This window comes from Pinus tabuliformis, chromosome 8 (assembly GCF_031772625.1).
Source record: "Pinus tabuliformis cultivar Carrire ecotype Pingquan chromosome 8, CPIR1, whole genome shotgun sequence".
Taxonomy (NCBI): domain Eukaryota; kingdom Viridiplantae; phylum Streptophyta; class Pinopsida; order Pinales; family Pinaceae; genus Pinus; species Pinus tabuliformis.
The window spans coordinates 997,277,615-997,421,793 of NC_142294.1; positions in this window are offsets into that span (position 1 = coordinate 997,277,615).

A 144,179-nucleotide genomic window follows, 5' to 3' on the forward strand; every position below is an offset into this window, starting at 1 on the left:
TTCTTTCTCATCATGTTTAAAATCATGCAATGTGTAAGTGCCACAACAGAGGGGAAATGGAGGTCATACTTGTTTCTTAGAATCTTTAAGGTTTCTAGACATCCCTTTTTCCACTATCTAGTAAGCTATTTCCCTAGCTAATAGCTTATCTGGAATGTGGAGTGGAAGGACATGAGGGTCTGTAATACTACCAAAAACCCTAATATAAGTGAACTTCTCCTTCTCGAACCAACTGCCAATTGAAGTTAAGTCAATGCTAGCCTCATCAGACAGTTGAGGAGCAGGTCTATTAAAGATGGCTTGATGGACAGGTAAAATGAAACCATGGAAAATCCTATATAAATAATTCTTGTAGTCAAACTTCCATAAATATTTATGATAAATATGAATGGGGGTTGGATCCTGAACAATCCATTTCTAGCCTAGGATGGGAAAGTCAAAATTAAAATAGATTGTGTCCATTATGTAGGCGCTCATATAGAATGGGGGCACAATTCTGGTGGAGACAAATCTATTCCTTCTATAATCTAGTATTTTACTGGCCATTTTATCTGATAGAATGGTTGCCCAATCCATAAAAGGAGTTGATTGCTGCCTCTATTAATGGAACCATTTCTATAGAAAATCTAGTAGATTCGGGGCTTCCAAAGAGCCTACATACCATAGCAGCAGCATAACAATACGGAGATGCTAAGGAGTCCACAGAGTACATACCAGAGGATTCATGTTTATGCTTGTTTGGGAAATGTCTCGTCTGTTTGATAGGGTCTAACTCTATGTCATTCTCCTTAGTGAAAGCTTCCAGGAATGATTTGTTGTAGTGTCATTGGGGATCTGGAAAGTGATACATTCTCTTGACATCTTCAAGTTTTAATGTCCAAAACATCCTCCCATTGGTTGTGAAGAAAGCTCTTTTTGTTATATTAATACTTTTGATTACCCATCTCACTAGATCATTATATAGTAAAACTTTGGCCCGGGTTGCTATTTTATGGAGGAAAGAGTTGGCCAAATCATTATGCGTGCTTTCTGTTCAATCAGTTCCATCAGTTGTTGCTTCTTCTTCTATCTTCATTGGATTTTTTGCTTCAAGTAAAGCATATATGCCTTCCCATGAGATTTTACCAAGGCCTAGACAGGTAGTATCTGCAATTAACACCAATTTTTCTGGTCCTTTTTCAACTGTAATGGGAGCCTTTTCCTTTTGGGATTTCTTAGACATCTTGACCGACTGTGTGATTCTAGATCAACACTGCAAAATGAGAAAGAGTAGCGTAATAGGCAAAAAAATTGAGAGGCGATAATACATAAATTACAGACTACAAGCAGTTATGCGCATTAGATACAAAAGATCTTTTATTGTACATAGCTACCATGGATGAAATCCTTAAAGGACTTAACTATAACTACTCCTTAATGTTTTACCATAACTTCCAACATGAAACTTTAATGTTGAAGCCATATGTCGCATCGCAGGTGTCCTTTTTAGAATAGGTTTCGTGACTCTACGATTTACAATTAGCGATTTGTATTATTTTAGTATTTGTGTAACAATCGTGTATCACAAATCAGGAGTTATCAGCGCCAAGCTCAAAAGGTTTCTTTGCATTGTTGCGATTGCGATGAGTGCTGAGCTAGCATGGGGAGACAGCGGATTTCAAACTTGGAAAATCACTTTTTCCTTTACAATCGATTTATCACTATACTGCATGTATTCATAGTATTTATTACTTCACTTTTATCGAGAGGGTGATATGCGATAATTAAATCATATCACAATTTCTTGGGATTCATGATGTGCGAGACGTGATAGTTACATCACGTCGTTTTATAAATGGCTCGCTTTGATAAAAAATTTGTGATGAGGGTTTTTTTATGATTCTGATCACATCTCACTTTTCCAAATGGATGTTCACGGGTTCTAAAGAATCCTAATTTGCGATGAGAGGTCCTAAACACTCAAAAAGAGACTTTTTATTGAAAATGTATTTTACTTAAAAGTTTTATTGCTTTTATTTATACTCTAAAGGGGACCCATTTCTTATTTAGCATTTTAAAACTTTCAATTATAAAAATTGAAATGGGGGCTTGTTGTAAAGCACAATAGGCAAGCAAGAAAAGAGCATTTATGAAGCACAAATGGTTTTATCTAGCTGCATACCTGCATTAAATGAGAAATATTGAAGAAATCATGAGGCTGGAATACAAATTTGTCATAAAAAACATATCCAGTGCCACATTTGACACTTTGTTGTCTGGAGAAGTTGAGAAATTGCATATAAGAGTGAAGAGATGAGAGCTAATGTATGTCTTAGAGGAGTTTTGAGGAACTTGTTGGAATATTTGTAGAGAAAGGATTAGTCGGTATTATGGAGGCTCAAGCCCTGAAGGTACCCATGTCTCTAAGGTGCCAGAGGTTGTCAAGAAAGTAGGTACCCACAGAACCACAACCGCCGAAGAAGCAGGAGGAGAGACTGGCTGAGGTCTCTGGGACGTAACTGAGAACAACCCCAAGGAAGAAAACATAGAGGGAAGTATGCACGAAGAACAAAGAAGATAAGGGGATGAAGCATGTGTAGAAAGGAAAGAATCTGATGCAGTAGAAAGCATCTCAACAGATCAATGATAGTGAAGAGGAGGTCGAATTTCAATGCCTGGAGAGAGAGGAAAAATATATTTTCGTTGTGCTCCCACCTTACATTCCACCAAGAAAACCAAATGCCAAGCCAGTTAGGGAACCAAAGGAGGGTAAGAATGCTACATACACTCCATTGTTGTTGGAGGAAGTGTCATTTGAGGGTGAAGTTTTGGGGAAGATACCCCAGCTAAAGATGGAATACTGAGACTTCAACAATAGGAGAAAATACCCTCAATTTGAATCAAGTAGATATATGAAGTAGGTTCGATACCCAGAAAGTGGAGTCACGAGTATGGAGCCGTTTCAGTGGGCACACGATTATAGAGAATGGGTATCTTGAATATGTTGAAGGTGCCACACTTCGGTCGAGAACTTCCCATACAATTTGTGTGTGCCAAATCCTCTCACTGGTACATGATGGATGCATCTGACTAGGAACGAGGATCCCGACTGACAAGATGTCAATCAAAAAAATCACAACACTGCCTCATCATGGAAAATACCTCATGGAAGAATTTGTGGGAAAGAATAAGGACAAAGAGATGGCACAAATGATGAAGGAAAAGTTGAAATTAGTGAAGTAGTTGCGGGGATATGACATCAATTCTATTGATGACCAAGGAGTGTGTTTTTCTGTGCACATCTTGGAAGGTAAGATAATGAGAAAGTGTGGGGCCAATGAGGTGCATGCAGATGGTGTCTTTGGCCATGCAGTGCAATGCAATAGTCCTAGTCGAGTCCTTCATTTCCTTCACAAGAAGAGGGGAAGACGTTCCATTACGCTTGGCTGATAATCCACATCATGCTAATTGCATGGAAAGAAAAACAAGACTCACATTTTCCATCTGTCGAGGTAGATGTTTGTGACGCAGTGAGGTATGTCTCCCTCTGGTTTACTAAGGAGCCGATGCACACAACAGAGAATATGGTTTTCTTCTTGGTGATGGAAATGGATCTACACATGATGGTGAATCAACATCCAAGGTTGTCACCTGGTTTATATAAGCAGTATTGTCACTTTGTAGACTTCAAAGCGGACTTCCACAGAGCCTATGTGAAGGAAATGAAGGACTCAACTAGGACATGGTACCCACTTCCATACTTAGTAACTGAAGATGATTTGCTTGTCATAGTACAACAATGGCTAGAAGAATGAATGACTCCAACTGGTCGAGCGGTTGGAACAGAGAAGGGTACCCCGCAGTATGTAGGTACAAGCTGAAAGAATACAAGATAGAAATAGAGGAAATAGTGCAGAAGCATGAGGAACTCCTCAATGATGCAAGAGTATCAAAGGAGTCACCTTTTATTTTCAGAAGGAGAGACACAAAAAATATGTCAGGCAAGAGGAAAAAGCTGAAAGCGAATAAGTCCAAGGGCACAAAAGCACTTTTCCTCACTAATGGGGACATCAAAGAGATCAGAGAGAAGGTCTACGAGATCACAGCAGAGACCTCAGACATAATTGATGATCGATATATAACGATCTTGGCTGAGGTACAGTTGGGCATTGAGTAGCTGAAGACATTGCCACAAGTAGCAAAACAACCAAAACAAATAACTCAACCACTGCAGGTAAAGCAAAGAATAGAAATGTAATTCAACATTAGAATTTTGTAGGTGCTAGCTGGGGCACTTCAGTGGTACACACCAGAGGACAAGAATGATCCAAATCATGGAAGACTATCAATAGAAATATTGTCGCATTTTCCATTCAGATGTTGCATAAATTCCATCAAAGTTTAACAACCGAGCTACAGGAGTGGGAACTGCGAACCTTGGCGATGATGATGCGGGAAAAAAAGGAGAAAGTGGCACTGAAGGAGATGGAGCAGGTGGATAAGAAAATAGATGAAGCATGTAAGCGAAAACGACAATTGGAAAAATCAATCGAAGATAGATGCAGCATAATCTCGAATGTGAAGGTCGGTGAGGAGGAACCACTAGCAAAGAAGGTCACAAATCTTTCCCTCATGATCCAAGAATCAAAGAATACACTAGCGAAGATAAAATTCAAGTACGAGTGCAGATATCAGAGTTGCAAATAAGGCTGCAACAAGCCATGCCACCAAAAGTGCAAGAGAAGAGGAAGAAATACTTAAGGGCAGCATTGAAAGGCATCTCCGACACAATGGCAGACTACAGGAAATTATTGGATGACACGATGTAGATTTGGACCTCACTACAAAAGGATCCAAACATCCAAACTATTGAGGAGGAATTACAAGTGAAGTAGAAGTAGCGTGATGAGATCCTGGTAGCTGTAAAGACCCTACAAGTCTTACAGAAACTCACCAGTACTACTGAAGGGAAGAACCTCCAAAATAATATAGATGACTTTTGAAGGAAGGAGCAAAATTTGCAAGCGAGGACTCATTCATGGCAGGATCCATCAAACTATCTCAGGAAGTGGATGAAAGGCTCAAAGAGTTGAAGAAAAGGGAGATAGAAATACCTTAGAAGGTTGTTGGCCCAACCACAGAGGCATTGTTGGAGGGGGTGTGCAAACATGAGAAATAAATGGCATAGACATTCGAGAAGTATAATGCAATTTGCAATGGAATTGCAGCAGAAACCAAGGGAACCACAACTAAGTGACTCAGGACGAGTCATGGGTGAGTGTTGGGGACCTGTTATGTGCAACCCAACTTGGTCCAAGTCTTGTTCAAAGACTTCACATTTTTAGGAGCAGAGCATGCAGAGTTGACGAAGTTCTATTCGTCGCGCAGTGGTTAGGGGCTTTGGGGTGGGTCAAAAGTCCCTTGTTTTGTAACAGGTTTTGGGTATTAGTTCATTGTTTTGTCAGATCCATGGTATTTACACCATGGTATTGTAGTGAGGAAGTTTATATAAATAAGATCTAATATTTCATCGAATATGAAATAAAAGAACTAACTAAGCATAGATTGTTCGTATTCTCTGTCTTGAGTCTGTATTTTTGGGAAGGCTCCGCAACTGAGTGCATGGAGGCCTTGAAGAGTCTGCAATTGAGTGTGTAGACCACCTGAAACTAGGTGCACAGGTCAGGGAAGAGCATGCATTGAAGATCCTTATTAATAAAGAATAATTTTTGGCAAAGTATTGTGTATCTCTCTGTGTTCATTCTTTTTTGTCATTGATATCATTATGCATGCTTTTACAAAATTATGTAGAAGAGTACATGTTATATTGTTTTCTGTTATAAGTACCAATATGAGAAATTAATCATCAATGTGAAGTTATTCATGTATGCGAAGTTGTAGGTAGATATACGACATAAGTGAATACATGGGCACCACAATGCGCATATCCCTCTGGCCACAGAAACCTACTTTTACAACCTCCCATAACTACTTCGGGTGATATTCGATCTGCTTGTAGGTAATTTCTGAAAGAGCCAGTGGTTGAGGGTTTTTTTGGTGTGCAACACACTCTAAACTTGGGTCAAGCCCCCTTAAGCCAACAATTCTTGTGGCAAAATGATTGCCTATGCAGGAAAATGGCATGAAGAAGTTCCTGACTATGAGGAATCAAGTGGGAAGAGTATTCATGAAAAATATATGACGTCAATGTCATATGAATATGAATTTATATTGTATGCTTGTATTATGCCTATGATTATGTTATGGACAGGTTATACTAAGGGATACATCAACAAAATGAAAGCAGTGTGGTTTGCGACATGCTAGGATAAGCAGAGATAAGACACTGGAAGCAAGGTTTCTTTGTAAGGACAATGTGGTTTTGGATGTGTGGCACTATTGTTTTGCGTATGTTGTATATGTTGTACATGTTTCATCTATGATCTGTGCACATGTAGTGTTGCGTATACATAGTGTGTGTACATGTTGTTTATGCAATGATATGTACAGGATGATACATATAGTGTTGTAAGAATATTGCATATGGTGCTATGTGCATGATTGGATATGCAGTGTTGTGTACAGATGATGCTATGTAAATTTTGGATATGCAGTGCTATGTATAGGTGGTGTTGCTTGCATCTTTTACATATGGCGCTATGTACATATGGTGTTGTGTGCATGATTGTACAAGTATTGGTGTGTGCATGTGGTGTTGTGTACATGTTGTAAAAGTGGCGTTGTGTGAAGATGGTGTTGTGTAAATGTCATCCATGCAATGTTGTGTACATGTGGTGTCACGTACATATCGTGTGTGTGGTACTGTGTACATGTGGTATTGTGTACACATTGTACATTGGTGCAGTGTACATATGGCGTTATGTACACATTTTGTAGGTGGTTATGTGTACAAGTGATGTTGTGCACACGTTGTGTAGGTGGTGGTTTATACATATGGTACTGGTGTATGTGTGGTATTGTGCGCATGCCATACATGTTGTGTTCAAGGCATGTGGTACTAGGTGCATGTATTGCATGGTGTTGTATGTCGTGTGTCGTTGTATGTGTGTGGAGCACACTATGTGTATGTGCACATGGTTTAGGACAAGGCACTGGGTGTTTGTCTAGTGTGGCAACCGATCCAGAGTGTGTATGGAATAAAGACAAAGGTAGAAGCTAAGGATTAATGAAAGGATAAGTATTAGCATTTTATGATTGTTTTATTATGCACATGATTTATGATTCTAGTCTCTAATGATTACATGTGATATATGATTCTGGTTTATGTTGGTTACATGTGACTTATGATTTTGATCTATGATGGTTGTGTTTGAGCTAACTTTATATGGTATGTTTATACATGATGATTTGGCCAAAGATGTTAGTTTGACTTGTTGTGATAGGAAGCGAACATAATTGCAAATGTACCTTGTTGATGGGCTACCAATGAGGTATGATGTGAATTTATTTCAATTTATTTTAAATCTAATGGAAATTATGTGTTTGGAATAGGAATGCATGAACATTCTCGGTTGAGTGGTCGAAATTGACTGCAAGAATTGGCAGCAACAACAAAAGAAATTGGAACATGCAGCAGTATGTTGGTAGAGTACTTTAGGAGCAGGGCCATTGTGGGAAATTGGTATCCAATAGTGTCCATTGATTGATATGAGCATGCTATGCCCAGTATGACAATTTTGAGGTAGGCATATGCCTTGGTTTATGTATCTTTCAATGCGAGGAAGCCTTACCAAGGGATGGGCTACCTAGGATGGGGGTGCCAGTTGAACTTTGAAGAAAAAGTACATACCTGCAAACCCCCTAGGGAAAAGCTCAAAACAAAGCCCCTGAAAGGGCAGAAAAAAGTCGTATATCAACCTTTTTAAAGGGCAATGGAGAAACAAGTCTCTAGAATTTACAATCAATTTTTCCTCATAACATGTGGAAAAAGTGTAGATAAGTGGACAGTTATTTTATAGCTTGAATAGGCATATTTAATAGCTTGAATAAGCATCCTAAAAAAAGGATCGAAGATCAAAGTTCAAGGAAAAAAGGATCGAAGATGCATCCTAAAAAAAGAAAAAGAAAAAATGCAAGAAAGGGATTGACCAGATTTCTCGAGGGACTGTGTAGTAGAGAAGGGAAGGTCGGGTATGGATTTGTTTTGGTCATTATCATTTCTATATGGAATCATATGCACACTAGGAGTGAAACCTGGAACAATGAGTCAGTAACTTTTCACTGAGAGGACAAGTGGTGAAAGATTATCGTGCTAGATGTTGGATACATATTTGACTTTATAGTGGATTCTGGACTTCTTGGGAAGGAGGTGAATCCTGGTATTACTTTGAGGGTGGAGGTTTGATCCTCAAGATTCCCTTGTTGATTGATACAAGCATTGTATCATTTTATTTGCTGGTTTAGCAAATGTGTGTATGTGTATATGTGGTTATTTTAAATATCGTAATGAGTTGTGTTATAACGCTCCAGTATGCAGTATGGTTGTTATCAAGTCATGTTGTTATGTTTTAGCATATGGTCATTGTAAATACTGCAATGAGCTATGTTATAAATATCCATGAGAAATATGTTTTGTTTTTAGCAGTCTTATTGGTTATAGGTGTCATTGAACACCAAGGACGGTGTTCCCCCAAGGGGGGGTGTTCTGTAACAATCATGGTTAAAAAAATCATGTAAAAATATATAAGACCACGGTTGATGGGACACGTAATTCAAGCTAAATGTTGGGAAAGACATCCTAGGGGGTGTTCATTTGGTTTTTTATGGCTAAGGAAATTGGTAAAGGCAATGGCTAAGGCTTTGGAAAGGCAAAATGGAATTTTTGGCACAATTATTTATGAAAATAAAGGAAATTAGGAGAAAAAGGAGGTGAAAGGTCACAGGTTTCATGTGAGGAGGAAAATGAAGGAAAATAATGGAAAATGAAGAAAATAGATCCCTCATTCATAAAAAGGCTTCTGAGGATCAGTTGGCAAGGCTTGGTCAGTTGCGTTTTAGAGCTCTCTCATTATTCTCTCTCTCTCAGACTCTTAGACACCTAGAGTTTTCTTGGAGCACTTTGGCATTGGAGCAAGAAAGGAAAAGAAGGTGATGCAAAGATCAAGCAGGGAAAGGTAGGATAAAGTAGCTACAACAGGCTTCATTGTTGGTATCAACTTGCATGTATCTTTTCCTTGCTAGATTTGGCAGGCATGGGATTTCATGTGGTTCTTTTCTATCATGGTAGGGGTTTTTACAGGTGTGAAAGTGTTCTTTAGCCTAGGCTTTCCATTTCCTAATAGCTTTGATGAGATGGTTTCTCATATTCAGTTAATGTGGGATGGCCAGATTGGATTCAAAGCTAAGTGGGGTGGATCTTTGAACTGACAAACACATGGCCTAGTGGTCCCTAAACTGGACTATGGATCACAATAAATCCATTGTCCTAGTAACCCCTGAACCAGACTATGATTTGTGGTAAAGCTAGATTTTGTACCTTGGTGGGCCTAAGAATTCTTTACAGTGAATAGCAGGGTATACGGTAAATCCAAGAGGTGTATTTTCTATCGATTAGGCCTATTAGTCCCGGTATGGGATGTACAGTAATGACTGGAGAGTGTCTCGGTATAGGGCCTAGTGATCCCTAGATCAAACTGTGGATTTCTATAAAGCCTGAGAGACTAGGAGGCACTCAAATTCCTCACGGTGTAGGTGGAGAACTCTGATGGCATTCATGCGTGTTGGTGTTTTTGGTGTGTTCAATGAGTCCCACATTCATGCTTGAAATATGGAACAATGGTGATTGGCTTAAGAGAGACTTGGCTCAACTAATCAATGATTGGGTGGAATGTTGTAGTCCCATCTCTAGTTGGTTTATTGCATTCATTAATGAGAAATTCATTCCCTTTATTTTCATGTGTAAATGAACTGATGTATATGTGGATTTTATGGCTGATATGTTTATGATATTTATGTCCCAATTATGTTGGTTATATGTATGTTTTATGAAAGTATCTATGTATGGATCTCAGCATGTTTTTACTTGTAAATGAATGAAAAATGTATCTATGGCCTAATGGGTGGAATAGCAGTTAAAGTGATAAGGAAACAATGCTTCATGGTGAATCTCAGATAAGTATGAGAGACGTATGCTCAGATCTATTACTTACACCTGTAGGTTGTATATTTACTAAGAGTTTGTGCATGGACTAAGATAGAGTCTCTGACGGGACTAATCGAGAATCTCGGAATCAAAGATATCTACATATGATAGGCATAGATACGTGATACTGGCATATATATGTTATACTCGCATCTCTAGTTGACACGGACTAAGAAGGCTTGCGCTTAAGGCACTCTCTGACTTTCACTCCGGAAGGCTAAGGCGAAAGAAGAAGGGGTACTCTACAGCGTGAATAGGGGTGTTTTTCTTGTTGGGACTAATGAATCTTACTCTCCATGAGCTCTTCCTCCCCGAAGCTCCAACAGAGTCTCTCCAATAAGCGCTTGAATTTGAATCCTACTCACCCACCACTATATAGGCGAGCTCTTCCTCACCCATCGGAATGAGTGAGTCGATGGCGGCCTTATAGTCGAGCGTTCGTTCATTTTACTTATTGGGTGGCCCCTATCAAATAAGTAACTAAAAAATTCACTAACGTACCTCTCCTCTCCTCTCCCTCTCCTTAATAGTCGAGCACCTCTCCTCTCCCTTGGGGTCGAGTACCTAAAGGTCCTTATTAGTCGAGCGTGCTTACACACCCTCACCATCGGAATAGTGAGTGACTTCGTCCCTAAAGGTCCTCTCCTTAACAGTCGAGCCTGCTTATGCATCCTTATGGTCGAGCACCTCTCGTTATTAGTCAAGCATGCTTACGCACCCTGACAAAATTTCTGTTATGGTTAGGCTTGGTTAGGTCAAGCCCTTGATCAAGTTTTGTGTTAGAGGCTTTGCCTTGGTGTCATTTAATGTCTTGGAAAGTCTCATCAAGTTCTAGGCATTGGTTTGGAGACTAGCCCTAAAAAGGTGGCTTAAATCTCACAGTCTCTGGCACAGAACTAGCTGAAAGAGACTACAGTCTCTCCCTTGTAGGCATTGTGGGAGAAACTATAGGTTTCCAGTCGAATGCATGCCTTTTCATGGGAGTGAATTTGGGTTTAATTCATTGAAATACTAGGTTAACTCAGGGGTTGGGCACCTGGAGTGGTGGATTATCTCTTGGGGGTCCTGAAGCTAATGTTGAACGTTTTTTTGTTATGTTTCCATCTGTTCCACTTCCTTAAGGTCACATAGGAGGTCAAATCCAATCATAGTAGCCTCTCGGCGCATGTTTACCCCAATTGGCTAGTTACTTGGGTAGATGTGGGAGGAGGGTGTTACACTTTGAATGCTTCTTAACAAGATCCTTCAAATACCTATCCTCTTGGTATTCCAACTGATCATGGTCATCCTTTTCATTAGTCTTACAGTAGAGACTCCACCATATGTAATATATCATCCAAATATTATTGTGGCTACTCTCCCCATGAAAATTTTCTTCTCTAATGTGCATTGACATAAGAAAACTCAACCAACTCATTTGTCATTTCCTTGCATCTCAACCTTTTCATGCATCTTTAACAACATCTCTTCAAGAAAATCATCTCAACCAGCATATGCACACAATATACCTCTGCAACATAGCATCTCCAGGGTCTTCAACAACAATAAGAAAACCTCCTCAATTGCTTCAACAACATACATTTCCTTACAAGCATAACAAGCATCACAACATTATGTCATTGTATCTACACTTGAAGTGGAAAGATGATTTTGTGCAATATAATCATCCTTCCATAAACTTGAATTATCACTTCTTCTACCAATTTGAATGTTTCTTACATTGTTGCTCTAAATCCTTCACTATGAGAGTTCATAATTGCTAAGGATTAGTTCTCTACTTGCAACCTATCATGCTCCTATTGAGCCTTCTCCAAACTTCCATTCAACCTCTTTTCCTCTTCCATTAGATTTTCTACATTTCGAGTGATGGCAGTAGTGAATGCACTTCTTTTGGTGGAAATGACGACTAGATTACTTGTAGTGTCTCATACTATAATCCTTTTTGTGGTGACTGATATGATATTTTTAGGCTCTCTTACCAAGAATTCCCTTATTTCTTGATATATTTTGTTCTTGAACTATTTGAACTTGAAGTTCAAGAGATTTAGCACCTACTCCTCTTCCTTTAAAGTGATATTTATTTCACTAATTAGGAAGAGACATCTAGTAATGGGTGTAGGAGGTTGAACATCGATGAGCAATATGATCCCCTCTATTTGTGAGTTGTGCAACCCAATTTCTCCTCCTATTGTGTCAACTAACAACCCATCTTCTATGTGTTTGGCTAGTTCTTCCTCTTCTCTCTTATTTCCTTCTTATTATTCTCTTTTCTTCAATTATTCTTCTTATTTTTTTCTTCTCTTCTTCTTCTTTCTTTTTCCTTGCTTCCTCTTTATTTTTCTTTCTTACTACTTCCTCATTCTTATTTTTCATGGCTTCCTTCTTTAATTTATTCTCTTCTTCTTTTTCCTTCATTCTTCCTCTTCTTGTTTCTTTCTAGCTTCCTCCTCAACTTGTTTCTTTTTTACTTCTTCCTCTGCTTATTTCTTGGATTCACTTGCATCCTTCTACTTCTTTAACATTTCCTTTTTGGCTTCTAGCTCCGATTTTCTTTTAAGCATAGCCTTTCTTTCCTCCTAGTTTATACCTTCTTGGGATTCATCAGAAGAATTTTCAGAATGGTGAGAAGTGTTGGATAATTGAGGTGATTCCAAGGCCTTATAAACATTGAATAAATTATTCACCTTTTCTTCTTCCTCATCAATAGTAAGGGTATATTTCCAATGATATTTAATAACTTTGCATTGATTAGTGGCAATATTATTAGTATCATATATGTGACAGTTTATCACTTCAAAACTATAACACTCCAGATATTCACTCTCCACTTCGGCATCTTTGAAGCTTTTTATACAATAAGTCCCAATATACAAAGGAAAAGTGGGCAATGGGGCTTTCTTGTATCTCATAAGAGACTATGTTACCCCATTATTAAGTTGATATGCCACCTCTTAAAGCATAAATTTGTATGTAATGAAAGTTGGTAACTAGTGAGGTGGCTTGTAAGTGTCATATATTTTGATGAAAGTAGCCTCTCCTAGGGTGAACCAATCTAAAATATCTTGCAAAGATGCCCTAACTCTATTAGACATGTAGGGAGGGTCAGAATTGAAAAATATTTCATATACCATGGAGACGAAGTACTAGGAAATATTATCATACATTCCTTTGTACTCAGGATCCCATAAATTCATACAGTAAATTTGTATTGGTTGCACATCTTGATCATTGCTCCAATTCCATCCCATTCCTTCAAACTCATAGTAGGCACAAATGGCATGTATCAAATATGAAGCCATGTAGAACACTTATTGTTTCCATTTAGTAGTGTCTTTGGCCAATTTGATATATGGTGTATGGAGGAGGCTAAGAAATCTTCCCAATTGAATATTGTCATGTTTGTTGCACATGATTCAATCATCAAAAACCCAATTCTCCTGGAAAAACTCTGCATCTAGTTTTCCATATAGCTTACAACACATAGCCACTAGGTGCCTGATATGCCCCTCTAAGTAATTTTGTCTTATAGGTTTGATTCAATGTCTACCTAAACTTGTTGGGTCCTTGCCACCAAGATTTCAGAATATCTTAAGAACCCACCTTGTATTAAGTATTACATGATGTTTAGGCATATTATAATACTCTTTCATGTTGTTTTTTGTATAGGAGGCCATCGGTTCACCATGGTCATTTATGACAATGGTGCCATATTCATTAGTGTGCTGCAAAATCCAATCATAAGTTTCAACACATGGGAAGATTGGAGGGTGGGTTGTTACTTTATAGAACCAATATTGTCTCACTTTGATATATACCTCATGACGCTCTTCATCTTCGGGCACCTCATGTCTACCAAATTTTCGATATATGTATCCCTAGGTCATTATTATCTTATTATTTATGTATAAAGTTATGTCTCCATATATGGGTATTGTATTGGTAGCACTCTCAACAACACCTTCAATACTACTCCCTAAAGAATCTGTTTCAGATCTCCTTGGTGGAGACATTTCTATCATAGATGATATCAAATTGAGGGAATCTATGTCAATAACTCCTCGAAACTCAAATATATTGATGGAAATTAAAATGTTAGAAAACACACAAGTATACCTCTATATAAAGTAAAATCACAAATTAAAAAGGTTATGATGCAATTGGTTCGTCGCAGATTTAGAAGGTAGATAAGAAATAGGGTTAGTTGCAAGTCACAAGGATAGAAGGCATGTGGTGACCTATTGCAAATTGCAATGACTACTTGCGATAAGTGACACAATAAGGAAGACCTCAACCACAAATCGAAGATATAAAAACAAGTGGGGATTGATTGCAATATGCAATAGAAATTCACAATTAGGGTAGCATAGAATTATTGTTCATGTTCTAATCAAAAATCACGATCGCATATCGCAAAGGCAAGGGATGTGGATACGAGTGCAATGTGTGCCCACGATTTATGATGATGGAAGCAAGGAATTAATAGGGACATCAAAATCATAGATCGTGATCACAAGTAGTATATAGAACTCTGATGATTTTGCAATAAGGGCACTGTGATCATGAAGGAGAAGTACTTTTGAGGGTGAATAGTGAAGGTGCATGTGCATCATGAGGAAAATGATGAGGGACAAAGGGTAATGAGGAGATATAGGTGGAAGAAATGTTAGGGGGGTTGTGCATATATACGTGAGGAAAGCCTATGGAAGGTAAAATGTTAGGGAAGTTGAAACGACAACGTAGATGAAAAATTAAAGAAAAAATGACATCACAATCACAAAAGCAAGGATAGGAAACCAACTTGGCTCTGAGTTTTGGTTGCAAGCGCAGGTTTCAGAGGTTGGTTGCATCCTGATGAAGTTTCCTGCAATCAGTGATTAAGGGATCCAAATCCATTTAGAAGGGTGAAAATGAGTTGGGGTTTTACTTTATATTTAGGCCTTTATTGACACATGCAAAGGAAAGGTGCATTAAATGCCAGTTTGGATTGAGGTGGTGCAATGGAATGGCATGATCCTAATATTGCATATTATGATAATTAAAATCATAGTGATAATGTGGTAGCACATATTGGAGTTGCGGTCGAGTCCGTAGGTCACAAGAATAGATGAGACATGATTCAACTATTCAATAAAAGTGTGATGTGTGATATGTGATGAGGGATATGCGATGAAGGGTATAAATTGGGTCCTAATAACATATTTTTGAAGCAGACCTGTGATATGCCTAGTTGAAAAATTTGCGATCTAACTTTTTAAAGGAAAATTTAGAGTAAAATAATATTCAAATAGATTTTAAAGGACATATAGGCTTAGGATATTCCTTGTGATGAATCTTTGGAGAAGTACAGGATAATGGGTGTCCAAAATTTTTGAAATGTAAAAAGATTGGGAAGTTTTGTAGGAGCTACAACACATAATTAATCAACATTAATATTTACGTCAGTGATTTTGTCCATAGAACCATATTAGTTATCCAACATTATCATTATTTTAATTACATTACAAAATTTGGGGATTAGTGAAAATGGATATTATAAAAGTATTATTGCATCATCAAATTCATTTTGATCAACATATTATAAATATTAGAGGTCATTTACACATTTGTGACATTATTAATAAACATTTGTAATCTCAAGTTCTATTCTACTCAAGAGGGTGTGCACAACTTGGTTAAGGATGAATGGATCTTTATGTAAGCAATTTGAGTGCCATTGTGCCACTTGAAATAGAGAATCCCAACTAACCTACACATTCTAATGTTTTGGTGCTTGGAAGGTGGGGGGAGGGTGTTGTGCTTGGGAAAGGGGGGATTAGGCCCTTTCCAAAGTAGGTTAGGAAATTGGATTCTTTCCAAACTAGGATACATAAGCACTTGTGGAATCCAAACACTCGGTACTTGAACACATGGAGTGTTAATCACATTCAAAATTTAGAGTTGTTCACAAGGATATTTTAGAGGGTCTTTGTCATATTATTCTAAAAAATTATTTATACAAAATTTAAATGCATGGCCAAGGTCTCGTCTGGTAGGGATTGAAGATGGAGAAATAGGAACGATTCCTATTTATTTTTATGAGAGAAGGGAACTTTATCAGTTGGTCAGGCATTCCTTTCATAGAAGATGGGATCTTGGAGATCCAACAAAGCACTTGCTAAGGTGTCAATTCATTTGGAAGACTCATGCCTCATATAAAAACAAAGCTTTTGGATGGCCATTGCTTCATCAAGGAACAACTACAAATATTAAGTTGAACAAAATTGGCACTATCATTCCAACATGTGCATTGTGTTGTAAGGATAAGATATTTCTATGTGTGTTTTAAAAATGTCAACTTGCTAGCATGTTGTGAATGGATTCAAGATAAATTTCATTTCCATTTTTGTAGTTCCACTCTACAAAAGGGGCTCCTCCTAAGGAACAAATTTGAATGGTTAAAGAAAGCTAAGACTTGATTTGGAATTTAGTGTATTTGAAATTTCCTTTTGTGGAAACTTCTTTGTAAAGATATTTTAAATAAGGTTCTTCACCCCCTTGTTCTAGGAGATGTGTAGAGTTTTTAGCAAATTCCTTCTCCCCCCTTAAGATTTAACCTTCAACATTTTGTTGTAATGTTGATTACCTTCATGACGAGGTTGGAGATCACATGCAAACCTATAGATTTTAGACATGGTTTTCTATAGCATTCCTATGGTCTACTTGTAAATGCATTGAATCATGACATGCTTATTTGTTTGCCAAAATAATATAAGAAGCATTTTCTAAGGAATAAAAAACCAAGGACATAGCATGCTAGAAATTTAGCAAGAACCATCCTTAGTTCTAATGAGCTATTGAAAGGGTTGGATTTGATCATCCATAATGTTCACAACAAGAGTCGAACCAAAAATAGAAATTCCATTAGAGTTCAAGAAATGTGTTAATAGATGTATACTTGTAAACTTATAAAACTCCATGTTGCCTTGTCCTTATTGAAAAGTGAAGGTATAGGAGAAGGAACTCTATCAAATTAGGAGTTAGGGTCTACATTAGCAACTATCATCTAAGAGGGAGATGAAGCTATGAAATTTCAAGTTCTTTTATTAAGAAATACCAACTTTTCTTCAAGACTAGTCTTTAAAGTTAAAAGAATAGTGTGTATTAATGTTTTTGTTACAACCGTATATTATATATAAGATGATTGCCAAGAGTTTCAAAGAGGTCCTTTGACTAGTATTTGAAAAAAGACCTCTTTGAAACTCTTGGCACTCATATTATATTATTTACTTTTGGAGTTTGGGGCTACAACATATGTAGAGAATCGTGAAGAAATATAGAGAAAATCAAAAAACAAATTATCACTCATAACCTTAAAGTTATAGACAATACACCTTATCCCATCCACTTCATATAAGAAAGTCTTTCCCCCACTAAAATCATGTCTATGATTAAGTTCTTAATATAAAAAAAATACGATAAAACATGGGAAACAAGAGGCTCTCTTATATTGTTTCAAAATCCAATTAAAACCACCTACAATCCAAGTAATATGGACATAAGTATATTCAAGTTTGGATAAATCAATAGGGCCTTGAAGACAAGGTCACTAGGAATAATAATGATAATATTTAATATTATTCATCTAAATTTAAGAAAAAATGTGATGCAATAAAAAATTTCAAGAATAAAATAAATTCAGATATTACAAGTGATCAACCCTAATCTAGAATATTTTTAATATTCCTTTCTTTTAACTACTATAGAGAGGAAAATAGGAATTTCTAAAAATAAGAACAAACTTTCATAAACTCAAATATGAAACAAGGCATTCAAAAATTTCTGAAATGTCATAGGTTGGAAGAATCTTTCATCTTTGCAACACTAAAAGGGTTGAAGATGAAAACATTATCTAGAAATACTCTCATTGATCTGAACTTAAATTCGGGATCCTCAAAGTGACTTGGCTTGTAAAAATGTTCAAGCATGAATGATAAAACTTAAACCAACGATTAACTTAAATCAACCATGAAATAATTTAAATGAAGTTGCAATCTAAAAAAAATATGTAAAAGATCAAAACAAAATAAAATAAGGAGAATATGATGATAAGCCTCAAATTATTTATTACATCACCAAAATGCCTATCAAATCCTGCTACAAAGTGAGCTACTTCTACCAAGAGGTGGCCCCCAATTTCCACCAAAAGCCTCCTTTGGTTGCTACAAAAACAAGCTCTCAAAAACACTTTGTCTACAAAAATAATCATTGGCCTGAACTCAACTCAAAAGAGTTTCAACACCATAAACTTTATAACCCAAAGCTCTCTCCAAAGTGACTTGTTTCTCAATGGCAAATCTCTATTCTTATATAGTGTTGGCATATGACGAGAATTATGTGTATTAATGTTTTTGTTACAACCATATAATATATATGGTATGTTGTTGAACCATAATTAGTATGCCGAATTAAAATGCAATGAACCATACTATGTATGATAGCCTTATCCCATAATACATAAATAACAAATGTATTAAAATCTCGACACTGCAAAAAACCTTTGACGTGGTGGCAAGCATATTCTTTTTGTGTGTGATTTGTTAGAAACCATATACATATATATGGCACGTTGTTATACCATTGACTTGGCAACATTAACCATATTCTAAATTAAGCACATAACATGCCCTTGGCCCATGTGCATTCATTGAGAATGGACCAATCATATTTCAACAGCAAAATATATGGTATTTCACTATATAAAAAACACCATTTTGATATACCGTCCAACGATCTGATACATATGGAACATGTGTCCTATGTTTTGGTGAATGATTTTAGTCATTTTCTAAATTTGGCATCAGCTTGTTATCAGTGGCTAAGTTTAGCAGAGGCACCTAATTTGGTGGGCTCCTCCAACCCATTTTTCCGCCACAATAGTTAAAACAATTTAAAACCATATATTTCTATCACCTTTCACAACCATAAGGTGTGGCCCAATGGTTAGGTGTATGAGTTGTTAATCTCAGGTCTTGTGTTCAAATCCGCTTAGCTCCTCCTGTTGAAATTTGATTAGGAAAATCGTGGGTCTTTTTTGCCACTATGGGGGTGCCACGTGGCACCATTTCATTGGGCCATGTGGTGTGACCTATGGCCAGATAATGCCACTTGTCACTCCTAATCATCTTGTCTATTCAACACCTAATCAGCAGCCAATGGTTAAATTGTCCAGTCATCTTGTTAACGTGTCATTCCAATATGCTTCCATAACACCTACCACACTAGCGTTGACTTGACTTTGATTTTGATTATTTGCTTGTTGTCACAAAACTTATTACATTGGAATCACCTTGTCAATCTCTTCGACATGGCGATATTTCCATCAAATTTTGGAGACTGAATTTTAGGCCTTTTTAGGATCCTCCCAAATCAATCCTCCTCACTGAGAGGATTTTGGACCTCTAAGAGGTTCTTATTCATATAATAAGTGAAAAATATTCCTCCCCACTTGTACATTATCTTTCCATTTTTTCCTATGTAATTTTCTTATCACAAAACGTTATACAATAATTATGACAACTGAAACCACATTGTTAGCCATCTGCACTTTCCCACATCCTTATCCATGTGTTACTTCAACCATTGTGCATGTACAGCATATTAGCAACATTAACAAATAAAAATATGCTAATAAAAATGAACTAACATGTTTGATTCTTTTGACAAGTTCCCAAGACAAATTCCCATGTTGTGGTGTTGATGTTTCCTAAAACACATGATAGTTACAGATACATGTAACTACTTCATTTCCATGCTTCAAATCACCTTCTTTTTCCACCTTTTCAGACATAAGCGAAGAGGTTTTGGTCACATACATGAGCCTCTTGAACATTCTTGTTTTCACCAATGAGAAATCAACTTCAATATTCCTACCATTCTTCGGAAGAAGGTCAAGATGGAGCTTCCAACATTTAGTTTCCTAATGCCCACCTTTGTTGCAATAAGTGTAGAGGATTTTCAACATCCAACCGTTCTTACCCCTCTCTTTCTTCTGTTGTGGAGATGAGTCTTAATGCTATGTCCCCTTCTTGGTCGACATAACTTTCCTGTACAAAGCCATCCTTTTCCAACACTTGGCAACACTATGGTTATTTAACTCACAAAATGTGCATGGTTTCTTATACCACAAATTTACATTACTAATCTTCCTATAATCAAATTATCTTTGGAATAATTAGCATTATTGTACCTTCGAAGGTTGTTTTTGGCATGCGCATGTCGAGGAGAATATGTTTTCATTCTTCTCTTGGACATCTTGCATGATTTACCATTTCCCAAAAGTGATATGCCTTCGCTTCTCACAGGTCGTTCTTGTAAGGGTTTATCATTTTGAAAATTCCTTACTTCCACTACCTTGGAGCATTCCCCTTCATCATACCCCAATATGTAGCGAAGTCTTCCTTACATCTTGAAAGGTTCAATTATACCTTGGTCATGAATTCCAAGGTCCTTTCCCTCATAACCGATCTTGGTTAACAACCTCAATCTAACACTTTGACATTGTTTCTCAAAACCACCAAGAGAAAGAGGAGAGTGAGAAGAATGAGGAGCCATTTTCGAATCTTTATCTTCAACTTTCTTCAACGAACTTCCTTTTCGAAACTTTTTCCATTCCCAATACATTTCATCAATCATGGCATTCATTACCATGAAATATTCATGAAACTCTTTCCTAGATCCGAAAGGATTATCTTCTCCCTCGTGTGACGACATTTCTCTTCTTCGAATGAAGCCTCTTGATCCAATTTCTTGATTGTATTAAATAAATGTTCCTTCACCTTGCTTTAATTTTCTCCCTGTTATCATGCACACTCACAAACCACCATCAAACTTGCTTTGATACCACTTGATGTGAACTTAATCTAGGATATTTAAAGTGACTTGGCTTGTAAAGACGTTCAAGCGTGAATGATAAAACTTAAACTAGCAAATTAACTTAAATCATGCATGAAATACTTTAAACGAAGATGCAATCTAAAAATGAAATGTAAAGGTCGAGACAAAAAGAAAATAAGGACAATATGATGTTAAGCCTCAAATGATTTATTACATCATCAAAATGCCTCTCAAATCCTACTACAAAATGAGCTACTACTACTAGGAAGTGGCCTCCAATTTCCACCAAAAGCCTCCTTTGTTTGCTACAAAACCATACTCTCAAAAACAGTTTGTCTACAAAAATAATTTCAGACTTGAACTCAACTCAGAAGAGTTTCAACACCATAAAATTTAAAACCCAAATCTCTCTCCAAAGAGACTTGTTGCTTAATGGAAAATCTTTACGCTTATCTAATGTTGGCATATGAAAAGAATAGTGTGTATTAATGTTTTTGTTACAACCGTATATTATATATGGCATGATGTTGAACCATAATTTGGTACGCACATTTAAAATGCAATGAACCATACTATATATGATGGCCTTATCCCATAATACATAAATAACATACGTATTAAAACCCCAATGCTACAATAAACCTTTAACATGGTGGCAGGCATATTCATTTTGTGTGTGATTTGTGAGAAACCATATACATATATATGGCATGTTGTTATACCATTGATTTGGTGATGTTAACCTTGTTTTTAATTAATCACATAAAATGCCCTCGGCCAACATGAATTCATTGAAAATGGACCAATCATATTTCAACAACAAAATATATGGTCTTTAATTATATAACAAACACCATTTAATCCATAAGATATATCGTCCAACGATCCAATGCATATGGCACGCGTATGTTATGTTTTGGCAGATGATTTTAGTCATTTTCTAAATTTTGAGTCAACTTGTTATGAGTGGCTAAGTTTGGCAGAGGCACAGGATTTGGAAAGCTCCTCCAACCCATTTTTCCACTAGAACAATTAAAACAATTTAAAACCATATATTTCTGCCACTTTACACAACCATAAGGTGTGACCCAACAATTGGGTGTATGAGTTGTTAATGCCAAGTCTCATGCTGAAATCCACTTAGCTCCACCTGTTGAACTTCGATTAAGCCAACCATGGGCCTTTTTTTCCACTATGGGGGTGCCACGTGGCACCATTTCATTGGGTCATGTGGCGAGACCTATTTGGCCACATTACACCACTTTCCACACCCAATCATCCTACCTAGTCAACACCTAATCATCAATTAATGGTAAAATTGTACTTGTGTGATTCTAATATGCTGCCACATCACCTACCACATGTCATGTTTCCATGCCAATATTGAGTTGATTTTGCTTTGAGTTTTTGTTTGTTGTCGCAAAACTTCAAACTATGATAACTTTCACATACAGAGTCGGATTTACATGATTGAAATTGCTTTGAAATCATCTCGTCAAGTTCTTTAACATGGTGATACTTCCATCAAATTTTAGAAACATTGAATTTTAGGCCTTTTTAAGATCCTCCTCGATCACTCATATACCCACATTATATCTTCATTTCAAAACATGTGTTATAACACTAACCTTCATAACCGTTTAACTCATCAAAACTACATTGATTTAATGATTTTTTCTTATGAATAATTTAATAATTAATTATCCATTTTAAATGTTGAATATAATAAACATGATATATAAATAAATATCAACAAATAATAATAATAATAATAATAATAATAATAAACAAAGTGACACATCTTAACAATAGAACATGACCTATCAATTATTGTGGCTAATTGTTGGAAATAATACTGAGAGGGGGGGTGAATCAGTATTATCAATTTAACAATTTTTCATTTCCATAAAAAAATTGATATACGCTACTTCTGTTAATTAAACCTACATATATACGCAACTTTGTTTAGAGAAAAACGTGTATATCTTGTAGACTTCTAGTTTAGTTAGCTAATCTTAATCTGTGTATGAGAACCATAAAACAGTAATCAAGTGCAGTAAATAGTAAAGGCAATCACACACATGAACACAAGAAATAAGGTGGAAACCCAATGTGGGTGAAAATCACCTACTACAATTCATCTCTATATTCCTTTAATAAGAAACTTCTTTTCACAATATTTATGTATTGGTGCAGTCTTATACCAGTACGCAGGCTTCTACCTGTAGAAGGCTACAACCTTTTCTCGTTCTCCAACTTCTCGGGAAGGGAGCTACAACCCCCTTAGCTCTTATACTAGCTGATGTACTGGTATGTAGGTGCTAACCTACAGAAGGCTACAACCTTCTCTTTTCTTCCTGGGACCACGTTTCATAAATTTTCAGACTGGATCCATCAATAACATTAATCAAACATCAAATATATCTACATCAACCAATATCCTTTGCACCAACCAAAAACTGAATCAAACAATCACTTCTCTGAATGTTGTAACCAGAATATAGTAACAGTAACCAAAAACCAATCTTGAACTCAGAACACTGCAACGATAAATAGAAGTAGCTAAAACATATTTTATGAGATGAATGCTACTTCAATATGTATAACTTGCATGCATACGCAGTTATATTAAGGAAAACCTGCATATACACAATTTTGAAATACCGAACCAACGTGTATACGTGTCTTTTCTATGCGAACCCTGTGTACAGATCTATAAATGATAATTTATGCTTTTCAAATATTTAGACATCAGCTATACCCAGATCATCGGATTTATAGATCAATTCATCTGCCAAATATAATAGATCAAAATCACACAAAGATACTTCTCTTCAAGCCTTGAGATCTTAACCCATCAATAGAACTTATCCTTCTTCTAGCGCTCAGGTTCCTCCTTGATTCAAATCCAGCTATGCACCATTACCCAAAGACCAGTATTCTAGATCTTGCTCTTCATAAGATATTCGATCCTTGAGTGCCTTTGCCTAATGATCTCCTTCCCATTTTATATTCTTAGGCCTTACTCAATACCATGGTCCAAAACAATATAGAATCAATACCTTGGACCCAATACCTGTGGTCAATACTTCGGACCAAATACCATGGACCAAAACCAAAATACCATGGACCAAAACCAAGTTTTCAACACTGTACGTGCTTTTCTGTGCATGAAAGTTTGTGTATATGCATATGCACCTTTTGGTCTATGAAATCGAGTGTATACATGGCTTCGTCAATGGGAACCTACGTATACCTCCTTTTCCTTTATTTTGAGAGCCAATGAGCCTAAATTGTCATCTGAGTGATTTGCCGAGAGAGTTGCCATCAAGGACAATACCTATGTCATAGTGCCAAACCTGTGTCATAATGCCAACAATCTCCCCCTTTGGACTTGATGGCAACACCAAGTTACTCAAAGTCATTCTCCCCCTTTGTCATCAAGGGCAAAGGGTTATGCTCCCCCTGAGTACATGCTGAAATCTCTGCTCTGCTGTGCTGTCCATGCTCCCCCTGACTGTAGGCAAGGTCTGCAAAAATATGTTCTACAAAATGACCTTCCTATCACCAAAGACTCATACATACATCCATCTCCCAACCAAGTGGGGATATACCAAGATTGACTCATCCACCCAACCAAGTGGGGATACACCAAAAGTTTATACATGATAAAGCAAGAACATTACATTATCCATCCCAGGCATAGTGGAGAAACAAGATAGGTCATTACATGACCTTGATAATAAGATAAATACATGACATAGAGATAAAATATCTAAAACAAGACTGTGATAGCCATCAACAACTATCATCAACAGCATCCATCAATCATCATCCAGACCGGCAACCATGATCTCCCGCTGCACCTGTTCCATATGAAACAAAAACAGTTGTGAAATTGAACTAAGATCTTATAAGATAATGCCAACAATGCATTATTAGAAGTATATGCTCCCCCTGAACCTATGCCAGATGGTCTCTGTCAGTCCCATATTAGACTCTTTTCATCCTGAGTCTGGCCCACTGTTTTTCTTCAAACCATCATATATGCGACTATATCCACAGAAACCGGTGTATGTACATGGATACACTTCATGAAACTCACGTAAAACCACTATTCTCTAAACCAGATAAGTGTCAACTACAAGATGATGCATCAACTACTCCCAGCTTCTGTCTGAGGTATTCAAATGTCTCCCTGGGCAGTGTTTTGGTGAATATATCAGCAACCTACTCCTTGGAAGGAACATACTCCAATTTGACCTTTTGTTCAAGCACTTGTTCCGGCAGAAAATGATGTTTGATAGGTATGTGCTTGGTCATTGAATGCATGACTGGATTGTTTAAAATACTGATTGCACTTGTATTATCACAAAAAATGGAGATATGTGGAGTACAAGTGATTTGAATGTCTTGCAATGTTTGCATCATCCAAAAGAGTTGCATGCAGCAAGATGCAGCAGCCACATATTTTTCTTTAGCTTTAGATAATGAAATTGAAATTTGTTTCATGTTGAACCAAGATACTAATCTAAATCCCATAAAGAATGCACCACCACTAGTGCCTTTTCTATCATCCATGATTCCTGCCCAATCTGCATCTGTATATGCATGAAGTGTGAGATTTGTGTCTCTAGGATACCATAAGCCATAGTTTTGTGTTCCTTGTGTTAACACCCAGGTTGTTCCCTTTGACTCCCAAGGGAATACGGCCGGGGTAACCACTAACCAAGCTTTGGATTATAGGTCCTAGCCTACCTATAATCAGAGAGGGCTCTCTCTTTAAATTTTAGCTCTGTTTTGTGAAGATTTTAGGCTAGTTGTGAGTTCAGTTTTTGTTCTAGGTTTTTTGGTTGAATGATGTCTTTCAGTTCCTATGGTGGAAATCTTCAGATAGTATTAATTCATTGGGCAATGGAGTCTGGCTACGGGTTGTTTGAAATATTGAGTGGGGGTGTTGAAACTGCAGGGCCATTTAACTATTTCATGAAATAAACTTGAAATTGTGATGGTGAAGTATGTTTAACCAGTGAAAAGCAATTAAGAATTTTCCACTAAGCTGGGGTGTGAGAAAGAGATATACTGCACAGGAGCAGATTTGAATTCCTGAACAATAACCACTGTGAAAGATATAGTTTGAAGATGCAGCAATTAAGAATTACACCCTTATAACTATAACTGAAGAAAACATTTATAACAGCATAGATTGAGGCCAGGGTATTCTATGAATAAATCCTGGAACTATTCTTTTTCTCTGCCATTAACTGTGAAACATAGCATATGATTGGGTTATGAAGAAATAATAAAAACACATAACGAAGAGTTTAAAGGAAACTTATTGAGTCATGAAATATGCAGGAATCCTGTAGCATTCATCAAACACACTACAACACCTCAGACAACACAGAACTTTGGAAATTCCATCAGCCTTTGTATTAATCCTCTGAAAATTTACAGCATAAGATCTCTAGAAGAGAAAATCAACAACCCCTGCAAGCTTATGCGAGGGGAAATATATACAATCGGTTACACAAAATATCTGAACCGCTGAGTCACTTGAGAAGTAAATATGTTTACCAACTTTACAGAACAGCAGATAAGGAAGTTATTGCTGCTCTAAATACAAAATGAATGCTCTTTAATGTTGTCAGAAGTCTTTTTGACCTTTGGAGGTCACTGAGTCGGTTGAGCGTTCTGCATAAATGCTGAATGATGTGTCTTTATGTTCTGTCATGCTGGAGCTGTCTCGGCCCTGTCATTTGCAGCTGTCAGTATTGCTGTAGTGGCCGAATATTTCTGCTGAGTTGGCTCAGTCCACTCTTCTTCATACATATTGAATGCATCAAATTTCCTGTATATGATAACTTATGTTTTTTGATGAAAACATTTGATGAGAGGCTCTTGTTCACAGTATCAACTGTATCATTTTGGTCCACCATTCCTGTGTGGGCAATTGATGTCTCAAAATTACATCTAAGGTCTCATCTGCCTCTATGTATTTGTAGAAGTTTGGAGGCACTTCAAACAAATGTTTGATCTCATTCATAATGAAAAATAAGTTCTCTACTATGTTGTAAAGACTTTGCCCAGATGCTGGCCCTGTTTCTTCTGAGGTACTTGGTCTCACAGTGATCTGATTGGTAGCAAATGTATTGACCCTTTTAGCATAGTTCTCATGTGAAAGTAGTTTCCCTGCGCTGTTCAGTAAGCCAGGAAGACCTCTGCTTTGTAATGCTGCAAACTTGTCCATGAATTTGTTTACTTCTGTCTGCATGTTCTGGCTTCTTCTTTCCAGTGTTTGCACCAGGCTTCTCAATGTAAGGACCCTCTTTATCAGCAGGATAGTTTCAGTTCTGTTAGGGATTCCTATTGCTGCCAGCTGAGGACCTGTACGGTTATTGAGCATATTAATCATTCTATTGGCTATCTCAGGCATATTACCTAGAGGTGCCCTTGCTCTCTGGACTTCCCTGTGTGCTTTGCCTATGAGCTCCATTTTCTCATGAATGGTCTCAATATACTGCCACTGATCTGTGATTGATTGGCCAATGTTGGCCCATAAAACCGTCTTGAGCTCAGCCACCACTTTTTCAAGGGTGAGCTCCTTCTCCAGCTCCTTTATCTTCTCTTTGAGAGCCTTCACTTCTCTTCCCTTTTCAGCTATGCTTTGCTTGGACTTGTCATATTTTTCATTGAGCTTAGCCAAATTCTCCCTGGCTTCATTTAACTCTGCCATTTGGGCTTCTAAGGCCTGAATTTCATTCTTCAGCTTTTGCATATCAAGGCTTGGAGCCTGCTCTGTTATTGGTGCTGGTGCTGATGTAGATGGCGTTGTTAGAGCTGCCTGCTCTGTAGGAGGAGCAGTAGTTTGAGGAGATTCCTCAAGGTTGATTATTTGTGGAGGGGGCTGTGATGTTTGGCCTCCTTCCTTCTGTTGTAGGGCTGCCTGCAGCATAGCCTCTGACTCTCCCAATTTCTCCTGTGTCTGGATCAGCTGTTTGTATAATGATACCAGCATAACTGCTGCATCTTGGTCATGCCTTAGCTGGGCAACTTCTTCTGTCTGAGGATGAAGAGTTGCTGGAATCTTGATCATTTTTCTTAATGCTGCCATATCCGCATCTCTTAATTTCAACAGCGCTTGTACAACCTTGATGTCCTTGGGATCATGCCAAAGCTCTATGATGATATCCTCCAACGCTTTGATTCGGTTGTCTTTTGCCTGGGAGGATGCTTTCTCCAACTCAAGTTGGACAACTGTGTTATTTAGGCTATTTTCCAGCCTATAATTCACCAATGTTTTGACTGCCAGAGTGGAATATACCATCTCACCCGTTTGCTTGTGCAATTCAATTTGATCCATGGGGTGGATGTCTTTTGCAAGGACCTCAAGGTTGGTCCTTATGTAGTCTGCAGCTGACTGTGGCTGTAGCATGGTTGGCATGAAATGACTCATTACCATCTTGCCCTCATGTACATCATATGCAGACATTAATCTCTGCTGGTTTGTAGGAGCCATCTTTAATAAGTGGCTGTAGAGTTGTATCTTGAGTTGCTCATTCCTCTTTTTGATATCAATAAATTGTTGTTTGATGCCTGCTTCAGCTCCCCTTTGGTGGCTTGAGGAGCTGACTTCTCCTCCAACTGTTCTTTCTTGTTCCTGCTGAAAGGAACTTGCAGATGCCTCCATACTCGGTGGGCCCATGCCCAAAGATTGCCCAATAGGCATTTCTTCCTCAGAGAGGGGACTCATTATGTGCCTTTTCTCCCCTTGATTTGTGGATGTGGTGAGGGGAGTCTCCTGCTCTCTATCCCTCTTCTTTCCCTTTTCTTCTTTTTGTGGAGTTGGTAGTATTGAGGCCTCCACTGTCTTTTCTTGCCTAGGAGGCACATTCTCTTGAGCCTGTTGCTCAGTGTATATTGGGGCTTCAGCTGTTTGTTCTTGCTGCTGTATTGGCTGCCCCTCTTTTTGCTGTTCTTTTTGCTGCTGTACTTCTTCATGAGGTGGCTGTTCTGGCTCCATCTATTTCTCTTTGCCTTTGCTGGAAGCCTGATGAGTATCTTTGGCTACTTGCTGATGTGCTGTTGAAGATGAGGCAGCTACTCCAAGTTGCCTTTGATATGAAGAGGAAACCTGTCCACAAGTTTCCAAGTCAGCCTCCTTTTCAATATTCTTTGCATTTCTTTGTATCATTTTCTCTCTAGTAACTGCCTCTTCTAGGGTGCCCTCTTTCCAACTCAATAAGTTGGCATACTTCTCAATGTGAGGCAATCTGACATGAGAATAGCCACCCAATTTATGTTTTACCCTCCTGAGAGAAATGAAATGATTAGGGTCATAAGGTACCCAGTGAAAACTGGTTTCCAATCTGAGGGCCTCTAGCATGCCATCTGCCTCCTTCCATCCCTCCTCCCTTATGTTGTAAAGAAAAGGGCCTAGCTGGTTCCTGAATTTTAGTTGCACTTTCTTGTTTTTACTATGGAAATGGACCATGTCTGCATTTCCAAATTGCCTGAAATACTCCAAGGCAAATAGTCTCATAGGGACATATCTTGGCAGCCTATAAGGGTCCAACTCATAGCCATATATTCTGATTACTGTGTGGTGTTGGTAAAAGTACCAATCACCAATGCTGTAGGACTTAGAGAGATGGAGAATTCTTTGCATTTCATCAGTCAATCTTGGAGGAGGAACACCATATAACAAGGTCAAAGCTGGATGAATGAAAAGGTCTATGAATTCACAGTATGTGTATGGTGAACGGGAGGTGCAATGAAAAACTGAGGTCCAAAATACTACAAACCTTGGATTTCCCTGGGCATCAAGTTTCTTGAGAGGAATAGGGAAACTGTCTGGTTGATAAAATAGGAACAGATGATAGATGTATGAGGTGTATCTGAACACCTTTTCCCTTTCTAGATTCATTAGTTGCTCATAAATCTTGTTTGCAATATACTCAACATAGTCATAGTGCATAGCAGGAGGCTTCCCAGGAGAAAATATGGACAGCATGGCCATAATGGTGTCATCAACATCCTCAACTCCCTTGTACCCCAGGACATAGCTGATCAAATCCACCAGCATCTTCCCCAAGTCATTTAGATATGGATGTCCAATAGGAGGTGTTCTCAGAGCTTCAGAGCTTGGCTGAATAAATAACTGATTAATTTTGATGATTTGGGCACTGGACAGGTTGCCCCCCTTCTTTAATAAGTCCAACATGGAGAGAGGAGTCAATGGTCTTGCAGAGTGAAAGTGCAGCATCTCATTTATGGCCTCAGGGGTGATGTGGAATAAGACTGAGCCTGTGGGACTAAGAACAGCTCTCTGACATGGATCATAGCATTCACAGCATCTATGGATCAAGTCTGGAAGGGAATTGACTTGAGGGAGGTTGTAAATGGGCAAGTTGGAGTCCCAAATCCCTAAAATATCAGCTCCACTGAGGTGTTGAGCTTTTAATTCATTTAGCATATGAATATTAAATTTAGAATTCATTGAGAACAAGTCTATCATCTGATAATCTTTATCTCCTAGGGCCTTCCATTCTAGCTCTCTTTGTGGAGCATTCAGAGGTTGAATATTCAGGGCTACTGGTGTTTCCATGGTTAAGTAGTACTAAGACTTGTACTAGAACTGGTTTCAGTGGGCAGAACAACATAGAGGGATATCTCTGGAATCAGAGAGGTGAATTACAGAGGAACTGAGGGTAACTGGTAGTGCCAGCAATTGAAATACTGCACAGAGGACTGATAGAGCAAATGCCAAGCCTAGTGAAATTGTATTCACGGTGAATTAGCGGAGCTTGGGTCGTAAGTTCACGAATGCGCGAACTGTTGGTGAATTTGGGAAAATTTGGCTAAATGCGGGTTCTGCAAAGGAATTCCGACCCAACAATTGAAAATAGACACTGGTTACTGGAGGTTTGCTGGCAGTTACAATGTTATTCACTCTTTTTAAGCTATCTTTGGAGAATTATGGACAAAACCAAGCGCGGAGGGAGCGATTTGGATAAATACCTTATGAATTGCCGACAATGGTTACAAATGCAGGTGTAATGGATGCACCCACGGTCTTTGTATTGGATTCTGCAGGTTGGCGGCTAACGGTCGTAGTATGCATGCAGAGCGGAACAGTTTTTGTTTTGCAAAAAGTAAGAAAAATGGCGATTTTCGGCAAAAATATGGACTTTTTGGGATATTGGCGCTTTTTTTGGATGACGTCAGCATGACGTCATCGAGTGACGTGGCGGCCTGTGAGTGGTCCACGGGGAATGGTGAGGTGGCGGACAGGTCAGAGTATTGTCGGACGGGGGCGCTGATGCGGCGGCGATGTGGCATGACGTGTGCACGACGTGGCGGTGACGAGGACGTGACGTGAGCGCGACTGGTCAGCGGTAAACGGTAGGCGGTAAATGGTTTTCTCGGACCGCTCCGGATACGGAAGTAGTATTGTCAGAGGGCAACCCGAGAGAATATGGGGGTGACGCGTGGCAGAGGCCTGACGTCACCCTCTGACAGTTTCTCGGGCGATAAAGGCAGTACATCGGGACCGACCCGATATGGATATGGGCCGTCGGATGGGAAGGCCCAGATCCGACGGTCGACGGGTCATCAACTTGTCAGGGCGATACGGCAGCTGGCGGGAGAATAAAATAATATTTTTTGTGAAATGCGCGCCCGGCGGAAACTTTAGAAAAGTGGGTTTTCAAACTGTGTTACTAGCAAAATGTATTATGCGCGGGTTTATTAACAAAGCCGGATTAAGGTTATTAATCCAAGCGGATCATGGATTAATCCCAGGATTAATGTATGAGCGCTCTTTGGGTTGCGTTCTAATGTTTTAGCGCTTTAAATCATTTAAAACCAAACTTAGAGCTATAATGCTCAGGGAAGGGGATACATAGGTATTTCGGGGTTTTTTGCATAATTTACATAGTAATAGGGGGGATAGGGGGTATAGGGATTTACATAGTAAGAAGTTAGGGGTTAATATGAGTGGAAGAGGTGGATGAGGAGTGGAAACACTAAGTTTTATATGGAATCAACTTAGTTTAGGGAGTAGATCAAAATGAAAAGAATTTTACACAAGAAATGTGGCTTTTAAAGAAACAAGAACCACCATAAGACCTTAACTTTCTTTCATGAACATAACTGGTAATGGGATGTTAGAAATGAATGTGAGGGGGGAAACAGGAAGTTAGACATGCTCCTTTGTATTGCTGCAAGATGATGGAGAAGAGGGACTTCTCTATCCACTGATGTTTCCTTTATGTTAGACCAGCAAAATTCAATTGCAAGGAATGACATTTCTGCAACCTCCTCTACCTACCCATTAACTTGCCTAGCATTTTTTGTTTCTTCATGGAGGGTGCACTTAGACTTGCAGACCCTCATGTGCCTTTTCTTTTCTTTTGGCTTTTTCTTTTGATTTTCTATCTAGAACTGCCCTTATTGCTTCCAAGGTCCCAGATTAAGCAGTTGGGAACCTTAATTCTCTACCTAACTACTGGTCTGCCAAGATTGAACAGTTTGGACAGACTTCTTTCTCTATTCTACAACAAGAAATTGAAACATGGTATGATCCAGATTAAGCTGTTGGATCCCCCATCCAAAATTGAGTCAACATCAAGCTATGTACACATATTACCTTCTTTTGAAAATATGGGATCTTTGCATCACCAAAGCAGAGCATATTTGGAACTTTCTTTGCCAATCATGAAATATGAAACCTATTGGTATAGGTATCTAACAGTGGCTCCACATGGGGATGGTTTTTCCATTTGAAAGACCAAGAACAGCAGGTCAGAATGCCTTGGCCCTTGACTTCTTTCACCAAAACTTGGAGTTTTCCTCCTTGAAATCTCAAAATTGTGCTCTGTCATACTTGTGGAACTTGCTGAACTAAAAGCCTTTCCTGATTCTGCAAGACCTTTCAAACTGAGCTACTCACATGCTGAAAGAAAACATTATATACAACAGATTATGTACAGGGGAACAGCCATGCTATGTTCATGGATAGTAGTCAAAATAGTGCTTCAACATCCTGCCATTCACAGGACCTTCCTCCAAGTCAGTCTCATCTAGATTTTTTAGGAAGTAAGTGTTGTTTCCTTGCACTGCTTGGATGACAAATGGTCCTCTCCAAAGGGAATCAAATTTTCCATGTTTTCCTTTATCTTCCCTTCTTGAATCCCACTTGAGGACTTTGTCACCCATGTTGAAATCTTCAGCCTTAGTTCTTCTAACAAAATATTTCTTTAACTTTTCTTGTAACACTTGAACTCTACTATAAACTTGGTCTCTAGTTTGCTGCAAACATATAATTTGATTAACCCTTCTTTTCACATCATTTGGTTCAGCTTGGCTTTCTTGAAGAAGTTTCATGACAGGGATCCCTAGTGATGAAGGAAATTTGGCTTCTAATCCATAGACTAACTCATATGGGCTGACCCCTATGGATCTCTTGGTTGTTAGTCTATCTGCCCATAGGGCATTCACAAGCTTCTTATGCCAATTCTTCTTATTTTCTTCCAACACCTTCTTTATGATGTTTACAAGGCTTTTATTTGATGATTCAGCAAGGCCATTTCCTTGGGGATAGTATGCAGTAGAATGGCCCAAGGTAATGTGGAATTTGTGGCAGAAGTTCACCATCTTCTTGGATCTAAAGGCAGCAGCATTGTCTGTTATGATCTTATCAGGACAACCAAATCTAGACAATATGTTATTTTCCAAAAACTGAATGATTGTTGAATCATTTGCCTGTCTACAAGGGATGGCCTCAATCCATTTAGTGAAATAGTCTGTGGCTGTGAGGATCCATCTATGTTGGCCTGAAGATGAGGGATGAATTTCCCCAATGAAATCCAAGCCCCATTGTTGAAAAGGTCTCTCTGTTGCAATAGGCCTCAAAGGAAGTGGCAGTAACTTTCTCTTTCCCTCAAACACTTGGCATTTATGACATGAAGTGGTAAATTTTTTGACATCAGAGAAAACAGTGGGCCAATAGTAACCAGCCCTCAGTATTTTATCCACAGTGGACTTCCAATACAGGTGTCCACCACAGTCACCTGCATGGAATTCTTTCATGACATTGTTAGTCTCATTCTCAATTAAGCAGTTTAACAATATACCCTCATAGTTTTTCCAAAGCAAATTGTCGTCCATGACATAAAATCTTGAAGCTTTCATTTTTAGGAACCTACATTTAGTTCTGGACAATCCTGGGGGAGCACACAGGTTTTGCAATATATAACAGATATCAGAATACCATAGAGATTGTTCAAAGGCTACATTGATCTTTGGAGTCGCCAGCTCCGGTTCACTGTCCAGTTGGTTGATGTCCAAGGCTTGGAAATTTGTTTCAGACATTAATTTGGCCAAACCTTGCCCTTTTATCAGTTTTGTAGGTTTTATTTCAATGTCAAATTCTAAAATGTTGGCAATCCATTTTCCTCTTCTGCCCTCTAAGTTCTCTTGAGTAAGTATGTCTTTCACAATGGGACTTGGCACATAAGCTATAACATGGGAGTATAGGATATAAATCCTAAAGTCTTTGATGGCCTTGACCAAAGCATATGCTTGCTTTTCCATGATCTGATATTTCAGGGGTGCATCTCTGAGAGCTCTACTAAAGAAAGCAATAGGTCTCTCATTTCCTTGATCATCTTTCTGTAATAAGACAGCAGCAATAGTATGCTGGGAGGCAAAAGAGAAAATGATAAACTCTTTGTCAAATTGTGGATTTGTTAAGACTGGAGTTTGGGTAAGGGCCAATTTTATTCCTTCAAAAGCTTGATTTGCTTCTACTGTCCATTTTACTTTTGAATCCTTTTTTAGCATGTTATTTAGTAATCTTCTCAATTCTGCCAAATTTGGGATAAATCTCCTTAGGAAGTTGATCTTCCCCAAGAATGCTTGTAATTCTTTGATGTTTCTTGGGTGGGGCATTTGCAAGATGGCCTGTATTCTGTCTGGGTCAATCCTGATGCCATCCTTTGAGATAATATGACCCAATAACTTGCCTTCTTCGAAACCAAACAAGGATTTCATAGGATTTAAGGAAATTCCATATTTCCTACAAGTTATGAATATTTGCCTTAGATGTTTCAAGTGTTCTTGGTCAGATTTTGAGAAAGGTGTGAGGTCATCTAAATAAATGACAAGGAAGTCATGAATCTCTTTGGCAAAAGAAATATCCATTGCTCTTTGAAATGTAGCCCCTGCATTTTTCAATCCAAAAGGAATTTTGACATATTTGAAGGTTCCCCATGGGGTTGTGAATGTTGTTTTGTCCTGATCATCAGGGTGAACTAACATCTGGTTGAAACCTGAGAATCCATCAAGTAAAGAAATTCTTGAGGCCCCCACTACTCTTTGCAAGATGTGATCCATCTTGGGTAAGGGGTAATTATCTTTTAGGGATACTTGATTTAAGTTCCTTAGATCAACACAAAGCCTTATTTCACCAGTTTTCTTTCTTGTAGGGACCAAATTTGAAATCCAATCAGAAAACCTGATTGGTGCTATGATTCCAGCTTTAAACATCTTTTGTACCTCTTTTTCAATTGAAGGGAGAAGCATAGGATTGATTCTCCTCAATTTCTGTTTAAAGGGTTTTTGATTGGGTTTGAGAGGGATTGTGTGTTGGATCACAGAGGTTTCATAGGATTTTAAATCCTCATAACTCCATGCAAAGACATCTTGAAACTCTTTGAAGAGGTCAATGTATTTAGGCTTCTGATCAGGTGGTAAAGATGCAGACAACTTAATTATCTTGGGTTTTTCAATAGTTCCAATTTTGCACTCTTCAATGGAAGCATTAAGAGGCTGCAATTTTAGCTTTCTAGGGACATCATTTGAGTCAAAAATGTCCTCTAATGGAGCTAGGCCTGTTGGAAGAAAATTGTCTTTCAATTGTATAACTTCATCTTCAGCATCAGTTATTTCCTCAGAATGTAATTGGTCAAGATCTTGTATTTTCTCTTGGTCAAATTTTGTTGGACGAAGCATTTGATTTACTGTTTTGAGCGAGATATTTGTTTGGTGTTGTTCACCTAGTATTTGTGAATCACTTGCAGCATCAGTATCAATGTTTAGTCCTGCAAATTCTTGCTGCAAAGTCAAGAAATTGTTTATTTGTATATCATCCTCAAACACTTGCCAATCCTTGAAATTGTTTGGGACAGAAGGTCTGTGTTTTATCTCAGCTGTAAAGCAATGTTGGGGTTCAAAAGGTAGTTTACAAGTGCTTGCAAATGTAGCCAAACTATGAGCATGAAGATTATGGGTTCTAGGAATTTTGGTAATTTTAAATTCAGTGAAGGAATTTAGTATTTCAGCAGCAGCAGACCTATAAGACCTCAGTCTTTTGTCATTAGTGACAAAATTTCCCTTTACTTGTTGGATAATTAGGTCTGAGTCTCCTAGGATTGAAACTTTTATGGCTTGTAATGATTTTACTAGCTTGAGGCCTAGTAAGAGGACTTCATACTCTGCCATATTGTTGGTGCACCTGAAGTTTAACCTGTAGGCTCGGCCCTCTGCATGACTGTTTTGTTTGTTATGTATCCAAACCCCCGCTCCTGCCCCTAATTTGTTGACTGATCCATCAAACTCAAGGAACCATAAGATCTCTTGTTTTAAGGGATTTTCAACATTCTTTCTATAATTTGGGATTACAAGTTGGAGTTCTTGTTTTTCATCTGGTTTATCTTTTAGGAGAGACTCATGAATTGGTTTCTTAATTTGGATCTCTAGGGGACTCGGTTGCTTACTCTCATGCATGTTTTGCTCAAGTGTGACTAATTTATTATCACTCTCAAGACTTGTATCATCATTGAACAGAATAAAGGAATCCATATCTGAATGGTCTGCATAAATGGGGAAATTCTGAGGCTTTTCTTCACTGCTCACCATGTATTTCATAAGTGACTCTCTATATAGCCTCTTGGGTTGACCAAAGACTTAGATGGTGGCATATGACATGTCTAATTACAGGGAACCTTGGAGTTTAGCCCCCCATGATCTTGATAACAACATTCCATATTTGGGTGGGATATCAGCAACTACAACATCCATTAAGATTGTTTTGTTTGGATACTGGACCAGGGATACACATAGATCTTTTATCAATCCTAGACACTTAACTTGGCTGGAGTCAAATGAAAATAGGTCCTTATAGGGTCTTGTAATGTCTAAGTTGAGTCTCTCCATCACTGATTTAGGCATAAGGTTATGAGATGCACCTGAATCAAACATTGCATTGTGTAATATTTTATCATGAACATGCAAGCTGACATAAAAAGGTAAGATCCCTGTAACTACTGTCTTTCCATCAACCTCTGGACCGAAAAGTAGTTCTGGGGTATCATCCAACACATTGACGTCATCTTTATTATGGGTATGTTGTAGGGACTTTTTAATTTGTTGTTTGTAAATGTCATGCTTCGCTAGCTCTGAAAGGGGAATGGCTATCTTCAATTTTCCAATTTCAGCTTCTAAGTCAAAGGGTTTTTCAGATTGGACCTTGGCGTTGTGGTTGACAGCCTTTTCTTTGTTGTTCAAGTTTTCTTCTTGGTTTTCACTCTGATCTTGAGGCTTATCCTCTTTACTCATATTCTGCGAAGTAATGCTTAGATTAGGTTGTAAGGGTGATGTAGCGATTGCTTGTTGTTTTGGGGAAGATGTTTCAGTTATTTCTTCAACTGTTACTTCCTTTATAATGGAATCATTTTTGTCAATTGGCTCTGTGACAATGGTTTTCTTAGGCAGAGGAGTGTCCTTTGTTTTCTCAGGCTGTGTCACATTTATAGTTCTGCTTCTTAGCTTGTATTGTTTATGAACTTCATAAACAACTGTGTCATAGCCTTGTTTAAAGTCAAATGACTCACCTGACTTGGTTTGAAACTGTTTAATATCATCATCCTTATGATCTTCTTGACTTAGGAAAACTTGTTGATCATCATTCAGGCCCATTAGGTTAATGTGGGTATCATCTATTTGTTCATTAGAAGTGGATGCTTCTGTATAATTTTCTTGGAACGGAGGTATAATTTCTGGTTCAGAATTAGCTTTAGCAACATTAGGATTTTGGTTTCTTCTGAAATTAGGATTCCTAATAGGATTATTCTGTGGTGCTTCCCATGATGACTTCCTTTCAACTGATTCTACTCTGTCACCTAATCTCTGCATACCAGTGATTATTGCATCCAGTTTTTGATCCCAGCCTGAAGGCTCTTCTTTGAAGGTGGTCTTTCTCTCAGTCCTTGTCCGATTTCTCTTGGCTATCAGATTGGCTTCCACACTTACTGCTATATCTTGCATTTCAGCTAAAGTTCTGGGAGCCCTTTCCCTTAATTGATATGCCATATCTGAATCAAACACATCAGGGAAGGTATATAAAGCTAGATCCAGTGGGGGTCTAAGATTTTGGGGAATAGCATTGTAGACATTGTTAAACTGGGCACAGTAGTCCAGGACAGTTTCTTGGGGACCTCTTTTGATAGTGTTGTATTCAGATAATATATGGAGTGGGTCCTTCTTCTTCTCCCATCTGTTGATAAATGTTTGATAGAGGGCTTCAGGGTCAGCTATGGAATTTGGTGTAAGTGACCTAAACCATGTTCTTACATCCCCCGTTAAGCTTTGCACAAAAATTTTCATCCTAACCCCATCATCATCTATTTCATAGTTTTCAAAGTAGTCCTGCATTTTCTTAGTATGTTGAAGGGCTGGATATGAGCCAGTACCATCAAAGTATGAGATCTTGCTTTGGTACTCTTGAGGCAGAGGAGCTGGATTGGCTGGTAACTGCAGTGGGGCATATCTATTAGCCATGTTTGGTGGGACAACAGGGATAACAGGGATGAATGGGACAAGTGGAGGAAATGGGATGAAAGGGGTGTGTGTATTTGATGGAGTGGTTGAAAGGGTACCTTGTGAAGTGGATGAAGAACTAGGAGACTGTGGGCCAGTTGTATGAGGATGTAGAGAAGCTTTAGCAGGAGTTGGAATGTCAGTTTGGAGACCTGCTTTCGAACTTGAATCTGATAAGGTGCCTTTTGATTTGTGTCTCTTGAGGTTACTTGCAATCAAGTTTGGATTTTGAAACTCAGGTGCTGGATCAGGATCTGGGTTTGATCTTGTGTGACGAGTTTTCTTCTTAGGAGCCAGCTTCTATAACTTTCTTTCTGAGAATTTCTAAGGAGGTAGTGATCTTTGATAAGGACTGGTCAATTATAGCACAACTATATGAGAATTAATACTAAATAAAGATTGACTGAGGCAGCTTTTATATACTCCTGCAAATGCAAAGTAGAGGCAGTTTCTAAGGCTATCTGGCTGTCACCCAGGCTTTATCTACAGCATTAAGAATCAGATAGGAGGTTGCAAAGTTCATCCAGGTCCCCAGTGGAGTCGCCATTTATGTTAACACCCAGGTTGTTCCCTTTGACTCCCAAGGGAATACGGCCGGGGTAACCACTAACCAAGCTTTGGATTATAGGTCCTAGCCTGCCTATAATCAGAGAGGGCTCTCTCTTTAAGTTTTAGCTCTGTTTTGTGAAGATTTTAGGCTAGTTGTGAGTTCAGTTTTTGTTCAAGGTTTTTGGTTGAATGATGTCTTTCAGTACCTAGGGTGGAAATCTTCAGATAGTATTAATTCATTGGGCAATGGAGTCTGTGGCTACGGGTTGTTTGAAATATTGAGTGGGGGTGTTGAAACTGCAGGGCCATTTAACTATTTCATGAAACAAACTTGAAATTGTGATGGTGAAGTATGTTTAACCAGTGAAAAGCAATTAAGAATTTTCCACTAAGCTGGGGTGTGAGAAAGAGATATACTGCACAGGAGCAGATTTGAATTCCTGAACAATAACCACTGTGAAAGATATAGTTTGAAGATGCAGCAATTAAGAATTACACCCTTATAACTATAACTGAAGAAAACATTTATAACAACATAGATAGAGGCCAGGGTATTCTATGAATAAATCCTGGAACTATTCTTTTTCTCTGCCATTAACTGTGAAACATAGCATATGATTGGGTTATGAAGAAATAATAAAAACACATAACGAAGAGTTTAAAGGAAACTTATTGAGTCATGAAATACGCAGGAATCCTGTAGCATTCATCAAACACACTACAACACCTCAGACAACACAGAACTTTGGAAATTCCATCAGCGTTTGTATTAATCCTCTGAAAATTTACAACATAAGATCTCTAGAAGAGAAAATCAACAACCCCTGCAAGCTTATGCGAGGGGAAATATATACAATCGGTTACACAAAATATCTGAACCGCTGAGTCACTTGAGAAGTAAATATGTTTACCAACTTTACAGAATAGCAGATAAGGAAGTTATTGTTGCTCTAAATACAAAATGAATGCTCTTTAATGTTGTCAGAAGTCTTTTTGACCTTTGGAGGTCACTGATTCGGTTGAGCGTTCTGCATAAATGCTGAATGATGTGTCTTTATGTTCTATCATGTTGTAGCTGTCTCGGCCCTGTCATTTGCAGCTGTCAGTATTGCTGTAGTGGCCGAATCTTTCAGCTGAGTTGGCTCAGTCCACTCTTCTTCATACATACTGAATGCATCAAATTTCCTGTATATGATAACTTATGTTTTTTGATGAAAAAATTTGATGAGAGGCTCTTGTTCACAGTATCAACTGTATCATTTTGGTCCACCATTCCTGTGTGGGCAATCGATGTCTCAAAATTGCATCTAAGGTCTCATTTGCCTCTGTGTATTTGTAGAAGTTTGGAGGCACTTCAAACAAATGTTTGATCTCATTCATAATGAAAAATAAGTTCTCTACTCTGTTGTAAAGACTTTGCCCAGATGCTGGCCCTGTTTCTTCTGAGGTACTTGGTCTCACAGTGATATGATTGGTAGCAAATGTATTGACCCTTTTAGCATAGTTCTCATGTGAAAGTAGTTTCCCTGCGTTGTTCAGTAAGCCAGGAAGACCTCTGCTTTGTAATGCTGCAAACTTGTCCATGAATTTGTTTACTTCTGTCTGCATGTCCTGGCTTCTTCTTTCCAGTGTTTGCACCAGGCTTCTCAATGTAAGGACCCTCTTTATCAGCAGGATAGTTTCAGTTCTGTTAGGGATTCCTATTGCTGCCAGCTGAGGACCTGTACGGTTATTGAGCACGTTAATCATTCTATTGGCTATCTCAGGCATATTACCTAGAGATGCCCTTGCTCTCTGGACTTCCCTGTGTGCTTTGCCTATGAGCTCCATTTGCTCATGAATGGTCTCAATATACTGCCACTGATCTGTGATTGATTGGCCAATGTTGGCCCATAAAACTGTCTTGAGCTCAGCCACCACTTTTTCAAGGGTGAGCTCCTTCTCCAGCTCCTTTATCTTCTCTTTGAGAGCCTTCACTTCTCTTCCCTTTTCAGCTATGCTTTGCTTGGACTTGTCATATTTTTAATTGAGCTTAGCCAAATTCTCCCTGGCTTCATTTAACTCTGCCATTTGGGCTTCTAAGGCCTGAATTTCATTCTTCAGCTTTTGCATATCAAGGCTTGGAGCCTGCTCTGTTATTGGTGTTGGTGCTGATGTAGATGGCACTGTTAGAGCTGCCTGCTCTGTAGGAGGAGCAGTAGTTTGAGGAGATTCCTCAAGGTTGATTATTTGTGGAGGGGGCTGTGATGTTTGGCCTCCTTCCTTCTATTGTAGGGCCGCCTGCAACGCAGCCTCTGACTCTCCCAATTTCTCCTGTGTCTGGATCAGTTGTTTGTGTAATGATACCAGCATAGCTGCTGCATCTTGGTCATGCCTTAGCTGGGCAACTTCTTCTGTTTGAGGATGAAGAGTTGCTGGAATCTTGATCATTTTTCTTAATGCTGCCATATCCGCATCTCTTAATTTCAACAGCGCTTGTACAGCCTTGATGTCCTTGGGATCATGCCCAAGCTCTATGATGATATCCTCCAATGCTTTGATTCGGTTGTCTTTTGCCTGGGAGGATGCTTTCTCCAACTCAAGTTGGGCAGCTGTGTTATTTAGGCTATTTTCCAGCCTATAATTCACCAATGTTTTGTCTGCCAGAGTGGCATATACCATCTCACCTGTTTGCTTGTGCAATTCAATTTGATCCATGGGGTGGATGTCTTTTGCAAGGACCTCAAGGTTGGTCCTTATGTAGTCTACAGCTGACTGTGGCTGCAGCATGGTTGGCATGAAATGACTCATTACCATCTTGCCCTCATGTACATCATATGCAGACATTAATCTCTGCTGGTTTGTAGGAGCCATCTTTAATAAGTGGTTGTAGAGCTGTATCTTGAGTGGCTCATTCCTCTTTTTGATATCTATAAATTGTTGTTTGATGCCTGCTTCAGCTCCCCTTTAGTGGCTTGAGGAGCTGACTTCTCCTCCAACTGTTCTTTATTGTTCCTGCTGAAAGGAACTTGCAGATGCCTCCATACTCGGTGGGCCCATGCCCAAAGATTGCCCAATAGGCATTTCTTCCTCAGAGAGGGGATTCATTCTGTGCCTTTTCTCCCCTTGATTTGTGGATGTGGTGAGGGGAGTCTCCTGCTCTCTATCCCTCTTCTTTCCCTTTTCTTCTTTTTGTGGAGTTTGTAGTACTGAGGCCTCCACTGTCTTTTCTTGCCTAGGAGGCACATTCTCTTGAGCCTGTTGCTCAGTGGATATTGGGGCTTCAGCTGTTTGTTCTTGCTGCTGTATTGGCTGCCCCTCTTTTTGCTGTTCTTTTTGCTGTTGTACTTCTTCATGAGGTGGCTGTTCTGGCTCCATCTCTTTCTCTTTGCCTTTGCTAGAAGCCTGATGAGTATCTTTGGCTGCTTGCTGATGTGCTATTGAAGATGAGGAAGCTACTCCAAGTTGCCTTTGATATGAAGAGGAAACTTGTCCACAAGTTTCCAAGTCAGCCTCCTTTTCAATATTCTTTGCATTTCTTTGTATCATTTTCTCTCTAGTAACTGCCTCTTCTAGGGTGCCCTCTTTCCAACTCAATAAGTTGGCATACTTCTCAATGTGAGGCAATCTGACATGAGAATAGCCACCCAATTTATGTTTTACCCTCCTGAGAGAAATGAAATGATTAGGGTCATAAGGTACCCAGCGAAAATTGGTTTCCAATCTGAGGGCCTCTAGCATGCCATATGCCTCCTTCCATCCCTCCTCCCTTATGTTGTAAAGAAAAGGGCCTAGCTGGTTCCTGACTTTTAGTTGCACTTTCTTGTTTTTACTATGGAAATGGACCATGTCTGCATTTCCAAATTGCCTGAAATACTCCAAGGCAAATAGTCTCATAGGGACATATCTTGGCAGCCTATAAGGGTCCAACTCACAGCCATATATTCTGATTACTGTGTGGTGTTGGTAAAAGTACCAATCACCAATGCTGTAGGACTTAGAGAGATGGAGAATTCTTTGCATTTCATCAGTCAATCTTGGAGGAGGAACACCATATAACAAGGTCAAAGCTGGATGAATGAAAAGGTCTATGAATTCACAGTATGTGTATGGTGAACGGGAGGTGCAATGAAAAACTGAGGTCCAAAATACTACAGACCTTGGATTTCCCTGGGCATCAAGTTTCTTGAGAGGAATAGGGAAACTGTCTGGTTGATAAAATAGGAACAGATGATAGATGTATGAGGTGTATCTGAACACCTTTTCCCTTTCTAGATTCATCAGTTGCTCATGAATCTTGTTTGCAATATACTCAGCATAGTCATAGTGCACAGCAGGAGGCTTCCCAGGAGAAAATATGGACAGCATGGCCATAATGGTGTCATCAACATCCTCAACTCCCTTGTACCCCAGGACATAGCTGATCAAATCCACCAGCATCTTCCCCAAGTCATTTAGATATGAATGTCCAATAGGAGGTGTTCTCAGAGCTTCAGAGCTTGGCTGAATAAATAACTGATTAATTTTGATGATTTGGGCACTGGACAGGTTGCCCCCCTTCTTTAATAAGTCCAACATGGAGAGAGGAGTCAATGGTCTCACAGAGTGAAAGTGCAGCATCTCATTTATGGCCTCAGGGGTGATGTGGAATAAGACTGAGCCTGTGGGACTAAGAACAGCTCTCTGACATGGATCATAGCATTCACAGCATCTATGGATCAAGTCTGGAAGGGAATTGACTTGAGGGAGGTTGTAAATGGGCAAGTTGGAGTCCCAAATCCCTAAAATATCAGCTCCACTGAGGTGTTGAGCTTTTAATTCATTTAGCATATGAATATTAAATTTAGAATTCATTGAGAACAAGTCTATCATCTGATAATATTTATCTCCTAGGGCCTTCCATTCTAGCTCTCTTTGTGGAGCATTCAGAGGTTGAATATTCAGGGCTACTGGTGTTTCCATGGTTAAGTAGTACTAAGACTTGTACTAGAACTGGTTTCAGTGGGCAGAACAACACAGAGGGATATCTCTGGAATCAGAGAGGTGAATTACAGAGGAACTGAGGGTAACTGGTAGTGCCAGCAATTGAAATACTGCACAGAGGACTGATAGAGTAAATGCCAGGCCTAGTGAAACTGTATTCACGGTGAATTAGCGGAGCTCGGGTCGTAAGTTCACGAATGCGCGAACTGTTGGTGAATTTGGGAAAATTTGGCTAAATGCGGGTTCTGCAAAGGAATTCCGACCCAACAATTGAAAATAGACACTGGTTACTGGAGGTTTGCTGGTAGTTACAGTGTTCTTCACTCTTTTTAAGCTATCTTTGGAGAATTATGGACAAAACCAGGCGCGGAGGGAGCGATTTGGATAAATACCTTATGAATTGCCGGCAATGGTTACAAATGCAGGTGTAATGGATGCGCCCACGGTCTTTGTATTGGTTTCTGCAGGTTGGCGGCTAACGGTCGTAGTATGCATGCAGAGCGGAACAGTTTTTGTTTTGCAAAAAGTAAGAAAAATCGCGATTTTCGGCAAAAATATGGACTTTTTGGGATATTGGCGCTTTTTTTTGGATGATGTCAGCATGACGTCATCAGGTGGGTTCAGGTTCGGGTGACGTCAGAATGATTTCATCGAGTGACGCGGCGGCCTGTGAGTGGTCCACGAGGAATGGTGAGGTGGCGGACAGGTCAGAGTATTGTCGGACGGGGGCGCTGATGCGGCGGCGCTGTGGCATGACGTGTGCAGGACGTGGCAGTGACGAGGACGTGACGTGAGCGCGACTGGTCAGCGGTAAATGGTAGGCGGTAAATGGTTTTCTCGGACCGCTCCGGATACGGAAGTAGTATTGTCAGAGGGCGACCCGAGAGAATATGGGGGTGACGCGTGGCAGAGGCCTGACGTCACCCTCTGACAGTTTCTCGGGCGATAAAGGCAGTACATCGGGACCGACCCGATATGGATATGGGCCGTCGGATGGGAAGGCCCAGATCCGACGGTCGACGGGTCATCAACTTGTCAGGGCGATACGGCAGCGGGTGGGAGAATAAAATAATATTTTTTGTGAAATGCGCGCCCGGCGGAAACTTTAGAAAAGTGGGTTTTCAAACTGTGTTACGGGCAAAATGTATTATGCGCGGGTTTATTAACAAAGCCGGATTAAGGTTATTAATCCAAGCGGATCATGGATTAATCCCAGGATTAATGTATGAGCACTCTTTGGGTTGCGTTCTAATGTTTTAGCGCTTTAAATCATTTAAAACCAAACTTAGAGCTATAATGCTCAGGGAAGGGGATACATAGGTATTTCGGGGTTTTTTTGCATAATTTACATAGTAATAGGGGGGATAGGGGGTATATGGATTTACATAGTAAGAAGTTAGGGGTTAATATGAGTGGAAGAGGTGGATGAGGAGTGGAAACACTAAGTTTTATATGGAATCAACTTAGTTTAGGGAGTAGATCAAAATGAAAAGAATTTTACACAAGAAATGTGGCTTTTAAAGAAACAAGAACCACCATAAGACCTTAACTTTCTTTCATGAACATAACTAGTAATGGGATGTTAGAAATGAATGTGAGGGGGAAAACAGGAAGTTAGACATGCTCCTTTGTATTGCTACAAGATGATGGAGAAGAGGGACTTCTCTATCCACTGATGTTTCCTTTATGTTAAACCAGCAAAATTCAATTGCAAGGAATGACATTTCTGCAACCTCTTCTACCTACCCATTAACTTGCCTAGCATTTTTTGTTTCTTCATGGAGCGTGCACTTAGACTTGCAGACCCTCATGTGCCTTTTCTTTTCTTTTGGCTTTTTCTTTTGATTTTCTATCTAGAACTGCCCTTATTGCTTCCAAGATCCCAGATTAAGCAGTTGGGAACCTTAATTCTCTACCTAACTACTGGTCTGCCAAGATTGAACAGTTTGGACAGACTTCTTTCTCTATTCTACAACAAGAAATTGAAACATGGCATGATCCAGATTAAGCTGTTGGATCCCCCATCCAAAATTGAGTCAACATCAAGCTATGTACACATATTACCTTCTTTTGAAAATATGGGATCTTTGCATCACCAAAGCAGAGCATATTTGGAACTTTCTTTGCCAATCATGAAATATGAAACCTATTGGTATAGGTATCTAACACCTTGAAGATATTTAAAAATCCTTTTAACTGCCTGAAGGTGTGCTTCCTTTGGATTTGCTTGGAATCTTCCAACTATTCCAATTGCATGCATGATGTCTGGTCGGGTACTTATCAGATAGAGCAGACTACCAATCATGGATCTATAGGTTGATTGATGTAATACTACTGATTCATCATTGCACTGAGGCTGCATCCTGTTACCATAGGGGTACATACTGGTTTCGAATCCTCCATCCCATGTTTCTTCAAGATCTGCTTGAGGTACTTGGTTTGTGATAGAGATATACCTTCTTTTTTTGTTGGACTTGTAAACCAAGAAAATATGTGAGCTCACCAAGCAGGGACATTTCAAATTCTTTCTACATCACTAAAGCAAGACTCATGGTTTCTTCATTGCTACCAAAGGTGATATCATCAACATACACAACAAGTATTAGCAATTTATCATTGTCAATTTTTATATATAGATTTCTATCTGTTGATCCTTTTGAAAAACCTTATTGATGGAGGCATTTGTCCAAATGATAATACCAAGCCCTTGGAGCCTGTTTAAGGCCATAAAGAGCCTTTTTGAGTCTGCATACAAGTTTTGGATCATTCCCAAGGATGAATCCATCTGGTTGCTCAATATACACTTCTTCTCCTAAGTCTCCATTTAGAAAGGCATATTTCACATCCATTTGATATACTTTGAACTTCTGAAAGCTAGAAAGAGCAAGGAACATTATTATGGCTTCAAGTCTAGCAACCAGTGCAAAATTTTCTTCAAAGTCTACACATTCTTGTTGAGCATACCCTTTACAAACAAGTCTTACCTTGTTTTTAATAACATCTCCATTTTCATTCAGCTTGTTTTTGAAAATCCATTTGGTCCCTATGACATTCTTATCATTAGGTCTAGGAACCAATTCCTAGGTGTTATTTTTTTCAATCTGCTCAAGTTCTTCATTCATGGCCTTGATCCAGCATTCATCTTTGCATGCTTCAATTACATTTCGTTGTTCAACGAAGGAGAGAAATGCTAGATAACTTGAAGCTTTTGTAATAGTTCTTCTTGTTTGAACACCTGCCTCTTTCTGCCCCAAAATTTGAGTCTCTGGATGATTCTTCTGGACGTACCTGGATGGAGTCTTTTCTTCTACCCTTATCTGTTCTTCTGGTGCCCCATATGTTTCTTCTTAATCATTAGTCTGATTTGAAGTTGAAGTATAGTCCTCTTCATCTTCAAAATATTTGGTTTTTATATGCTTTGGATTGTCGCCTGCTTCATCAACCACCACATCAATACTTTCAAAAAAATTTCCAAGTCTTTTATTGTAACACTTATATCCTTTACTTCGGGAAGAGTAACCAAGGAGAATGCCTTCATCTACTCTAGGTTCAAACTTGCCAAGCTTTTCATCAGTCCTTTTGATGTAACATTTGCTTCCAAAAACTTTGAAGTATTTTACTGTAGGATTCCTACCATACCAAAGTTCATGAGGAGTTTGAATGTTGTTTACCCAGACATTTGTTTTGTTGAGAATAGTAATGGCAGCAAATGCAGCTTCACCCTAGAAGGTTGCAGGAGTTCTAGACTCATCAAGCATAGCACGAGCCATTTGTTGAATCGTTGTATTCATCCTTTCCACCACTCCATTTTGCTGAGGAGTCCTTGTAGTAGAGAATTCCATTCTTATTCCATGTTCTTCACAAAAGTCAAAAAATTCATCTGAGGTAAATTCCCCTCCTAGATCAAACCTAAGGCATTTGATTTTGCGATCTGATTCATTTTCAACCAAGGCTTTGAAAGCTTTGAACTTTTCGAAAGCTTCGTCTTCATGCTTCAGAAGTCCTATCCAACACATCCTGGAAAAGTCGCCAATGAACAATGTAAAGTATTCTTCTCCACGAGGTGACTTTTTCCTTGATGGACCACATAAATCAGTATGGACAAGTTCAAGTGGCTTACTAGATGATCCTTCCTTCTCAGGGTAATGTGTTCTGGTTTTCTTACCAAACTGACATGATTTGCATATTGTATTGTCTGGAATTCTAATGTCAGGAAGATCATGAACAGCCTAATCTTTTCATGCTTTCCTTATCTGAGGGAAGCTTAGATGCCCCAATCTTCTGTGCCATAGCCAGTGTTCATCATTTTTTCTTAGATAGCATTGTTTTTGTCCTCCCTTGAGTATGTATAAATTATTTGGAGTTCTTATGCCTTTGATCACTATTTCTCCTGTATCAAGCTCACGAACAATACATCCATTTGATCGAAATACTACCTCATTTCCTTGATCACAAATTTGACTAACACCTAATAGATTATGCTTTAATCCATCAACATACATAACATTTCCAGCTTTGACCTTTTCTTTCAAAAGAACAGAGCCTTTACCTTTTATGAGTGCAGGAGTGTCATTTCCAAATGAGACCTTCCTTTCCTTTTCTAAGGCACTATATGACTAAAGTTTTTCTTTATCACATGTCATATGTTTCAAGCATCCACTGTCGATGTACCACTAATTTTCCTGTCTTTCTGCATATAAGGCTATACCACATATTTTTGGTTGCAATTATTTATTTTTCCATGTTCTGGGACCCAACGAAGCTTACTCCTTCTGAGATGTTTGTCGAAACTTACTCCTGCATTCAGAATATTCATGACTGAAGTTGTTACAAATAGAGCATTCTATTTCATTTTCAAGAGCAGAAAAATTATTGTAGGTCCTCTTCATGATCCCAGTCGCACTGCTTTGACTTCATGCTTCTATAGTCATGATGGTCTTGTAGGCAACACATTGAGCAAATTTCTGTCCAAAGTTATGACATGAGAAACGTTGGCCATTAAAGAATTTCTTGCGATTATCAAATCTAGTGACCAGGTGATTGTAGTTTCCATTGACATTCATTCTTGAGGCAAATTGAAAATGATTTACCTGCGGTTGGTTGTAGCTTCTGTTCATCCTTGAAGTAGCTTGACCCCGATTTACCTGGTGATCCACTTTATTCCTTTGCTGATGATTGTAAACTTGTTCACTTCTCCTTGCTGCATCAAGATAACTTTTTGAGGTGGATGAATTTTGTGCTTGAGATGCTTCTTCAGTATATCCAAGACCTGTCTTGATTAGTGGAGAACACTGAACTTTGATAATATCATCTAAAGTTTCAGATCCTTTAGAAAATATAAGATTAAGAGCTTTTGTTTTCTCAATCTAAGTCCCACAATTTCACATTCTAACTTTTCATTGCGTTTTTCCCTTTCAGCAAGTTGGAATGTCAAAGTATCTATAATCATATTCTTTTCTTATAAACAAATTTTAAGTTTAGAAATTTGTTCATAGAGATCATCTTCATCTATAGCATCCAAGAAATAATCATCTTCAAAAGCCATCAAAAGTCTATAATCATTACCATGTTCATCTTCAGCATTATTTGAAAGTCCATCGCTGCCTTCATGTGTATAATAGCTCTTCTTACTTACGTTCTGTTTTCTATTCCATTTAATTGGTTCCTTACCTTTATCAAATTTATCTTTATGAGGAAATTTGGCTGCATAGTGACTGACTCTTCCACAAGCAAAGCATTTGAAAGGTAGCTTACCTCTGAATCTTCCAAAACCCCGTTGAAGGTTCTTGACAAAGTTTGATTCTTCCTCTCCTTCTAACGTATGTCCTGACTCATTGTATTCTCCTTTTGAAGTTTTGAATGTGGCTTCTCTTATGCCTGATGGACCCCCTTTTCTCATTTTGAAAGTAGTTAGGATTCTATGCAGATGTGACATGGTAATACTCTAAAGATTCTGCTTTTCTTCTTTGGTAGAAACTTTTGATTCAAAGTTAGAAGACAAAGATATTAGAACCTTTTCAACTAAAGTAACTTCTTTTATCTCTTCACCCAATTTTTTCGTGCGATTAGCAATCTCATCTATACGTAAGAAATAGTTAGCCACACTTTCATCATTTTTCATTCTGAGAGTTTCATATTGAATTCTAGGAGATTGTAGTTTTGCACATTTTACCTGATCGTCTCCTTCATAACTTAGAATGATATTGTCCCATATTTCTTTGGCGGTTTTGGAGATGCATAACCTTGACAAATTCTGATTGAGATAGAGTCCCCAATAGAGTATTGACAGCCTTTGCATTTGTTTCATATTGCTTTTTACCAACCGTATATGTAGGAGTTGTTGATGGAAATGTGTATCCTCCTTCCATGATATCCCAAACTTCTATACCAAGAGATTGAAGATAGGTTGTGGTTCTTACCTTCCAATAGACGAAGTTGCTCCCATCAAAGATGTTGGGTGTGGAGCCTGATTATCTTTTGTATTCAAAGGTATCGCCACATTGGACCCCAGTTCGAAATGGGGGCAGCAATGCCGCCCATAAAATATTTGTTGCAGGGGTGTCCAGGGGGGGTTGGCTACGGCCTTTGGGGAGCCCCCCCTTGGCGGTGGGTTTCGGGGGCAGCGCCCCCAAAGCTAAAAACAGATGTAAAATTGCCTTGTAAAAGTGTAGTAATTTCTAGTCAATATGGGTCGTTCATTAGGCGGAGATCTGATGGTAGAAGTTATGTTTAATTTAGGGTTTTTGCCCTAGAAGGAAACCCCTCACTATATATGAGGGAATTGTATTGTGTCTATGTAGATCTGTATTCTGAGTGAGAAAGAGAGAGGAGATTGAGAGCGAAGAAGGTGTTATAGCGGATATGTTGTAGGTTGTATCTCTTCAGTTTACTAGATAATACAAAAGGAAGGACTGGTTGTTTCTCCGTGGACGTAGCCCAAATTGGGTGAACCACGTATATCTATGTCTCTCTTGTTTTATGCGTTTTCTGTTTTTATATTTATGCAATATTTTATGTGTTCCATTGCTCTGTAATATATAATTTTCTAACAACTGGTATCAGAGCCGAAGGTCTATTTGGTTGATAAACTCGCAGGAAAGAAGGGTTCCTCGTTCGAGTGGGAGCAATGGCAGAAGATGGTAAGTTTAGGGTCGAGAAATTTAATGGCCAAAACTTCTCGCTGTGGAAGATGCAGATGGAAGATTATCTGTATCAGAAAGATCATACCTACCATTGGGCAGAAAAACAAAGATGCTGATGGGAATGACAGATGAAGAATGGAACCTTCTCGATAGAAAGGCACTCGGAACGGTACGGTTGTGCCTCGCAGCATCGGTCGCCTTCAACATTTCAAAGGAAACAATGATAGAGGGTTTGATTAAGGCATTGGAGAAACTATATGAAAAACCCTTGGCCTCAAACAAGGTATTTCTTATGAAACAGTAATTTAATATGAAGATGTCGGAACGTGGATCTGTTGCAGACCATTTAAATGATTTTAATACTGTTACAAGTCAGTTATGTTTAGTAGGGGTAAACTTTGATGATGAAGTTAGAGATATGTTATTCATGTGCTCATTACCAAAAAGTTGGAATGGTTTAGTAATGGCCATTAGTAACTCTGTTTCTGGATCTAGTACTTTAAAGTTTGATGATGTTGTCAGTGCTATCCTTAGTGAGGAAATGCGACAGAAAATCTCTAGTGAGACATCGAGTAATGCTTTGAGTGCAGAGTCTAGGGGAAGAAAAATGGAAAGAGGAAAGAGCTCACGATATCATAGTAAATCAAGGAAAGGCAGATCCAAGTCTAGATCGGGGATAGTGTGTTGGAAATGTGGAAAGAAAGGACACCTAAAGAAAGACTGTAGATCTCAGAAGGGAAAAGAAGGAGATGCACAACAAGAAAACAATCATGAATCAAATGTGACAGGTGAGGTGTTACAAGATGCTTTGATTCTTTATTTTGAAAATATTATTGATTCCTGGGTGGTAGATTCAGGGGCCTCATTCCATGCCACACCTGATAAGAAATACTTTCATGACTATGTTCAAGGATATTTTGGACAAGTTCGTATGGGTGATGATAAACCCTGTACAATTGTTGGAATGGGTAAGGTTCTTGTAAAATAGCAGAATGGAAACCAATGGCTACTAAAGGAGATAAGACATGTTCCAGATCTAAAAAAAATCTGATTTCAACTGGGCAGTTAGGCAGTGAAGGTTGTGTGACAACTTTCACAGATAAAGCTTGGAAGGTTACAAAAGGAGCCCTGGTAATAGCAAAAGGCGAAAAGGTTGGTACGTTGTATTTATGCAATGGTATTTCTAACTCTGTTAATGCTTTAACTTCCAAAGGAGCAGATGCAACATTATGGCATCATAGGCTTGGACACATGAGTGAAAAGGGAATGAAGCTTCTTCACTCAAGGAATTTGTTGCCAGTTTTGAAGAATGTTGATTTGGACTTTTGTGAGAATTGCATTTATGGAAAACAGAAGAACGTTAGATTTCTTAGAGTTGGGAAAGAAAAGAAGAGCGAAAAAATAGAGCTTGTGCATACAGATGTATGGGGACAGGCTTAGGTATCATTCTCTCGGTGGCTCATATTATTATGTTACTTTTATTGATGATGCAACTAGAAAAACTTGGATTTATTGTATTAAGAATAAATCTGATGTATTTGATACTTTCAAGAAATGGAAAGCTTTGGTTGAGATTGAGACAGGAAAGAAATTGAAGTGTCTCAGATCAGACAATGGAGGTGAATATTGCAGCAATGAGTTTGATAGGTACTGTTCAGAGCATGGAATTTGCAGAGAGAAGACAGTTCCAAGAACATCACAAGAAAATGGTGTCTCAGAAAGGATGAACAAAATAATCATGGAGCGTGCAAGGTGCATGAGATTGCATGCAGGATTTCCTTTACAATTTTGGGCAGATGCTGTAGATACCACTGTTTATCTAATAAATAGATGGCCTTCAAGTTCCTTGGATGGTGGTGTTCTAGAGGAAGCATGGACAGGTAAAAAGGTAAACTACTCTTTTTTAAAGCCTTTTGGTTATGAGGCCTTTGTCCATATTGATAAAGAAAATAGAACAAAGCTTGAGGCAAAGTCAAAGAAATGTACCTTTATTGGATATGGTGTTAATGATTTTGGTTATCGCTTATATGATTATGAAAATCACAAAATCATTAGGAGAAGAGATGTAATATTCAATGAAAAGGTCTTGTATAAGAATCAGTTGCAGGAAAAGAAACAGGAAAAAGAAAACAAGGAATACGCAGTTCTTGATGAAATCACTGAAAAAGTAAACGTGTCTGAAAATAATAATAATCAACAACCACAACAACAACAACAACCACAACAGCAACAGGCACCCCAAACACCTGAAAGTGGTGTTAGAAGATCTACCAAGATAAGTAGACCACCTGAATGATACTCTCCTTCATTATATTATTTATTGTTGACTGATTCTAGTGAACCCAAATGTTATGAAGAAGCAATGCAGGTTGAAAGCAGGAAGAAGTGGGAGGTAGCCATGGAAGAAGAGATGGACTCCTTAACGCATAACCAGACTTGGGACTTAGTCAAGTTGCCTGCAGGAAAAACTACATTGAAGAATAAATGGGTTTACAGGCTGAAGGAAGAAGATGGAGGAAAACAAAGGTACAAAGTTAGACTTGTGGTGAAGGGGTTTGCATAGAAGAAAGGTATTGATTTTGATGAAATATTTTCTCCTATTGTTAAAATGACTTCAATCAAAACTATTCTAAGTCTAGTAGCAGCTGAAGATTTGCATCTTGAGCAGTTAGATGTAAATACAACCTTTCTCCATGGGGATTTGGAGGAAGAGATATATATGCAGCTGCCACAAGGATATGAGGTAAAAGGGAAGGAGAAACTAGTGTGCAGGTTGAAGAAGATCTTGTATGGCTTAAAACAGGCTCCAAGGCAGTGGTATCTAAAATTTGACAAGTTTATGTCTGAACAAGGTTATACTAGATGTCACTTTGATCATTGTGTTTATCTGAAAAATAAAAATGATGGCAGCTATATTATATTGTTATTGTATGTAGATGACATGCTTGTTGCATGGTCTAACATGCAAGAAATAAAGGTGCTCAAAAGAAAATTGGCACATTCATTTGCAATGAAGGATTTGGGAGCTGCAAAACAAATCCTTGGTATGAGAATAACTAGAGACAGGAAAAATTGTAAATTAACATTGTCTCAGAATGAGTACATACAAAAGGTGTTGAAAGATTTAATATGCATAATGCAAAACCATTTAGTACACCTTTTGGTAGCCATTTCAAACTTAGTAAGGAAATGTGCCCAAGGACCCAAGAAGACATGGATTATATGTCTAAAGTTCCATATACATCAGCAGTTGGAAGCTTAATGTATGAAATGGTCTACACAAGCCCTGATATTGCACATGCAGTGGGAGTTGTAAGCAGGTACATGAACAATCCAGGAAAGGAACATTGGAAGGCAGTGAAATGGATTCTCAGATATTTGAAAGGTACCACAAATCAAGCATTATGCTTTGGTGGTTCAAACATTTCTCTACAGGGATATGTTGATGCAGATATGGTAGGTGATAAAGATAATAGGAGGAGCACTACATGATACATATTTACTATAGGTGGAACAGCTGTCAGTTGGGTTTCAAAAATCCAAAGTGTTGTTGCACTTTCAACAACAGAAGCAGAGTATGTTGCTGCTACAGAGGCTAGTAAAGAAATGATTTGTTTACAAAGGTTTATGGGTGAATTGGGTAAGGAGCATGATATGGGCACATTATATAGTGATAGCCAAAGTGCCATTCATCTTGCAAAGAACTCAGCATTTCATTCTAGGACTAAACACATACATCTCAAGTACCATTTCATACGATCAATGTTGGAAGATGGAGAGTTAAAGCTGGAAAAGATACACACTAGCCAGAATCCTGCAGATATGCTAACAAAAGTTGTAACTAGGGAGAAACTGAGAATATGCTCAGTTTCAATTGGTCTTCAAGTATGATGAAGAAGATGAGAAACAACCAGGTCCAAAGAGGAGTCATTGTCCGAAAAATGAAGCAGCGGTGGAGTTGTTATAATCAGTCTCCAAGTGGGAGATTGTTGGGTGTGGAGCTTGATTATCTTTTGTATTCAAAGGTATCACCACATTGGACCCCAGTTCGAAATGGGGGCAGAAATGCCACCCGTAAAATATTTGCTGCAGGGGGGGTCCAGGGGGGGTGGCTGCAGCCTTTGGGGAGCCCCCCCCTGGTGGGGGGCTTCAGGGGCAGCGCCCCCGAAGCTAAAAACAGATGTAAAATTGCCTTGTAAAAGTATAGTAATTTCTATTCAATCTGGGTCGTTCATTAGGCGGAGATCTGATGGTAGAAGTTATTTTTAATTTAGGGTTTTTTTCCCTAGAAGGAAACCCCTCACTGTATATGAGGGAATTGTATTGCGTCTCTGTAGATCTGTATTCTGAGTGAGAAAGAAGAGGAGACTAAGAGCGAAGAGGGTGTTACAGTAGATCTGTTGTAGGTTGTATCTCTTCAATTTGCTAGATAATACAAAAGGAAGGACTGGTTATTTCTCCATGGACATATCGCAAACTGGGTGAACCACGTATATCTGTGTCTCTCTTGTTTTATGAATTTTTTGTGTTTATATTTCTGCAATATTTTATGTGTTCCATTGCTCTGTAATATATAATTTTCTAACAAAAGATTGGTGGCCTGATGGATGCCTCCTTTTCATAGTTGCTCATGATGATAGATCTTCCTTCAAGCGATCAAGCTTCTTCTGAAGGACCGGCTCTGATACCAATTTTTGGAAATAATACTGAGAGGGGGGTGAATCAATATTATCAATTTAACAATTTTTCATTTCCATAAACAAATTGATATACGCTACTTCTATTAATTAAACCTATGTATATACACAATTGTGTTTAGAGAAAAACGTGTATATCTTGCAGAATTCTAGTTTAGTTAGCTAATCTTAATCTGTGTATCAGAACCATAAAATAGTAATCAAGTACAGTAAACAGTATAGGCAATCACACACATGAACACAAGATATAAGGTGGAAACCCAATGTGGGTGAAAACCACCTGCTGCAATTCGCCTCTATCTTCCTTTAATAAGAAACTTCTTTTTACAATATTTTTGTACTGGTGCAGTCTTATACTAGTACGTAGGCTTCTACCTATAGAATTCTACAACCTTCTCTCGTTCTCCAGCTTCTCCGGGAAGGGAGCTACAACCCCCATAGCTCTTGTACTAGTTGATGTACTAGTACGTAGGTGCTGACCTACAAAAGGCTACAACCTTCTCTTTTCTTCCTGGGACCACGTTTCATAAATTTTCAAACTGGATCCATCAATAACATCAATCAAACATCAAATATATCTACATCAACCAATCTCCTTTGCACCAACCAAAAACTGAATCAAACAATCACTTCTCTGAATGTTGTAACCAGAATATAGTAATAGTAACCAGAAACCAATCCTGAACCCAAAACACTGCAGCAATAAACAAAAGTAGCTAAAACATATTTTATGAGATTAATGCTACTTCAATATGTATAACCTACATGCATACCTAGTTATATTAAGGCAAACTTGCGTATACGCAGTTTTATAATACCGAACTAGCGTGTATACGCATCTTTTCTATGCAAAACCTGTGTACAGATCTATAAACGATAATTTACTCTTTTCAAATATTCAGACATCATTTATACCCAGATCATCAGATTTATAGATCAAGTCATGTGCCAAATATAACAGAAATCAAAATCACACAAAGATACTTCTCTTCAAGCCTTGAGATCTTGACCCATCAATAGAACTTAGCCTTCTTCTTGCGCTCAAGTTCCTCCTTAATTTAGATCCAACTATACACCATTACCCAAAGACCAGTATTCTAGATCTTGCTCTTCATAAGATATTCGATCCTTGAGTGCCTTTGCCTAATGATCTCCTTCCCCTTTTATAGTCTTATGCCTTACTCAATACCATGGTCCAAAACCATATAGAATCAATACATTGGACCCAATACCTGGGGACAATACTGCGGACCAAATAACATGGACCAATACCAAAATACCATGGACCAAAACCATGTTTTCCAAATTGTACACGCTTTTCTGTGCATGAAAGTGTGTGTATACGCATACGTGCCTTTTGGTCTGTGAAATTGCATGTATACATGGCTTCATCAATGGGAACCTACATATACCTCCTTTTCCTTTATTCTGAGAGCCAATGAACTTGAATTGTCATCTGAGTGATTTTCCAAGAGAGTTGCCATCAAGGACAATACCTGTGTTATAGTGCCAAACCTGTGTCATAATGCCAACATTAATCAATGTTATAAGCACACAATCACATGGCATTGTGAATCTTCTCTTATACTTTCATATTCACTATAATATTTTAATTTGTTATCTTATTTATTTTGAACATTTAACTTATAAACCAATTTTTTAGCAAATGAAATTTTTCCATCTCATTTAATATATATATATATATATATATATATATATATATATATATATATAGAGAGAGAGAGAGAGAGAGAGAGAGAGAGAGAGAGAGAGATGCTGATTTAAAAATTATTGACCATTTACAACTCAAAAATTCCCCAAATAAAATCCATTACACGTTTGAAGAACATGTTAGATATTTTCTCAAAAAATATATTCTACTATTAGTTAGAAGAATCAAAAGCAATAAGGAAATCTTGGGGAATATTACAACATCGTTATGTCACAAAAAAAATTGCAGTATAAGACATAATTTATTTGAAAATAATATACAAGTATGTGGAAATTCGATCATCAACATCAAGAAATATCAGCTATAGCAATCGCCAAAACAACCACAACAATCCGCATATCAAATTGTAACTAAAGAATCAACAGGGAAGAAGTTCAAACAGAGGAGATTTTATCTTGATCTCTAAACCATGTGATAAATGCACCTACAATTACTTTCAATGACACATATACAACAATATGCCAAAACATGGGTCACAACAATAATCAAGAAATAGAGAAGTTGTGACAATTCAAACTCTAGCATCATTAGATTAACTACCTTGAGAAAATATATATTCAAAATTAAACCATCGCTCAAAATACTAAGGGATTTTTGTTGAGGCTGAGCGTCATGCAATCATATCAGGTTGGATTCCATTATTGTAGTCCCATTATATTGAGTATTGAGGTTGACGGACATGTAATCATATCAGGTTGGATGGAATTACTCTAGTTCCATTAAATTTGGAAAGGACCGATGGCCACCATCAATATTATAACACTTGTCAAGAGCATTCAATCCATATATTAAGTTGTCATGGTGCTCCAAAGATCCACATTAAAAAAAAAATTATTATCAAATGCCAAGTATTAGGAATCACTCATCCATTCACCATGAACATTCATTCTATATGTAAAAAAATAGGTCAAATTACATTAATTAAAAAAACATATAAAAATTATATTCCCAATTCAATATAAAGGAGAAAAAAAATAAAATTATATATATATATATATATATATATATATATATATATATATCAAACACCAAAAAGGGCATAATGAGAAATTATTAAAAGGAATAATTAAAATTTCTAAGTATGGAAACTCAATACATTATAAAATATTTTAAAATGGATTTTAATAAAAATAATAAAATAAGACCTTTAATCATTGTTTGATATCATTAATAGTTAAAAGCGATATTTAAGGTAGAAAATAGTAACATTGCTATATGCCCAAACAACAAACAATGTTGATATCACCAACCAATTTTAGAGTAAATTATAATGAAAAAAAACAAAAAGCCCTTTGAACAAGAAGAAATATAAAAATTAAGGACTTACCATTAGTATTAAAAAAATATTGACATAAGGAAATATTGGATACTTCATCGAGAACATTTTTTTTGAATTCCTCTAAGAAGAATAGCAGAACATTACAAGATATGTAACATTACAACGAATTCATTAGGGAAATCATTATCAATAGGAATTACTTCACTAGGATTGTTTAATCTAGAAAGATAATCAACTACAACATTAGACTTTCCTAGTCTATCAATAATTGTAACATTGAATTCCTGTAATAGAAGAAACCACCTAGTCATTGTACTACTAGTTAAATATTTATTCATTAAATATCTTATAGCAGAATGATGAGTATTCACATAAACTTCATATCCTATAATGTAATGTATGAATTTATTAATAGCAAAAATGACGACTAAAAATTCTTTATAGGTCACTATATAGTTAAATTCGGCAAGTGGCAAATTTTTATTGATGTAGTAAATAGCATAGGACTGTTTATTCTCCTCTTGTCCTAAGGTTGTGCCATTGGCAATGTCTGAAGCATCAGAGGAAAAGAATATTTCTCTTTTTGATTCATTTATCTCCAAGTGTCGTTTTCAGTCAAGGAAAAGAATATTTCTCTTTTTGATAGTTGATTACACTGTTACTCTTGTATTTGATTTGAATTATTAGTATTTCAGGTGTCGAAAGCAGTTTTCAATTCAAAATAGCAAAGTGTAGTCTTGTCTTCCTGTCGTTTTTTGAAAAGAAAATCGTTAGTACTATCGCTTTGAAAGAAGAAATAATTCAGATTTGTATTTAGCATTCTTTTTGTCATTCACACATTAAGAAAGCGGAAAACAAATACATGCACATGCATTTGCATTTAGACTACTTGTTGATTTTGATTTAGGATAGTGCATCTAGTGTGTGATCTCTGCTCTATGTTGAAAGGATTTCATTTCTCTTTCCTTAGTAGCTAGGATTTTCATTGCAAAAAGAAGATTAAATGATTGTTTATCATCTTGGATTACATTTTAGGAATTGTATATCTACATCACGCGGTGAACCTAAAAGGCAAATTTCTTAAGAAAGATCAACTGTAAAATAAATTTAATGAACATAAAAACACTTTGGAACCTAATGCACAACATATAGAAGTCTAGGCTAGAGACTTATTCTGGTGTCGTAAAGCTTGGTAACTGTCGCTTTCATCATAGGTTGGGTGATTCCTCCTCTTTGAGATGATAAGTGCCAGTACAGACTTGTTCTCCCACATACCATTGAGTATATATTGGGAGACCACAATAGGCTATATCCTTTATCCTTAGGAAGCCATGTCTGCCACCCTATCAATTGCAATGCACTGAACACAGCATTCGGGAAGATTGACTGTCATACCGTAAAAAGTATTCTGCAGTTTTGCGATTGGTTTGGTAATCCCTCTATCTAGATTTCCAGAGTAGACTCTTTTGTTCCTTTTTAGACTCCTTAAAGGAAAAGGTCCATCTGAGCACTTGTCACTTCAGGCTCATTAAAAATCGAAGGCGACTAGGGTCATATTTAGCTTTTTCTCGACTCTTAAAAATTAAAAAAGGCAGGTTGTGTCAAAGCGTCTAAAATTTATTTTAATCGGAATAACATCATTGTTCCCTCGTTGGTCTTAGGTTGAGAAAATGGAGTCCACCAACCAAGGATTTCCCCTTGGGGGAAGTCCTATTCCTTTCTCCTCTTGGGGAGATGTTGGTGCACCTCATATGGCCACATTGTCCCTTCCAGGACTTACAATTGGCCTGCCGGTATGGATTTTCTTGACCTCTTTCGTTCAAAGCACCGTGATTCTTGAACAATCGAATCAGCAACTAGATAATACCAGAGTTCCCCCCCAACTTTCTACTTCGTTTGTATCTCCCTCTCCTTCTTCCTCTTCACTTGGTAAAGATAGTAAAACTAAAAGCCAAGTAACTGAGAAGAAGAAGAAGGGGAAGGAGAAGAAGAAGAAGGAGCCAACGACAAAAAGGGGCAACCGTGCATCATCTAGCGAAAATCCACACACTGCACCATCCAAACCTAAATCTCCATGTGTCATTTGCAAAGGATACCACTATCACCGAGATTGTCCTTGCATCCCACGGATCCTAAGGGACTGGTCACCCTGCTTGCACAATCCAGTGTCATCAACCTCTGACGATCATGTTGAAAGTACACTGTCAACTAGTGAAAGTGAAGTCACCAGACAAAAAGGAAAATCTAAATTTCCCTGCAGACTATGTGAAGGTGACCATGCCCTCCACCGTTGTCCCTTCCTAGATGAAGCTAAAATATTCTTGGATAATCGTCCTATATCACCACACCGACTCCCTCCTGGGTACAAGAAACTCTTGCCAAATCCATTGCTAGTTGAAAATCTGACTGACCCGCCTTTGGAGTCAGTTGAAGCACTTATCATTGAAGATAGACCCTCTGAGTCCACATCGGACCAAATTCAATAGGTCAAGATGGCAATCGACCCTATCTTGACTCCAAAATATTTACCTTCAGATGATATAGTCACCGAAGAGAATGAGAACTGCACTGTTCAAATTATTTTCGTAAACACAGACTCCGATGAACATGGGGGAATTCTACCCATTCCTTTACCACAGGAAGGAAATTCGTCAGAGTTGTATCCGGCCATTTATTCGGTCCCACCTCCAAGCAACCTAGTTGTTTCCTTCGATTGGAATCTACTAGGCAGACCCCGTTTACCATCTAATGTACCATTTTGAATCATAGTGAAAACTTACAAAATGGTCATGGTTGGTACCATCATAAATGAAGGGGCTTCTATGAGTATCCTTTCCTCAACTGCTTGGAAAGTGCTTGGTTCGCCATCGCTTTTGCCTGAGATGCGATATCTGACAGGATTTGATAAAGGAACCAGTCGGCCATTAGGGATCCTTCCAAGTTTGCCTGTAACTTTGAGAAGGAAAACCATTCATCTAAACGTAATGGTAGTCCAAGGACCTTTATATTACAATCTACTCCTTGGTTGCGACTACATTTATAGCATGGGAGCCATCGTCTCCTCACTCTTTCGAGTAATGTGTTTTCCGCATGAAGGCAGAGTGGTCCAACTCGTAGACCAGCTTTCATTCCCTGGTTCACACATAGCTAATAGTCAAATGCCATCCCTAACAGGTATTTTTGCACAAGGATTGTCTCATCAATCTCTAGTTCGTCCACCTGATGAGCGCGAGTGATTCGGTGGTCAAGACTGAAACCCAAGGGACATGCACCCTGGCTTGCTTTGGCAGGAAAACTTCAGGTATAGGGTAGGTTTCCACAAAGGACATATGACTGGTCTGACACACCCGTTCATTTAGGAAAATGGGATTAGACCACAATAAGATACCTCTGTTAGAAGGTAGGCCTTTCCCGATAGAACAAATATTTTGTCTGTAAATTGAAGGGTAACCTGGAAAGGTAGGCCTTTCCCGATAGAACAAATGTTTTGTCTGCAAATTGAGGGGAACCTAGGAAACTCTACTTCACTATACCTGGGGGCATGAAAAATTTTTGCGTGAAAGTGAAAAGCGACCATTTATTTTCTTAGTTTGTAGGTTCTTAACCCTTTAAACTTGTAGGATTGGTCGTTCCTAGCTTACATAATAAAAGGAGTCGGAGCATAATTTCGAATGGTGCAAGCTCCCTAAAAAATGAACCTATCGTGAGACATCCTTATTATATGACTGGCACGAGCAGTTTTATGCAAAGTTCAAGCTCGTTAAAAATTAAACCTAGCAATGAGCATATGTTCCACCAAAGTTTAAGCTCATTAAAAAATGAACCCGCCTCTGGTAAATAACCATTGTGAATGCATTATCATCAACATTTGAGCCTTGGTCATGTTCTTACCATCACCTCCACTCCGTTGTTGCCGATCATTCACCTCCATTTGATTGTTTACCCCTTTTGAGGAACAGCTATGACGAGTGATCCTATTAGCCACCTTTTTACACTGTTGTGATTGGAAAGTTCCAAACCTTACCTGGAACCAAATGCTATCTGAAAACATCATTCGTTCCTCAAAAAAATGAGTCTCCTTTAAGCTCTTTTCATCTGACTCGTATCATATGAAAAGATTGCCGAGAAATTGGCCTCTCCAGCTCGTTAGAGTGATTGGAAGCACTATCCCTCCTCTAGATTTTAACATTTTTGGACTTGAGGGATTATTACACAAAAAGATCGATCATTTGCCTTGTCGGCTCATTAAAACTATTGAAAAGTCATCGTTTTCGCATTGTTTTATACTTCTTCAGACTTGAGGGATTATGTTACGAAAAAGGAATGTTGGAGTCTTCTTCTGTCCCTTTTCAGACTCTCTAAAATTGAAAAGGACCGAATTATCCTCGTCGTTAAACTCGTTAAAACAATAGCGAAAAACTTGTCCATTCAGACAAGAACGAGTTTCACCGTCGCTAGGCTTGTTAAAATGTAGCGACGGGTTTTCCCAAAGGGAAAATTATAGAACAAGCATATGTTATCCTCCTCAAGCTTGACAAAAATAAAGAGGTACTAGTCAGAAATCACTGGGGAAAATTGGGAAGAAAACTTGAAGAAACTTTATTAGTAGCAGGTTGGGTTATTCCGTTCACTGGTCATATCACCATTGGTCCACCGTACCATCCACTTTTTGGGTTAATGCTACCAATCCATTTTAGTGGTGCTGATATGTTCAAGAGCATTCGCTCAAATAATTCACCTACCCAACTTGTGTCTCATTCGCTGCAATACCTTCACGCTTCATTCTTTCATGACCGCCATCCTAAACCTTGTATCATCAGATCATTTTCACCTTTACAAAATCATTTGATTCATTCTTTGTCGTAGATGTGGGATCCATTAATGCCCTCCTATGATGGGTCACTTTTTGTCGACATCAGTTCATTATCCAAGAAGCTGACCTAGGGACAACCCTTCCAGTACTTTGAAGTTTGCATGCCTCAATGGCAAGTTTCTCACTTCCGACGACAGGTTCACACTAATGGCCTTCGACCGAAAAATTTTGCGTGGTGTTCGACATCAACTCATGTATTCACGCCACGTGAATTGTACTGCAGTACCTTGAGGGTCATCATCATCATCGGTGATTCCTCTCGCGTCTGTTAACAGCTTACATCATTGGCTAGTAATCAGGCGATGTTCTTCCATGTTCGACATCAGAACATCTTTTCACATGGATCGAATTTTACTTTCGGGCAAAGATCGAACGAGTTTTGAAGACCTTGAATCTAGATTCATCCATTCGGGCTGCGATACAATCAGGAAAATAAAGACATCAAATGTACATCATTGCTACATAGATAATCATCCAAACTAAGGGATGATGGCTCTACCAGAATCATCAGTCTACACACAGACGGTTGTCTGTCCTATGTACATGAAAATGAATTTATCAAGCTGAGCATGGGAATGCCTGCCTCAGCCAGATCATGAAAATATTATGAAAATAATGTATTGTATTGTATCTTATTACAAGTCACCTTCCAGTTCGAAAAACCTTGGATCCTCGTTATAAAACATTTCACTCGACATCAAAAGATTTACGACCTCATGCTTTAGGGGGCAACTGTTATAGACATATTTGGGCACTGCAACCCCAATCACATATGTCCATAAACCAAGGGCTTCTAAGTCCCTAAAAGTGTTGTTTCATACCCTAAAGGAGCAAGGTCAGCTGATTACATCATCTCCCAGAAGTTATCCATGAAAAGCTACTCAGAACTGATAAAAGCAAGACCATACAGACTGCCTAGTGCTAAAGGTGTGATGCATCTAACCTGCCACATGCAAAAAGTGTGATGCATACTGGAAATCCCTTCTATAGGGTGCGATGAGTGAGAGCAGACAAATGGCACAAGCAATTTTCTAGGTGGAAACCTAGAGAATCTTCTAGAAACTGCTCATTTTACACTTGCCTCTCTGAGTTCGCCTAGGGATGAGTAAGACATCTAAAATCTCCAAGTGGAACCAAGAACTATTAGAGAGATGACACTAATCAAAATCCCAGAAGCTGACTCACCCCCTTGCAAATATCTATAAATGGATCCCTCATCCAAGAGATCCAAAGGTTGGAATTTGGTAATCTTCTAGAAACTGCTCATTTTACACTTGCCTCTCTGAGTTCGCCTAGGGATGAGTAAGACATCTAAAATCTCCAAGTGGAACCAAGAACTATTAGAGAGATGACACTAATCAAAATCCCAGAAGCTGACTCACCCCCTTGCAAATATCTATAAATGGATCCCTCATCCAAGAGATCCAAAGGTTGGAATTTGGTAATTTGCAAAGAGGTGTTGCTAGTTTCTCTTTGAAGACATTGTTGGGTGATCTTGCTTTGTGTGAGGTGAAGAGGGCTTTCATGCTAGGAGGATGGTGTTGGGTCAGACCAAGTGGTTGTAATCCTCTCTTCTACGACTTTTACTAATAAAGCTATTTGAGTTTTCCTCCATATTCTTGTGTATCTCTTAACATTGTGTTGTTATATGCATTTATATGGTCAATATATATCTGATCCTATATCATTTACAATGAAAGATATCTATGCTTTGATGGTATTATGCTGTTGTGAGTCTACAACTACTCTTTGAAGTTGGACAAGTAAGGAAGTAGTGGCGAGATTCTATCAAAGGGGAAAGGAAACAAGCAAGGAGCCAAGCGGAAGACTGAGGTTGGTACTCTCTGCTTCTTTCTCGTCTCTCTCTCATAAAGGAAAAACAAGTGACTTTAATCTGTTTGTTTCTAAGATAGCTACCCGTCTTAGTGGGACTAGCAGCTCTGAATAGACACTATATTCCCTGATAACACTCTTGGCAACGTAAAAGCACGTTTTCTAGATTTTTAAGAGCTTCATCAAATGAGTTACCAAACACAAAAAATCATCCATATAAATCTCAACACATTCAAGATCAACAAAAATAGCCAGCACAACCCTTTGAAAGGTAGCGGGTGCATTACACAACTCGAAAGGAAGCACTCGATAAGAAAATGTACCCCAAGGGCATGTAAAGGTAGCTTTTTCTTGATCTAAGGGTGCGATCTGGATTTGGTTATACCCATTAAAGCCATCTAAAATTGAAAAGTACTTTTTACCAGCAAGGGTATCTAGCACCTGATTGATGAAAGGAAGTGGAAAGTAATCCTTGAGAGTGGATTTGTTTAATTCTCGATATTCAATGCAAATATGCCATCTCTTGTCTTTCTTAGGGACTATCACTAATGGAGATACCCACTGACTGTCAGAAATGGGTTAGATGAAATTAGAACCTAAGATTTTTTGTAATTCCTCCTTAAAAATATCTCTTAGTGTAGGATTCATTCATCTCTAAGGTTATCAGACAGGTTGGGTTCCCTCCTAGATATAGATATGATGAGTACAAGTCTCAAGAGGAATTCCTTTCATGTCTTCATACTCCAAGCAAATGCATCATGTGAACTCGCAAAAACGTAACAAGCTTCTCTTATTGAGATGAATCCAAGTATGAACTAATATGTAAAGGTTTGCCTGGACTAATTTCAACAAGAGTGGTCTCAGGCTCAATAGTATAGGAAGAATATGCCATAGTATGGGACAAGGAAGGTTGGGAATCTGATTTTTCTTGGAAATCCAGACTAATGATCTTATGAAGTGTATCAAAACTAGGCATAGTGTCTAGATTGTTCAAGAAAGCTCGTAATTCAACATCTTGGGTGGACTCGGTATCATGCTAAATCAAAGAAATAGGTCAGGTCTCCTTATCACTACTGCCATAATCTAACCATAAGGTATCCTTGAGTTCCCAAATAGATCTAGTAGGTGGGTATAAGGTGACATTTTTCCTAGAGTCTTCATGTGAAATGTACATATCATTGGAGCAAAATCCAATATAAGCATCATCCGTGGCAAGCCATGGTCATCCCAGAATAAAAGGGTGTTCCCCCATTGGATTCTTTGTCTGAAGCACAATGAAATTTGTGGGGTATTCCCATGAATCTATAGAGGCAACCACGTCATCCAATACTCCATCGGGCTTGATTTTATATCTGTCTGCAAGTTCAACCATGGTGGGTGTAGGATGAATATGTACCAACCCAAGTTGTTCCATGGTTTGCCTGGTCATCACATTGATGGCTACCCCCAGGTCTATTAATGTATTAGAGACAAGGATATTACCTATATGGATAGAAACAACTAGGTTTCTAGGATCAGTGTATTTCTCCATTGATACGCATCCTGTCATCAACTCAGCTTCTCTACCAACAAACTGAATGGTCTGAGGTTCTACTTTCTTCCTTCTTGGCTTTTTAATACATAATTCCCGAATGATCTTTGTACAGATGGGAATTTCTCAGATAGCCTAAAGTAAAGAGACCTTTATACAAAGATTCCTTAATTCAGAAGCCAGAGTGGACTAAGATTCACTCTTCTCCATGACCAGCGCTCTGGATAGGGGTGTTGGTTTGAAGAACATGGTGAACCTGAAGAAACGGGAATGGGTTGAAGGGTGACATTGTTTTTCGAATAATCGGGAGTTACCTCCTCATTTTTCTCCTCAATAATCACCATATATTGTTTTTGTTTTTCTGGTTTAACTACCCTTCCCAATATCAATTGAAGCTCATTTATCCCAACCAGCAGGGTTCGATAGGTAGGAAGAGGGGATGGTCCAACCGAATGAATCATTTGTACCACTTTATTATTAGGATTCGATACCGATTGAGTAGGTAGTTGAGGTGGTATAAATGGTGGTGGCAAAGGAAATGGTGGAAATGATTGACTTTGTTGAGGTAGAGAGGGAAAATATGGTAGTGACATATGGTGTGGTGCATAGGAAGGAGGATATAATGGCATCTGAGTAGGATAGGAATGATATGAATGGTTTGGCCCTCTCCATCCTTGTTGTCGAGGTTGAGAGGACTATCCATGATGAAAATGATTCCTGTGCTGCCAATGTTGAGAATGATTATTATTATTATAATAGGAATATGGAGGTTCATTAGAACCATAAAAATGTGGTTCAGAAGCCATACTTGCACTTACCTATGGCCAGTTTCTTCGTGCTCCCATGGCATGTAATGGCTCAGGTTCAGAATTCTCTCCTTAAAGTAAAAATTTTAATCCAAGTATGGTGTGGCACTCCTCGGTGGCATGGTTCTCTTAACAAATCACACATTTATTAGCACCTTCCATATCAACAGGGCACTCTCTTAAAGGATGCTTTTTCCTAGATTTTGGACAAACAATAGACAATGACTCTTGTTCCTTTTCTAATTTTTGCTGAAATTTCAAAGAGTTTATTTGTTTTCTAATAGTATTCATTATTTCAATTTTCATGTTGCCCATTTATTCTCCAAGCCAATGATCATAGTATCTATATATCCTAGTTTGTTAGTTTTTCTTCAACCTCCTCCAGTGGATCTAGATTGATTTCTGGAGAACTTCCTACACAAGTCAGAATTTTTTTCAAAAGTTTCTTGAGCAATGTCTCCTTATCCTAACAAATTCAAATTATGTCTAGAATCCTCAGTAAGTCCTCATAGGAACAAGGTTCAAATAGTACATAAATAAAATTTGTGTTTAGACCTTTGGAGTATATATAAAAATATTTCTAAGTAATCCTCCAAAGTCTCATCATCACCTTATACAATGGTGAAGATCTTGTCCTGCATTTCTCTAGTTTTACACTATTCATGATATTTATTCAAACATACTCTCTTCATTTGGTCGCAAGAACTTATAGTATTTGTTCCTAGTCCCGTGAACTAGTGCAAGGATGAATCCTTGAGAGTTGCAGGAAGCAACTTTAGTTTCTAGGCATTAGAAGAATAATCATAACTCCGACATAATATATCAAAATCAAAAAGAAATGAATCTAGGTCTTCGTGCACCTTACCATGAAATTGTGGAAGATATGAAGGTGAAATATTCTTCATTTGTACATTCACTTCTCAGTTCACTATTGGAAATCCAAAAGTGGACTACTCTTCATTTACCTGGTTCTCGACAGTCCCCTCTACATGGTCTTCATGATTAGCCATTGTTGTGCCTCCAATCAGACCACTTCTAGAAGATGAAGGTTGATTAATGTTGAATTAAACTTTTTGATCACTATTAGCCTCCTTCTTCCCCTTTTTGAGTTGTGTCACACCTGAATCATTGTTTCCATAATCCAAGTGGATTGTTCCAGCGTGATGAGTTTGGGTCTGCTTGGACTTTCTACATATGAAAGAAATTCCAATATGAGAAGAGTTTTCAGATTTTTTAGTATTTCGTCGACCCTTATTAGGCTTCGGACCCCTACCTTTCTTAGGAATTCATTTTAAAAATCAAATCCAAAAAAAGAAAAATAAAGTTCTTATAAAGAAAAATAATTTTTAATTGTTGCAATGAATAAAAATCAACACTCATAAAATCCTCAAAACAATAGAAGCATAGTGAAAAATAATAATAGCAGACTTACCCCTACTGCAAAAAATGGAAAGTTCTTACCAATTTCCAATTGCCTCCCTTGCAACGACGCCAAAATGTTGGCTGCGAGAATTGCGATTAGGCAGACTCCTTCAACACTTAATTGTCAACCTGAGGGTTTCGTAAACTTAGAGATGAAGCATAGGAATTTCCAGAAATGATATGAACTTTTCCAAACTCTATTCCTACTTCCTTAATTGTAATCTTGCAGAATCAAAAGAAAATATCGCCCGATAATTTAGACCAAAGAAATTCTAGTGCTGGAATATGAAAGAAAGTACTCTTGCATGAAAATAAATGAAAGGAACTCTCAAACTTCTTTCAAACAATCTTGACTAATGAAAATGTAAATCTATGTTTATCTTCAGTATAATTGTGTGCCAGGTTAATAATTGGATCCTTGAAGGTATCTAACTTCTGATAGATGTTTATCCCTGCACTAAGCTATTATTCTTGTACTCCTGTAATGTGCTTGCACTAGTACCATAACAAAGTTTAGATGATGAATGTATATTTTACACTTGTACTAAAGATTTATGTCCTCATGCACGGGTGTTGAAAATAGCAACAAGAAATGCTAAAAATAACATTGCTATAAATAGCATTTCATGATATACTCCAACTCTGTTGGAAATAGCAAAAAATAGAAATGCTAAAAATAACATTTTTATAAATAACATTTTGAGATATATTCCAATTTTAATAGTCCTTGAATTTAAATTGAGAATTAAAATTTGAATTTAGTCTCACTAGCTGTTTGAAAAATAATTAATTAATTCATCTTGAGTTAAATAGTTGGAGAAAATCAAACATGAAGTGTTTGTGAAGACATGCAACAGTTATCCCTTTTATTGAGGAAGTTATCCCTTAATTATGGAGATAAGGATGAGTTGTATTTGAGTTGTAATTAGTTAGCTCAGTTAACTGAGTTAAGTCCAGTTAAATTAGTTCCAAATAGTTGGAGGAACTAATTGTGAGTTCAGTTAGTTAAACATGCATGCAACTAGTGTTCTCTAGATAACTGAATATTCTCTCATAAATAACCAATGCATGTCAATTCATAGAAAGACCCAATTGAGATTAAAGACAGGGACATTGTACTATCAGTTGGAGGAATTTTCTTTTTAAAAGAAACTCATCCATGCAGAAGGAATTATCTCCATCAGAATTTCACAGTTAGATCAGAGGTTAGTGAGTGTGTGAAGAGGCAAATTCACACAAGTGGAAGCACTAGACCCCAGGAAAAACTGCTCAAGGAAATAGGAGGCTTGGAGGACTGAAGGAAGGCACAGGTGTTGTCTATTCTATCTATGAGCAGCAGTGATGGATTTTACTGAGAGCTAGATAGCTTGAGAGCTAAAGCTTTGTGTAATCCTGAGATATTTCCACTTGTATGATAATACGGATAGTTTGGTTTTTAGCTGAGGCTTTCCCCAGAGTATTATTCTGTGTTCATGTGTGATTGGTTCTTCTTCATCTGTTATATGTGTTCTATTTGATCTTTCTCAAAATCGATTAAGCTTCTGCAAGTTTGTTTGTAGAAGTAGATCAAGTATTTTGCTTTAGTATATTGCATTATCTGGTGATCTACAATGCGAAAATTCTACATGGTATAAGAGCGAGGTTTTGTAGAAAAAGTTTTACATGGTATCAGAGCTAGCTAATCTATAGAGAAATTTCTACATGGTATCAGAGGAAAGGTGATCAAAGCGGAGAAAAGCATACGAAGAATAAAATTCGAAGGAAAAAAAAAAAATTGGGCTGCGAGTTTTCAGAGTAGATCTGAAAAATTTTGTGCAAAATTTTCAAAAAAAAAATAACAGATCTAGATTCCTTACGAAAAAAGACCCAAATTCAGAAAAAAAAAATAAAATATATATATATATATATATTGGCTGAATCAGAGTTCGAATGAGGGAGATATCGTTGATTTAAAATCAACTCTTTTTCCAGAAAATTTCGTGAGGGTGGGAAAGATGAAACAAATTGGTGTGATAGCCAAGAACCTGTATGCACTTGAGGTACAAGATGCATGCAAAGCCTTGAGGAACAAGGCAAAGGTTAGATACTTGGTGCTTGAGAGGGAGAGTAAATTACCTCTCAACATATAGCGCTAGAAGAAGTCTCAGACAATTGTGGAGGAGCCACAATTAGTGAAGCAGCTTCAGGAGGTTGTGGAGCAGCCACAACTAGAGAAGCCGAAAGGAGATCGAGTAGAGACATATACTCATTTTTGAGTCAAGTGGGCAGAGGGATCACATGCATCCATACCTCCAGGTTGGAGGTGGGGCGATGTGGAGTGACAGTGCCAAGAAGGTTGGAATAGGGGTAGGATCATTTAGGTACCCAACCTCTTTGATTAGACCTTGCTACAGGAGCCCCAACGAGGAGTAGCAGGACTAGCTGAGTGGGTAGAGATGGATGCAGATGGAGCGGCAGAGAGAGCTACAGTGCAAGAGTCCCAAGACAACGCAGAGCTAGCAGGATGCAGCAATGCGAGAGGCATAGGAGTGTTGCACCAATGCAAGATGGCACAGAGAGGTGTGCAATGGTACAAGATGAAGGGAGTTGTTGTAGCAGCATAGAGGTCAGAGAGCCTGGAGCACTTTTCAATGGCAGAGGGAGCTTCATCATTAGAGGGTGTTTCTAGCCCAATAGGGAGGTCAGTTGGTAGATCAGTTACATACTTCTCAGTAACTGAGTTGCAGTGCAGTAGTGGGCATCACAATGCAACATGATGAGAGGAGGTGTAGTGCAGATGCAGTGCTGGGAGATAGGACCAGCAATAGCATGGATGCAGTAGGAGGAATCAGTGTGATTGATGCAGTCAGAGATCAAAGTGATAGAGGCTAGAGCAGTCAGATACTAAAGGGCACAAAGGTGCAGAATTTTCAGTCGACAAAGGCAATAGAAGTTAGAGACTTCGATGAGAGAGGCATCATTCTGATTCAAGTTGGATATCTTTTTTTTCTAGATTTGTTGGAGCAACAACATTTGAGATAAGTATTGCATGCAAAACATTCCAAAGGTTTAGGATCAAGTTCGAGTTGAATGCCTTTCTTATTGAGAGGGAGTGTTGAAAATAGCAACAAGAAATGCTAAAAATAACATTTCTATAAATAACATTTCATGATATACTCCAAATCTGTTGGAAATAGAAAAAAAATAGAAATGCTAAAAATAACATTGTTATAAATAACATTTCAGAATATATTCCAATTTTAATTAGTCCTTGAATTAAAATTCGAATTTAGTCTCACTAGTTGTTTGAAAAATAATTAATTAATTCATCTTGAGTTAATTAGTTGGAGAAAATCAAACATGAAGTCTTTATGAAGACATGCAACAATTATCCCTTTGATTGAGGAAGTTATTCCTTAATTATGGAGATAAGGATGAGTTGTATTTGAGTTGTAATTAGTTAGCTCAGTTAACTGAGTTAAGTCCAGTTAAATTAGTTCCAAACAATTGGAGGAACTAATTGTGAGTTCAGTCAGTTAATGCATGCATGCATGCAACTATTGTTCTCCAAATAACTGAATATTCTCTCATAAATAACCAATGCATGTTAGTTCAGAGAAATACCTAGTTGAGATTAAAGACAGGGACATTGTACTATGAGTTGGAGGAATTTTCTTATAAAGGAAACTCATCCATGCAGAAGGAATTATCTCCTTCAAGGTTGCACAGTTAGATAAGAGGTTAGTGAGTGTGAAAAGAGGACAATTCACACAAGTGGAAGCATTAGACCCCAGGAAAAACTGCGCAAGGAAATAGGAGACTTGGAGGACTGAAGGAAGGCACAAGTGTTGTTTATTCTTTATCTATGAGCAGCAATGAGGGATTGTACTGAGAGCTGGATATCTTGAGAGATAAAGCTTTGTGTAATACTGAGATATTTCCACTTGTATGATAATACAGATAGCGGGGTTTCTAGCTAAGGCTTTCCCCAGAGTATTCTTCTATGTTTATATGTGATTGTTTCTTCTTCATCTATTATATGTGTTGTATTTGATCTTTCTCAAAATCAGTTAAGCTTCCGCAAGTTTGTTTGTAGAAGTAGATCAAGTATTTTGCTTTAGTATATTGCATTATCTAGTGATCTACAATGGGAAAATTATACAAGGGGCTCTAAGCCTCAGGACTAGGGCATGCTATTCCTGTATCAACATATCGATTCATGTACTAGAACAAAGATTCCTACACCAATTTTTCCAATTCTTCTTATAAGAAAATAAAGAATGTGTTAACTTAGAGAAAGAATTTGCAAAGGTGAACAAAACTTCAAAATAACTTCCTCAAACAAAAATATGCTTTAACCAATCTTGATCTTTAAAATAAGAATTAATTTCCAAAATAATAGCACACTCTTCTCCAACCAAGGAACTCCTTCATGCAATCTAATGAAGTCATCTAATTGTGACAGCAGGCTTCAATCCTGTAATAGTTATTCACACGAATTGATCTGAATTCATAACCTTCTTAAATCAGAAAGATTCTCTTTGAAAATAATTAAACATGGAGTCTGATCTTTCCCTAAATAGTATGAAGTACAGGTACAAATTAGTGTGTCATAACGGCATTGAGTCTCAAATTACCAAAGCATATTTAGTTCGAGATATCAAGAACACTTCAGATATGAAAATCATGCACTGCAGAAATGCATTAAGCCTCATCAATCATATAAGAATAAAATAATATTACTGTAATGAACCAAAGGAATCAATCGGTGACACTGTAAATGCACTAGTGCAGGAATGCGAGCTTGCACAATCCAGGAAGAAACAATATTAAATTTCGAAGAAAATAAATAATGAAAGTAAATTGTTGGCTTGAGGGGGCCTGACCCAAGTTCAGAGTTATTTAGCCGAACAAATCCCTATACCACTGGCCCTTTTGGCAAACAACCCGTGGAGCATGGACTGAGAACTAACCTGAAGCAATATGGGGGGTATGCTGGAACCAAGTTTCTGCACCCTCAAGATTTCTGAGGGGTCAATTTAGTTCAACTGTGAAAACCCTCACGCAGGTCACTTCACGCACTGTCCCAACCTGTGAGGCCTTCACGCTCCATTATACTCGCCTTCACGTAGCCCTAACTAGGGGTTGAGGAGCTCTTGCGCTGCTAAAGTAGCAATCTATGTTATTTCCCCAAGTTACACCGCAGATCTTACTTATCTTCTTATAATAGTTAGTTATCTTCACGTAAACAAATACTTTATCTTATATTCACTTATTCAACACATTCATATAAGTTCCTACAGAAAATAAAAATAAACTTACAATTCATACCCAATATATTTCAATGCATAAAATAGGAAAAGATACACAGAAATAACGTAAAACTTCTCTTTATTAATGCTTCAATCGGTTATAGACTCAACCTGCCTTGCGCACTCAGCTACAGGGGTCCACACACTCAGCTGTGGACTACTAGACCTTTGTGCACTTAACCGCAGAGCCTTCTCCTACTCTACGACCCAAAGACATGACTTTACACTTTAGATTCAATGCTTCATCATCTCTTTGATTCTTTGATCTCTGATTCTTCTTTTACACTTAGAGCCTCACTCTATCTATACAATCCCATGGTCCGCGGACCATGGGTAGAACTCTCAATCCAACACTACATTACAAAATTGAGGGCGGACAACGATATGACTCAATTACAACTTCACGCTTTGCACCCACAAATCACGGAGTCTTTACATCAGACTTGGTAAAAAATTAGGCTTTAAGCCCCAAAACTTGCCTTGGGGATCCCATGCCCAACAGGCCCCCAACACAAACATCGTGACTCGCCCTTGATTCACTCTAACAGTGCAGAGATCTTCGCGTAGAGACCTCCAAACTCTGCTCCGACTACTGCATGGTCGGCAACGCACTGAGAGGCTACCTGTTGTATCTCCTAGACGTGTTGTTCAGAGACCGCGGTATCTAAACTGCTTCCATACATTTGCTCCTGCATCCCCTACATCTGCGTAAGCTTGCCTTCAATTATTGTTGTGATTACGAAGGCTTCATCAATCATAGGTTGGAGGCGCGCCTTCATAACCACTTCTCTATGTCGCACTGCGTCTACCTGCTCTTTAAGTGCTTTGGCCTATTGCATCTGCACGAGCCTCTATGTAAGGGCCACCGTCTGTGCAATCCCTTTGAAGTTTTCATACTGTTGTTGTAGCTCATGCACCTATGTTTCTAAGTGTTGTATGTTCGAGTCCTCTTGTAGAGTGGTGAGGACCTAGAACGATTATTCCAACATTTTGGTGTAGTCCTTCACTGCACTGTTAATATCCTCCATCCCCGATGTAGTGGCATTGGCACGCTATTTCCTTACCTCTGGAGGATTTGAAGGCTATGCCTTCAATCCCAACTTTGATATCTGAAGGTTCAACTCTAGTTTAACCTTGGCCATCTCTTCTCGCACTTCACGTACTCCTGCTGCTAGCCTCTGGATGCACACTTGTGCTGGTGCCTCTGCTAGAATGGCCAACTCAGGGACCATCTAGCAGGTTTCCTCAACCACCTGCACCATTTATCGATTTTTCAGCACAACCTCGTCACGTTGTAGGATCAGCTGCTCCATGTTGATTCTTTGTTCACTCAACACCTGTAGTGCGTGACCTCCCTAGCCCTTAGTTTTGCAGTCACTCTGTCCTGTAGGACAAAGAGTGTCTCCCAAGGGAGTGCAACGATGTTTATCCCTACTCCCTTCAACGCACTGATCATAGGCCTGTCAGCTTCATTCTCTATAACTAGTGCCTCCTCTGGTAGCACTATTGTGTTAGTTGTGTGGGCGCGTAGCATTTCCTCAGCCACGGTCGTTCCTACTGCGAGGCTGGTCAACGGAGTACTAGCCTGGGGAGTGTGCACCTACAACTCCTTAATCTCACAATCTGATTCTCCTCCACCAACTATTGGAGGGCCTCCTCAGTGACTTCGCGCATCGTCTCCCCTAGGTCATGCAAATCTCCCTCAGTGAGGGTCATCGGGTCGAAAGAAGTCTTAGACGCTTTTGACTTCTTTTGCGACCCCACCTGCTCTCTCGGGCACTGGTAATTTAACTATGTAGATGTTGTTTCTAGGTCCGCACCACCCTCCTCTGTCTCTGTCTCCATTTCTTGTTCCTGCTCAAGCGAAGGCGACTTTCAACCCTCATGCTCCTTCTGTGTTTCTACTTCAGCTACTTATTTCCTTCTTTTCTCTGCCAACTGCGCCATCCGCAATTTTTTCTCCTCATTCTTCCGCTGTGCAGCAGACTTTTCCGTTTCCACCGTGGAGAGGGATGGAGCACACCACTCTGGTGGCCATGAATCCAACATGGTGAATATGACATCGTCTGTGGCCCAGTATGGGAGCTGATTCCACTTCTTCACGTGGTCCTCGCGTGCCTTGATGTAGACGTGATGGAAGTCCACCTTAAACTCTGCAAAGCTTTGTAAGCTGTTGTAGACAGTGGGCGATAACTGTAGCTTGCGGTTAATCCCCATTCTGATGTTCATCTCCATGAACACCCAGAATATCTTACTATCTCGGATCCGGTTCGCGTCTTTAGTGGCCCACAGCGAAGCGCACTTTGCAGCTTCCAGGAGATCCCTTGTAATTGTGGCGAATTGGCCATCCTCAGGAAATTCCCCAACCACCAGCACTATGGACAGAAGAAACCATGCATATTGGAAGCTTTTCCCCTATTCCTGTGCCTCGCAACAATTCTCCAAGAACTCCTTGCACAAGAATTTGGACCAGTTAAACTAGACCCCCTTTTTGCATTGCTTGACAAGTGCAACCACCGGCGCAGGTATCTCCTTCGCGCGACACTTCCATATTACCTTACCCACCAGTATCTGAATCACAACTCTGAATGCCTTATTGTTGATACTGGAGATTGCGTAGCCCCTCTTTTTCTTCTCTAGCTTATATTTCTTTTTCATGGCCTCCGCGATGGCCAAATCACTACTTTTACCCTCTAAAATGTATGTTGGGTCTTCCCCTTTACAAGGGAGTCTGGTAATTCTATGGATCAGGTGGTCCGTGATGGGGATGGGCTCCTCGAGCCACAAACACCCATCATGCACTAGGCATAGCAGCTATCTAATGATGAAGATAGTCACTGGGGCGCGATGGTAATTCGACACCTAGAGTAGGTTCAACAACCATGCCTTTTCGACTCCGCATAACCACTTGCGCGGCTCCAAATATATGAATCCTGCTGCGGTGTTTTTCTTCGGCTTCATGAGCTATAAAATCACTAGGTGAGGGAATTTCTCATGGTCAGTGAGATCCAAATCTTCGAACTTCAAACTCGACACCCGTCCCAGGTGTGCTCCTTTAAAAATGATATCGTTAGGTAGCAATAGAGTCTGCAGAGAGCTTTTGCTCTCATCTAGGTCCATGGGCACCTTTGCCTTCCCCTTCCATGGATGAACATACGCAGGCAACATGGTAGGAGGGTCCGTGCCCTTGGTTTCTTCCTCCATGTCTTCGTCCTCATCCTCTTCTATCAAGATGTCCTCAAGGTCTTCCTCCTCCTCATCAGTTTCCAAATTAACTGCTTTCCCTTTTTCTTCCATGGTCAATTTAGTTCTCATTGGGTTTCGAGGGAACATGCGCACCAGAATCATAGGTTGCTTATCCTTCTTGGGCCTCAGCATGCGTGGTTATTTAGGGATTTCCACAACTATCCTACTGTTCTTAGGGGCATCTTCTATTGTCATAGCCCACACGGCCTCTTTGGTGGTCATTTCTCCCATTTCCCTGGCTTCTTCAGACATCGCCATTTTGTTTGTCCAGAAATCTCTCAACTTCTCCACCAGGTGCTCAAACAATGCTCTCAACAGGTTAAAAATGTCTAAATTCAGAATACACTGGGCGCATGACAACTCAATTCTCAAATGACCAAGTGTTGTTTGCAGGGAAACCCTTTGCAATTTATAGTGCCTTTTGAATTTGAATTCAACCGTTCCCCCCAAATCTGATTCATTAATGCTCCCTTGGCAGTAGATTTTCCCAAATATTGCCCATAAAGCTTGCCTTAAATGCTTGCCGCCTGCTCCATTTTGTCTCAAACCAAGCATCACATCATGAATAGTGACTATAATGGTCACTTTCTAGCCAATCCATGTGGCAGCGCAGCCACCATTGCGTTGTCGCGGACCCCATGACACTTCGCTCCTGCGCATAGCCCTGACATCACGCAACTCCCAGGCAGAGTACTTTATAGTTGTGTGTCTCCTTTCAACTTCCTAGAGTACAAATAATGTGCTTCCCATGGCTAGTCAGGTGGCCAAGCCACCTATATACGACTTCAACCAACTATCAATCATATTTCCTGGGAAAAATCCACCTTTTAACTTTACTGCCTACATCGCGCACTTCACAATCTACATCACACCACCATTGGTGATCCCTTTAGAAATATACGGTCCAATCCAAGTCATCAAGTTGATCAACTCTCAGCGGTAGTCCCCAAGTTTGTCCATGTAAGTGTGTGCATCCTATTTTATCACCACAGTTTTCTTATTGAGAAAATCCTTCCTTATTCCTTCCTCAAGATTCTTGACTTCCGCTTCCACCAGAGCACTTTTCTCCCTTAACCTAGCTCTTTCATTCATGAGTTATTTGAGACCCTATTGGATCTCTTCATTAGGTTCCAAGAATTCTTCTTCGTGCAGCTACGCGATTCCTTCTTCCAAGGCTCTACGAACTGCATATCCATGGGCGTTGTTATGCACGGACTAGGCATAATATACTCCATTGGGATTACAACATTTGCTCCATAGGCCAGCCTAGAAGGCATCTATCCATCATTTTCTTGCATGTTGTCCTATAAGCCCACAAAACTGTTGGTACGTGCGGGTCCCAATCACTTCTCTGCACATTATATACCCTGTTTAGTGCTTCACACACTTCATTAAATGCTTCTGTGTGGGTAATCTTCTGCACACTCGTTCTTTCCACACTTTTTCGTTCCAACTTGAGGGATCGTTCACACAGTTTCCTCCCCAACACATGTTCATTTACTGTGTTCCCCAATGCGAATTTCATGTGCATCCGCATAGGTTGTTTACCATATGCATGTACCCACCTAAACAGATGCGCGTGCAGACCACCCTGTACACTATATTTATCTGTTAATTGCATCGTAGGCTTTCCAAAACACATGCGCATCATTCTCCCACATTCATGCCAGTCCTCAAAGCTTCCTTGGTGTGTACCCCACCACCTCATGGCCGTAGTGTGAAGTACCCACTTCAAAGCCTAGAAATGTTTCTTTTACGGCACCTCTCTTTCAAATATGTCCAAGAAAGCATCTACCTCACCTAATCCATCATAAGTAGGAAAATCTCTCATTTCTGTTGATACGCAATGTAGTGATCTTGTCATCATATTACAATTCAGTGTGGTTACCTCGTGCAACTAGTTCTGCCATTGCTTTGTCTCTTCATCTGAATCCGAAGTACAGGAGTTTTCGTGCTCCCATGAGATTCGTCCATCTGTGGTGGGATTTACCCAGTCTTTCTCTCGCGCGGTTATCTTGTAGATGCAGTCCAAATCTTCATCGGCTTCATAGTAACACACCGGCTCTATGTAGCATAATCGTTCTGCAGGGTCCAAAGGTACAACTACGTGCAAAGACTTCTTCTCAAAAATCATCTTGCACTTCTTCAGATTATTCACCCCATTCATGTCAGTGGCTCAATCAATTCCTAAGAGTGCGGGGTAAGGATTGTTGTCATCAATAATCTCTATCACGTCAAAGTCTACTAGCATGCTCTCTCCTTCAATATCCATTGTGATTCCCTACAATGTCCCGATAGGTATTATCTTTTGCTGGTTCACCATTCGCAATTGGATAGGAGACCATTGCAGCATAGGCCTTCCCATGCACTCCCATGTCTGCTTCAGCAGAACGTTCGCATCCAATCCTAGGTCCATAATTACTTGGTCCATCTCATATTCTCCAATCTACACGGTCAACCTCATTTCTCTTCCCATCCTCATCGCATGCTTTCCAATCTTCTGGACTATGCGCAGCTCTCATGGCGTGGTCCCAGCGCATCTATTAATGAGTTGCTGCAATACTTTTACAACCTTACTATCACGTAGTAGTTTCATGCATGTTTCTAGGAATGGCATAAGCATAGATGGGTCCATTTCCAACTTCGATCTATCTTTGCTTCCTGAAGTGGAGGCATCAGCGAAGCTCTTCCTAGATTCCATGAAGGCTTCCTTAGCGTACTCTAAATCAAACTTTGTTTCTTTCGTCGGAGCCTTGCGAACCCAAGTAATATCTTTGGGTAGTTTTCATTTATCATCTCCTGTCGTAATTCCACTTCGGAGCACAATGTTCACATTTGGATCTTCCTCACGTGGCTCAGACCTTATCATCTACAAGTTCTGAGTCGGGGGAGGTTGAAGCACTCCTTGTCGCGTAGCCTAGCTATCAGCGTAGGACAATCCTCCGTCTCATGATCAAAAAAGGTACAATACAGACATGATGGACACATTAGATGCATAAAATCATGGGCATAATGTCTTGGCCCTCCGCAATTGTAACATATTAGTTGTTTGTGACCTCTTCTCAGTCCTCCTCCACCTCAACCTCTTCCATGCCCCTGAAATCTGGTTCACACCACTCCTGCGTTTTGGTCAGGGGGACTCATTTCGGCCTAAACTCTGTAGGTGTGAGTCCTATCCATGATCAGCTCATAGCTTCTACAGGTGCACTCATTGTGTACAATCGATCTAGAAAAATTACAAAACAACTGTTGTGAATTCTATGTGTACTTATGTAACAGATGGGAGTTGTCAGTAGCATTCTTTCCTCCTATTTGAAAAATTGCGCACCACAAAACAGGTGCCGCGCTAGGTCCTACTTGTGCCTCTAGTCTTAATGGCATCGGTCCTCCTCCTGTGAGGTAATTTGAAAACACTAGGTAGTGGTCCTTTTCATGACCCTGATCCTTACATTTAACACACCATACTTCTTCACGCACTTTTGGTCAGGCTGTCCTGTCCTGTTTCAAACTCTGCATCTCAAGGCATAGGTTTTTCAACTACGCATGGATCTACTAAACTCCTAGGTTAGGATCCTGTATCAAGGTCTCACGCAGCCTCATCGTGATCGCCAAGGCCTCTGCCTAAGTCGTTAACCTTTGTTGTGACATCGCTTTCCTCAAATGTAGCGTTAGCGATGCTACAAACCATTTGCGATGTTGTCCATCCGTCAAGGTCATATTAGCTTCGTGAATTGTTCACTTCAGTCTCTGATCCAACTCCCAAGGAGTCTCGCCTAGTAGCATTGTGATGTATTTGAATCCTCTGACTTTGGCCTACTAAATTCTCCTTTCAACGCAATTTGGATATCTGCAATCTCCGCATTCAGATTGTCATTAGAATGCTTAATATACCTGGTCAACACATGATCCTGTAGGGCATTGACCAGCATCACTTTATTTATATTATCATCTTTAACTCCCTGTGCTTCCCATACAACTCTTATCATGAACAAAAATTGGTCCTGATCTTCATTTCCTACTCCCTTGAACATAGGCAACTTTATCACGCTTGCCATATTTACTCACGGTGGTGGCGGAGGTAGTACGAGTGAAGATGGAGGTGAAGGCGATGAAGCTGGTGGTGGTGTGGATGGGGTGGTATGCTCAAAATCCTCTGCCTTATCAAATTGATTGCACTTCGTGGTGAGACCTTCATGAGCTCTTCCCCATCCCCTCACAGAGGTGAAATCAAAGGGCTATTCTCTGGTCCCTTACTTCCTTTGTTCCTGTAGGTTTTTCCACTTTGCATAGCTCTGGACATCAAGGTAATTTCATAACCCTCTTTTCACACAATAACATTTTAATCCAAGTATTCAGAGACTTTACGTACTTACCTCGTGGTCCTTTGAGAAAGCGTCGCTCTGCCTCGCTATAGCTAACTAAAGTATCTACCGCGAACTCAACAATGAATCCTCCTATAATTCAATCGAGCCAGTGATCAACAGCGTGCACGATCTTATCCTCTAATGCTTCCAATCTCCGTACCAACTCTAGGGTCCACACAATAGGATTTTTGAGCTTCCACCTTCCTTGGATATCTACTAGCTTTGTAATCCACTCATACATCTTAGTAGGGAAAGATGCAAAGAAATTTTTTTGGATCTCCGTGTACAGGTAGCAGTCTAACCACTCTTCCTTTGATAGTCACGGATTCCTGTTCTCTTGCACCGTGAACTCGTGAATCCTCCTATCTAACCAACCTTCAATTTCCTTCTTAGTTGGATTCCAATGATACAACATCATACATCTCTATGCAGATTCTGGTCTTGGAAACGGAACCATTTGTTGGCTTGAAGGGGCCTGACCCAAGTTCGGATTTATTTAGCCAAACAAATCCCTGTACTACTGACCCTTTTGGCAACAGCCTGCGGAGCGTGGACTGAGGTCTCACCTAAAGCAGTATGGGGGGGGGGATGCTGGAACCAAGTTTCGGCACCCTTGAGATGTCTGAGGGGTCGATTTAGTCTAACTATGAAAACCCTCGCGCAGGTCACTTCACGCACTATACCGACCTATGAGGCCTTATCGCTCTGTTATACTCACCTTTTCACAACCTTAACAAGGGGTTGGGGAGCTCTTGCGCTGCTAAGGTAGTGATCTGAGCTATTTCCCCAAGTTACACCGCAGATCTTACTTATCTTCTTATAACAGTTAGTTATCTTCGCGTAAACAGATACTTTATCTTATATTCACTTATTCAACACATTCATATAAGTTCATGCAACAAATAAATAGTAAACACCTAATACACTTCAATGCATAAAACAAGAAATGATACATAGAAATAACGTAAAACTTCTCTTTATTAATGCTTCAATCGGTTACAAACTCAACCTGCCCTGCGCACTTAGTTGCAGGGGTCCGTGCACTCAGCTGCAAAGCCTTCTCTTACTCTATGACCCAAAGACACAAATTTACACTGTAGAATCAATGTTTCATCATCTCTTAGATTCTTTGACCTTTGATTCTTCTTTTACATTTAGAACCTCAATCTATCTATACAATCCCATGGTCTGCGGACCATGGGTAGAACTCTCAAGCTGACACTACATTACAAAAGTAAGGGCAGACAACCCTATGACTCATTTACATCTTCACACACCGCACCCACAAATCACAGAGTCTTTACATCGAACTTAGTCAAAACTTGGGCTTTAAGCCCCAAAAATTGCCTTAGGGGATCTCGCGCCCAACATAAACTTAGTCGAGCATGCACACCATGGATCCATCACATAGTGATGAAATCAAATCAAGAATTTGTAGAAGAATAAAAACATCTATTTAATTCACACTTTGCAATAAACAAAATTAACACACCTTAATCGAAAAAGAAGAATATCAAGGAGAACGAGCTGGGTTGGCTAGGCCCTAGCCAACTAGCTCATTTCCCTATTTAGGAAACATAAAAATTCAGCTCTTAATCAACACATCAACACAGAATTACACAACAAGATTGAAATAACATGGTGCAGTCCCTTTCTATTAATAATCAACAAATGTACATCATGAGTTCGAATCCAACCTAGAACGAGGGTGATACCAGCAAAATGAAAAAAGAAAAAAATTACAATATCCTTGCTATAGATATTGCTTGCTACCATTTTCTATCTGAATCCTATATTTTATACATTCGTTTAGGTCTGCATCTGTAACCATATTACATCAAGTGTTCCTGTTAGCTCTTCTACAATCTTCATTTCTTAAAGGTTAAATGTAGGTTTGGGTCTTCCCCTTTACAAGGGAGTCGGGTAATTCTATGGATCAGGTGGTCCGTGATGGGGATGGGCTCCTCGAGCCACAAACACCCATCATGCACCAGGCATAGCAGTTGTCTAATGATGAAGATAGTCACTCGGGCACGATGGTAATTCGACACCCAGAGCAGGTTCAACAACCATGCCTTTTCGACTCCGCATAACCACTTGCGTGGATCCAACTATATGACTCCTACTGCGGTGTTTTTCTTTGGCTTCATGAGCTACACAATCGCCAAGTGAGGGAATTTCTCATGGTCGGTAAGATCCCAATCTTCGAACTTCAAACTCGGCACCCGTCCCAGGTGCGCTCCTTCAAAAATGATATCGTTAAGTAGCAACAAATTCTGCAGAGAGCTCTTGCTCTCATCTAGGTCCTTGGGCACCTTTGCCTTCCCCTTCCATGGAGGAACATACGCGAGCAACCTGGTTGGAGGGTCCATGCCCTTGGTTTCTTCCTCCATGTCTTCGTCCTCATCCTCTTCTATCAGGATGTCCTCAAGGTCTTCCTCCTCCTCATCAGTTTCCAAATTAACTGCTTTCCCTTTTTCTTCCATGGTCAATTTAGTTCTCATCGGGTTTCGACAGGACATGCGCACCAGAATCATAGGCTGCTTATCCTTCTTGGGCCTCAGCATGCGTGGTTATTTAGGGATTTCCACAACTATCCTACTGTTCTTAGGGGCATCTTCTACTATCATGGCCCACGCGGCCTCTTCAGTGGTCATTTCTTTGATTTCCCTGGCTTCTTCAGACATTGCCATTTTGTTTGTCCAAAAATCTCTCAACTTCTCCACCAGGTGCTCAAACAATTCTCTCAACAGGTTAAAAAGGTCTCAGTTCAGAATACTCTGGGCGCATGACAACTCAATTCTCAAATGACCAAGTGCTGTTTGCGGGGAAACCCTTTGTAATTTATAGCGCCTTTTGAATTTGAATTCGACCGTTCCCCCCAAATCCGATTCATTAATGCTCCCTTGGCAACAGATTTTCCCAAATCTTGCCCATAAAGCTCGCCTTAAATGCTTGCTGCTTGCTCCAATTTGTCTCAAACCAAGAATCACATCATGAATAGTGACTATAATGGTCACATTCTTGTCAAGCTATGTGGCAGTGCAACCACCCTTGCGTTGTCGCGACCCCATGACACTTCGCTCCTGAGCGTAGCCCTGACATCACGCAACTCTCAAGCAGAGTAGTTTATAGTCCTGTGTCTCCTTTCAATTTCCTGGAGTACTAAGAGTGTGCTTCCCATGGCTAGTCAGGTGGCCAATCCACCTATACACGACTTCAACCAACTATCAATCATTTGTCCTGGGAAAAATCCACCTTTTAACTTTACTGCCTACGTCGTGCACTTCACAATCTACATCACACCACCATCGGTGATCCCTTTAGAAATATACGGTCCAATCCAACTCATCAAGTTGATCAACTCTCGGCGGTAGTCCCCAATTTTGTCAACGTAATCATGTGCATCTTGTTTTATCACCATAGTTTTCTTATTGAGAAAATCCTTCCTTATTCCTTCCTTAAGATTCTTGACTTCCGCTTCCACCTGAGCACTTTTCTCCCTTAACCTAGCTCTTTCATTCATGAGTTCTTTGAGACCCTATTGGATCTCTTCATTAGGGCCCAAGCATTCTTCTTCTTGCAGCTACGCGATTCCTTCTTCCAAGGCTCTACAAACCCTCATATCCATGGGCACTTCTATGCACGGACTAGGCATAATATACTCCATTGGGATTACAACATTTGCTCCATAGGCCAGCCTAGAAGGCATCTATCCATCATTTTCTTGCATGTTGTCCTATAAGCCCACAAACCTGTTGGTACGTTCGGGTCCCAATCACTTCTCTGCACATTATATACCCTGTTCAGTGCTTCGCACACTTCATTAAATGCTTCTGCATGGGTAACCTTCTGCACACTCGTTCTTTCCACACTTTTTCATTCCAACTTGAGGGATCGTTCGCACAGTTTCCTCCCTAACACATGTTCATTTACTGTGTTCCCCAATGCGAATTCCATGTGCATCCGCATAGGTTGTTTACCATATGCATGTACCCACCTAAACAAGTGCGCATGCAGACCATCCTGTACACTGTATTTATCTGTTAATCGCATCCTAGGCTTCCCAAAACACATGCGCATCATTCTCCTGCATTCATGCCAGTCCTCAAAGCTTCCCTGGCGTGTACCCCACCACCTCACAGCCGTAGTGTGCAGTACCCACTTCAAAGCCTAGAAATGTTTCTTTTTCGGCACCTCTCTTTCAAATATGTCCAAGAAATCCATCATAAGTAGGAAAATCTCTCATTTCTGTTGATACACAACGTAGTGATCTTGTCATCATATTACAATTCAGTGTGGTTACCTCGTGCAACTAGTTCTGCCATCGCTCTATCTCTTCATCTGAATCCGAAGTATAGGAGTTTTCGTGCTCCAATGATATTCGTCCATCTATGGTGGGATTTACCCAGTCTTTCTCTCGCGCGATTATCTTGTAGATGCAGTCCAAATCGTCATCGGTTTCATAGTCACGCACCAGCTCTATGTAGCACAATCCTTCTGCAGGGTCCAAAGGTACAACTACGCGCAAAGGCTTCTTCTCAAAAATCATCTTGCACTTCTTCAGATTATTCACCCCGTTCATGTTAGTGGTTCAATCAATTCCTAAGAGCGTGGGGTAGGGATTGTTGTCATCAATAATCTCTATCACTTCAAAGTCTACTAGCATGCTCTCTCCTTCAATATCCATGGTGATTCCCTGCAATCTCCCGATAGGTATTATATTTTGTTGGTTCACCATTCGCATTTGGATAGGAGACCATTGCAGTGTAGGCCTTCCCATGCGCTCCCATGTCTACTTTGGCAGAACGTTTGCATCCAATCCTAGGTCCATAATTACTTGGTCCATCTCATATTCTCCAATCTACGCAGTAAACCTCATTTCTCTTCCTGTCCTCGTCGCATTTTTTCCAATCTTCTGGACTATACGCAACTCTCATGGCGCAGTCCTAGCGCATCTATTAATGAGTTGCTGCAATCCTTTTACAGCCTTACTATCACGCAGTAGTTTCATGCATGTTTCTAAGAATGTCATAAGCATACATGGGTCCATTTCCAACTTCGATCTATCTTTTCTTCCTGAAGTGGAGGCATCAGCGAAGCTCTTCCTAGATTCCATGAAGGTTTCCTTAGTGCGCTCTAAATCAAACTCTGTTTCTTTCGTCGGAGCCTTGCGAACCCAAGTAATATCTTTGGGCTGTTTTCATTTATCATCTCCCGTCGTAATTCCACTTCGGAGCACAATTTTCACATTTGGATCTTCCTCACGTGGCTCAGACCTCATCATCTACAAGTTCTGAGTCGGGGGAGGTTGAATAACTCCCTTTTTGCGTAGCTTGGCTATCAGCGTAGGACAATCCTCTATCTCATGATCAAACAAGGTACAATACAAACATGATGGACATGTTAGATTGATAAAATCATGGGCATAATGTCCTGGCCCTCCACAATTGTAACATATTAGTTGTCCGTGACCTCTTCTAGGTCCTCCTCCACCTCGGCCTCTTCCACGCCCCTGAAATCTGGTTCGCACCACTCCTGCATTCTTGTCAAGGGGCCTCATTTCAGCCTAAACTCTGTAGGTGGGAGTCCTATCCATCATCAGCTGATAGCTTCTATATGTGCACTCATTGTCTCCAAGCGATCTAGAAAAATTACAGAACAACTGTTTTGAATTCTATGTGTACTTATGTAACACATGGGAGTTGTCTGTAGCATGCTTTCGTCCTATTTGAAAAATCGCACACCACAAAGCAGGTGCCGAGCTAGGTCCTACTTGTGCCTCTAGTCTTAATGGCATCAGCCCTCCTCCTGTGAGGTAATTCGAAAACACCAGGCAGTGGCCCTTGTTATGACCCTGATCCTTACATTTAACGCACCATACTTCTTCGCGCACTTTTGGTCAGGTTGTCCTGTCCTGTTTCAAACTCTGCATATCAAAGCATATGTTTTTCAGCTACGCATGGATCTACTAAACTCTTAGGTTAGGATCCTATATCAAGTTCTCACGCAGCCTCATCGCGATCGCCAAGGCCTCTACCTGAGTTGTTAACCTTTGTTGTGACATCGTGTTCCTCAAATGCAGCGTTAGCAATGCTACAAACCATTTGCGGTGTTGTCCATCCGTCAAGGTCATATTAGCTTCATGAATTGTGCACTTCAGTCTCTGATCCAACTCCCAAGGAGTCTCACCTAGTAGCATTGTGATGTATTTGAATCCAATGATCAACTGTGCCTTTGACTTTGGCCTAATAAATTCTCCATTCAACACAATTTGGATATCTGCAATCCCTGCATTCAGATTGTCATTAGAATGCTTAATATACCTGGTCAGCACATGATCCTGCAAAGCATTGACCAGCATCACTTTATTTATATTGTCATCTTTAACTCCCTGTGCTTCCCATACAGTTGTTATCACAAACAAAAACTAGTCCCGATCTTCATTTCCTACTCCCTTGAACATAGGCAACTTTATCTCGCTTGCCATATTGACTCACGGTGGTGGCGAAGGTGGTACGAGTGAAGATGGAGGTGAAGACGATGAAGCTGGTGGCGTTGTGGGTGGGCGTGGTATACGAAAAATCCTCTACCTTATCAAATTGATTGCACTTCATGGCAAGACCTTCATGAGCTCTTCCCCATCCCCTCACAGAGGTGAAATCAAAGGGCTATTCTCTGGTCCCTTACTTCCTTTGTTCCTGTAGGTTTTTCCACTTTGCATAGCTCTGGACATCAAGGTAATTGAATAACCCTGTTTTCACACAATAAAATTTTAATCCAAGTATTCAGAGACTTTACGTACTTACCTCGTGGTCCTTTGAGAAAGCGTCGCTCTGCCTCGCTATAGCTAACTAAAGCTACCGCGAACTTAGCAATGAATCCTCCTATAATCCAATCGAGCCAGTGATCAACAGCGTGTACGATCTTATCCTCTAATGCTTCCAATCTCCGTACCAACTCTGGGGTCCACACAATAGTATTTTAAAGATTCCACCTTCCTTGGCTATCTACTAGCTTTGCAATCCACTCATACATCTTAGTAGGGAAAGATGCAAAGAAAATTTTGTGGATCTCTGTGTACAGGTAGAAGTCTAACCACTCTTCCTTTGATAGTCACAGATTCCTGTTCTCTTGCACCGCAAACTCGTGAATCCTCCTATCTAACCAACCCTCAATTTCCTTCTTAGTTGGATTCCAATGATACAACATCATACATCTCTATGCATATTCTGGTCTTGGCAACAGAACCATTTGTTTGCTTGAAGGGGCCTGACCCAGGTTCAGATTTATTTAGCCAAACAAATCACTGTACTACTGACCCTTTTGGCAACAGCTTGCGAAGCACAGACTGAGGTCTCACCTAAAGCAGTATGGTGTGGGGGGGGGGGGGGGGGGGGGGGGGGGGGGCGATGCTGGAACCAAGTTTCGGCACCCTTGAGATGTCTGAGGGGTCGATTTAGTCTAACTGTGAAAACCCTCGCACAGGTCACTTCACGTACTATCCCGACCTATGAGGCCTTATCACTCTGTTATACTCACCTTTGCACAACCCTAACAAGGGGTTGAGGAGCTCTTGCACTGCTAAGGTAGTGATCTGAGCTATTTCCCCAAGTTACACTGCAGATCTTACTTATCTTCTTATTCAACACATTCATATAAGTTCATGCAACAAATAAATAGTAAACTTACAATTTATACCTAATATACTTCAGTCTATAAAACAGGAAATGATACATAGAAATAACGTAAAACTTCTCTTTATTAATGCTTCAATTGGTTACAGACTCAACCTGCCCTACACTTAGCTGCAGGGGTCCGTGCACTCAGCTGCAGACTACTAGGCCTCTCTGCACTTAGCTGCAAAGGCTTCTCCTACTCTACAACCCAAAGACACGAATTTACACTGTAGAATCAATGCTTCATCATCTCTTAGATTTTTCGACCTTTGATTCTTCTTTTACACTTAGAGCCTCAATCTATTTATACAATCCCATGGTCTACAGACCATGGGTAGAACTCTCAAGCTGACACTACATTACAAAAGTAAGGGTAGACAACCCTATGACTCAATTACATCTTCGCACACCGCACCCACAAATCACAGAGTCTTTACATCGAACTTAGTCAAAACTTGGGCTTTAAGCCCCAAAAATTACCTTGGGGGATCCCGCGCCCAACATAAACTTAGTCGAGCATTCACACCACGGATCCATCACACAGTGATGAAATCAAATCAAGAATTTGTAGAAGAATAAAGACATATATTTAATTCACACTTGCAATAAAAAAAATTAACACACCTTATTCGTAAAAGAAGAATATCAAGGAGAACGAGCTGGGTTGGCTGGGCCCTAACCAACTAGCTCATTTCCCTATTTAGGAAACGTAAATATTCAGCTCTTAATATAAACACAAAATTACACAACAAGATTGAAATAACATGGCACAGTCCCTTTCTATTAATAATCAACAAATGTACATCATGAGTTTGAATCCAACCTAGAACGAGGGTGATACCAGCAAAATGACAAAAGAAAAAAATTACAATATCCTTGATATAGATATTGCTCGCTACCATTTTCTATCTGAATCCTATATTTTATACATTCATTTAGGTCTGCGTCTGTAACCATATTACATCAAGCATTCCTATTAGCTCTTCTACAATCTTCATTTCTTAAAGGTTAAATGTAGGTTTGGTGGCTAGTTTGTGCCGAGAAAGCAGTGCGCAATATTATTTTCACCTTCATCTCATTTGTTTTCCTTACACTCTCTTAACCTATCGCTGCTTCAATTTTCCTCTAAATCCTTCCTAAACCTATATCCCCTGTCACTCCCACCTATTCTCTTGTATTCCATTGCCCTAGTTTTCCTTCGTTTTGCTCCGAATATTCTCCGTAAACCCCGAAATCCATCAGAGCCCCATTTCAGTTTAGCCCCAGGTGCTTATAGTGTTGAAACCATATAACCCGATCATATGACTTGCAATCTTTTAGCCCTCTGTCGCTTTTGAAATTGCGACCGTTGATCGTCCCGATCCAACGGTCCCGGTCGCCCCAGCCCACGTGTTAAACCCCACGTTCTTCCCTTACCATCCGACCGTTCATCATGAGATCGACGGCAGTCGCTTCCCCCAATCGCGCAACCTGCGTGCCCGTTAACCCGCAGAAACCGTACCTATCACATCAATCCCATTAACCTGTGACCTTTTGTTGCCATCCGATTGTGTCTGCAATATAATCGAACGCTATTTGCAAGTCTCCTCCCCGCAAACCGATCATCCGTTAGGCAGCAGGGAAGGCGGTTTCCTGCCGGACTTGCCTGCCATGCGGTGCCATATTACAGAATCGTTTCCCACTATATGGAAACTGCTCGCCTGCGATAGGCGGTGTGGGGAAAACCGCCCGCCAATAAAACTGCCATTCTCCTGCACGTTATCCATTGCGCTTCTTCCTCGTGTGATGGTCGTCTGATCATCCCCGCCTATGATCTAACGACCCTCATTCTCCAAATCCCATTGACCTCCAATAGCCCGTGTAAATTGATCTTCGCTATTGATTTTATTGATCCGATGACCCTTATTGCTCCTACGCATAAGTCTCCCGATACCTCTTTCTAACACGATCTCCGCCATCCAATTGTTTAATCCAACGGCTGAGATTCTGTCCCAGCTTGTTCCTTCTTCTGCCATGAAAACTTAACTCCCGACTACTTTATATTTCCCAAGGACGGACGAAGCCATCAGCCACCTTGTACCTGCACAGTTAAGGTCTCAAAAACTGCAATTAATCAGCAACATGGCCGAGGACAAATAGGACTGCCTCGAGCAATTAAAAGCAGTCAAAGGTTATGGTTTCATTCATATTTTACTGCATCTACCCAAGAAGGACCACAAAACACCAGAGAATGTCTAAATCATTCATTAAAACATTCAAATTGCAACAGCAACCCATATCTAAATGTAAATGTGGTTTGTGGTCCATTAAGACACCTCCACGCTTAGCCTAGCAGAGCAATTTTGTAAACAGATTCTATATATATACCCAGAAACATAATGTAATAGGTTGATGAGTGTTATTTTGCTGTAAGGTTCAACTTCTGGAGATTGTAACTGCTGTGATACCTGCAGTGTCTGGTCTTCATTTTCAGCTAATGCAAGCTTCTTTTGTTGTTAGTTGCTCACTGTCAACTTCTTCTTCTTGTTGCAGGTTGTGCCTGTCTGGCATTTATTCATGTGATGTTAATGTTAGCATTAGAGGGGCTGTCATCCCACCTCTGTGTTAGGATTTAGCTTGTATAACTGAATTTGTATGTAGGTTTCTATTGTTTTAATGCCAAAGAGCTGTCATCCTGTCTGTGTATTAGAAAATAGACTTACAGACCTTTAAACTGGTTGTAGCTAGCCATCGCAGGGTCCTGTGCATCTGCTGGTGTGATCAGTGTTCTCCATCATCACATTGTCTCTAAAGCTGTGAGTAATTTTTGGTTAAAAGGCTTCTAGTCTAGGGGTGTTCACCCATGTCTGGGGTTAAGCATAGTAGGAGTGGTTATCTGGCTTGAATATGCAGAATTTGTTTCATTCATCCACCAATTTATACAACTTTTTGTTGAGTTTGTAATGTTCCCAAGCATCTCTGATATACAACCTAGGAGAGTTTCTTAGGGTGATAACATTAAATGGCGTCGTTTCTAGGGAGAGCAGAATCGAATCTCAGCTTCCCTGGGAGAACGACACAGCTTCAAACTTTGATGATAGACAAGGTTTGAACACATATTTTGGTTGTAATCATCTATCTGGCGACTCCATTGGGGGAAGACCATCATTTGGTGACTCCACATCATAGTTCTGGCGCAGTTGGTGAAGCATGCTCACAGAAATCCTTAGAAATCATCAGCTAAACCAGTGCTTGATTCTGAGAAGACAGTTAAGCAGATGAAAATATTGCAGAAAGGAGCATCAGTATCAGGTAAGCCTTGAAATTTTTATGTATCTCTGCTAGTGTAGAAATACCTTCAGAGATTCATACAGCTCCTTAGTCATTCATTTCCCTTTCGGACCTCAATTGAAAGAAGCATCCATGTTGTCCAGAAATCTCTCAACTTCTCCACCAGGTAATCAAACAATGCTCTCAACAGGTTAAAAAGGTCTCAATTCAGAATACACTAGGCGCATGACAACTCAATTCTCAAATGACCAAGTGTTCTTTGCAGGGCAACCCTTTGCAATTTATAGTGCGTTTTGAATTTGAATTCAACCGTTCCCCCCAAATCCGATTCATTAATGCTCCCTTGGCAGCAGATTTTCCCAAATATTTCCCATAAATCTTGCCTTAAATGCTTGCCGCCCGCTCCATTTTGTCTCAAACCAAGCATCAAATCATGAATAGTGACTATAATGATCACTTTCTAGCCAACCCATGCGGCAGCGCAACCACCATTGCGTTGTCGCGGACCCCATGACACTTCGCTCCTGCGCATAGCCCTGACATCACGCAACTCCCAGGCAGAGTAGTTTATAGTCATGTGTCTCCTTTCAACTTCCTAGAGTACAAATAATGTGCTTCCCATGGCTAGTCAGGTGGCCAAGCCACCTATATACGACTTCAACCAACTATCAATCATATTTCCTGGGAAAAATCCACCTTTTAACTTTACTGCCTATGTCGCGCACTTCAAAATCTACATCACACCACCATTGGTGATCCATTTAGAAATATACGGTCCAATCCAGGTCATCAAGTTGATCAACTCTCAGCGGTAGTCCCCAAGTTTGTCCACGTAATCGTGTGCATCCTATTTTATCACCACAGTTTTCTTATTGAGAAAATCCTTCCTTATTCCTTCCTCAAGATTCTTGACTTCCGCTTCCACCAAAGAACTTTTCTCCCTTAACCTAGCTCTTTCATTCATGAGTTATTTGAGACCCTATTGGATCTCTTCATTAGGTCCCAAGAATTCTTCTTCGTGCAGCTACGCGATTCCTTCTTCCAAGGCTCTACGAACTGTCATATCCATGGGCGCTGTTATGCACGGACTAGGCATAATATACTCCATTGGGATTACAACATTTGCTCCATAGGCCAGCCTAGAAGGCATCTATCCATCATTTTCTTGCATGTTGTCCTATAAGCCCACAAAACTATTGGTACGTGCGGGTCCCAATCACTTCTCTGCACATTATATACCCTGTTAAGTGCTTCGCACACTTCATTAAATGCTTATGTGTGGGTAATCTTCTACACACTCGTTCTTTCCACACTTTTTCTTTCCAACTTGAGGGATCATTCGCACAGTTTCCTCCCCAACACATGTTGATTTACTGTGTTCCCCAATGTGAATTCCATGTGCATCCGCATAGGTTGTTTACCATATGCCTGTACCCACCTAAACAGATGCGCGTGCAGACCATCCTGTACACTGTATTTATCTGTTAATTGCATCCTAGGCTTTCCAAAACACATGCGCATCATTCTCCTGCATTCATGCCAGTCCTCAAAGCTTCTTTGGTGTGTACCCCACCACCTCATGGCCGTAGTGTGAAGTACCCACTTCAAAGCCTAGAAATGTTTCTTTTTCGGCACCTCTCTTTCAAATATGTCCAAGAAAGCATCTACCTCACCTAATCCATCATAAGTAGGAAAATCTCTCATTTCTGTTGATACGCAATGTAGTGACCTTGTCATCATATTACAATTCAGTGTGGTTACCTCGTGCAACTAGTTCTGCCATTGCTCTGTCTCTTAATCTGAATCCGAAGTACAGGAGTTTTCGTGATCCCATGAGATTCGTCCATCTGTGGTGGGATTTACCCAGTCTTTCTCTCTCGCGGTTATCTTGTAGATGCAGTCCAAATCTTCATCGGCTTCATAGTCACACACAGGCTCTATGTAGCGCAATCGTTCTGCAGGGTCCAAAGGTACAACTACGTGCAAAGACTTCTTCTCAAAAATCATCTTGCACTTCTTCAGATTATTCACCCCATTCATGTCAGTGGCTCATTCAATTCCTAAGAGCGCGGGGTAGGGATTGTTGTCATCAATAATCTCTATCACGTCAAAGTCTACTAGCATGCTCTCTCCTTCAATATCCATTGTGATTCCCTGCAATGTCCCGATAGGTATTATCTTTTGCTGGTTCACCATTTGCAATTGGATAGGAGACCATTGCAGCATAGGCCTTCCCATGCGCTCCCATGTCTGCTTCAGCAGAACGTTCGCGTCCAATACTAGGTCCATAATTACTTGGTCCATCTCATATTCTCCAATCTACACGGTCAACCTCATTTCTTTTCCCATCCTCGTCGCATGCTTTCCAATCTTCTTGACTATGCGCAGCTCTCATGGCGTGGTCCCAACGCATCTATTAATGAGTTGCTGCAATCCTTTTACAACCTTACTATCACGTAGTAGTTTCATGCATGTTTCTAGGAATGTCATAAGCATAGATGGGTCCATTTCCAACTTCAATCTATCTTTGCTTCCTGAAGTGGAGGCATCAGCGAAGCTCTTCCTAGATTCCATGAAGGTTTCCTTAGCGCACTCTAAATCAAACTCTGTTTCTTTCGTCGGAGCCTTGCGAACCTAAGTAATATCTTTGGGTTGTTGTCATTTATCATCTCCTGTCGTAATTCCACTTCAGAGCACAATGTTCACATTTGGATCTTCCTCACGTGGCTCAGACCTCATCATCTACAAGTTATGAGTCGGGGGAGGTTGAAGCACTCCTTGTCGCGTAGCCTAACTATCAGCGTAGGACAATCCTCCATCTCATGATCAAAAAAGGTACAATACAGACATGATGGACACATTAGATGCATAAAATCATGGGCATAATGTCTGGCCCTCCACAATTGTAACATATTAGTTGTTTGTGACCTCTTCTCGGTCCTCCTCCACCTCAACCTCTTCCACGCCCCTGAAATCTGGTTCACACCACTCCTGCGTTTTGGTCAAGGGGACTCATTTCGACCTAAACTCTGTAGGTGGGAGTCCTATCCATGATCAGCTCATAGCTTCTACAGGTGCACTCATTGTGTCCAATCGATCTAGAAAAATTACAAAACAACTGTTGCGAATTCTATGTGTACTTATGTAACAGATGGGAGTTGTCCGTAGCATGCTTTCCTCCTATTTGAAAAATCGCGCACCACAAAGCAGGCGCCGCGCTAGGTCCTACTTGTGCCTCTAGTCTTAATGGCATCGGTCCTCCTCCTGTGAGGTAATTTGAAAACACCAGGTAGTGGTCCTTGTCATGACCCTGATCCTTACATTTAACGCACCATACTTCTTCACGCACTTTTGGTCAGGCTGTTCTGTCCTGTTTCAAACTCTGCATCTCAAGGCATAGGTTTTTCAACTACGCATGGATCTACTAAAATCCTAGGTTAGGATCCTGTATCAAGGTCTCACGCAGCCTCATCTTGATCCCCAAGGCCTCTGCCTGAGTCGTTAACCTTTGTTGTGACATCGCTTTCCTCAAATGTAGCGTTAGCGATGCTACAAACCATTTGCGATGTTGTCCATCCGTCAAGGTCATATTAGCTTCGTGAATTGTGCACTTCAGTCTCTGATCCAACTCCCAAGGAGTCTCGCCTAGTATCATTGTGATGTATTTGAATCTTCTGACTTTGGCCTACTAAATTCTCCTTTCAACGCAATTTGGATATCTGCAATCCCCGCATTCAGATTGTCATTAGAATGCTTAATATACCTAGTCAACACATGATCCTGTAGGGCATTGACCAGCATCACTTTATTTATATTATCATCTTTAACTCCCTGTGCTTCCCATACAGCTCTTATCATGAACAAAAATTGGTCCTGATCTTCATTTCCTACTCCCTTGAACATAGGCAACTTTATCGCGCTTGCCATATTTACTCACGGTGGTGGCGGAGGCAGTACGAGTGAAGATGGAGGTGAAGGCGATGAAGCTGGTGGTGGTGTGGGTGGGGGTGGTATGCGCAAAATCCTCTGCCTTATCAAATTGATTGCACTTCGTGGTGAGACCTTCATGAGCTCTTCCCCATCCCCTCAAAGAGGTGAAATCAAAGGGCTATTCTCTGGTCCCTTACTTCCTTTGTTCCTGTAGTTTTTTCCACTTTGCATAGCTCTGGACATCAAGGTAATTTCATAACCCTCTTTTCACACAATAACATTTTAATCCAAGTATTCAGAGACTTTACGTACTTACCTCGTGGTCCTTTGAGAAAGCGTCGCTCTGCCTCGCTATAGCTGACTAAAGTATCTACCGTGAACTCAACAATTAATCCTCCTATAATTCAATCGAGCCAGTGATCAACAGCATGCACGATCTTATCCTCTAATGCTTCCAATCTCCGTACCAACTCTAGGGTCCACACAATAGGATTTTTGAGCTTCCACCTTCCTTGGCTATCTACTAGCTTTGCAATCCACTCATACATCTTAGTAGGGAAAGATGCAAAGAAAATTTTGTGGATCTATGTGTACAGGTAGTAGTCTAACCACTCTTCCTTTGATAGTCACAAATTCCTGTTCTCTTGCACCGCGAACTCATGGATCCTCCTATCTAACCAACTTTCAATTTCCTTCTTAGTTGGATTCCAATGATACGACATCATACATCTCTATGCAGATTCTGGTCTTGGAAACGGAACCATTTGTTGGCTTGAAGGGGCCTGACCCAGGTTTGGATTTATTTAGCCAAACAAATCCCTCTACAACTGACCCTTTTGGGAACAGCCTGCGGAGCGTGGACTGAGGTCTCACCTAAAGCAGTATGGGGGGGGGATGCTGGAACCAAGTTTCGGCACCCTTGAGATGTCTGAGGGGTCGATTTAGTCTAACTGTGAAAACCCTCGCGCAGGTCACTTCACGCACTATCCCGACCTATGAGGCCTTATCGCTCTGTTATACTCACCTTTGCACAACCTTAACAAGGGGTTGTGGAGCTCTTGCGCTACTAAGGTAGTGATCTGAGCTATTTCCCCAAGTTACACCGCGGATCTTACTTATCTTCTTATAACAGTTAGTTATCTTCGCATAAACAGATACTTTATCTTATATTCACTTATTCAACACATTCATATAAGTTCATGCAACAAATAAATAGTAAACACCTAATATACTTCAATGCATAAAACAAGAAATGATACATAGAAATAACGTAAAACTTCTCTTTATTAATGCTTCAATCGGTTACAGACTCAACCTACCCTGCGCACTTAGTTGCAGGGGTCTGTGCACTCAGCTGGAAAGCCTTCTCCTACTCTATGACCCAAAGACACAAATTTACACTGTAGAATCAATGCTTCATCATCTCTTAGATTCTTTGACCTTTGATTCTTCTTTTACAGTTAGAGCCTCAATCTGTTTATACAATCCCATGTTCTGCGGACCATGGGTAGAACTCTCAAGCTGACACTACATTACAAAAGTAAGGGTAGACAACCCTATGACTCATTTACATCTTCACACACCACACCCACAAATCACCGAGTCTTTACATCGAACTTAGTCAAAACTTGGGCTTTAAGCCCCAACAATTGCCTTAGGGGATCTCGCGTCCAACATAAACTTAGTCGAGCATGCACACCATGGATCCATCACACAGTGATTAAATCAAATCAAGAATTTGTAGAAGAATAAAGACATCTATTTAATTCACACTTTGCAATAAACAAAATTAACACACCTTAATCGAAAAAGAAGAATATCAAGGAGAACGAGCTGGGTTGGCTGGGCCCTAGCCAACTAGCTCATTTCCCTATTTAGGAAACATAAAAATTCAGCTCTTAATCAACACATCAACACAGAATTACACAACAAGATTGAAATAACATGGTGCAGTCCCTTTCTATTAATAATCAGCAAATGTACATCATGAGTTCGAATCCAACCTAGAACGAGGGTGATACCCGCAAAATGAAAAAAGAAAAAAATTACAATATCCTTGCTATAGATATTGCTCACCACCATTTTCTATCTGAATTCTATATTTTATACATTCGTTTAGGCCTGCATCTGTAACCATATTACATCAAGTGTTCCTGTTAGCTCTTCTACAATCTTCATTTCTTAAAGGTTAAATGTAGGTTTGGGTCTTCCCCTTTACAAGGGAGTCAGGTAATTCTATGGATCAGGTGGTCCGTGATGGGGATGGGCTCCTCGAGCCACAAACACCCATCATGCACCAGGCATAGCAGTTGTCTAATGATGAAGATAGTCACTGGGGCACGATGGTAATTCGACACCCAGAGCAGGTTCAACAACCATGCCTTTTCGACTCCGCATAACCACTTGCACAGCTCCAACTATATGACTCCTACTGTGGTGTTTTTCTTTGGCTTCATGAGCTGCACAATCGCCAAGTGAGGGAACTTCTCATGGTTGGTAAGATCCCAATCTTCGAACTTCAAACTCGGCACCCGTCCCAGGTGCGCTCCTTCAAAAATGATATCGTTAAGTAGCAACAAAGTCTGCAGAGAGCTCTTGCTCTCATCTAGGTCCTTGGGCACCTTTGCCTTCCCCTTCCATGGAGGAACATACGCGAGCAACCTGGTAGGAGGGTCTGTGCCCTTGGTTTCTTCCTCCATGTCTTCGTCCTCATCCTCTTCTATCAGGATGACCTCAAGGTCTTCCTCCTCCTCATCAATTTCCAAATTAACTGCTTTCTCTTTTTCTTCCATGGTCAATTTAGTTCTCATCGGGTTTCGAGGGGACATGCGCACCATAATCATAGGCTGCTTATCCTTCTTGGGCCTCAGCATGCGTGGTTATTTAGGGATTTCCACAACTATCCTACTATTCTTAGGGGCATCTTCTACTATCATGGCCCGCACGGCCTCTTCGGTGGTCATTTCTCTGATTTCCCTGGCTTCTTCAGAGATCGCCATTTTGTTTGTCCAAAAATCTCTCAACTTCTCCACCAGGTGCTCAAACAATTCCCTCAACAGGTTAAAAAGGTCTCAGTTCAGAATACTCTGGGCGCATGACAACTCAATTCTCAAATGACCAAGTGTTGTTTGCGGGGCAACCCTTTGTAATTTATAGCGCCTTTTGAATTTGAATTCGACCGTTCCCCCCAAATCCGATTCATTAATTCTACCTTGGCAACAGATTTTCCCAAATCTTGCCCATAAAGCTCGCCTTAAATGCTTGCTGCTTGCTCCATTTTGTCTCAAACCAAGCATCACATCATGAATAGTGACTATAATGGTAACTTTCTGGTCAAGCTATGCGGCAACGCAGCCACCCTTGCATTGTCGCGGACCCCATGACACTTCGCTCCTGCGCGTAGCCCTGACATCACGCAACTCTCAGGCAGAGTAGTTTATAATCTTGTGTCTCCTTTCAATTTCCTGGAGTACTAAGACTGTGCTTCCCATGGCTAGTCAGGTGGCCAAGCCACCTATATACGACTTCAACCAACTATCAATCATTTGTCCTGGGAAAAATCCACCTTTTAACTTTACTGCCTACGTCGCACACTTCACAATCTACATCACACCACCATTGGTGATCCCTTTAGAAATATACGGTCCAATCCAACTCATCAAGTTGATCAACTCTCGGTGGTAGTCCCCAATTTTTTTGACGTAATCATGTGCATCTTGTTTTATCACCATAGTTTTCTTATTGAGAAAATCCTTCCTTATTCCTTCCTCAATGTTGTTGGGAAAAGTATCCAATTCGGAATGCCCCTATCCCACTCTAAGGTGTGATAGTGCCTTAGCAACAAACGAGGTAAACTAATTGAGTATTCTTCTTTATGAAACGTAAATGAGGAAGAAGGATCTAACTAACCTGTGTCTTCCACTAGTTTGTCGATCCAAATCACTCCTCTCTTCAGTAGCTCCCAGCTTCTTGCTCCTTCGCCGGCCCAGCTTCACCAAATTCCTGCAAGATCACAAGAGAGAGAAACTGCACGAAGATACAGATATACATTCATAAAAAGCTCAAGATCAGATTAAGCTAAACATGTAAGCATAACAAAACATCATTGGTACACAACATGTAGGAGAAACTCAAATAGTTTATTGATATGATAATAAAGTCCAAGAGGAGATACAACCAAGTGAGTTCTGATCCAGCATCTACCTCCCAGCAAAGGAATCCCTTCCTCTCCTCCAACAAAGCATAAATCACCCAATGTACTAATCTCAATCTCAAACCAACAACAATTCTCTGCAAAGTACAAAATTCCAGCCTCCTGAACCTCTGGGTGAGAGATCCATATATAGATGTAAGCAGAGAGGATGAGTCAGCTTATGTTTTGACTTGTGGCTTCTCTCTATCAGTTCTTGCTTCCACTTGGAGGTTAAGAACCTCTTACTCATCACTAGTCGAATTCATTGAGGCAAGTGTCATTGGAGAAGATTCTGGAAGCTTCCAGGGTCTTTCCACCTCGTTGAATGAGCTTGCCATTTGTCATTTCCCGCTCAGTGCACCCTGGTAGTGCTTCCACCTGCGTTGCAGTGCACCTAGCCAGTGTAGACTCTGCATTTCAACGCAGGCAGCTAGTGGAGCCTCTGAATTGATCCTGAATTGACTATTTCTGAGTGGTTTTTGGTGGAGAACTTCTGGGAGAAGCTGTCATTGGTTGACCTTGTTCCTTTAGGAGCTGTAACAACATCTTTAGGGACTTTGGATCCCTTGAATTATGGACATTTCATGCTTATAGCTGTAAGGCACAAAAATGTCTATAACAGTTGCCCCCTAAAGTATGAGGCCGTTTATCGGGTGAAATGCTTTATTAGGAGGATCTGAAGTTCATTCAATGCTGGGAGGAGACCTGTAATAAGATACAATACAATACATTATTTTTCATATTGTTTTCATGATCTAGCTGAGGCGGGCATTCCCATGCTCAGCTTTATAAATTCATTTTTATGTACATAGGACAGAAAATTGTCTGATGATAGACTGATGATCCTGCTGAAATCATCATCCTTTGGTAGGATGATTGTCTGTGCTGCAATGCTGTACATGTCAATGTCTTTATTTTTCTTGAATATATATCGCAGCCCGGATGGATGAAACTAGATCCGGGGTCTTCAAACTCGTTCGATCTTCACTCTAAGTACAAGTCGATCCATGTGAGAAATGTTCTGAAGTCGAACATGGAAAGACATCGCTTGATTACTAGTCAATGAGGTAAACCGTTAACAAGCACGAGAGGAATCACCGATAATGATAATGACCCTCAAGGTACTGTAGTACAATTCACGTGGTGTGAATAAAGGACTTGGCGTCGAACACCACGCAAAATCTTTCGGTCGAAGGTCATTGATGTATACCTGTCGCCGGAAGTGAGAAACTTGCCATTGAGGCATGCAAGCTTCAAAGTACTGAAGGGGGTGTCCCTAGATCAACTTCTTGGATAATGAGCTGATGTCGACAAGAAGCGATCTGTCAAAGGAGGGCCTTAATGTATCCCACATCAGTGACACGGAATGGAGTAAATGATTTTGATGGAGGTGAAAACGATCTGATGATATATAGTTCAGGGTGGCGGTCATGAAAGAATGAAGGATAATGTATGGTAGTGGATGGGACACGATTGACTTCTCTGGATGACTTCTCTTGAACATATCGGCGACACTTGTGTGATGGATTGGTAGCATTTACCCCAAAGGTGGATGGTATGGCGAGACCATGGCGATGTGACCGGTGAATGAAACAACCCAACCCGACTCAGGCACGGAGCGGAAGTGTCATGTTCAAGAGCGACTTGCTACCAATAAAGTTCTTTGAGTTTCTTCCCAATTTTTCCCCAGTCATTGCTGACCAGTACTTCTTTATTTTTGTCAAGCTTGAGGAGGATAACATATGCTTGTTCTATAATTTTCCCTTCGGGCAAACCCATCGCTATGTTTTAACGAGCCTAGCGATAGTGAAACTCGTTCTCGTCTAAAGACAAGTTTGTCGCTATTTAATGTTTTTTAACGAGTCTAACGACAAAGATAACTCGGTCCTTTTCATTTTTAGAGAGTCTGAAAAGGTACGTAAAGTCAACTCCGAAAGTCCTTTTTCGTCATCTAATTCCTTAAGTCCGAAAAAGTATAAAACAATACAGAAGGGATGAGTTTTCGATAGTTTTAACGAGCCGAACAAAACAAGCGCTCGATCTTTTTGTGCAATAATCCCTCAAGTCCAAAAAGATTAAAATCTAGAGGAGGGATAGCACTTCCGGTCGCTTTAACGAGCTGGAAGGCCAAAACTCGGCAATCTTTTCATATTTTACGAGTCAGATGAAAAGAGCTTAAAGAAGACTCGTCTTTTGAGGAACGAGTGATAAAACGGGTTAGCAGCTGATTCCAGGTAAGGGTTGGAATTTTCCAATCACGGCAGTGTCACAAGGATGGCTAGTGAAATCACTCTTCGCAGCTGTTCCTCAAAATGGGTAAACAATCATATGGAGGTGAACGATCGGCCAATGAAAAGTGGAGGTGACGGTGCAAACACGACCAAGGCTTTAGTGGCTGATAATGTTACATTCACGGTGGTTATTTACCGGAGGGTAGTTCATTTTTTAACGAGCTTAAACGCGGAAAAACACTACTCGGTCTTATGTTTATTTTTTAACGAGCATGAACTATGTGCTAAAACTACTCGATCTTATGTTTATTTTTTAACGAGCATGAACTATGTGCTAAAACTGCTCGATTATCCAGTCATATGATAAGAATGTCTCATGTAAGATGCCATTTTTTATGGAGCTTGCGCCTTACCAAAGCTATGCCCCGCATCCTTTCGTTATGCAAGTTCGGGAACGACTAATCCTATGAGTTTAAAGGGTTAGACCTACGGGTTTAAAGGGAGGACCTAAAAATTTAAAAAATAAATAGCCACCCCTTGCTTGCACTCCAAAAGGTTTGCATGCCCCCAGGTATAAAGTATGGTTTCAAGGTTACCCCTTCTTAGTCCAATAAAACATTTGTTTTACCAGGAGAGGCCTACCTCTTTCAGGTTACCAAAGATTGTCTCACTTGCGCAGCAAACAAAACATTTCTTCGGCGATGTCTACCGAGATAGAAAAAGGTGAGTGACAACGAGCACCAAACACATAACTTTGACAAAAGAATCTTTTTCTAGAATAACCCCTCTTCCAAGACGGACGGGGTACAGACTAGTCATATTCTCCCGCGGAAACCTACCCTATACCCAAAGTTTTCCTCCCGAAGTAGACCAGGACGCATGCCCCCTGGGTTCCAGTCATATCCTTCTGAATTACTCGCGCTCATCGGGAGGACGGACCGTGGGTTGAGACATTTCTTGCATGAAGAGACCATTTAGGGAAGGTATATGACTATTTGCGATGCGTGATCCGGGAAATGAAAGCTGGTCCACGAGCTTGACCACTCTTCCTTCGTGCGGAAAACACATTACTCTAAAGAGTGAGGAGACGATGGCTCCCATGCAATATATATAGTCTCGTCCAAGGAGTAGGTTATAATCCAAGGGTCCTTGAACGACCATCACGTTCATTTGAACGGTCTTCCCTTTCAATGTGATAGGCACATTGGGGAGGATCCCTAAAGGTCGACTGGTTCCTTTATCAAAGCCTGTCAGATTTCTCATTTCAGGCAAAAGCACTGGCGAACCAAGCGCTTTCCAAGCAATGGAGGAAAGGATACTCACAGATGCCCCCTCATCAATGATGGTGCCAGCCATGACCATTCTGTATATTTGGACGATAATTCTGAATGGTATGCTTGCTGGCAAACGGGGTCTGCCTAGTTGGTTTCAGTCGAAGGAGACAACTAGGTTGCTTGGTGGTGGGACCGAGTAAACGGCCGGGTATCGCTCTGACGAACTTCCTTCCTGCGATAAAGGAATGGGGGGAGTGCCCTCGTGCTCGTCAAAGTCTGTGTTGATGAAGAGAATTTGGATGGTGTCATCTTTATCCTCTTCAGTGACTGTATCATTTGAAGATAAATCCTCTGAAGGCAAGACCAGGTCAACTGTCGCCTTGACCTTTTGACTTTCGTCGGGTATGGATTCAGCTGGTTCATCTTCAATGACCGGCGCTTCAGCTGACCACTTGAGCGGGCCAGCTGGATTTTCAACTAACGAAGGACTCGGCAAGAGTTTTTTATATCCAGGAGGAAGTCGTAACGGTGAAACCGGCCGATCATCCAAAACTCTTTTCGCTTCGTCTAAGAAGGGACAACGGTGGATGGCGTGATCGCCTTCGCACAGTCTACAGGGAGATCTAGCTCTCCCTTTTTGTCCAAGGACTTCACTTTCGCTAGTTGACGATATGCATTCAACATGGCTATCAGAGGTTGATGCCACCGGATTGTGCAAACGGGGAGACCAGTCCCTTAGTATCTGAGGGATGCAGGGACAATCTCTGTGGAAGTGGTCTCCCTTGCATATGACACATGGCGATTTAGGCCTAGTCAGTGTTGTGTGTGGATTTTTGTCAGACGACACTTGTTTGCCCCCAGTCGCTTTTGGCTCCTTCTTCTTCTTCTCTTTCTTCTTCTTTTCCTTCTTCTCCTTAGGAACTTGGTATTTTGTTTTACTAGTTCCGTCAAGCGAAGAGGAAGGAGGAGAGGAAGAATTAGAGGAAGTAGAAGGCTGGTGGGCAACTCTGGACTGGTCTAACTGTTGATTCGACTGTTCAGGAATAGTGGTGTTCTGAACGACATTGGTTGAGAAGAGCCAGACCGGCAAGCCAATTGTCAGTCCTGGAAGCGACAATGTGGCCATATGGGGTGCACCAACATCTCCCCAAGAGGAGAAAGGACTAGGATTTCCACCAAGGGGAATTCCTTGGTTGGTGGGTTCCATTTTCTCAACCTAAAGATCAACGCAGGAAAAAGGGGTGATTGTTCCATTTAAAATAAATTTTAACGACGCTTTAGACACAACTTTCTTTTTCAATTTTAAAGAGTCGAGAAAAATCTAAAGATGACTCTAGTCTCCTTCGATGTTTTAACGAGCCCGAAGTGACAAATGCTCAGATGGACTTTTTCCATTGTAGAGTCTGAAAAAGACCAAAAGGAACTGCTTTGGAGTTCTAGGTAGAGGGTGTGCCAAACTTTTCGCAAAACCGCAGAATACTTTTTAAGGTACGGGCGGTCAATCTTCCCGAATGCTGTGTTCAGTGCATTGCGATCAGTAGGGCGGCCGACACGGCTTCCTAAGGATAAAGGCTTTATTCCTATAGGGGTCTCCCAATATATACTCGACGGTACGTGGGAGCACAATCCGTACTGGCGCTATCGTCTCTCAGGAGGAATCACCCAACCATCAGTGAGATCGACAGTCTCCAGGTTTTACGACGCCGGAACACGTCTCTAGCCTAGACCTCTATGTTGTGCGTTAAGTTATAAAGCGTTGTTAAGTTCATTCAATTTATTTTAGGTTGATATTTCTTATAAGTTTGCCTTTTTGGATCACCACGAGATGTATGATACAATTCCCAAATGCAGTCTAAAGATGATAAGCAAGCTTTTATATCTTTTCAACAATGAAAATCCTAGCTACAAGGGGAAAAGGAAGACACAAACTTTTCTCAAAGAGCATAGAGCACACTGTAATGCACTTTTCCCTAAATCAAAGCATGAAAACTATCAAAATGCAAATGCACATATGTATGTATTTGTTTTCGCTTTCTTAATATTGATGCCTAAAAAGAAAGCTGTTGTACAAATTTGAATTCGATTTCAAGTGAAAACATAAACAAGTTCCTTTTTCAAAATCAAAAATACGATTACGACACTTTATGATTTACTTGTTTCGACACTAGAAATGCATAAATTCAAACCAAACGACAAAAGTAAAAGCTCAATCAACTGTGAACAGCAAACAAACTCACTCCTAAGATCAAAACGACACTTACGACAGGTCTAGATCTAAGGGCGACAGTATGACTAGTTTACTTCTGTAATGGGAAACTGCAAATGATGTAACAAATACACAAAGAACAAATACAGTTTCTTTATACAACTGAGGTGAAATTGAGGCAAAGAAAAGGGGTTTCAGATAGGTACACTGACTGATAACAGACTGCAAAAAACAGAGATAAAACTGAGCAAAAGGAAGCAGGGAACCACAGCTGCACAAGGCAAAGGCTGATCAGTGCACCCTCAGCACAGAGAAACTGAACTTCAATGCAGGTATCCTTCACGGGACCTGCGTTGAAATGTAGAACCTCTTCACAGAGTCTGCGCTGAAGCAAAAACGAGAGTTGTTTCTGGGTTCTGGGTCATGGTTTGCAGTTTAATCTACAGTTTTTGGCCGGATAAAAGCTATCAATTAGGTATAATTAGGAGGATGATTTAAAGGAGGACTAAGATCTATCACAAAGGGCTGTTAGAGAACTTGTGGATCAGTTTGTTCAGATCATAAAAACAGGCCCAGTGAGTGGACTAGAGTGGCAGATCTCTACTTTGCATTTGAAAATGGCAAATGCATTTCGATTCGGCACTCCTGAATTTATGAGAAGAACAACAATAGAAACACAAATAAACTAACAAGATACTCTCCCCAGTGGAGTCGCCAATTTGTTGTTGGGAAAAGTATCCAATTCGGAATGCCCCTATCCCACTCTAAGGTGTGAAAGTGCCTTAGCAACAAACGAGGTAAACTAATTGTGTATTCTTCTTTATGAAACGTAAATGAGGAAGAAGGATCTAACTAACCCGTGTCTTCCGCTAGTTTGTCGATCCAAATCACTCCTCTCTTTAGTAGCTCCCAGCTTCTTGCTCCTTCGTCGGCCCAGCTTCACCAAATTCCTGCAAGATCACAAGAGAGAGAAACTACACGAAGATACAGATATACATTCATAAAAAGCTCAAGATCAGATTAAGCTAAACATGTAAGCATAACAAAACATCATTGGTACACAGCATGTAGGAGAAACTCAAATAGTTTATTGATATGATAATAAAGTCCAAGAGGAGATACAACCAAGTGAGTTCCGATCAAGCATCTACCTCCCAGCAAAGGAATCCCTTCCTCTCCTCCAACAAAGCATAAATCACCCAATGTACTAATCTCAATCTCAAACCAACAACAATTCTCTGCAAAGTACAAAATTCCAGCCTCCTGAACCTCTGGGTGAGAGATCCATATATAGATGTAAGCAGAGAGGATGAGTCAGCTTATGTTTTGACTTGTGGCTTCTCTCTGTCAGTTCTTGCTTCCACTTGGAGGTTAAGAACCTCTTACTCATCACTAGTCGAATTCATTGAGGCAAGTGTCATTGGAGAAGATTCTGGAAGCTTCCAAGGTCTTTCCACCTCGTTGAATGAGCTTGCCATTTGTCATTTCCCGCTCAGCGCACCCTGGTAGTGCTTCCACCAGCGTTGTAGTGCACCTAGCCAGTGTAGACTCTGCATTTCAATGTAGGCAGCTAGTGGAGCCTCTGAATTGATCCTGAATTGACTATTTCTGAGTGGTTTTTGGTGGAGAACTTCTGGGAGAAGCTGTTATTGGTTGACCTTGTTTCTTTAGGAGCTGTAACAACATCTTTAGGGACTTTGGATCCCTTGAATTATGGACATTTCATGCTTATAGCTGTAAGGCACAAAAATGTATATAACACTCAAGATTCTTGACTTCTGCTTCCACCTGAGCACTTTTCTCCCTTAACCTAGCTCTTTCATTCATGAGTTCTTTGAGACCCTATTGGATCTCTTCATTAGGTCCCAAGCATTCTTCTTCGTGTAGCTACGCGATTCCTTCTTCCAAGGCTCTACAAACCCTCATATCCATCGGCACTGCTATGCACAGACTAGGCATAATATACTCCATTGGGATTACAACATTTGCTCCATAGGCCAGCCTAGAAGGCATCTATCCATCTTTTTCTTGCATGTTGTCCTATAAGCCCACAAACATGTTGGTACGTGCGGGTCCCAATCACTTCTCTGCACATTATATACCCTGTTCAGTGCTTCGCACACTTCATTAAATGCTTCTGCATGGGTAACCTTCTGCACACTCTTCTTTCGCACAGTTTCCTCCCTAACACATGTTCATTTACTGTGTTCCCCAATGTGAATTCCATGTGCATCTGCATAGGTTGTTTACCATATGCTTGTACCCACCTAAACAAATGCGCATGCAGACCATCCCGTACACTGTATTTATTTGTTAATTGCATCCTAGTCTTCCCAAAACACATGCGCATCATTCTCCTGCATTCACGCCAGTCCTCAAAGCTTCCTTGGCGTGTACCCCACCACCTCACGGCCGTAGTGTGCAGTACCCACTTCAAAGCCTAGAAATGTTTCTTTTTCGGCACCTCTCTTTCAAATATGTCCAAGAAATCCATCATAAGTAGGAAAATCTCTCATTTCTATTGATACACAACGTAGTGATCTTGTCATCATATTACAATTCAGTGTGGTTACCTTGTGCAACTAGTTCTGCCATCGCTCTATCTCTTCATCTGAATCCGAAGTATAGGAGTTTTCGTGCTCCCATGATATTCGTCCATCTATGGTGGGATTTACCCAGTCTTTCTCTCACGCGATTATCTTGTAGATGCAGTCCAAATCCTCATCGGTTTCATAGTCACGCACCAACTCTATGTAGCGCAATCCTTCTGCAAGGTCCAAAGGTACAACTACACGCAAAGACTTCTTCTCAAAAATCATCTTGCACTTCTTCAGATTATTCACCCCGTTCATGTCAGTGGTTCAATCAATTCCTAAGAGCGCAGGGTAGGGATTGTTGTCATCAATAATCTCTATCACTTCAAAGTCTACTAGCATGCTCTCTCCTTCAATATCCATGGTGATTCCCTGCAATCTCCCGATAGGTATTACCTTTTGTTGGTTCACCATTCGCATTTGGATAGGAGACCATTGCAGTGTAGGCCTTCCCATGCGCTCCCATGTCTACTTTGGCAGAACGTTTGCATCCAATCCTAGGTCCATAATTACTTGGTCCATCTCATATTCTCCAATCTACGCAGTAAACCTCATTTCTCTTCATGTCCTCGTCGCATGTTTTCCAATCTTCTGGACTATACGCAACTCTCATGGCGCAGTCCTAGCGCATCTATTAATGAGTTGCTGCAATCCTTTTACAGCCTTACTATCACGCAGTAGTTTCATGCATGTTTCTAAGAATTTCATAAGCATACATGGGTCCATTTCCAACTTCGATCTATCTTTTCTTCCTGAAGTGGAGGCATCAGCGAAGCTCTTCCTAGATTCCATGAAGGTTTCCTTAGTGCGCTCTATATCAATCTCTGTTTCTTTCGTCGGAGCCTTACGAACCCAAGTAATATCTTTGGGTTGTTTTCATTTATCATCTCCCGTCGTAATTCCACTTCGGAGCACAATGTTCACATTTGGATCTTCCTCACGTGGCTCAGACCTCATCATCTACAAGTTCTGAGTCGGGGGAGGTTGAAGCACTCCCTTTTCCCGTAGCTTGGCTATCAGCGTAGGACAATCCTTTGTCTCATGATCAAACAAGGTACAATACAAACATGATGGACACGTTAGATTGATAAAATCATGGGCATAATGTCCTGGCCCTCCACAATTGTAACATATTAGTTGTCCGTGACCTCGTCTAGGTCCTCCTCCACCTCGGCCTCTTCCACGCCCCTGAAATCTGGTTCGCACCACTCCTGCATTCTGGTCAAGGGGCCTCATTTCAGCCTAAACTCTGTAGGTGGGAGTCTTATCCATCATCAGCTGATAGCTTCTATATGTGCACTCATTGTGTCCAACCGATCTAGAAAAATTACAGAACAACTGTTGTGAATTCTATGTGTACTTATGTAACAGATGGGAGTTGTCTGTAGCATGCTTTCGTCCTATTTGAAAAATTGCACACCAAAAAGCAGGCGCCGCGCTAGGTCCTACGTGTGGCTCTGGCCTTAATGGAATCATCCCTCCTCCCGTGAGGTAATTCGAAAACACCAGGCAGTGGTCCTTGTTATGACCCTGATCCTTACATTTAACGCACCATACTTCTTCGCGCACTTTTGGTCAGGTTGTCCTGTCCTGTTTCAAACTCTGCATATCAAGGCATAGTTTTTTCAGCTATGCATGGATCTACTAAACTCTTAGGTTAGGATCATATATCAAGGTCTCACGCAGCCTCATCACGATCGCCAAGGCCTCTACCTGAGTTGTTAACCTTTGTTGTGACATCGCGTTCCTCAAATGCAGCGTTAGCAATGCTACAAACCATTTGTGGTGTTGTCCATCCGTCAAGGTCATATTAGCTTTGTGAATTGTGCACTTCAGTCTCTGATCCAACTCCCAAGGAGTCTCACCTAGTAGCATTGTGATGTATTTGAATCCAATGATCAACTGTGCCTTTGACTTTGGCCTAATAAATTCTCCATTCAACACAATTTGGATATCTGCAATCCCTGCATTCAGATTGTCATTAGAATGCTTAATATACCTGGTCAGCACATGATCCTGCAAAGCATTGACCAGCATCACTTTATTTATATTATCATCTTTAACTCCCTGTGCTTCCCATACAGCTCTTATCGCGAACAAAAACTAGTCCCGATCTTCATTTCCTACTCCCTTGAACATAGGCAACTTTATCGCGCTTGCCATATTGACTCACGGTGGTGGCGAAGGTGGTACGAGTGAAGATGGAGGTGAAGGCGATGAAGCTGGTGGTGGTGTGGGTGGGCGTGGTATGCGCAAAATCCTCTACCTTATCAAATTGATTGCACTTCGTGGCAAGACCATCATGAGCTCTTCCCCATCCCCTCACAGAGGTGAAATCAAAGGGCTATTCTCCGGTCCCTTACTTCCTTTGTTGCTGTAGGTTTTTCCACTTTGCATAGCTCTGGAAATCAAGGTAATTGCATAACCCTATTTTCACACAATAGCATTTTAATCCAAGTATTCAGACACTTTACATACTTACCTCGTGGTCCTTTGAGAAAGCGTCACTCTGCCTCGCTATAGCTAACTAAAGCTACCTCAAACTTAGCAATGAATCCTCCTATAATCCAATCGAGCCAGTGATCAACAGCGTGTACGATCTTATCCTCTAATGCTTCCAATCTCTGTACCAACTCTGGGGTCCACACAATAGTATTTTAAAGCTTCCACCTTCCTTGGCTATCTACTAGCTTTGCAATCCACTCATACATCTTAGTAGGGAAAGATGCAAAGAAAATTTTGTGGATCTCTTTGTACAGGTAGAAGTCTAACCACTCTTCCTTTGATAGTCACAGATTCCTGTTCTCTTGCACCACAAACTCGTGAATCCTCCTATCTAACCAACCCTCAATTTCCTTCTTAGTTGGATTCCAATGATACGACATCATACATCTCTATGCATATTCTGGTCTTGGCAACAGAACCATTTGTTTGCTTGAAGGGGCCTGACCTAGGTTCGGATTTATTTAGCCAAACAAATCACTTTACTACTGACCCTTTTGGCAACAGCTTGCAAAGCGCAGACTGAGGTCTCACCTAAAGCAGTATGGTGGGGGGGGAGGGGGGGGGGGGAATGCTGGAACCAAGTTTCGGCACCCTTGAGATGTCTGAGGGGTCGATTTAGTCTAACTGTGAAAACCCTCGCGCAGGTCACTTCACGCACTATCCCGACCTATGAGGCCTTATCACTCTGTTATACTCACCTTTGCACAACCCTAACAAGGGGTTGAGGAGATGTTGCACTGCTAAGGTAGTGATCTGAGCTATTTCCCCAAGTTACACTGCAGATCTTACTTATCTTCTTATAACAATTAGTTATCTTCACATAAACAGATACTTTATCTTATATTCACTTATTCAACACATTCATATAAGTTCATGCAACAAAAAAATAGTAAACTTACAATTTATACCTAATATACTTCAATGCATAAAACAGGAAATGATACATAGAAATTACGTAAAACTTCTCTTTATTAATGCTTCAATTGGTTACAGACTCAACCTGCCCTACACTTAGCTGCAGGGGTCCGTGCACTCAGCTGCAGACTACTAGGCCTCTGTGCACTTCGCTGCAAAGCGTTCTCCTACTCTACGACCCAAAGACACGAATTTACACTGTAGAATCAATGCTTCATCATCTCTTAGAATTTTCGACCTTTGATTCTTCTTTTACACTTAGAGCCTCAATCTATTTATACAATCCCATGGTCTACAGACCATGGGTAGAACTCTCAAGCTGACACTACATTACAAAAGTAAGGGTAGACAACCCTATGACTCAATTACATCTTCGCACACCGCAACCACAAATCACAGAGTCTTTACATCGAACTCAGTCAAAACTTGGGCTTTAAGCCCCAAAAATTACCTTGGGGGATCCCGCGCCCAACATAAACTTAGTCGAGCATGCACACCACGGATCCATCACACAGTGATGAAATCAAATCAAGAATTTGTAGAAGAATAAAGACATATATTTAATTCACACTTGCAATAAAAAAAATTAACACACCTTAATCGTAAAAGAAGAATTTCAAGGAGAACGAGCTGGGTTGGCTGGGCCCTAACCAACTAGCTCATTTCCCTATTTAGGAAACGTAAATATTCAGCTCTTAATATAAACAAGATTGAAATAACATGGCGGAGTCCCTTTCTATTAATAATCAGCAAATGTACATCATGAGTTTGAATCCAACCTAGAACGAGGGTGATACCAGCAAAATGACAAAAGAAAAAAATTACAATATCCTTGCTATAGATATTTCTCGCTACCATTTTCTATCTGAATCCTATATTTTATACATTCATTTAGGTCTGCATCTGTAACCATATTACATCAAGCATTCCTATTAGCTCTTCTACAATCTTCATTTCTTAAAGGTTAAATGTAGGTTTGGTGGCTAGTTTGTGCCGAGAAAGCAGTGCGCAATAGTCTTTTCACCTTCATCTCATTTGGTTTCCTTACACTCTCTTAACCTATCGCTGCTTCTATTTTCCTCTAAATCCTTCCTAAACCTATATCCCCTATCACTCCCACCTATTCTCTTGTATTCCATTGCCCTGGTTTTCCTTTGTTTTGCTCTGAATATTCTCCATAAACCCCGAAATCCATCAGAGCCCCATTTCAGTTTAGCCCCAGGCGCTTATAGTGTTGAAACCATATAACCCAATCATATGACTTGCACTATTTTAGCCCTCTATCGCTTTTGAAATTGCGACCGTTGATCGTCCCGATCCAACGGTCTCGGTCGCTCCAGCCCATGTGTTAAACCCCACGTTCTTCCCTTACCATCCAATCGTTCATCATGAGATCGACGACAGTCGCTTCCCCCAATCGCACAACCTGCGTGCCCGTTAACCCGCAGGAACCGTACCTATCACATCAATCCCATTAACCTGTGACCCTTTTCTGCCATTCGATTGTGTCTGCAATATAATCGAACGTTATTTGCAAGTCTCCTCCTCGTAAACCGATCATCTGTTAGGCAGCAGGGAAGGCGGTTTCCTGCCGGACCTACCTGCCATGCGGCGCCATATTACAGGATCGTTTCCCACTATATGGAAACCGCTCGCCTGCAATAGGCGGTGTGGGGAAAACCGCCCGCCAATAAAACTGCCATTCTCATGCACGTTATCCATTGCGCTTCTTCCTCGTGCGATGGTCGTCTGATCATCCCCGCCTATGATCTAACGACCCTCGTTCTCCAAATCCCATTGATCTCCAATAGCCCGCGTAAATTGATCTTCGCTATTGATTTTATTGATCCGATGACCCTTATTGCTCCTATGCATAAGTCTCCCGATACCTCTTTCTAACACGATCTCCGCCATCCAATTGTTTAATCCAACGGCTGAGATTTTGTCCCAGCCTGTTCCTTCTTCTGCCATGAAACCTTAACTCCCGACTACTTTATATTTCCCAAGAATGGACGAAGCCATCAGCCACCATGTACCTGCACAGTTAAGGTCTCAAAAACTGCAATTAATCAGCAACATGGCCGAGGACAAATAGGACTGCCTCGAGCAGTTAAAAGCAGTCAAAGGTTATGGTTTCATTCATATTTTACTGCATCTACCCAAGAAGGACCACAAAACACCAGAGAATGTCTAAATCATTCATTAAAACATTCAAATTGCAGCAGCAACCCATATATAAATGTAAATGTGGTTTGTGGTCCATTAAGACACCTCCACGCTTAGCCTAGCAGAGCAATTTTGTAAACAGATTCTATATATATACCCAGAAACATAATGTGATAGGTTGATGAGTGTTATTTTGCTGTAAGGTTCAACTTCTAGAGATTGTAACTGTTGTGATACCTGCAGCGTCTGGTCTTCATTTTCAGCTAATGCAAACTTCTTTTGTTGTTAGTTGCTCACTGTCAACTTCTTCTTCTTGTTGCAGGTTGTGCCTGTCTGGCATTTATTCATGTGATGTTAATGTTAGCATTAGAGGGGCTGTCATCCCACCTCTGTGTTAGGATTTAGCTTGTATAATTGAATTTGTATGTAGGTTTCTGTTGTTTTAATGCCAAAGAGCTGTCATCCTGTCTGTGTATTAGAAAATAGACTTACAGACCTTTAAACTGGTGAGTTGCTGTCCGATTTCAACAAAAGATTTATCATATGTATAGTAGAATGCCAGCTGAAATAAAACCCACCCCTACTTCTGCCATGATTACTTATTCTAATGCCTTTGATTCTTATTTCTTCCTGTTGTTAAGAGAAAGAAGATGTAATTCTTTGGTTGATATGCAAGCTACAGCCTTTGAGGTAGAAGCAAATATCATTGCTGCAGAGAGACTTGAAGGTGATGATGAAAGCAGAGGGTAGGTGTTATATACATTTTTGGGCACTGCAACCCAATCTTATATGTCCATAAACCAAGGGCTTCTGAGTCCATAAAAGTGTTGTTTCATTCCCTAAAGAAACAAGGTCAGCTGATTACATCATCTCCCAGACGTTCTCCACAGGAAAATGCTCAGAACTGGCCAAAACTAGACCATACAGGTTGCTCAGTGCTAAGCGTACGATGCATCTCACCTGCCCAATGTAAAAGGTGCGACGCATACTGGAAATCCATTCTGTAGGGTGCGATGGGAAAGAATGGACAAATTGCAGAGACAGTTTGCAAGGTGGATGATCATGGAATCTTCTAGAAACTTCTCCTGTGACACTTGCCTCTCTGAATTCGCCCAGGGATGAGTAAGAGATCATCAATCTCTGAGTGGAATCAAGAACTATTAGAGAGAAGACACTAATCAAAATCCCAGAAGTTGACTCACCTCCCTACAATCATCTATATATGGATCCCTCATCCCAGAGATCCAGAGGCTGGAATTTTGTATCTTGTAAGGAAGTGTTGTTGGTTTCCTGGTGGAATATCATAGTGTTCGGTGATCTAAGCTTTTCATGAGGTGAAGAAGGGCTTTCATGCTGGGAGGATGACGCTGGGTCAAAACAATGGGTTGTAATCCTCTCTTCTAATCTTCATATTAATAAAGCTATTCAAGTTTTCCTCCACATTCTTGTATGTTTGATAGTATATGCATTTGTGTGGTCAATATATATCTGGTCCTATATTGTTTATGATTGTAGATCTCTACACTTTGAAGGTATTATGCTTCTTTGACTTTACAGGTACTCTTTGAAGCAGAGTGGTCAAGGGAGGAGCGGCAAAGACCTGTCGGTGAGGAGAAGGAACAAGAAAAGAACCGAGCGAAAGATCGAGGTTGGTATTATTTGATCCTCTCCCATCTACTTTTCATAAAGGAAAACAAAAGTAACTTTAATCTGTTTGTTTCTAAGATAGCTACCCGTCTTAGTGGGACTAGCAGCTCCTAGGGAGCGAATCCACTAGGGAGCGAATAGCTTGTTTGCTTGTCTATACTTGTTTGCTTTATAAACTTATAGACGAAGCCTGAAGTTAAGCTAGCTAGCCTTCGAACTGCATTTTCCATGCAAGTGCAAAGTAGATCAATGCTGCTTCAGTCTATCTCCAAGTTTTGTTTATAAACTGACAAATCGATTTGCAAACATCCTAATTGCCCTAGTGGTGGCTCTAGTAACCTCATTAGATCAGCCCCTGTGATTTCTATTGACTGACTATCATTAGCTCGGCCTAAATCCCTAAACTAAGTTGCAAACTGTGACCAAGAACCAAGTTGAAGTCTCGTCTCTGGACCATCGCACTTTCTCTTCTTGGGAAGGCTGGATGCATCACACCTCCCATGTGCAGTAGGTGTGCTGCATCACACTTTCCCTGTGTTGCAGGTGCGTTGATCAGATAATAACTCTTCTGCTCTCAGATTTTGGTTTCTTTGTTCACTCTCTTTAGCTTTATTCAAGAGTTTTGTTGTCTGTGATCAGTATACCACTGTGGAAACTCCCTTCCTTTGCATGATTCCACCTCCATAGTACAAAGAATTGTGAATGTTTTTATGTATTGTGTGCCATTTACAGTTCTCTTTTACAAAAATTAGTGTAGTCAAACTGTTATCTTTTGATTTGGAAGTGTCACAAGTGTCGTCTTCAGTCAAAGAAAAGAATTCTATTGTTCTTGATGGTCGATTATACAGTTACTCTTGTATTTGATTTGAATTAGTATTTTTTCAAGTGTCGAAAGCAGTTTTCAATTCAAAGTTGCAAAGTGCCATCATTATCTTCCTTTCATTTTGAAGAGAAATTTGTTAGTACTGTCGCTTTGAAAAGATAATTCAGATTTGTAGTTAGCATTCTTCTTGTCATTCACACATTAAGAAGGCTAAAAATAAATACATGCATGTGCATTTGCATTTAGACTGCTTGTTGGTTTGATTTAGGACAGTGCATCTAGTGTGTGCTCTCTAATCTATGTTGAAAGAATATCATCTCTCTTTCTTTAGTAGCTAGGATTTTCATTGCAAAAAGAAGATTAAACAATTTTTTATCATCTTAGATTGCATTTTACGAATTGTATATCTACATCACGCGATGAACCTGGAAGGAAAATTTCTTAAGAAAGATCAACTGTAAAATAAATTCAATGAACATAAAAATGCTTTGGAACCTAAGGCACAACATTTAGAAGTCTAGGCTAGAGACATATTCTGGCGTCGTAAAGCCTGGTAACTATCGCTTTCATTGTTGGTTGGGTGATTCCTCCTCTTTGAGACGACAAGTGCTAGTATGGACTTGTGCTCCCATGTACTGTCGAGTATATATTGGGAGACCACAATAGGCTATATCCTTTATCCATAGGAAGTCGTGTCTACCGCCCTATCGATCACAATGCACTGAACACAACATTCGGGAAGATTCACTGTCGTACCGTAAAAAGTATTCTACAGTTTTGCGATTGGTTTGGTAATCCCTCTATCTAGATTTCCAGAGTAGCCTCTTTCATTCCTTTTCAGACTCCTTAAAGGAAAAGGTCCATGTGAGCACTTTTCACTTGAGGCTCATTAAAAATCGAAGGCGACTAGAGTCATCTTTTGTTTTTTCTCGACTCTTAAAAATTGAAAAAACAAGTTGTGTCAAAGAGTCTAAAATTCATTTAATTTGGAATCATTTTCCCCTCTATTTTTAGTTGATCGAGTAATCTACAATCGTGGAGGAAAGTCAATCGAAACCCCGTCATTCGCGGAGACTTACGAGTCAACTGTCTTTGTCTCTGGAAACAAAACTATTTCGGAAAAAGCAAACTCGTTTAACCGGTTCAAAGTCCCCTAGTCTGGTTGGAACAAGTGTTTCAACACCCTCGGAGACTCCGGTTACTCCAAACATTTCTAGTATCCCTGCCTCTATAGAAGAATTTCCGCAACCACTAAAGGATAGTAGAACTGATCCTAGTGTGAAGGTAAACACTTCTATTCCTAAGCCTGCTCCATCTACAGCTAATTCAGAAGGTGTTATTCCCCAAACATCTATCGCTACAGAATCTATACCTTCTTCGGCACCGGAAATATTTTACAGACCTGACAGTCTACCTCTTCCACCTGGATTGGTTGCTATAGAAGAGATTATGGAGGATCCCCCATCTAGTACTCCATCACATTTTGGAGTTGGGATCACCCTATATCCTTCTTCGTCAAAATTAGTCTACCGTTATCGGAAGTTCCTGTAGAATTGCTAGGAAATCTTTTGGATAGACTAGATATGTCTGAACAACCATCAACATCTAGGACTGTGTCATTTGACATAGCAGTGGCAGAACTTCCTACTATCACTCCAACAATGTTCACCGGCATACCGTCTGTCGCAACTAGCTCTCAATCACTAGGTGGAATCCATCCAGCGACTGTTTCGATAGTATGGTCTATTCCCGTTTGTTCATCCGGAATAATATCTAGAATCTCTTATGTTGAGTCTCAGCAAATTGATCCTTTGCAGTGTCAATTTAGGCAGTCCAGTCCTCAAAGGCAAATCATTCCTTTAAGCACTGGATTACCGCCGTATGGGGGGCAATATACCTTTTCATTGTCTCCTCTGGGAGAACAGATATACGAGAGTTCAGAACAGAATTCAGGTTATGCTGGAATTACATCCAGTGGTTGGGTGCCAATACTGCCTCAACAACCAAGAGTTTTATACTCAATGCAACAAATTCTACCTATGTCAAATATCCCCACTACACTGGCTATTGTGACGGTGTCGCAAGTACAAGCGTTGCCTGTTGTATGCCAACCTCAAGTCTCTCAGGTCGCAAGTCAACAACCTCTTGTCTCTACGACGCCACCACAGTCATCGATTAGTGTCTCCTTAACTGGAGTGACCCAGGCTCAAACAGGTACCATCACCCCTCATCTTGGTCAAACAGCCAGTATTGGACAACAACAAATGGTTTCACAACCATGGCTGGTGCAATATCAACAACCACAATTCCAACAAGTTTACCAAGGATCTGAGCACCAAATCTTTGCAAATAATGGGTAGCCGTATATTGAAAACGGTCAACATCAACCATTTCATAATGGTTATGCCCATCAACCTTACCAATGTTATCAACATCAAATGCACTATGCTAGTATGCAAAGACCCACTTCTTAGGCAATCCCATCTTGTCCTGGGTATGCTTCGCTAAACTCGATTCAACAGTTGCCCTTCGTGGCAAATTGAGAGTTACCAGATCTAAATCGCTAACAAACGATCCAATCGCTTACGCCCCTTGGTGGCCAACGATTCCTCATAAACTTCCGTCGGATATTCCTAAATTTAATGGAAATCCGGGTGAAGACCCGTCGAATCATGTGATGACTTTTCATTTGTGGTGTTCATCTAACACTCTAAATGATGATTCGATCAGGCTTCGCCTTTTTCAGCAAATGTTAACTGGTCCGGTAGCAAAATGGTACATCGAATTGCCTAGAGCTTCATTCAATAACTTCAGCACCCTAGCCACAACCGTTTTAACCCGTTTTCAGTTACCCATAAGGTACGAAATAGGAACAGGGCTTCTTACCAATTTCAAACAGACAACGACCACTCACATATCTGATCATATTCATGAGTGGCGACATCGTCGTAGAATGGTAAAAACATATGTTCCTAATCAGCTGCTAGTTGAATGGTTTATTAAGTCATTATTACCTTCTATTACGGAAGATGTGGCAAAGGGAGGAGTCGTCACTGAAGAGAAAGTAATTACTCGTGCACAATATCTAGACTTGATATATACTCAATCTGGCATGCTCTACGATAAAATCCCTGATGCTCCTAGACCAGAATTCTCTGTTCCTCCCCATCTTAAATCAAGAAAAGACTCTCATGTCGGCGATGGCGTGATAGGTGCAATTAGCACAAAAACTGTAAAAGCTACATCAAAGAAGGCTAGTACAGTTCCAAGCCAAAATGCAAATGAGGAACTTCTCACCTCAGAGGTAAATGCAGTGTCGATTGACAAAGGCAAAGAACCAAAGAAACTAGGGGACAAGAAGAAAAAGAAAGGGAAGAAGAAAAAACAGGAGGAGTCGTCTCCTGAAAAATCTTCTGCAAACCTTTCTAGAGATAGAAAACCAAGTCATCCATGCTTCATATGTGATGAGGATCATTGGACGAAAGATTGTCCATACAAAGCCAAGCTTAGAAAATTCTTAAAGAGTTCAAAAACCTCGGCGGTATTGACTGATCCATTTCCGAATCCAGGAACAAATCTGGTTGCTAGTGACAATGCTTCCTCGTCCCAAGTGCTAATGTTGTCTGTTTTGAAGCAGCAAAATGATGCTTTGATATCGACAAGGAATAAAGATTACGATAATCCACAGCTGTTGGACAACAAGGCTAATGATCAACCTAGTAATTTGACAACAACTTCGACCGAAGTTGTGCCACCCATCATTCCTGAACTAATGATAAAGCCTTCGAAGGGAGTAGTACACAAATCGACATTTAATCCTCATGCCAGAGCAGCACAACATTATAATATAGTGGAGGATCTAGCCCAATTGTCGTCCGCTATGTCGACACTTGAGGTATTGCAAAATTTCCCCTCCCAAAAGCAGGCTTTATTATCAACAATAGGTGGGATTGACCCAACGGATTCCAATCTTGTGTCCTTTAATCACAAAGGATATGACCCTCAGTTACCAGCTCAACTAGCTTTCCTTATTCAAGTGAAAGCCCTCAACAAAATTGTTCATCGAACAATTATTGATGAGGGGGCATCTACATGTATTATGTTGATGAGTTGCTGCAAAACTTTAGGATCTCCACCCTTGTCACGATCGTCGATGACATTGAAAGAATTTAATGGACGAACATACACCCCATATGGCATTTTAAGTAACTTACAAGTCGAACTGGGGGGGCAAAACAGTAGAAATTGATGGTGAAGTTATCGATGGAAACCTCGATTACAACATCCTACTAGGAAGGCCCTGTTTATATGCCATGGTTGTTGTTGTGTCGACCTACTTTAGGAAGATTGCATTTCCATTCCAAGGAGGAATTACAATCTTCGACCAAAAAACATTTCTCCCCAATAGTTCACAAGTTACAGGAAGCATTCCAATGATCCACGGAAGCAATCATCCGCTTCAAAATATTGGAGTAGGCCTCCTAAAAGACCATTCCTTAATGGGTACTTTTTCCCTACCACCTCTAAGAAATTTGGCGGAAGTGGCCACGGTGGAAACCTGTAGTATGATACCTTCTATATCTAAAAGATTCAGAAGATTCCTGAACATTTTGACAGCATGGATCATCACCATTTTAGAAATATTGTAGCAATCAATTTTCTTGGCCTGGAGGCCAAACCCAAATCAATGCTCATCGAGTGTTTGGATAGATAGGTCTAAGGAATATGGCACCTCTTCAAATCCTTGGTCGCATGTAGATTCTATAGACGAAGGAATCAATCCATCAATGATGATAGGAGAGGCACCATGGGAAGATTACCACCTTCATTCCCATCTTTCGGATTACCACGAAGATTATTCCAGCAACCTTAATCATCCTTCAGTTTTTTATTTTCTATCAAATATTGTAAATACGGTGGATTATGAGGATAGTTCTTTTATTGTGTCAACCTCATTAAAAAATGAAACGACTCCCTTTCCAAATCGAGTCTTTGATTACGATCTCGTAAAATCCAAGTTGAGTCTTTCAAAGATCTCGAAGGTAAACCTTCATTCCAACCACCGTGTTGAATGCAATGAAGCTTGGGGGGCATGCAAACTTATCACGAGCAGTGTTACTGCAGGGTTAAAGCTTGTTAAAAAATAAACCCGCCACGAGCAGTTTTTATGCAAAGTTCAAGCTCATTAAAAATTAAACCTAAGCGATGAGCAAATGTTTCCCCTAGAGTTTAAGCTCATTAAAAAAAATGAACCAATTTCCGGTAAATAACCATTGTGAATGCATTATCATCAGCTTTTGAGCCTTGGTCGTGTTCTCATCATCACCCCCACTCTATTTTAGCCGATCATACACCTCCATTTGATTGTTTACCCTTTTATAGGAACAACTGCGAAGAGTGATCCTGTTAGCCATCCTTGTGACACTGTCATGATTGGAAAATTCCAAACCTTACCTGGAATCAGCTGCTACCTAAGATTATCACTTGTTCCTCAAAAAATGAGCCTCCTTTAAGCTCTTTTCATCTGACTCGTAAAATATGAAAAGATTTCTGAGCAGTTGGCCTCTCCAGCTCGTTAAAGCTACCAGGAGTGCTATCCCTCCTCTAGATTTTAATATTTTTGGACCTGAGGAATTATTACACAAAAAGATCGAGCGCTTGTTTTGTTCGGCTCGTTAAAATTATCGAAAATTCATCCCTTTCGTATTGTTTTACTTTTTCGGACTTAAGGGATTATATGACGAAAAAGGATTTTTGGAGTTTCCTTTATGTCCCTTTTAGACTCTCTAAAATTGAAAAGGACCGAGTTATCTTTGTCATTAAACTCGTTAAAACCAATAGCGACAAACTTGTCCATATAGACAAGAACGAGTTTCACTGTCGCTAAGCTCATTAAAACATAGCGACGGGTTTGCCCGAAGGGCAAATTATAGAAGAAGCATATGTTATCCTCCTCAAGCTTGATAAAAATAAAGAGGTACTGGTCAAAAATGGTTGGGGAAAATTGGGAAGAAAACTTGAAGAAACTTTATTGGTAGCGAAGTCACTCTTGAACATGACACTTTCACTCCATGTCTGAGTTGGGTTGGGTTATTCCGTTCACCGGTCATATTACCATTGGTCCACTGTACCATCCATATTTGGGGTTAACGCTACCAATCCATTTCAAGTGTCACCAATATGTTCAAGAGAAGTTGATTAGAGAATTCACCAACCCATCTTCTGTCTCATCCGCTGTAATACCTTTACGCTTCATTCTTTCATGACCGCCACCCTGAACCGTGTATCATTATATCGTTTTCACCTCCAAAATTCATTTGCTCCATTCCATGTCATAGATGTTGGATTCATTAAGGCCCTCCTACGACGGGTCACTTCTTGTCGACATCATCTCATTATCCAAGAAGTCGACCTAGGAACAACCCTTTAAGTACTTTGAGGCTTACATGCCTCAATGGCAAGTTTCTCACTTTCAGCGACAGGTTTACATCAATGGCCATCAACCGAGAGATTTTGCGTGGTGTTCGACACCAAGTCCCATTTTCACACCACGTGAATTGTACTGTCATACCTTTAGGGTCATCATCATTATCAGTGATTCCTCTCACGCCTATTAACAGCTTACATCATTAGCTGGTAATCAGGTGATGTCTTTCCATGTTTGACTCCAGAACATTTTCACATGGATCGACTTGTATTTCGGGTGAAGATTGGATGAGTTTGAAGACCCCGGATCTATCATCGATCCAGGTTGTGATATATTCAGGAAAATAAAGACATCAAATGTACATCATTGCTGCACAGATGATCAACCGAATCAAAGGATGATGTCTCTATCAGAATCATCAGTCTGCCACATAGACTGTTGTCTGTCCTATGTACATGAAAATGAATTTATAAAGCTGAGCATGGGAATGCTTGCCTTAGCTAGATCATGAAAATATTATGAAGATAATGTATTGTATTGTATCTTATTACAGGTAGCCTTCCAGTTCGAAAAACCTCGGATCCTCATGATAAAGCATTTCACCCGACATCAAAAGATTAACGACCTCATGCTTTAGGGGGCAACTGTTATAGACATTTTTGGGCACTGCAACCCCAATCATATATGTCCATAAACCGAGGGCTTCTGAGTCCCTAAAAGTGTTGTTCCATTCCCTAAAGAAACAGGGTCAGCTGATTACATCATCTCCCAGAAGTTCTCCATAGGAAACTGCTCAAAACTGGTCAAAACTGGACCATACAAGTTGCTCAGTGCTAAGGGTGTGATGCATCTCACCTGCCCAATGTAAAAGGTGTGATGCATACTGGAAAGCCCTTCTGTAGGGTGCGATGGGTGAGAATGGACAAATGGAAGAGATAGTTTGCAATGTGGATGATCATAGAATCTTCCAGAAACTTCTCCCGTGACACTTGCCTCTCTGAATTCGCCCAAGGATGAGTAAGATATCATCAATCTCCAAGTGGAATCAAGAACTATCAGATAGAAGACACTAATCAAAATCCTAGAAGCTGACTCACCTCCCTACAATCATCTATATATGGATCCCTCATCCCAGAGATCCAGAGGTTGGAATTTTGTATCTTGTAAGGAAGTTTTGTTGGTTTCCTGGTGGAATATCATAGTGTTCGATGATCTAAGCTTTTCATGAGGTGAAGAAGGGCTTTCATGCTGGGAGGATGACGTTGGGTCAGAACAATGGGTTGTAATTCTCTCTTCTAATCTTCATATTAATAAAGTTATTCAAGTTTTCCTCCACATTCTTGTATGTTTGATAGTATATGCATTTGTGTGGTCAATATATATCTAGTCCTATATTGTTTATGATTGTAGATCTCTGCACTTTTAAGGTATTATGCTACTTTGACTTTACAGGTACTCTTTGAAGCGGAGTGGTCAAGGGAGGAGCGGCAAAGACCTGTCGGTGAGGAGAAGGAACAAGCAAAGAACCGAGCGAAAGATCGAGGTTGGTATTATTTGATCCTCTCCTATCTGCTTTTCATAAAGGAAAAGTAAAGTAACTTTAATCTGTTTGTTTCTAAGATAGCTACCCATCTTAGTGGGACTAGCAGATATTCATAGACACTAGATTTCCCGATAACAGCAAGGAGGTGAATCCTCATCATCCTATGATCCTGAGATAGATGAATTAGATAGGATGATTGAGTTTTTGGCCTCTGAAGTTTCCAAGTTAAAAGCTGAGCAGTATTTTGATGAAGCAGGGGCTCATTGTTCCATTTATTTTCCAACTCCAAAACCACATAGAGGGACACATGAGCATTTTCGGAATTTGCAGAGAAATAGAGATGCAAACAAAGATCAAAGGGTGAAGACCCTTTGTCAAAATATAGTCATGAAAGAAGGGTAGCATGAGGAGGAGGTCCATTTTTTGGAAGGTACACCTTTCCTAACAAGGGAACAAGCAATATCCAAAGGCACTACTTGCCAATTTGTTGTAGCTGCAGAACAACAAGCTGATCAGCAGAATCAAATAGCAGCAGATCCCTTTATCCTCCAAGAATCTAAGCTTGAAGCATGCTCATCTTCATATGGCTATGCATATCTGCCAATTTTACAGCCTGCTTTTGTCCCTAGTCCAATGATGAAGAAGGGAGAAGAAAGCTCCCCATCATCTTTTTTTTCTCTGTCTTATCAAATAACAATCCCTCATAGTTGCCCTTGAACACTGAGGCAGAAAAAAATTCAATGCTCAAGGTTGAAACTGATCATCTCAGTCTTGATATTTTATTACCTGCTCAAATGGCCTCTACACAGACTGAAAGGGCTGCTTTTCAGATGACAGAAGAAGAAGATGTGCAGTATTGGAATCCCTCCTTGGATGAGGATTGTTCAAAGCAAGATGAAGGAGCAAAAAATGTCTTTGTGTCCCCTGCACAGGAATACAATGTTGCATCTTTCATATTAGTTGTGCTAACCACAGATGACACAAATAAGTACACAGCAACACTAATTATTCAACAGATGTACAAAGGCTCCTCTAAAGAACATCCAAGGAGGAAAATATACATAAGGGAAATGAAAATTGATCCATATCTACCTGTCAAGCTCAAATGTCCTAAACTGTTTGAGGTGGAGGATCAAATAAATCCTGCCTTGCTAATATATGATGAACCAAATGATAGGCAGCAATTTTAATGGCCCAGCAAATGGGCAATTTTTGAAGTTTAAGTTTTTCAGGTTTTAGTGATTGTAAGCAGTTTCTTGTGCAGTTCTTAGTATATGATTAGTTTGACTCCATGCCCAATGGATACTAGGCAAATGTTTTTAAGATGGTTTTGTATGAAGGCATTGGTCTGCAGGTTCTTGAGACCTCACAGGGAGGATCTCATCCCCAGAAGGAGCCAATGTTAGCTCTGCTACAATCTTCAGTTCTTAAATGTTAAATGCAGGTTTGGTGGCGAGTTTGTGCCAAGAAAGCAGTGCGCAATAGTCTTTTCACCTTCCTCTCATTCGGTTTCCTTACACTCTCTTAACCTCTTGCTGCTTCTATTTTCCTCTAAATCCTTCCTAAACCTATATCCCCTGTCACTCCCGCCTATTCTCTTATATTCCATTTCCCCTGTTTTCCTTCGTTTTTCTCTGAATCTTCTCCATAAACCCCAAAATCCATCGGAGCCCCATTTCAGTTTAGCCCCGGGCGCTTATAGTGTTGAACCCATATAACCCAATCATATGACCCGTGCCATTTTAGCCCTCTATCGCTTTTGAAATCGTGACCATTGATCGTCCCGATCCAACGGTCCCCGTTGCCCCAGCCCGCGTGTTAAACCCCGCGTTCTTCCCTTACCATCCGACCGTTCATCGCGATATTGATGGCAGTTGCTTCCCCCGATCACGCAACCTATGCACCTGTTAACCCGCAGGAGCCGTACCTGTCACATCAATCCCGTTAACTCGCAGGAACCGTACCTGTCACATCAATCTCGTTAACCTGTGACCTTTTTCCGCTGTCCGATTACGTCCGCAATATAGTCCAATGCTATTCGCAAGTCTCCTCCCCATAAACAGATCATCTGTTAGGCAGTGAGGAAGGTGGTTTCCCACCGGACCTGCCTACCACGTGGTGCCATATTACAGGATCGCTGCCCGCTATACGGAAACCGCCCACCTGCGATAGGCGGTGTGGGGAAAACCGCCTGCCAATAAAACTGCCATTCTCTCGCGTGTTATCCATTACACTTCTTCCTCGTGTGATGACCGTCCGATCATCCCCACCTATGATCCGACAGCCCTTGTTCTCTAGATCTCATTAACCTCCGATAGCTCGCGTAAATTGATCTTTGTCGTTGATTTTATTGATCCAACGGCCCTTATTGCTCTCGCGCATAAGTCTCCTGATACCTCTTTCTAACGTGATCTCCGTCGTCCGACTGTTTAATCCAACAGCTGAGATTCTGTCCTAGTCTGTGCCATCAGCCACTTTGTCCCTGCATAGTTAAGGCCTCAACAACTACAATTAATCAATAACATGGCTGAGGACAAATAGGACTGCCTCGAGCAGTTAAAAACAATCAAAGGTTATGGTTTCATTCATATTTTACTGCATCTACCCGAGAAGGACCACAGAACACCAGAGAATGTCTAAATCATTCATTAAAACATTCAAATTGCAGCAGGGACCCATATCTAAATGTAAATGTGGTTGGTGGTCCATTAAGACACCTCCACGCTTAGCCTAGTAGAGCAATTTTGTAAATAGATTCTATATATATACCCAAAAACAAAATGTAATTGGTTGATGAGTGTTATTTTGTTGTAAGGTTCAACTTCTGGAGATTGTAACTGTTGTGATACTTGCAGTGTCTGGTCTTCATTTTCAGCTAATGCAAGCTTCTTTTACTGTTAATTGCTCACTTTCCACTTCTTCTTGTTGTTCCAGGCTGTGACTGTCTTGCATTTATTCATGTGTTGTTAATGTTAGCATTAGAGGGGCTGTCATCCCACCTCTGTGTTAGGATTTAGCTTGCATAATTGAATTTGTATGCAGGTTTCTATTGTTTTAATGCCATAGAGCTGTCATCATATCTATGTATTAGAAAACAGATTTACAGACCTTTAAACTGGTTGCGGCTGGCCATCACAGGGTCCTATGCATCTGCTGGTGTGATCAGTGTTCTCCATCATCACATTGTCTCTAAAATTGTGAGTAATTGGTGGTTAAAGGCCTTGTAGTCTGGGGGTTTTCACCCATGTCTGCGGTTAAGCATAGTAGGAATGGTTATCTAGCTTGAATATGCAGCATTTGTTTTATTCATCCACCAATTTATCCAACTTTTTGTTGAGTTTGTAATGTTCCTGAGCATCTCTGATATAAAACCTAGGAGAGTTTCTTGGGGTGATAACAGTTCCAATCTGAGCCTTTTGGCTATAACAAAATAAAAATAACAGTTCATACTAAGCCTTTCGGCTATAACAAAACAATAATCTAAGTGTTCATCCGGTGAACCAATATCCACCATATCCCTGACTTATCTTTTCTCCGAGCCCAACTCGATTTGACCATTTTGGAACAAAGTGTCTGCATCAGGTGATGAGTTGTCACGACAGTTAAGGATTTGCCAACGGTGCAGGAATCCTACCTGCACTTGGCCATGCTAACTAAATGATCAATAATTTGCTTATCAAATACTTTAGGAAAGGAAATATTAGTTTCAAATAATATTAAAGGTACAAAATATATGAAAATGATTAATTAAACACATTCGTTACCCTTAAACATGAAATATAAATCTAGTGCAGGAAAAGGCACAATTCTTGGACTAGTGTAATAATAGGGAGGTTTGCAAGGTTAAAACAAAGGTCTAAGGTTATGGTTTTGAAGGGAAAAGGGGTTAAAAATGAAGAAGTTTACCCTACCAACATCCTCCCCTCCTTAAGTTGTTGTGGTTCCTCACACAACCTCTACCTGCTGCAAAAAAAACCAAAACAGAAGAGCCTCCCTTCAATTATGAACTTGTACGTTCCTTCCTCCTTTGAGCCTTTTTGAGTTTCTTGGTCACCTTTTTAAGATGTTCATAACACTTTGAGGCCCAAAATTTCCATATCTTAACTTTTCCTTTTTGCTCCTTCACCTCTCCTACTAACTCTGTGTTTGCTCGCTTTTGCACTATATTTTGCTCTTTCATGGATTGGTTTAATACGTCCAAGATCTAAACATGTTTCTTGAGCTCTTCTATCCAACTGTTCAGACAGAGGGTGGAGTTCTCCACTCCCAATTCCTTTGGCACAGACCTCTCGGTAGTCGATTCCAGACATGTCTTGACATCATCAAGGTCGAGGTTATCCTGGCCACCTTTCAATTCCTGCATTTCAATATCATCAAGGGTTTAGACACTTTGAGTCTCAATGTCACTAAGGGTCTCAGTGCCCTACATTTTTACTTTATTAGGGATTTCAGTACCTTGGTCATCCAAGTTACCAAGGGTTTCAATACCCTACTCCTCAAAATTATTAAGGGCTTCAGTACCCGGATCATCCATCTCACTAGGGGTTTTAGTACCCTATTCTTCGAAATCATTGAGGGTTTCAGTACCCTACTCATCCATCGCACCAAGGATTTCAGTCCCCAGAACTTTAGAATCATTAAGGGCTTTAGTGGCTTGTGCCCTATCATCCACCTGACCCTCTGCTGAGTCCTTGCTTGCACTCGACATCACTTTTCTTTTCTTCATCCTACCAAAGAGGACTGACAAGGGTGTGGCGTCTTCCTTCTCCACATAGTCACCATCAGTGAATGTATGGGTCACTGCCTCAGTGAGGACCGCAATATTATCATTACTTGGTGAAGCAAGTGGCGAGTCATCCAACATTATCGGGGAGGTCGACTAAACATGACCCACCCTCGAATAGGTCGTCCTTCTCCTGGCTGACCTCCTAGTCTTGGTAGGGCATGGGCTCAACGTTTTTTATTTCTCCTTCTTTCCTGCACTCTTCTTCTGAGCTGACTTCCCTGCACTTCACCCTTAAAACTCCTTTAAGAATTCCTCCCAAGTCATATTTTTAGCTTCCAGCTCCTTAATTAAGATTTTGATCAGCCTGTGGTGATATAATTTACATGTGACCTGACCGGACTTCCCTTTCTGTACCCCTTTCTCCATATTTTCTAAGCTTCTAAGAAAATACTAAGGGAAATTAATGAGCTTACCAGACTCAAGGTGAAAGAGTAGGTGTATGTGATAGAGGAAAGTTAGTGAGTAGCAGCCCTTGCAAGTAAGGAACTTCTGCAACACATATAGGAGATCCTTCCACTTTCCTATCATATAATTCCACTAGAGGCCGTTCTTCCAATCCACCTTCTACTTCGGGTTGACAATGAACCAGTGCCATAGTTTCTTTTCTAACTTCTCCTTCTTAAACCATTGTTCCCCCACTATTGGTAAACCTGTAGCCTGAGATATGGACTCCTCTATGACTGCAAATTCTAACGAACCAACCTTGGCTCGACTCCCATCAAAATTCCAGGCGAATGCTATTGCCACAGCTGAGTCAAATTCCTGCAATATTACAAGACTATCCATGTACTCAGCTGTCTGTTCCATCTCTTGTATGGACCATGGCTCAATCCTTACAGGCGCCATGTCTATTTGAATTCACCCAATCTCTGTCTCAAGTTTTGAAAATGTTTTACAACATAAATAACTCAAATGATGGTCGAGCTATACATCTGTCGCTATATTAACCACTTCCTGAATGGTCGTGGTTCATCATTAAAACTACACAGATGTGAATACGAATTGGTTCAATTACAGGTAGAAGATGATGATTGGAAGAGTCGGTGGTTTAGTTAATAATTCCATATAACAGTCATGTAAGGTCGGATATGGAGTAAGGCCATTATTATCAAGTGATGAGTTTTTCAAGGAAAGGTAAGTATTGGATTTCGGGAGAATCATACCATCTTGCATTTACTCCATGATATCACATAAGGTGTACTTAGTACTCATTAAAACAATGAGATTTCATAACCTAAAATATCTTTGTACTTAAACAATTTCTTCCTAATTTGGTAAATGATAAAATAAAGTGTTAATCATAATACAAACCGAATGATATGATCTGCAGGTGGTACAGTTATTCTGCGTGTACAAAAGTTCATGAAACAAAAGATAAGCTTTCAATACACATTTTGGCACCAAATGTTCCTACACTAGAACATGTTTTTTTTTAATTGGGCGTGTTATCTTTGCTATGCAGCGCTGACTTGTTACTATCAGAGAGAAGCATGGTATGTTGGTCTGTTTCCAAGAGAGGGCTCACATTTGGTCATTCTTCCTTTTCTTCCTTTTCTCCATACCCCGCTTACTCTCCACCACCTCTATTTTCCTATTTGTCTCTTGTTGCACTAAAAATTTTCACCTTGACATTTTTCTATCTGTGTGAGTTCATTACCACTCATACTTTCCTCCTCTCCAAGTCTAAAACATCAGTTCCTCATATCAAGTCTGGAAAATAAGAGAAAAGCTCTCAAAAAATTTTAAAACTCTGGTTCTGCACTTTCTCTTTGTCTTACCTATGGTCCCACACCTAATGGTCATGTCTTGGCACACCTGACCGCACTATCTCTGTGTTAAAGGTGCGAACCCTTGTAAAGGTTAAAAAGGCGTGAGTATACTCTGAAAAAACTCACTTTCAATTATTTCTAGAAACTTCTGGAAGGAACCTTAAGGTGGCAAGTTCACTCTTTTAAGGTTCATGTAACCCATACCTGAAGGACGTAACCCCTTGATGTGAGGAGCTTATTCCTTTGAAGGAGGATTCTATCCCTTCATAGGTGGACCATTGCACTGTAAAAAGAAGCATTGATTTGGTTAACTGGAGGGAGAAGCTTAGTATTTTTTAAGGTAAAATGCTGTTGGAACTTAGTCTTCTTTAGTTGAGTTTTTATGAGGAGAGATTACATATCTCTATGTATCTCATTTGGAAGAGTGCAAGACTTGTCAAAGTAAAGGAAATTCCTATTTTGGACCCCAGGAAGAACTTGTTCAACATCAAGGTTGAAAAGGTTGTAAAGTTCTTCTACTATTCAAAGTTAATACAAATATATTTATTTTTCTCAATAAGCTGTTAATTCATTGTTTATTTTATGGATTCCTTGATCACCATAATAGACATGATTTATAATATTTGCTATGTAGGTGATATTTAATGTTTTCGTGTTTGTGATTGCAGGTCTTCAAAGGTAACTCTTTTGAACAACTGGAGGATGACTACTGCGAACAAGCACTGGATCTAAGGTAGGATCTTAACACCTTTGTAGTATTTACTTATAAATCGCATATGTCTAGAGAAAGATAGGTTTGTTTGTCTATTTATTGCTAGACTATCTTTTGATGCTAGGGAGATCGGTCTTGTCCACAAGATTGATTTATCCAGTCAACAAATTGGCGACTCCACTAGGGATGGTATTTGATTTTTGGTTTTCCTTTGTTTTGACTTGAGAAAATTGTTTTTTTTTTTTTGGTTTTTGATTGATGTATACTGGCTTGGGTAGCTTTCAAAATCTTGAAGTATTCTTGTTTTTTTTTTTGAAGTTTTCTGGGGAACTGCACTTTCTCTTTACAGACAGTGCGGGCATCTCTGCCTTTTCCTTCAGTAAACAGTGTGAGGCCACACCTGTTGCTTCTGGAGCCTGCGGAACCTGTAAACTTTTTTTGAAAAACTTAAGATATCTTCCCCTAGTTAAGTTTAGGTTTGATTTAGGATTTTTAGTGTCTACGCAGATCTGTATTTTTCCTGTCAAAAATCTCTTGTGAGTGAGTTCCGATAGTATTTTTTTTTGAATGATTTTCTAGAAGTTTTGCATGCTTGAAGAGGTCTTCACTTTGTCTCTGTAGTGACTCAAAGACGAAAAGCTTGAGAAACCTTATATCACCCTGGTGTCTTTTCGTCTTCTTGATGAGTCTGACTTGGTTGTGAAATCTATATTTTGTGAGAAATAGATTTAGTTTTCTCGTTGCAAATCTTTGAACAAGCTTTGTTATAAGTTCTGAATTTCAATTTTACAAAAGAAAACATATCTAGATGTTTTTGATTGGTTTGTTATTCTATGCAAATGAATCCTTAGTTTACTGAAAGACTAAGTAAAACGTCCTCAAAAAAGAATTGAATCTTTTATTCAATTAGATTTTTAAAGTTTTTAGATCTCAAAATTAGTTTTTGTAGTTTTGAGTGTTTTTCTAAAACTTGTAGATCTCTTTTGAAGCAAATCGTTTTTTTGTAGTTTCGAGTTTTGAAAAGGGAAAGGGATTTATTGTGAGCATTAATTATTTGTCTTGTTTTGAGTTCTTATTAAAAACAAAAATATTTTCTTTCCATTTCCATGTTGAAAGAAAGAATTGTTTCTTAAAGAATTGCATTCTCGAACTCTTTCTCTTAGCTAGAATTTCATTGAAAGAAAAATGAATTTCTTATCATTTTAGGTGCATTCTTTTTTTTAGTGTGTTTGGAGTCGAGTCTTCACACCATCAAAGTTTCATTTCCATACCTATCGACTTAAAGAAAAACCCATAAAAGCAACGCTTAATTAAAATTGATCTAGTAATCTTTTCTATTTCTAGGGCTCTTATCACCAATATAGCTTAGGCTAGTATCTTGGAGTAGGGAGTAATTAACTCTCCAAGATAGTTAAAACAAACAAGTAGATACATCTTGTGGTAGGAAATAAATCCAATTGTAATTGATACATTTTGGGAAGCTTCTCTTAAAGGAGTCAATCACGAGATCATGTCCAAACCTTTGAGACAATCAATTCTGTTTCATTGGGAAAGATAGAAGATCTGCGCGTATTATAAACGGTAAACCTCAGATTAACTATTGTCGAGGAGACTGGGGTCACTTGTTAGTAAACCTCGGATTGACCATGTCGAGGAGCCTTCAAGGGGATTGAGCTTTGTTACTTTGCCCTTGTGCATAGAATCAAATCATAAAATTTCCCCCTAGTTGTATTTTTTGTTATTTTCCATAAACTTAAGATTATTTCCTAGGGTGGCGATGAAGGAAAGATCTCACTGTACCTAGAGCAGACGTCAACTAGACTCACTTGGACTCTCTAGGGGGTTCTCTTCACTCGAGATGGTTTTGTGAAGAAACTTGTGCTATTCTGTTTCATTAAGCAAATTGTCGAGGTAACTGTTCCAACCGCCCTTTCTGTATTAAACTTCTACTAAGTTGGATTTTATCACCAACTAGTGTTTTTAGTACGGGAAGTTACTGTTTGTGCATGGTTTGAACTCTTAGATTTTTTAGGCATGTGATTCAGCTGTTTGTTTCTTTAGAGACTTTAGATGTTTTTATTGAAATTTTCTTTGTTTGCATGTGATTAATTAATATTTAATCGTGGCCGAATTACCGGAATTTCTAAGCCTGACACTGAACCTACTATTTTGGAACCATATTCAGGATTTGTTATTCCAACTTCTAGTGATCTTGGTTCACCTAGGGTAAGAAATATCATTACTCATAATCTTCCTTCTAGCCTCATTTCTATTGAAGAACTTGTCAGTTCAGACGAAGACGTAACTCTTCCCAAAAACCAACAGACTGTAAATCTTAGGGAGCATGAATCAATATTCTATAGTCATTTTAGGAGTGACGCTTGGTATTTATCATTGACAAATTTTTTAGAAAACCCGGGTCTTAGTTTTTCACCACCTCAAATTCCTTTTCATCCTATACCAAGAGGTTATTATCCTTCATCGATCATGTCAAGAGAGTCATCTATGTTTTCCAAATCACTAGAAACATTGTTATATGGCGGTCCTTCTGTTCCTTTGGGGTACCAGTCACTCTCTGGTACTTTTTCAAGAGCAAATCCTCGACCGACTGAAAAAGAGTTATCATTTGGTAGTAATGGAACTCAAACATTGAACACAAATCAAATACATATGATGTCTAGCAGTATTCCAAATCCTCAACCTCAAGGTAGTCAGTTACCACCTGGAGGGAAACCCCAAGGTAGTCAGTTACCGCCTAGGGGGCAACCCCAAGGTAGTCAGTTACTACCTAGGGGGTAACCTCAAGGTAGTCAGTTACCACCTGGAAGGCTACCTCAAGGTTTTCAACCTTCAAGATAGTACATACCCCAAGGTCAACCCCAGACTCAGTATATTCCTCAGGATGCTTATCAACCCCAGATTTAGTGCGTGCCTCAACATTATCAACCTCAAGGTCAGTAGCCAACTCAAGGTTTCCAACCACCTTCTGGTCAATCATTTTTACAAGGAGCTGGAAATGTACCGCTTAATTATCAACCCTATGTTCAACCAGGTCATGGTCCTCCATATGCACAACCTTTTATGGGTCCATACTTCAGAATGAACATGGTGTGGAATTTGTCTCAAAATCAGCAGACTATGCAACCTAATGTGCAGTTACCTAATCAACCTAGACAACCTTTGGTTTCTAGTCCAACCCAGCAACCTATCCAACCTACTGTTCAAATCCCTACACCTGGTTTAGTTCAGCAGCCTAGGCCTAGCACACCTCACACTCCGCCTCAAACTGCTGCAACTACTGCAACTTTTGTTCAACCTACAACATCTGTTTCTAGAGTATCTGTAGCTCTGGTTTCTACTATCCCTGCATCAGTGCAAATTCCTCAAGTCTTAGTGCCACAGTCAAGACCTACAGTTCAGACTTCGATCCAAATGCCTACAATACAAGTTGGTACAAGTACGATTGCCACAAGTCAACCGCAATTCATATATCAACCATATGAGGGACAGTATCAATTTGGTCCTACTGTACAAAACCCAGTTTATCAGTATCAACCGTATCTTGGCTATACTTATCAACAGTGTCAACAACCCCAGTTTGGTACAGTTAATCCTGGTTTTCCAGGAGGTTATAACATTCCTAATGCAAATCCGATTCCAGCTTATCCTAGATATCCTCCTCCTGGAACTGGTCTCATTACTCAAGGTTTTCGCGACCCTAACCGTCAGTTACCATTTATTGCAACTTTGGATTTACCTGATTTGTCACACCTTACGAACAATCTGATTTACTATCTTCCGTATTTACCCGAAATTCGAGGGTAACTCAGGCAAGGATCCGTCAAATCACATTACGACTTATCACCTCTATTGTGCATCTAATTCAATCATTGATGATTCAATTCGATTGCGTCTTTTTCAACAAACTCTTATTGGTCTTGCCGCCAAATGGTATATTGAGTTACCACGAGGGTCTTTTAATAATTTCAATCAGTTAGCCACTACTTTCTTAACTCATTTTCAGTTGCCTGTCAGATATGACAATGGCACGGAACTGTTAACTTCACTAAAACAATCCACGTCCACCTATATTTCTGATCTTATTCATGAATGGTGACGTAGAAGGTGTTTAGTGAAATTTTTCATTTCGGATCAAATTTTAGCAGAATGGTTCATTAAATCAGTGTTACCCAAAATCACTAAAGATGTAGCTAAGGGAGGAGTTGTCACTAAAGAGAAAGTCATTTCTCAGGCTCAGTACCTTGACCTCGTCTATATGCAGTCAAATACTTTACATGAAAAAATCCTTGATCTTCCAAAACACGGTCAAATAACTGCAGCTCCTTTAGGGTCTCATGTCATTGACGGTATGATTGGTTTAGTTAGTATTAAAATTAAGAAGAAATCTTCAAATAATTATTCTCCTATAATAACTTTACCTGATTCCCCGAAAGGAGATTCTTCCACTGAATTTTCTGCCGACATCCATGTCGTAGAATCATCTATGACCAAATCAAAATCCAGTAGTAAAAATAAGGGGAAGAAGAAAAATAAACAAAATTCAAAAGATAAAATGGATAAAAATGAATCTACTGACGAAAAATGGAAACCTCGCTATCTTTGTTTCATTTACGACAAGGATCATCTTACCAAAGAATGCCCACATCAAGCAGAGGTTTCAAAATTCGTTAAAGGTTCTCAAACGCCTGCTGTCTTGAACGATCCTTTTCCTACTCAAGATAGTAATATGATTGGTTCTTCCTCAAATGCCTCAGAAGAACCCATTATGATGATTTCTGATGTTAGGATTGCGATGCGATCATAATATTATGGTAGTAAAAATCATGTTGGTGGTAAAGAAGAAGAATCTTCTAATTCAAACACATTAACTACACCTCCTCCTGGTTTTGATCCACTACAGATCGAGAAACCTAGCCCTGACTTAGTAATCAAACCTCCTGCTAAAGGTGTACTTCATAAATCAGCTTTCAATCCACATGCGAGAGCTGCTTAGAATTACAACATTGTTGAAGACTTAGCTATTTCCCCTTCAGCAATGTCAGCTTTGGAAGTGTTGCAATTGTGCCCAACACAACGTAAATTACTATTGTCTACTATAGGAGCTGTCGATCTTCAGGATTCGAACCTAATAGTCTTCGATTTAGATAATAGTATGCCCTGGCTATCTCATCAAATGGCTTTCTAGATTCTAGTTTTAGTCAAAAACAGACCTTGCTTTCGGACTGTGATTGATGAAGGGGCTTCTACGTGTATTATGTTGATCTAGTGTTGGAAATCGCTTGGTTCTCCCCCACGCAATCAGTCTCCGACAATTCTAAAGGATTTTGATGGCCGAGGGTTCTAGCCTTTTGGTATTTTGCAGGATTTACCTATAGGGGTTGAAGGCAAAACCATAAATCTAGATGTGGAAGTGGTTGATGCCCCTCTAGATTACAACCTTCTCCTATGTTTTAGTTGGTCTTATGCTATGAATGTTATTGTTTCATCAGTTTTTCGGCTTATCAAGTTTCCTCATAATGGAAATATCGTTACGATAGACCAGCTAACTTATTTCTCATCCGACCCAGCCTCTACAGATAGTATTCAACACATAGGTAAAATGACTATCCCTTACAAGGATGTTGGCATAGGTTTGATTAAAGATTCTGGTTTACTGGGAACTTTTTCCTTCCCTCCTCCTAATGTATCACCTTCTATTGCAAATATTCATATGATTTCATCGAATACTGTTACTTTTGATGATCCTTGGATCGCACCTTCCAATTCTAAGGTGGATTCATTTGATGGCGCGATGCCTTTGAGTCCCTTTGAAATTGCATATCAGATTGTACAGTCGTTTTCTGATTCCTATTCAACCGAAGTTGAAAGGTTCTGAATGACTGTCATTCTAGAGCATGTGGCGGTCATATGTCTGGGTATGCCACAACCCAAAATATATTGCATGCTGGTTATTTCTAGCCATCCTTATTCAAATATTGTATCTATACAATCCGAAAATGCCACAATTGTCAAATATTTAATCGTAAAATGCGTGCTCCACCCGCTCCTCTTCACCCTATAATTGTTGTCAGTCCTTTCGCAAAGTGGGGTATTGACTTTATTACATGTAAACCTCACTCAGTCGGGGGGCATGCGTATATTATCCTAGCAGTAGATTATTTTAATAAGTGGGCTGAGGCAATGCCTACATTTTCGGCAGACGGCAAGACTGCTGCAACTTTTGTATTCAATCATATAATTGCTAGATTCGGTGTTCCTCAAGCTATTATTACTGATCATGGAAGTCACCTTTGAAATATCATGATGACTGAACTGGCAGATCAACTAGGCCTGCACCACAATAGTTCTACTCCATATTACCCGCAGGCTAATGGTCTGGTTGAAGCTATCAATAATTTTTTAGTCACTATGATCAAACAAATCATTGGTATTCATAAGTCAAATTGGCATACCATGCTATTTTCAGCACTTTGGGCATATCGGACCTCAGTGAAAACATCGATTGGTTTCACTCCTTTTCAACTAGTCTACAGTTTGGAAGCAGTGTTACCAATTGAATGCGAAATTCTGTCATTACAATTAGCCATAGAATTACTCCCAGCTACTTCTAAAGAAGAGAAACATTTTTTGGTACTTTGCTTAGCTAGATGAGAATCGATGCACTACTGCAATAGCAAACGAGACTCATGCGAAATGAATGAAAGCTCAGTACGATAGAAGTGTTACACCTTATAATTTTTCAGAAGGAGACCTAGTTTTAGTATATGATCAAGCGAACGATAAGCTAGGGGCTAGAAAATTTGTACCTATGTGGCATGGTCCTTACATTGTTAAGCGAAAGCTGACAAAAGGGGCTTATGAATTGATAGATTTTGACGGTGTCTCTTTGGATAAACCCAAAAATGGACTTTATCTAAAGAGATATTACGCTTAAATTTTGTGTGGAGATTTTTTGTTAGATTAGTTTCTTTATAGATGGTGTGTTTTAGATTAGAAAAGTGTGCCTAGTTTAGAGAGTGCTCTTATCACTATTCCTGATTATCTTGATTTTACTCTTGATATTGTAGATGTCGACGTCTCTTCAAACATACATTGGTTTTGCTGATGGTGCTTGTCGTAGTACACGGAACATTTCTTCCGCAGCTTGGGTTATCTATTCACCCTCTAATGAGTTAGTGTCTATGCATGGGGTAAGCCTCGGTCAAACAACAAATAAAATTGCAGAGTATAGTGCAGTGATTGATTTATTATCTGAATCCATATCATTTAGGATTCGGAGTTTGATTGTTAGGTTGGATTCTAAACTCGTTGTGTTACAACTTAATAGGGTTTATGCCATTAGAAATCCAGTGTTATTAAGGTTATTTTTGAGAGTTCGTCTCTTGGAACGTGAATTTGATTACATTTAATATCAGCATATTCCAAGATATTTAAATACATTAGCATATGTAGTTGCTTCTAGTATGATAAATAGACATTTGCAATAATCAAAACAGTAAATTTCATAACATTTGATAACATGTTACACGAGATAGCCGGTAACAATGATATATCATAACATAGAAGTGTGTTTCAAAATATACATCGTCTTCGATCATAAGTTTAAAAACACCTTATGATCGGCAAAAATGATAATACGAAAAGACAAAAATGTCATGAGTCTACAAAATCAATCATCCTATCCTTTGTGATGATCATGATAAGAAACTACTGCTCAGGCCACCCTACATAGGAACCTCCTAAAAGGTCCTGGGACCCCAATCACATATCTCTGTAACCTAAGTGGAATATCATCTATATCAGTCTCTGGAATATCTAGTGTTAAGCACTCTAGATGATGCTCTAATTTGGTCAGGATCTCTACTGATTGACCCTGTGGGGCTGGTGCTGCTACAGCTGGGTGTCTCCTCTCGTAAGGCTGGAGAGAAGCTAGTCGTTGTGGACCCACATCTGCATTTAAACTTTTGATTGTCAATTTTGGATGATTTAAAATATAAAAAAATAAAACTTAGAAAGTGTTGAGAATGGTTTTTACTTGAATCATCCCATTTCTCTCCTAATGGAAGAATCATGTCTCGATCGCCACGGCAATCCATCCTAGCGTATGGAAAGTCTTGAATCACAAAAAGTTGGTTGTTCAACCAACAAAAATATGCAGGCAAAAATCGAACAACCTCTATGTCCTCAGCATTACGGGCCATCAAAGCAACCCAACAAACCATTCTAGGCTCTCGAGGAAGACCAACATCAATAGGAATGTGCTGCGGGGCTAACATGGGGATCCTCTCTAGAGCAAAGGTGACTATGATAAATCCATATCCAAAGTTGTTCAACTTTCCATTCTTTGCTCTAGTTAGTTTTCCTTTCACATTCGCCAACACAACCTCGCACCAATTGTATATGGTGCCTCGAAAACATTCTACAGCCATCTGCAACTAGGATCTAGTAGCCACATGAAATGTTGCACTCCCACATAATCTGGTAACAGTGAATGCAATAACTTTAAGATGAGGACGGATGATAGTTTTAATATCAATCCGTTTATCCTTGGGGTCTGCTTGATCATCGCAAAACTCCAATCAAAGACTAGAAATAGACTGGCCACCTGGCCTGGTCCCGAAAAGAGATAATTGTTTGCCCCTCTTGGACAAACCAGTCAAAAATTATATGTCCTCCAGCTCAATTTCGAGTTGGTGACCACCAATCACAAAGCACTGGTCCTATGTGTTCCATCTGTCTACCAGCCATGTCAAGAAGTCTACTTGGGCCCTCATGCCCTGTATGGCCCAGAACTTATACAATCTGCATGCTCTCAATGCTTGCAATGTGGGCATATGATTTATTGTGGCATAACCTACATCTCTCTGCTCGCGTTCTCACAAAATAAGCATTTTGAATGTCCTACAATGCATAAAAATACATATTAGAACAAGCTTGTTCGAAAAATTTTGCGCAAAAATGGAGAAATTTAAGTTTTAAAATTCATTGCACGGGGTCCGCACCCGCTGCTTACAAACAGTGCGTAAGTCCGAATGGGTTGTGAGCAATAGGTGCGGACCCATGACTTTTTTCTTTATAGAAAAAGGTCGAGGTCCGCAGGGCCCGCGTGTTGCACCTGCGGACCCCTGCGAGCGATTTTTTTAAACCTATTTTCCTTTACAAAACAAATTTAAAGCCCAAAAACAAAATGTAAATGGATGAAATGCAAGTTAAGGAGGACATGGATTACCTGGAGCTAACAGTTTTCAATTCTGACGGATGGATTTTCCAGAATCTTCATAGGAACTTTTTTACCCAAAAGCTCTCACTTCTCACTCTAAACTCAAATGGTAAAAATGAAGTTAGAAGAGCCATTTTTATAAGTTTTTTCAAATAAATGATTTTTTAATTTATTTATTTTTCACTTTAGAAAGGTAAATTTTTAAAACATTTTTATTTATCTTAAACAGGTATGTGTAATGTTTCGATTTTTGGTGCGGAATATTGGATTTTTCTGGAAAATTGATCATTTTTCAACAAAGAGCATAATTTTATCACTTTTTCGGACTCTTTCAAAAATTTACGAAAAAACGAAACATTGGAGTCCTCTTTAAGCCCTTTTCAGATTCTCGAAAATTGAAAAGATTGCCGAGCACTTGATTGTTCGAACTCGTTAAAATAAATGAATAATTGTCCCTTCAGTATAAGTTTACCCCTTTTACAGACTGAAATGGACTATTTACGAAAAAGGTATACGTTGACTAATTACGGACAATAGAGTTCTCTCCTGCATTATTTTATCCTTTTGCAGGCTCGAGTGACTAAATTTACAAAAAAGTACCCCCATGGAGTTTTCTTAAGTTTTTCTTCTGACTCCGTAAAATTGAAAAACACTGAGTTTTTCCTATATTGGACTCGTTAAAATTTAATAGTAAAGGACCTGTTCAATTTTAAACAGGAACGAACCACTCCTTCTTAGGGTTCGAATTTTAAACTAAGTTGGACTCATCCGAAGGATGAGATTATAAACAAGCAAATGTTATCCTCCTCAAGCTTGTCAAAAATAAAGAGGTACTTTCTAGAAATGGTGGGGGAAAAGAGAGAAAAATGAGCCTTTTTGTTACACTTTGTTTTTTAAAAAGCCATTAACCACTCTTGAACACGACATTTTTTGTTCACCTGGGTTGGGAAATGCTTTGCCTAACAATTAATCAAACCACATTGAAAGTCTTCAGCCGGTTTCTGGGTATTAGCTTTGGGTCAATTGTCACCAAGCTATCTGCAGTGTCATTTGGTGTTCAAGAGAATAGTTCAAACAAACCATTCATCTGCGAGATATCTGCCATCCATTTTTACCATCCCTGAGTCAGTCCTTGCCAATATATTTCTTCAAAACTTTATCTATGATTTCCTGTTGTGCGCTTGCCTATGACGGATCGCTTTCTATCGACTTTAGCTCATTATCTAGGAAGTTGATCTATAAATCGTCATTACCTTAAAAACTGCACGCCCTAATGGCAGGTTTCTTTCCTTTGACAATAGGTTGCATCATTGACCTTCAATCAGATGATTCTATGACATGTTCAACTTCAGCTCATTTATTCACATTTCATGGATTGTACTGAGTACTTTGAGAGCCATTGACATTACTGGTTGTTTCTCTCACACTCGTTAACAATCCATATCATTGACTGGTAGTCAAGTGGTTTCTACCATGTTCGACTTCGACACATTCATTCACATGGATAGAATCGTACTAGTTTGGGGAGCGGAAATCAAGACCCTGGATCTAGTTTCTACCGTCCAGGCTACGAGGAATTTTTTTATTCATTATACAGTGGACTATTCATAAATAGATGGCTGCATCCATACTGTGTCTACACATGTCTA